The sequence below is a fragment of the Platalea leucorodia genome, assembly GCF_965183815.1.
Source record: "Platalea leucorodia genome assembly, chromosome: 7".
NCBI classification, from domain to species: domain Eukaryota; kingdom Metazoa; phylum Chordata; class Aves; order Pelecaniformes; family Threskiornithidae; genus Platalea; species Platalea leucorodia.
This window is the reverse complement of record NC_138829.1, coordinates 41,765,562-41,892,895: the sequence shown is the minus strand read 5'-3', so window position 1 is coordinate 41,892,895 and position 127,334 is coordinate 41,765,562. Positions and strand designations below refer to the sequence as shown.

General features: G+C 43.5%; 4 protein-coding genes across 6 annotated transcripts; 1 reads left to right on the top strand and 3 right to left on the bottom strand.

The window, feature by feature from the left end:
- The first annotated feature begins 16,289 nt into the window (after positions 1-16,289).
- Positions 16,290-79,100, top strand: MIDEAS (mitotic deacetylase associated SANT domain protein). Of its 3 annotated transcripts, none has more exons than XM_082318414.1 (13): positions 16,290-16,354; positions 47,092-48,778; positions 54,955-55,275; positions 56,270-56,615; positions 57,084-57,150; positions 61,644-61,786; positions 62,658-62,761; positions 64,154-64,229; positions 65,415-65,503; positions 66,649-66,798; positions 67,004-67,180; positions 67,577-67,776; positions 69,195-79,100. In XM_082318414.1, exons 2-13 carry the CDS (start codon positions 47,327-47,329, stop codon positions 69,406-69,408), a joined length of 3,339 nt encoding a protein of 1,112 aa, XP_082174540.1. In that variant the 5' UTR covers positions 16,290-16,354; positions 47,092-47,326; the 3' UTR covers positions 69,409-79,100. The 3 variants fall into 3 exon arrangements, with proteins under 3 accessions (XP_082174540.1, XP_082174539.1, XP_082174541.1); XM_082318413.1 differs by having other exon boundaries at positions 16,316-16,452; XM_082318415.1 differs by lacking the exon at positions 16,290-16,354 and adding an exon at positions 45,704-45,762.
- Positions 79,101-84,743: 5,643 nt separating this feature from the next.
- On the bottom strand, positions 84,744-106,909 carry LOC309593799 (acyl-coenzyme A thioesterase 5-like; the record flags this gene model as incomplete). The annotated part of the gene is made up of 10 exons (XM_082318877.1): positions 84,744-84,958; positions 87,456-87,602; positions 88,003-88,129; positions 89,348-89,403; positions 92,152-92,207; positions 92,895-93,004; positions 95,884-95,922; positions 102,031-102,483; positions 103,310-103,512; positions 106,348-106,909. The coding sequence occupies 10 exons, from the start codon at positions 106,907-106,909 to the stop codon at positions 84,912-84,914; spliced, it is 1,800 nt and encodes a 599-aa protein (XP_082175003.1). The 3' UTR covers positions 84,744-84,911.
- Positions 106,910-107,148: 239 nt separating this feature from the next.
- On the bottom strand, positions 107,149-113,345 carry LOC309592886 (acyl-coenzyme A thioesterase 1-like; the record flags this gene model as incomplete). Its single annotated transcript, XM_082316848.1, has 3 exons — positions 107,149-109,094; positions 110,850-111,052; positions 112,733-113,345. The coding sequence occupies 3 exons, from the start codon at positions 113,343-113,345 to the stop codon at positions 108,489-108,491; spliced, it is 1,422 nt and encodes a 473-aa protein (XP_082172974.1). The 3' UTR covers positions 107,149-108,488.
- Positions 113,346-124,868: 11,523 nt separating this feature from the next.
- On the bottom strand, positions 124,869-126,647 carry RIOX1 (ribosomal oxygenase 1; the record flags this gene model as incomplete). Its single annotated transcript, XM_082317414.1, has 1 exon — positions 124,869-126,647. The coding sequence occupies one exon, from the start codon at positions 126,645-126,647 to the stop codon at positions 124,869-124,871; it is 1,779 nt and encodes a 592-aa protein (XP_082173540.1).
- Between the last annotated feature and the right edge of the window lie 687 nt (positions 126,648-127,334).

The window sequence follows — 127,334 nt, the reverse complement described above, 5'->3', positions numbered from 1 at the left end:
GGCTGTATTATAAAATTCCAGTAGAGTCGCTGTTGTGTACAATGTAATGTTGTATTTACTATACACATACGTTTGCCATGCTTGAATATGGATGAAGAGGCATCTTTACTCTGAACAGGCTGTAGGAGGATGAGTAACTGCAGAGCCAGAGCTTTCCCGGGCTGAGGCTGAGGTGCTGGTGCTGCCTGACTTGATTGCTCTGTGTACTCGCCCTACGTGTTGCCGTGACTCACCCTGCTGGAAGGGCAAACAGGTCTGTGAAGTGGCCACTGAGTTGGTGGAAACGACTGCGGAGCTTAAACTGACCGCTTAAAAGACTGGAAAAACTCTTCCAGGCTAATGATCCTGATGACTTTGTACTCCGCCTCTCACATAAAGGCAGGCAAAGCCTTTCTATTGTAGCTTTACCCATAGCACTTTAATATAGGTCTAAGTGAATGATTTATATTTGTGCCACCATAATATACAAAACTTTGCATTTCACATTAGTTGAAATAACATAATTGGAACTGGAATGGTCTAGGGGGGAAAAAAAAGTTAGTATCTTAAGAAGATTTTATACCTCCATACTTTTTTTTTTTCCCCCATCTCGTATCAGTTCATCTAATTAAAGTAGTGTAATGCCCTGAAAGTAAGTCTTCAGGGTTGAAGTTGTCCCCATAGTTTCAAATGGGTATATTTTGTATGTAGAAGGCCTGCATTAAAATGAATGAATACTGACTTGCCTCTTGCTTATGCAAGAAAAGAGCAGCACAATTATTACAGAAATAATTATTTCAGAAACTAATGTTACATGTCATTATATGAGCAAACAGGAAGAGACTATGAAGTGTATTAATGGAGAACTCCCTGTTCATTTAGAAGTAGTGTATCTCAATGACTAGTAATAATTGAAAGAAAAGTGGGGAAAAGGTATGCTGTATATGGGCACGTGTGCGTATTTTTGTTTCTATATATTATATAATGGCAATACAACTTCAGTTATTTTATAGAAGTACCAAAAAAACCCCAAACTCACACATTAAATGTGCTTTCAAAATATGTACAACCCCACTTTCTCTTGCCTGCCACAGGGTGGCTTTGTTTCTTCCACAAAGAGGGTTATCCTCAAAGGTGGTTACAGCAATCATCTACAGTTTAGTGTTTTAACCCTTATATTCACACACACCCCCATTGTCTCTGTTGTTAAGTACTTGTTAAGTGAAGCTATTGTGAAATAAACTTAGGTGTGAATTTAAAATGCAGTAGCTATTCTGCACTGGCTTGCCTTGTGGATACATGTTCTACTCTAAGAATGCCTTTTTGTGGTTTAGCTTAATCCACATTAGCCTAAGCTAAACCACACAAAGTCACCCTTCATGTGAAATAAAGCTGTTCAGGCAAGCAGGCCATTGTGGAATCGTTGTTACATAACAGATATTAGGGGTTGTTACTACATATAAACAAGGCTAAATCAACCTGGGTGTCATCATTTTAAAGTCAATCAGAGATAGGGCAGAGATGCAATGGGGGAAGTGTTTATGCTGGAAGATGGTTGTGGTCACTGTCAACAAACCATTGCTGTGTACCCAAATAGGGACTGCTGCTCACTTGGGCCTTGCTTCACTGAACAGGTACGCCCCCTAATTCAAAGCTTTCTCTGACCAACGTCAGGCAAATTTGAGAAAGCAAAAACATTTCTGGCCACATGGTGGGGTTAAAATGACTTTGTCCCGTATGATCTTTTTAGAACAAAAAGAGAAAGAAGAAGAAAAAGAGGATCTTGGATACAAAGTCATTAGCTCCCAGAATCATGTGTAAACCTGGACAGAGTGTAAAAGTGAAACAGCTATCTGGTTCAGTGTGGTTAAAATAATATTGCTATCAATTTTAGTGAAGCCAATAACAATAGTTAAAATAGAACTCAAAAATCAAATTCTGGAGGCTTTTTTTTTGTTGTTTTTTTGTTTTAAGATTGGTTGACTGTTTAGCTGACTCCAAATCATCTTTTTGTTCCTGTTTACCCGCCCTTAATACGAAAACAGTAAACCTTACATATTCTGTCTATACTGTGAGGCTTCAATGTTTTTGAAGTACAAAGTAAACCTGTTAATTTTCCAAGATTTGCTGGGCTCATGGATCATATTGGCGAGAGTACGTAATAATAATGCAGCTTTTACACATTTCCATGTTCATAGGTAACTCACAATCTTGGCAGATGTGTGCCCTTTCTTTGTTATTTTTAATTAATGTCACTATAATAAGTAGTCTTTTTAAATCTGTATAGATGAATAATACAGATGTTGCTTACGTAATTGAAGTGCAGCTGTGTTTTGGCCATCAGAATCCTCTGGGGTACGCATGGGCTCTGAAGGACACCAGATTCTTTAGCTTGTGTGCATAGCGAGCGAAGCGGACTATGAAGTCTCGCAAGAAACATCCTTCTTGGGTTCTGTGGATAGGAATGATCAATTAGATTACTCAAATCCAACACAATTTAAGTCTTTCTTTTTGATATAGTGAGTCTCTTACATGATAGGAAAATAAGATGTCTTCAGCTGTGGGGAAGCATTTTTCTAAGGGTACAGAACGTTAGAGAAACGTTTTTAAAACTATTCTTCAGAGAATTGATGAAATATTCGCTGAAGGCATCTTGAGCAAAGGTGTGCCTTCTCTATTGATAAAACAGCCTTATGGAAGAACTCAGTGAGTTCTTGTACCACGCTGTAGAGTGCAATTTAAAGGTGATTTGTGAGCAGTTCAACTCCCTGTTGGCTGCAAATGCTGGAAAGGGTGGACAGCTGGGGAAAGCAAGTTATCACCCAACTCAAGTTATGCCATCCACTTCTGAATTGTCTCTGCTTTTGCAGTTTTTATTCATGCGGGTCCTGTTTTGTAAAAAGAAACAAACCCCACAATGTATCCCTGATGGACTGAGCATTAGCTCGAGGCAAAGATATTTGTGGGAAAGTTTTGCAGGTGGCCACTTAGCTGTCATATGAGACTCATGCCTTCTGATGCTAATTGCTAGCTAATCACAAAGTGGGCTTCATCTGTACAGGTAACTATACAGATAAGAAGCAATTGCTACTTTTGTGGTAACTTGTTTTTCCGATGTTTAATGCTTGGGAATGCGCCAACCTACCTTTCTTTGTCATTGTTTTAAAACTTTCATCTGGATTCTGACTGGCCAAAGGGTGTGGGTAGGATCTGGATTTGCTCTGTCGCTTACAGTTTTCGTGATGGTAAGGAATCTTTGCTCTATAAACAAACTTTGCTAGTCAAAACTACTGGTTTTGGTATATGTTCACACAGAAGACTGTCTGTAGGGCACGTCTGGAAGAATCATGTTCATTTTAAGGTAAATAACTTTTTTTGTTAGTAAAGTAAAATATAATATGTCAGTAACACCTTGATATCTGACTTTGTAAGGAAAAGACAGGGTTAAAAGGCAGGTTTTCCTGTTGTCTTTAGTTTGTTAGTGACGGTTTCTTAAATCCAATCAAAAAGGGTCAGGTGATGTTCCAGTAACTTTTATATTATTAAATGTGGTGAAGTTACATTTTGGTATAGCTATTTATTTAATGTTTATAACTGACCTGAGCATATTGTAGATGAAAACTATCCTGTTGCTATGCAGCATCGTATCAGGATGACATCTTTTATTTTTTACTGCAGAACAGTCGAGGAAATGAGGAACTTCTGTTTTAGAACCACACTGCTAGATGAGCATACACATCTGTGTAGGAAATGTCTGTCTTTATTGCTCTGTGTGCCATTTCCATTTAATGATATCTTTGAGTTATTAAAAAAAAAATGGTTCTATTGATACTCCTTCAGAAATCTGCAACCAGTGAGGTACTAATATAAGTATGGGTTATGTTTCATAGTCCAAGATTCAGTCATGTGTATCTGTATCAGAACAAAAATATCTTGAGTTTTCCCAATTTAATATAAAGCATCACCCCTCATCTGTTGTAGACACGATTGAAAAGCTTAAATTTTAATTTTGCTGTCATGGCCTGTAGTCGTTGTACGTGCTTTTTAATGCATAATTATAATTCAAAACAGGAAAGATTGAAGGGTTTTTGAATGAAGAATGCAGATAACCTTGAAAGTATTTCTTCTTACTGCTATTTTCTCCACTTTGTCTAAAAAATACTGCGAGATTGGAATCAAAATTGTTAAATGTAAGCAATCCCTTATTTTTTCTTGTTTCACAGCTTATGTGAATGGCAATTGGCAACATTTAGTGAAAAGGAAACAAAAATTTTTTAATTTAGAAAGAACTGAGGCTATCATAAATTAAGCTGCGTTATGTGAGTATCCAAGATATTAGACCATCCTGAAAAATAGGGGGAAGGAAGAAATGTGGTCACAAAGGCTCAAATGACTTATTCAGAATGCGAAATGATCTTTGCACAATCATACTTACAGTAATGCTAAGTTATGTTTCTTTGGTTTAAAATTGCTGACAGCAAATGGTCAGGACAAGTGTTTCTGTCCGAACTGAGAACAGGAAACACATGAGCACCATTTGTTGAAAATGCTACCAACTGCTGCACCAGAGCAGGAGGCAGCAGTGGGTGATAGACTGTGCCGCATGGGGAAATCCTAATATTAATGGAATATTGCATCATGTTTCTTTTCTTTTTCATACTTGAAATTCAGAAGCATTTTAAAACTGCCCTGTTTTCTTATTTATGCATCATAATGCTAGAAGAGCTAATGCTAATGGCAAACAGAAGCACGAAGAGAAACAGGTTGTATTTGGGACTGTGTGAAGTTATACATAGTATAGGGTCCTTGTAAGACTCCTTGGTATGCTAATCCTTGATCAAATAGAATTAAGAAGTCCCATCTTGTGGGTTTCAACCTACTTGTTTGTGGAAGAACACGTTTGGGATGTAGATGAAAGATGGAAGCTGACAAAAAGTGAATAAAGGCAAGTGTGAACAAGGAGGAAAATGAATGACGAGGAAGCTGCTTCAGAAGGCACTTTTCTTGCGCTAGCATCACGTTTATGCAGTGCTGCTTCTGAAAAACAAGTACTGGTTTGTGAAGGAGGACTATGTAGACTTGCAAAGTCTCAAGATAACCAAAGGAATATTTTTGGAGCTCTGTGCATGGCTTGTTTCAGAGCTGCTGGATATTAGTAGAATGCGTCTCATCTATTCAGCATGCGGACATTCCCTTCTGGAGATTTACAGCACTTGGTCGTTATCAGTCAATTATTAACAACTTTGGTATCAGCAAATCAGCTGTTGTATTCCACTGGCCTGGAAATGAGAATTTGCAAAGACTTTCACCTGTTTCCTCTAAGGAAAAGAAGAGGGATGGGTAAGCACAACTGGCCTGGAAGGAATTACTGGTGTCAGTGACTGTATTCCAGGAGGCTGCGCTTGCCCTTAGTATGGGTAATGAAGTATTTTATTGGACATATGAAACTTGGATGACAACTGTTTTGACTCTCAGCTAAGCAACTGCAGGATAACAGTAAGGGTTGTCTTTTAGAGGCTGATCAACAATTGGTAACTGGAAGGTCTGAGGCAACTAAGCAAAACCTGCTTCAGGTTATAATTGCATACTGTGTTTATCCAACATGGCTGGTAGGCAGTAGTCAAGAGGCTTTCTGCCATTTCTGAGCTGTACATGAGGCTGTCTAAATGACAGTCTCTAAGGGCATTTTAGGGAGATCATTTGTAAATCTACTGAGGAAATGAGATCTTGTTTGAACGCTATTCTTTCCTAGATCTTTGTGCAGCTTTCTGTGGTGTGCCATGCAAGATAGTACTAACAGGATAGTCCTCTAGGTCACTTAGTGGGTACTGGCTTTGCAAACGCTGCAAATTGTGTTAGTTTTAAATAGAATGGTGAATGCTGAACAACAGGAATAAATAGGCTATATCGTAGTCCTGACAAACATGTTGCATATTTTAATTATAAATTTTATTAGCAATACATGACTAATTTGAGAGATCAGGTCTACAAATCAAGGAGATGTCTAAGTGAACGTGTTACATAATTTCTACAATTAGTCTTTTCTCACAGTTCCCAGCACTACTTTTTGGAAGCTGAAATGTCATGACAGAATTTTGTTTGGATGTCAGAAAAATGAACGCAGGATGCTGTTCTCTGGAACAGACTGGATGAATTGTGGCTGAGGGTCTGTTGGTGATATTTGAACCACAGCTGATGACTGTAAGACTGAAGTGCATGCACTAGGAGAGAACTGCAATTTTTACAGAAAATGGTCTCCAAAAATATGCTCCTGTTTAACTCCATTATCTAATTTTCTATGTCCCTGTTGATTTCTCTGTGTGCCTTCAGCGCAGCAAAGCTCCACCCTGCAGTTATGAAGTGATCTTTCACAGTGAATTGTGACGGTGTTTTGTTGTTAGGAAGTCCTCTTTCTTGTCCTCTGTGTTGCTTTCAACCTCTGAGAATGTCATCTGCTCCTTGGCCAATCTGCATCTTTCAAGAGCTTCCACTAATCTTTCACAAAAAGGAAAAAAAAAAAAAACAGAACTGTTGTAGTTGCCTGATATTGAACAGCAGTAACATTTTTTTTTTTCTTAGTAGTGCAGATGTTAAGAATGATTATACTATATCTTGATAACTTGTTCCTTACTTTCATAGTTTGTTTCATGATAACAGGAGGTTTGAGGGTTGTCTGTGTCTTGTTTTGTTGTTTGTTGGTTTGGTTTTGGTTGTTGTTTTTTTGGTTTGTTTTTTTTTTTTAATAGGGCTGGTTTTCCCCCTGCAGTTTTTGGGTGCAAATTTCCTGAACCACTTCCCATTCTTGAGAGACTCAAGAAGTGGTAAGTTTTCTCCATCTTTTCTCTGATGTACTTTGATCTATAAACCCAGTGTCATGATTCCATAGTGATTACTAGTGGACAGTGGATTTGCTACTCCCTGCTTTGGGTATGGTGGATTTGTGCTGTTTCTTGTTAGAGTGGTACCATGAAGACAACATAAGCATATTCAGAGCATTTCTTGTGGGGAGGAGATCTTGCTGAGGCCAAGATAACGATTGCTTTTGTATTGCTTGAGGCAGCAGTGATATTGGAGGATGCCTCTCTCATACATGTGAGGAAAGAGCAGAGAAACTGACTAACAAGTACCTATAAACAGAGGCTATGGTAAATCCAGCAGATATATAACGCTAGAGTAAGTGGTCTTGCTTGGTATTTGAATACCTTTTCAGTTGTTGCCTTCACAGATCATGTGTATTCCTGTGTCTGTTCTGCTATAGGTCTCAGTTACATTAGCCTCCTCCAGCTCAGTTCCTTTGCTTTCTCAGTCCACTGTGGCTTCAAGGAGCTATGGAAGACCCTGCAGGAGCAGGGAGGGGGAGATAAGGGAGGAGCATGTGTTTGCAAGGAGGAAAGATCCTGCTTAGTTTGTAGGAAGGGAAGGGTTTCAAGAGTACATGCAAAATGTCTGAGTTGCATTGATAAAAGACATCATTGCTGCCTGTTGGAATTGCTGATCCTCATCTTCTTCAGGCTAGCAATCTTGTGACAGCCATGAAGGTATGTGTTTCTGTTGAGCATTATTAGCGCATTTCTGGTAATTCAAATGCTCAGTGGACAATATAATAATATAACCACATCCATATTTGGGAAGCATTCCTGCCTTGGAATACCACATCCTAGCTAGGGCTATTGCTTTGAAATTGCATTTTGTGCCCTATGTAGATATTGCAAAATAGCTCTAGTTGTACATTGTACTTTGAGCATGAGCCTTTTTAAGGTTCCCATTGACGAGGAAAAAAAAAATTGCCAAGTTTCTACTAAAAAAAAAGGGGACAGGAAGGGGAAATTCCATAATGAGATTTGTACTGATAAACATACAGAGAGGAACTGAATTAATTTTCTGTATTATCGAGCATGCTATGTACTTTATAACAGAATTAAGGAACGTTCAGAGATCACAGAGATAAACAGACCAGCTGGTTGGGATAGGACACAAATTGGCACTGGAAGGCAGCTTGGAGGACTGCCAAAATACTTCTGGAGTCCAGGCATGAAAATCAATATGATGTAACTTGCTCGTGAATCCGAGAAGAATAAAAACTGCACAGCAATTCACCAGTTACACTGCAGTGTAATGGTGATGACAGAAAAAGCTCTACAGCCTGGTTTGCAGCAATGCAAACTGCCAGCACAGGCAAGCATGGAGTGTCAGTACAGAAGGATTAAGGTGTAGAGGTACAGATGAGGTCATCAAGGTGCATAATTATGATTCCAGATTGTCCTTTGTATTTGGTATGTGCCTGTCATATATACCTTATTTATACATGTTGGTGTCTCTCATTGTGATTGATTTTTATCCCACTCCCCTTCTATAATTTATTTATGGGATGGAATAGGAATGAGTCCCCATGAGACACAGAGTACCATATGCTATCTGTGGAGCCTGATGTTAGCGAATGCTTGCTTTTTGGTTCCTCCCCTGCCCCCAGATTTATACTGCGTATGTTTCAATTTAATTGCAATGGTACTGAGTCATTGTCAGTAAAGCCTTTCTGGGCTGAAGGCTCCTTGAATGATTGTCAGTGTCAAATGATTTGAAATGGGCTTTGAGATTGCTGCTTGTAATATATTGGCTACAGAAGCTCAGAAGTGGTTCCTAGTTGATGTTCTCCATAAGAGATGACTTGAAGGATGCTCTTCTATATGTGTACGTATATACATAGATATATACAAATTGTACATAAAAATATACATAATAGAAATATTGAACAAGGCTCCATATCCTCCAGATATTTATATACCATGAAACATTAGTTATGAATAGTTTCTTGATATCAATAGGGCTAATAAACTTATTTTTGTGGACATGAACTGTTATATATATGTAAACCTATGAGAAAATTATCATCTCTGCCTGAGTTTCTTCATTATTTGGGGAATTTTTTTTGTGTGCAATGGATAGATTGAATAGATTTTTCAGCAAGGGATACTATTTTTAGTGATGCTTGACAGCAGAAATGCCTTTTTTAAAAAAATGCAGTAAGGAACTGAAAGCTTTTGTTTTTCCACCATAAACCATTGAAAATTTAAATTTCCAAATGCATTAGCAGTTGTGTAATTTGAAAAAGCATTACATTTTAGATGACACATTTGAAAGAACAGAGATACTAAGGACTCCTGAAACTCAGCTGCATTTCTGTTTTCTCTATCCAGTGCTGCTGGGAAGGCATGTGCGCAAAGATATTCTTAGCATGAACCTTCAGGATTACTGTTTTATTCCAGTTGTCATTAGTCCTAGTCAGTAGCTAGGACAAACAGTAGGACATACGGAAATATTAAATCATTCTTCTGATCTGACAGTTGCTGTTAGTGGGCTGGATAGTGTAGGAACTATTCAGGTGGTATACAACCTGTGACTTCCTGCATAAATGAGAATCCCTTAGTCCAGATAAATAATTTTAGAGCTGAATGTTGACTGTATTTTCCATACAAAGGAGAAAGAGAGAGCATTGTCTTCATATTGGTGTACCTGTAAGGAATATAATGTACGTGAAAATGTAATACAAGTTGAACCAAAGCACTTCAGGGTATTAAATAGACTAATGATCAAATTTATTAACTACTCCCTGCTTCCATAAGAAATTGGTCTACTCAGACTACTAAAGGAACAGTCTAGATTGTCGTCTGTAAAAATAATTCCTAGTATTAGCATTAATGTTATATAAAGACAGAAAAATATTCCACATCATCATTTCGAATTCCAGTCTTTATTTCTGTTATTACACTAAATTCAGTCAAGCTGTGAATATTACTCTGCAGTAAATGCTCTCAATATTTCTGTTTCTTGTTGGTTTGTTGTTGAGACTCTGAGTGCTTCTATAGGGGGTTTCTCTGCCTGGGCTCAAAGCCAACTTAAAGAAAGCACAGCTGGTTGTCGGGGGGGGGGGGGGGGGAAGAGATAGAAGCAGCCTTGATGGAAGTTACCTGCAAAAACAAGCCTCAGTGGGGGCTTCTGCCATATCTGCTTGGGAGCTGCTTTAAGCTGAGGCTCTTGCATGTGGCCCTGCCTGAGCTACACTGCAGCTGCATTGCAGCCATGCCTGTGCCCAACACTTGATCCTGACCATGACCTGTGAACTGTGTTCCCGCTTAACTTCAGCCCTGCTTCATCCCCATGGGAGTGCCTGATGCCCTGGGTTTGGGGCTGCCTCCCTGGCCTGCCCTGCGGGTAGTGGGGCCAGCCCCAGCTGGTGAAGACCCTGCCCTGCCAACCCTGAGAATCTCCTCGGCTCCTGATCCCGCGCCCTTGGGGAGCAGCCCCAGCCCTTGGTGCTCCCTGACAGTCATCCACTTAAGCATTAATCAGAGTATCTATTACCAAAAAGAAAATCCATCCATTGGATTTCTATACAGTTTTACATATGAGTTTCACAGAAACTGTACAACTACTTTCATATTTTATAAAGCATTCACTGTGAAACCAATATGGTGCAGGTATTGACATAAGTGCTCCTGAAAGCAGGTCTACAAACTTCCAAAACTTCAAGGTTTTGGAAATGACATATATACACACCCATAGTAGTAGAGCGTGTTCCTTTTAAAGATGTTGTACTCTTGTAATGCATAATGAGAGGCAAATTCCAGGAGGGTTTGTTGAAATCTGTTATAATAGTGGCCATCAAACCATTTAGTGATTATAGCATTAAAAATATGTATTAGAATTAAAAACATGCATACACCCATCAGTTCTTGATACTTCTTGCCTACCATGTTTTTCAGGAGTATTTCTGCTGATCTGAAGTTTTCTTGATCTTGTTGAGAGCTATTAGTCTATGCACTTTTTCCAAGGTATGTATATTAATAATTCATAGAGCTAATGAATTTACAGTGCTTTACATTTTCAGAGTTCTAAAATGGAATACTAAATATATTCATTAGTTCCTTTTCTAACAGTTCCTCTCACACAGTAGGTTGGAAAATACCATCTCTACTATTTAAGAAATAATCAAAGACAGTTTACAGCCAGATTTTTGAAAATTGTCTTAAGTGTTGTTTAATTTTTTTTTTTTAGTTATCCTGCTTAAGGTAACTTGATCCTAATTTTCAGAAGGACTTGTGCCACTGTTCAGTCAATTGAGCAGCATGAAACATTTGATGTCCTATAATTGTATGTGTGGATTAGTGACACTTAGATGAGGGGACATATTGTAGTTTAGTACAATCTGTAGATTGAGCTCCTAAAATACAGGGAAAGTATAGTGTGACAGATGAATTGACATGTGGACTTGAGCTAACCAAAGCTTAGCTATTGAATCTCCGTGTGGCCTGGAGCTCACCACTTAGCTTCTCCAAATATTTTTTTCTCAACTGTAAACAGTGAATAATGTTACCACAGACTATTGTTTGTAAAACAAAGAAAGAAAGAATGTGGGATTCTGGGAAAAGTGACAGTAAATGCAGAAAGGTCTGCAAAGTGTTTTTAAGGCTACACAACCTAGCAAAATTAGGAAGAAAGTGTCAGCAGTCCTGGTTTTCAGCATGCCATATAATTCAGTACTTCATAGATTATTACACTGTCTTTCTCACCATGGTGTCTGAGCTTCTTTCAGTATTGTTTAAGCAATGTGAAGAACTTCTTCTTTACATGTGGTTTCTTCTCTCAACCACAGTGTCCCTCCCTTTCCCTCATGTAACAAGGTCTCATCCTGGTTCTCAGGGAGCCAGTTCATGACACTTTGTGTGTGTGTGTGTGTGTATACATATGTATTTACATACACATGCTCTATAAATAAACACATGCATTTTTCCCAAAGTTGATCAAAGAAGCTGATTCTTGCTTAAGTTAGTAAAGCAAACTCAGTGTTTTAATTTTAAACTCAGATACAAAGAGTAAAATAAATATGCAATATTTTTTTTTCTTTTTGCAAACTTTTTTAGAAAGGCAAGCTCCTTCTTTCCAAACATTCTATCTGACTGCATTAAGTTTCCCAAGAGAAGTTGTACCCTAGAATAATATTTCAAATGTAACATCTTGAGTGTTTCATTTTAATTCTGACAGAGATGGGAGACAGACATTGATATTGGGGGAAGTTAAATTTCTCTGTAGTGAGGAGTACTTAATCTTCTATAAAAAGAGAACAAAGCATTTTTATAAGCATTTTCTGCTGTAATAATGCAGCTGAAAAACTGCTGGCTGTAAGGGAATGGGTTTCTTTGTGTTTATGCTGATGGTCTTCTAAATTCATAACCTCAAAACTAAAGCCCAACCAACCTGAAACACATATGATCACTTGTATTTCCTATAAGATTTTTTCAAACTACTTTACTATCATTTAAATAAGCCTCCTCTTATGTGAGATAAGGGGGTTCGCTTCTTGAGTTATGGAATCACTCAGGTTGGAGGGGCTTTTGGGAGGTCACCAGTTCAGCCTCCTGCTCAAAGGAGCGTCAACACTGAATTCAGACAATGTTGCTCAGGGCTTTTTTTGTCAGGTAGTCAGGGCTTTCTTAGTCAGCTATTGGAAACTTCCAAGAAAGGAAATTCCACAGCCTCTTGTGGCAACCTGTTGCATTGCTTCACTATCCTCACTAGCTGGTTGGAACAGCCACTGTTTCAATTTATGACCATTGTCTTTCTCCCACTGTGCACCTCAATAAAGAGCCTGGCATTTCCTTCTCTTGTAGGTAAAAATCTAGTCTTGTATCTACTGGAAGGCTGGTATTAAGTCTCTCCTACCTGTTCTCTTTTCCACACTAGACAAGCCCAGTTTCCCTCAGCCTCTCCTTGCAGGACATCTGTTCCAGCCCCTGACCATCTTGGCTTTCTACTGGTTCAGATTTATCAACACCTTTCTTGTACTGGGGTGCCCAAAGCTGGACACAGTATTCCAGATGCAGACTAACAAATGATGAGTAGAGAGGAATAATCATTTCCCTTGACCTAGCTGTGCTTTTCTTTATACAGCCCAGGATGCTGTTAGCCTTCACTGCTGGCTGGTGTTTACCCTGCTGTCCACCGGGGCCCCCGGATCTTATTCAGTGGTGCTGAGTGGCCTGGTGGTCCCAGCCGGTGCAATGGCAAAAGGTTAGTCCAGCCAAAGTGCAGGGCTTTGCATTAGTCTGTGTTGAACTTCATGTGGTTCCTGCCAGTCCATTCACTAGCCTGTCTAGAGGCAGCCCTGACCTCGAGCGTTGAATATATTTGTCGGATAAACACTGCAGCTATTCATTACTGTTTTATGCTGTCATTCATTTTTGAAGAAAAATATCACATCCAATGGAAATCTTAGAGGAAATTGCAGTGTGATTATGAGATGGAAGTTTTAGGCTTATTGGAATCTGAAACTTCTATTACAAAGGGTGTAATTATTTTCTGACTAGCTATAGTGATTAAGACCTTCATTTTATACTTAATTTCAGGGAGAACTAATAGCTCCATATTGTCTGCCATGATGCTGGCGCACCAGTTCAACTCGTGAGGGCTGGAAAGAAGACGGGGCATTGGCTCTACTCTGACTCGGTGAAAAGAGTGCCACCTACTGAGCGTATGTCCCAGTTTTGCAAACGTAAGTATGCAAAGCATAGTCTTTAATCCAAATTCTGACTCAGTGCAATCCAGTTTATTAATGATATGAGTCGGTGTTGTCACAGCACAAGATGTGTCTGTACAAGCCAAAGAAACCTAAGCTTTTATATGGTGATAGCTAGGAAATGTTCCAACCTCCTTCTTCAGTGTAGTAATAAAATAACGACATAACAGGAAATAGATATGTATTAAATTTTGTTACTGTAAAACTGATGCAGGTGCAGCCTGCATGCAGTCTCAGCATATGCTGAGAAAAGGAGAAAGAAAAAAAAATTACAAAAAGCATAGCAAAAGCTGCTACTGCAAGGAAGAAAATTATGATGGTTGGTTCTGGAGGAGACGTAAGGACTGCATAACATGAGGAACAGAAACAATTGAAGAGTGCATAATGGCAAAATCTTTACAAAACACTTCATAAAACTGTTTATTGCTCAGTAAGATAAACAGTAGCGTATGGCTCTATGAACACTCATGCTGTGGTGTCTTTGAAGTGTGCTGTTTCTATTTCAGATATGTAAACTGGCTGTTGTACCTACAGGCTTGCCTGTTTTTGTTCTTATCCTATTTGGTATGTTTAGGAAGAAGTACCATCCCTTCCTATAGATTTTGCACCTTTACCTGTTTCAGCTTTGTCCTTGTGGTTACTGTGTTGTCTTTGGCTCAGTAAAGAAGGATTCCTATCTACGGAGGCAACTCTCAAAAACCAACAACGTTAAAACGTCTCCTAGACAAGAGTAGAAAGCATATTCCGCGGTGCACGCAATGTTGGCTTCTGTAGCCAGATGATGACGTTTCTGCCATTGTCTGCTGCTTTTATGTGATTATGTATTGTGAAACATGAGACGCCGCTCATCATTTTGCTTCTCAAACTCCAAACAGGTGAAGTACAATGTATGTTTGTTCTGGCTGGAAGGAAGACCTACACTTAGCTGTTACAACATGATTTACGGTCATAGAAGAGTGGTGTGGTTTTGGTTTTGTTTTGTTTTTTCTTTGCAATGAAAGTTGAGATAAGCAATTTCAATCTTATCGATATCTGATGTGCTTCATGGGAGGCACTGATTGCCTAACATCTTATAACAGAGAAAGAAATAACTCCAGCTTATGGAATCTGTCTTTTGAGTCTTTATTAGGGCAAATTAATGGGTTGTATGCCTTTGACTTCAGTTTTAGTCATTATATGTTCAGTTATTTAAGTTTGCTTTACATATTAGCTCATTTGTGAACAGCTGTGAATATTCTTTCTGTATTGATTTACATAGTTATTGACCTATTGCTCCTGTCTATTCAGGAGTTTAGAAAAGCAAATGTATTAATGGCAGTATAGAGGAGTTTTCCTTTAATGCCCTGTTGAGACAGTGTTGCATCAAATGATACCTTTGGTTGTGAAGGAAAAAACTTTACCAGTAGTACCTGTGGCTACTATTTTGCTCTTCACCTCCATGTGTCTCTCTGTTATTCTCTGCACCATGACAGGAAAAGATTGGGTGTGGTAATTAGTGTATTGACCTGAGACTCATCAGAGAAACCTGGTTATGCATCAGATATGTTCTGTAGTCGTGGGTAAGTGGCTCTTGTTTCCACGCATCTTGAGCTTCCCTAGTAAAAAGTTCTGCATAGAAGCCAGGAACTATTGTGAAAGAAGCACAAACTAGAGTGAGCGGTGCAAAAATTACTTCTATATTTCACTCTATAAAGCAACACGTGCTGGAAGGGAAACTGCCCTGCTGCTCTGAAAAGAAGCTGTGCTCCTGCGTGCACTGAATGATCGAAGCCTGGATGCGGGTAAACACATGGCAACGTGCACGTTGGGGAGAAGCGTTTGGCATTTTCGTGTTGCTTGCCACGTTTCACTGCATGAGAGTCTGATCTGTGAACGCTGTCTAAATGTTATTTTATATCCTGAAAGTTTCGTTGGTTGCGAACAAACTCGAGTATCCGAGCAGTCTACAGGGGGAGCAATGACGAAGCAGCTGCTTTATTTCCTGCCTTAAGAGGAGCAGCGTGCCTGCATTTGCCAGCACGCTGGGGTTTTTTTATTCTCAGGCCAAGGCAACAGAGGAAGCCATATTCCAGTAGACGAGCTGAACGTTTTCAGAAACCTCAGCAGTATGTGTTCTTGTGAAAGTAAATTTCAGTTTTCTTGTGAAAGTAAATTTCAGGTCTTTGGTAAAACAGCCAACAGTATAGAGATGACCTGAGGATTTGTGTTAGATGCAAATCCTTTCTCCCTTCCCTGTTTTTCCACTTTTTCTTCAGAAAAAGCTGTGGGAAAAAAGGGACCAAAAGGGGAAAATGGAAAACCATGTTTTCCTCTGGTACAAGTGGCTCCTTAAAAACAAAAAGCTTTTAGTTTTGTTTTATTTTTTTTCCTTAGAGAGAGGGGCCACGAAGCCCGATCACACCCGAGGGGCTGGCGCCGAACTCGGGGCATCACACCGGGGAGTTTTGCCAGGTGTGGAACGCGGCTGTATTTTGCAGGGCTTGGCTTCCAAATCAGTGCTGCAAACTCCCTTCCCGCCCCTTACTCCTTGGGGATTTCCCCTCCTTCCCTGCAAACAGCAGCCAAAGCCAAGCACAGAAGGTCAAGCCAAGATCTGCGAAGAAGGGCAGGGGGGCCAGGCCGGTGCCAGGAGGAGACGCCGAGGATCGGCGGGGCCGCCCGCTGCGGCTGCGGGGGGAGGAGGAGGAGGAGGAGAAAGGCGGGAGGAGGAGGAGTTGAGGAGCCCGGGCCCGGGAGCCTCCCCGCTTACCGCACTAGGAAGTGACGCTTTCCCTGAGTCCCGGAGAGAAAGAAACAAAGTTTGGGGTGGGTTTTTTTTTTCCCCCCTCCTTCTCCTTTCCGCCCCCCTTTGCTACTTGCCGCTCCGCGGGCGCCCGCCGCGGCAGCCGTGCCCGGCTTCGCAGGTGAGCAAGGACGCTTTCTTCCCTCTCCTGTTTTCCGCGCGTTTATTATTTTTTTTTTTTCCCGCACGATTTGCTTCCGTTTTCCTGCCATTTTGGAGAGGGGGTGTCTTTCCTGGGGCTTTTTTTTTGGGGGGGTGGGCTGGGGTGCTTTGTGGGTGCTGGGTGCAAGATGAGAAGTACCTGTGGAGGTGACGGGGGCGGCTGGCTCCGCGCCTGGGCCGCGCAGCCCTGCGGGGCCGGGGCCGGGGCTCTGCCGGCCCGCCTGCTGCGGGGGGCCAGGCTCGGCTGCTGAGCTGTTTCCTCCTGCTTTTCCGTGAGTCGTTGCGAGGGCTGCGGGGGGTTACTCCGCCGCTGCCGGGCTGCAGCAGCGCGTTAAGGATGTGTCTGCGTGCGGGTGAGCTGCCTGCGGATGGTGTTTTGGGGGGGGTTGGTTTGTTTTGGGTTGGTTTGTTGTTGCTGTTTGGTTTTTGGGGTTTTTTTTTGGCTTTTCGCTGCTGCGTGCCGGGGCAGCTCCGCCGGTGCCGCGGCCCCCGGGCGCTGCGGGGGCGCACGCCGCGCTCCCGCCGCCCCTTGGCGCGCAGCGAGCCGCGGCTGGCGGGGGCTGGGTTTCTCTGCTGGGATTTACGCAGTGGAGGGGGGCGGGGAGGAATTTATTAGATAATTTCTGAAGATCCCATGCTCTCAAGTGTGCAGCTCTTTCTCTGGCAGCAGCTGCAAAGGACTGATTCTTTGCAGTTTACCAGTAAAAGCTGACAATACACCCACGCACGTATGTGAGAGTCTTATATAATACGTTTTTTTTAACAGGCGTAAGCAGGATTTATTTTTGGTTGGTAAAGTCTTGGGTGGTTGCAGCCTGCAGAATTAAAGAAATATTCTCTTTGCTCAACAGCTATTTTCCTGGCATCCTCTTTAAAACAGATAGCTTCTTTTTCATAATACCCGAAATAATGTGATTTCATCCTGACGACGTGTTTTGAGTGCAGTGTAAAGGCCGTCTCTACTGGAGCAAGCAGTAAGCAGTTAAGGGAGGGGAAGAGAGAAAAGAAATGGCCTAATGCGGAGACTGGTATTAGGTTGTTCTAGAGGGCGAGACTGCAGTTCCAAGCAGCAACAGCAGCAGCTTTATGACTGTTTGTAATTACAGAGTGATTGCATAGGACAGCATTGTTGGGACGAATACGTATACACAGGCTATTGTGCAACATTTCTGTGCCGAACAAAACCCAGTTTTGCACTGTAAATGCTAAAAAGAAAATGTCTTCTGCGTTGAACTGCCACATTCCTCTTTGACTTCACCGAAGAATTAGAAGGGGGGGGAAGGAGAAGTGGAGCGAGGCTGAGCATAGAAGTCACACACCTGAAATACTCAGCAGAAACACCACCAGTCGTCTCTGAAATCACAGAAGAAACTGAAAGCTCGTTGAATCTGTGAGTTCATGTTTCCAAAGCGATCATGCAGCAGGTGAAAATCAGTCGGGTTTGCTAACAGTCCTGCAGGTTTAGTGTAATTCTTGCTCTGGTTTAATTGCTTGGGTGGGAAAAACGCCTATGTTACAATAAGCAACTGCGGTTCAGCTAGCTTGCTTGGAAATGGAGAGGAGAGCATTGGGGAGAGTTTCTGTGTCAGGCAACAAAAAATAAGAAGTTGAAAGGAATGCTAGACTAGACATACGTTTTAAACGCGCTGTTTCAACTTTAGCTGAAGAGTTGCATCTTGCTCGATGATCTTGCAGATGGTGTTGGCTGAGGCATAGGACGAGAAATTGCAAGTGTGCCACTGACAATATATTAGCAAGTCTTTTAACTTAGACTTTGAAAGACCATCAGAATTACGCCAAATACAACTTCAGGTTTGTTTTTCAGAGATGCTGCTTACCTATAATTTTTACCTGTTTAGTTTTGGAATTACTTGGAATTCATGAAATATCCAAAAGATTTCAGATCCGGTACTCAGAAACTGGCCTTTTTAAGATTAGAGACAATTTTCTGGAAATGTTATCTTTAGCTGTCATTGATCATGTCTCAATAAATGCTGCGAAGGCTTGGAAAGTGTTTTGAGAACTGTGATGGAAAGTACTATAAAAAAGGAAAGCGGCTTTAAAATTTCTTGGTGTTCAACTAGAACATAATATCTTAGTTGAACACACCGATCATCTTATTACTGGTAGTTTCCTCAGGTTGCCAACTAAATGCTTCATGTAAAATCTACATAGCTTTGTTAATGAAGAATGTAGCGATGTGCTGAAGAAGTTTCCTTGAATCCTTTGTGGTAGTGATACAATATAGTTATTCCTTATGCTAAGTCTTTTGCTTTTCACAGCCTGCACGGTGGGAGAAAATGTTTTAGGCCAGGATTCTTCGGGCTTGTATACAAAGGAGTCGGTAACTTTCATGTCTGTGAGTCGTCCTGTGGTACTCAGTGGAATTAGTCAGAGATGTACATTCGTGTGCATGTTAGCAAAAGGGAGGCGTAGCCCTGCTAGCCTTTAACCCATCCAGGTGCCTGAGCGTGGCGGTGGTACGAACCGATGAGGGCTGTAGCAGGGTGCAAGCCTTTCGAGAGCCTGCATACTCGTTCCAGAGGTTAATTTATGCTTTTGCATTTTCACTCTTATTGTCACCTGTCAGTGGTAGCTGCAGAACTGCAGACGTTTCCAAGCTTGGCATCCCTCCCGTGACGCTCTTCTGTCAAGCTGCCAGGCAGTCCCTTCAGTTGCCCCTGACGGAGGACCCGCAGCCTTTCTTTGGAAATGGCCACCTCGGTGACGGTGGTAGCAGCAGCAGCAGCAGCAGCAGTGTGTGTGTTGGGGGGGTGCCTGTTCAGGCATGTAAGGAGACGAGAGTGACTGCCATGAATCAGAATGGGAGTCTCTCTAGCCCGAGGTCCTGTTTCCAAAGGTGGATATGTTTTCTACATGATTAGCAATTCTTGAGGAGTTTCTACTCCAGAAACTTACCTAGTTTTCCCTCAAGCTCGGGTAAGCATTTAGCAGCTGCTATTTTAGCCTACTGACCAAATAATGGAATGAGGGTGTTGAAGGGACTTCTATTGGGGTAAGAGCTGATTTGTTTTTGTTGTTTCACCTTTTCTCAAAAAAAAAAAACCTGATTTTTTTTTTTCTTCTTTTTCTGAGGCATTGCATAAAATTTTAGTGTTGGTTGCAGTAACTTACAGTTTATGCTAAAATGAAATGTAGGAAATATGCATATTGTCTCCAGTGCAGTTAGTTATATTCTAAGTGACAGAACAGGACAAATAAACCACTTCTCTCTGAGTGTTCATCATACGAAAAAATGGGGGGAGGGAGGCAGGAGCTCTGGTGGTGAGGTTTTGCAACACATCTCCAAAAAGCTAGCACATTCTGGCACAGGCAAGCCAAGGCTCATGAGTCAGCTCCAAATGGAATACTTGTCACTGAGCAATTTGTAAATAGGAGAGATGTATTGCTAATTCAAGGAAATGTCATTGTGAGGACCTCCCCTAATAATTGGAATACTGTGGCATAGAGCTATCTGTGAGACGGGAGTTGTTGTAGTTTGAATCGCATGTTCCCTTTAGTATGATTTGAGCATTCAAACCAAGAAATCCTTGTCGTGTGATACGTAGGTCCCTGAAGGAGGTGGTTGCTCAAGTAATAATTTAAATTTTTGTAGCTGCATGCCAGCAACTTGCATTCCGCGTGGAAGCTCCTTGGCAGCTACAGCAGCTCCCAGTGCACAAATGGCATGTGTTTCCAGCGTGAGGCTGCTCAATACGCACTTCACAACATTTTGCATAACTTCTGTTTCTGAATGGTTTCCAACTGCAGCCCTTTTCGAGTGCTCTGCTGATCAGCTCTAGTGGCTGAAAAATACGCAGAATGTTATGACAAAAAGCTATACTCTTCACACTGGGGAAAACATAAATGTATGCGTTTTGAATGCAGCCAAATTCAGGTACTCAGGAGAAAACGATCAAAGGGGGATGCAGAGATACATCTTGGTAATTAATTCTTTGTTTTTCTGGCTGTGTTGATGCTTTTTATCATGTTTGCTGCAACTGACAGCCGCCTGATCCCCAGGCCTGAATTAATGTAATTCATTAATCTGTATATAGTATGGAAGATGTACAGGTATTCTGGGAAATTTACATCTCTCAAAAATGAATGTTCTTTTTATGTACAAGTAAATTACATGAATGCCTTCTGTTGCATTGACAGCTGGTGTTGATCAAGAAGTTAAAAACTGGGAAAAGCTAGATTTGGAGGGGGTGGCAAAGTGTTCAGTGGGGTTGTTTGTTTTTTCTTTTTTTTTTTTAAGAGCATCTTGAAAGGTCTGCAGCAAAACAGGGAATAACGCTTTCTTTTTTAGTCTTTAGTTTTTGAAAATTAATTTTAAAGTTGTTCTGTATAGTTTGACTTAAGTATTGGTAAAGATTGAAACAAGTTAAATGCTATTAATGACTGAAGTAGTAAACTGAGAAGCAGTTCTGATATCGTTTTTTACTAAATTTGTTACTGATTCATGACATGTTCAGTGTTGAGATGTAAAGAGATAGGAAGTAGAATCAAGTCATTATTCGAATTTTATTTGCTGTATATTATCTTCTCACATGAAAATTGGTTCTCAGTTGCTTGTCTTTCCCTATCATAGCTTACTAAGAGGAGAGGTTATAGTATAATAATATATATTGGTATATCCTCTTGTCTCTTATTTTGGGAAGACAAATTAAATGTGTATGTATATTTATGTGTACACACACTATTCTGTTATACGCCTTTAAGTTTCTCATATTATAACTCAATTTCCCTGAGAACAAATGTTTCTTTTTCTTGTGATGCTAGAGTACCGTTTGTGAAGTTTTTATTTTTTAAAAACCTTTTCCAAGTTTCTTTGTTTGACTGTTTGTACTATTATTTCAAGCTTGAATATCATGCTAAATTTTAGGTTTTATTTTAATTTATTGTTTTTAATAATGTTGCTTTTGGTATTTCTAGAGCTATAGTGACCAAAACATGCATGAATTGTGACTGCAAGGATTGTTCTTGTTTTTTCTTATCAAGGGCTTTTAACTGAGAAGACTTGTTGAAATACTGGTTTGGCTTTGCAGTCTGGTTGTGGTACAGTGTTGTATGGTTCGTTTCCAGCTACCAGATCAGCTGCAACCCTTCAGCATGGGTAAACTGGAATCTGTTCTCTGAAGCTACGTGTTGTGGGACAGTAGGCCTGCAGAAATGCTTGTTACCTTGTGTGCGGTTGTGCATTGCAATAAAGTCTAAAGTTGAAACTAGTTGCAGAATTATGAATAATCTCCAGATTGCCTTGTTATGGTATACTTCCGAAGGTAAAAGTGCATTTCTGTTTGGATCCCAGGTTGCTTGAGGATGTTGCGTGATTTCAAACTCGTCTTAATCATATATGCTTAGGTGCCACCTTATCTGCTACGTCTGTACTCTTATGATTCCTTGAGCATCTCCTTTTGAACTCCTGCATCTATCTCGTAGTAATCTGTCATAAATTACATTATTGTTTAGAATTTTATAGTAATGCAGGTCAACTATTCTTGCAGTTTCATAATATCCTGAACTGGTCAGATTCTTGATCCTTTAGACACATTGAAAAGTAAAGTCAAACGAAGTGCCGTACGTTAAAAACACTCTTGGGATTTTACTGGATTGTTTGCCATTAAACTGTCTTATTTTCAGGCTTCATTTGCTCCTACATAATGTATTGTTCATTCTTTCAAGCACTTCCTGAAAGGAGAGTTTGCTGTGTTTGTGGGAAACTACTACACTTGGGTGGAGAAGAATTTAGCAAAGTATTTTCCTATTTTGAGTTTGGTTTTATACCATTTGAGAACAAAATCCCAGCACTGCCAAATTCCTGGTGAGAGGCGAGAGAGCCACAGCTGTAAGGCGTTCTGATTGCTTTAGGAGATTCCAGTGATTACAATTTAGGATGACAAATACTCATGTATGTGAAGCTGGCAGAGAAATCTGACTGCCCCTATGGTTTAGTTTGATTTTGTGACTTAGAAAATTCTCAGTTGAATTATTCTCTTAGAATCTTTTTTGACAAGCTCTAGGTGTTGTCCTGTGTGAGACATGCTAAATAATGGGAATATTTATAATATAATCTTTACTGTATTGAATTAAAATTATAAATTTATTTGGATTTTTATTGGAAAGCTATTATCTTTTCAAATTTTTAGAAAATATAAATATTTTTTCAAGTATATATCAAGAGTAAATAATGTAGTCTTTCTACAACAGTATTTGTTTAAATTAAGATCTTTTAAGTGATGTTGAGATGCCTGGGGAGAAGTGAATGAATATACTATAAATGAAAGCTAGGAATTAAAAGCTATTACTGTACCATTGGGCATTCTTCTTACTAAGAGTTTAAGCTGCCCTCCTCAAATATTTGGAAATATTTTGCACATAAAGGGTGTTGCTGCAAGTATATAATTGTGCACAATGTTGCCTATGATTATGGGCTTCATTTTGTCTGATAGAATTTCAGTATTGAAGTAGGCTTTGTTCACCATGATTTTCTAAGTACATGGAAGAATGCAAAATATATTCAAGACATTTCTTCTTTCCTATTGAAGTATGAGAATTACTTTGGCTCCTCCTTGGTTTTTTTTTGTTTTAATGCTCTTCTTTTCTTTGACAAAAGTGAAATATTACAGGTACGGTACTAGCTGACTTATTTTGCTATTACCACCATGTCTTTCGCTACAAAATGTACTACAACTTTTTCTGTAGAAAAATTTGATCTGTAATAAAAGTGCTCTTTTATTGCCCAAGAATATGAAAAGAAGAATGTGGAACTCCTTATAAACAATTCATTTTAATTTTGAATTTGAGATGCAAAGAATAAACATTTGAAGTAGCGAGGTATTAAAAGGCTAGGAAGTTTAGTATACATGATATTGTGCTTAGGTTTTACACTTGTTAACGGTGAATAATGGGCTGCCTTGCAAGAAGCTTTGTTGAAGTCAATGGTGATATTTTTTTCTTTAAAAAATGAACAAAGCCTATCTGAGGTTTTTCATTTGCAATATAAATCTAGTTACCTTGCCTTTACAGAGGAAATCAAAATACAGAGAGCTTTGTTAGCAAAAGAAAAAAAATGCAGATTTGAATCCTTGATTTGTAAAGTTTTTCTCTACAGCTGGAAGAGCTCTTAAATAGTAATAATTATTATTGATATAAATTGCACACTGGAAGATTCAGTTTCCTCATTCAGGTAACCTCTCCTGGCATTTTAAAATGAGCTAGCCTGCCTGTGCACACATGTAAGCCAAGATGCAGGTTTTTGTTTGTCTAAGAATGATGTAAGCATATATTTGCTAAATTGTAAAGCACAGGAGACAGAAGAAACTTGGGCAGACTGGTCATAAAGAAGCAAGGCATCTCTTCAACACAGAGGCGATAGACCAAGGTTAGAGACCTTTCACTGGACTTCAGGTTGCACTGCTGCTTTTTAACGAGTTTATGGATTTCTCTACAAGGCACCTGTCAGTGGTATCTTTAGGCAAGTATGAGACCAAAGGCAGTGGCCCAAATACTTGTCAATATCAGCAATTGCTTGACCATGTTTGCTTGGATATTTAGTTAAAGGGACAGTGTGTTTGAGATTTGGAGTTGATGTTAAAACAGCCATGTTGGCAAGATGCTTCTTTTGTGCTGACTATATACTTGGGTGGCATTGAATTGGCTTTTACTTTTTTTAAACAAAGTGTTTTGTTTTGCTTTTGTTCCCCAGTGGTGATAAATCTAAATCAATAATCTGTTCTAATCCTGACCAGCAATATTCCGTTGTTACAGTACTGCGAAGCTACTGTTGATGTTTGTGGAAGAATGAGTTTTAGATGAAAGGGCAAAACTTATTGTTTTTAAAAGACAATCCCCAAACAAACAAACATTCTCATGTACACACAAAATAAAGAAGTGCCAAGGTAGGCAGATACTTAGATTTAGAAACTTTTAATGCTTCATGAAAGGTATTGGTATTTAAACTATACTTGGATTTGGATCTCAAATTGTAAACACTCGCTTCGGTTTATCTACTACCATAATAGCATGCTTCACGCATGACAAAAAGCAAACAAGAAACCTCAGTATTTGAACTGGTTCACACATTACTCAGCTAAAGAGCAGAGATGGCACTGATGTTTGCAGCAACTCTTTGGTGTCTAATACAGGAAGATAATTCCTTAAGGAACAAAAAAAATCCAGTTTTCTATGTTCTCTTGTAAAAAATTTGAGCAGAAATCTACTGAAGAGGGTTTGTGAGAATAATTCAAATTTACGTAAGATGGTTTGCTTCTGCTCTTCACATCATGAGCGTTAGTTAATAAAAAAGACTGCACCTGCTCTGTAATTCTCAGGTTACATGGTATAGGTAAGTCTACAATTTTACTCTGTTTCTTTCATATTCTGAGCCAATATGGTTTTACTGCAGGTTTTTACCATTTCAGTTTGAATAATATGTAACAAAGGTGCAGGCTACACTTAGACGTCTAAGTGATCGATCGGTGTCCCTTCTGTCAAAAGCAAATTTGAGGGTCTGATTTGCTAGTGGAGGTTGCAGTGCTGTGACTGGGTCTGTACCAGCAGTTCCTGTGGAGGTCTCTTTCAGCAACACAGCCTGGAAATTGAACTTAGGGGGAGCTTTCTAACATATTAGTTGGGCTAAAATGTTTAAGAAGTCACATCCATACTCTTACCAAGAGGTCGATGGCTTTCTTTAGCCTTTAAAAATCTTAAGTAAAATCTTGCTGTTAATCTCTTTTATTAGCCTGAAGTGCTTCTAGTGTTCTGTCTCTGAGCTAACTGGTGTTAATATTCGGGGGGAGGGGGGAAGTGTCTGTATTTATGATTTCGTTCAGCCTTTTATTCATAGGTAGGCGCAACAAGCTGCTTATACTGAAACTAAAATGGTCAGCAACAAGGAGCATGTACCTAGAGCTTAGAGGAAGTCTTGCTCTGTGCCCTGACCCACAGACCATTAGGTCTTCCAGTCACGGAATTTCCTGCATCTAATATATGAGTCTACGCTTACATTTACAAACTGTTAGACAACTGTGGGGCAGCTAAGACCGAAGACAGACAGACTTGAAAGAGAAGGCAACAAAACGCTGCACAGGGAGGAGGTGTTCTGATCGAACAAGTGGTGGCACAAAGTCAGGAGTAGGAACGGAGGCTTTGCCCCACCCAGGGGAGCTGATTGATGGGGGTTAGGGGAAGGTGTGATCTGTGAGTCTGAACTCCCATCTCCATGGTTGGGTGAGGGTTTTGTCAGCAGGCTTTGTACAGGAGGTCACACCCTCTCACACCTACTGTGTTTGAGATGGAGCTGGCTTTGTTGTTCAGAAAGAGTTATTGGCACCCTCTTTAAAAAGAAGAGCCCGTGGGATGGACCTCCAGTAGATAGAGGCACTTAAGCCTTAGGTGGAATAGCAACTTTTCATTCAGATGCAGATGCCTGTTTGCCTATGTGGTGCATCCTCTATGGGCCCTTTTGACTGGCTTTTTCCTGGACATTCTGATTAAAAGGCTGACTTGTGGTTCTCTGCAAAACGCTTAATCTCTTCATGTTTGTTCTAGAAACCTGAGATGTGGAACTGAGGCCTCTGGCTTATATTCTAGAAATGAGGCACCAGTTTCTGTATGGAGCGGATTGAGTAGAGTTTCCCTACCCGGGTTACTTGGCTTTAAATCAGGTTGTCAGTGAACAGAATTGTCATCTCCGTGGTTCTGTACACTTAGATGATTTCAGTCTGGCTCTTACGCAGAGTTATTTCATGCTTTACTGTTTCTCAGTTGGCTAACTTTGGCAGTGTCATCGAAAAGGTCGAAGATGGAAGAAACCAAAGTGGTAGATCAACTTTTTCCCTTGGAGCATGGTTCCAGGGCATTTTTCCCAGGTGGTTATACATATCTCAGCTGCTGTGCTTTGTTTTTTGTTTTTTTTTTATTGTGAAGATGAACAGCACTACTCAATTTTGCTGTGTGCTAAGAAGTATTTTAAGATGACAGTTCTTTCTGAGTGACTTGATTTATGAGAGAAAAGTATAGTTTGGAGGTGGAAGGGTGTTCTGTGTTTAGTGACAGCTATAACTGAGTTACTGTAAGTGACAGAATTTGCTTGGGAAAGTGCTCTAGATTAAGTGTAGCATGCCTGGCTGTTTACAAGTAACCATCTGAGCCGTACAGTTTGGGTGCATGGAGGGAATGTGAAAATCTATTGACATCTTCAGTTACTCAACTAGTTTATTTTTGGGAGCTCATGAATTGGCAGGACACAGTGACCCTGTCTGAAGGGGAAAAGTGTAATGACTTTGAGTGCAGGAAACTTAGTGAATATTTTGTCAAGTTACTTGCTACTATTTCTTTGCGGCAACTATAATGGCGATTTTAACCCTTCGCTTTCCCACTGAACATTTTTGCATAGTGTTGATATATTTTAATGAAAATCCAGTACTACTCTGTCAACACAAAATTGCTTAATGCATCATACGACAGATTTGAAGAGTATGAGGTTTTCTTGTTAGAAAAAGGGGAAGAAAATTGGTCGTAGATTACAAACAACCCTTTGTAATGTTATACCCTTCGTTTGGAATAGCTATAGCTTGAATTCAGATTTGGTCCTGGGCACAAAATGCTGCAACGTAGAAAAGACAGAGCTGTCTTGCACACAGGTAGTGTTGGATGGTGAACAAGTAAGGAGCTGAGAGAAGTTGTATTTATGTGCAGCAGCACAGCTGTATTTTACATGACACAGATACTGCTTTTGCACTATGTGGGTAGACAGACCCAGCAAACAGGGTCAAAAACTGACAGTAACAACTGCAAAGTCTTGGGGAAACTTTTCCCTTCCTATTATAAGTTTTCTGCATGTGACTGATTTACACAAAACTATTACCACTTAGCATAGTGCTTTCTTTTGTAGTGTGTTCCTTGTAGCTACTACTACAGTCCTGGTTTGGAGAGCCTGATACAAGGTTGCATGGAGTAACTGGGGAGTTTATTCTGGAAGAAAGTTGCTTTTCTTCTGGCTTTCAATATTCTGTATGCTTACACCATCAGAAATTCTCAACTACGTTGTCAGTTTAGTTGAAAACTACTTAATTGCTGGAAATAAGTTACTTCAAAGCATTTTACTGGGTGTTACTTGCAGTTGTCTTACTGAAAAGTTAAAGCTGTGTTCATTACTCTTAATCATTCCATGTGCCTTTATTCATTCACACAATTCACTTTGCAGTCTCACACTAGCATTGCAGGGTTTCTTACAAATGCTGAATTTTGAAAACAGATGACTTAGCGGTCACTTTGAAGGGAAAGAACCACTGATTTGATTTTTGTGTGTTATACAAACAAAATTTTAAAAATGCCAACAGATGAAGAAATAAAGCCAAGGGTAATACTTGGCATGCTGACTGAACCATGGAGACCATTCTGCTTTAAAGGTGACTTCCCCCCCCTGCCTTTTTTTCTTAAGTAGAAGTGATTTTTTTTTTTTTTTTTTAATAAGGAAGATCTGGAAAACTCATATGTGTCTGGAACAATGTCAACTGTCAGCTTATCTGTTCAGTAACAGTCCCTTACTATTATTAAATACAATTGCTGGAAAAAGTTGTCTTGGGTCTCACATCTTAATTGAAGACAGGGATGTTAATTTATTTTTGAAGAATTTTTTTTTCTGAAGTGTATATTAGATATTAGTTTCAAACAGTACGAGTTCTTTTTTCTTTTCACTACCCTCAGTGCTAATTTTCAACTTCATTTTAATCAATCTATAAGTTAGTCATTTGTCTAGCATTTTAGATTAGCTGTTCCTACTTCTGAGAATAAAAGCTTCCTCCATCACAGTAAGTTTTGAAAATTAAAATATTTCCAGCTGAAAAATATTTTTTTTAATTTCCCTTTGTAGATGACCTTAAATATAGGTTTAATGATTAAAAACACCTTGTTGGTTAAACATGAAAAAATACATAGTTGTACTTTCATGTTGCTTAGTAGTTTGTTGATAACTGAGAAGGTTCTCAAACAAATTGAATTTTTGGAGGTGCAAAAACTCTGAAGTCCTTGGTGCATCTCTTACAAGAAGTTCTTGAAAGCAAAATAACTTTTTACTTCAAAATTTAAACAAGGGAGTGTTTTTACAATTCCTTGATGACTGCAAAGACATTAATATGCTGGAGCCTTCATAATTTAATCAGATTGTGTAGTGCGTGTTTGTTTATGGGGATTAAGCATCATTTTAAGAAAAAATTATTTAAGTAAACTACTTATGAAGAATTTCTTCCATTTAAATTGGTTCTTACCTGCAGTGTATGTAGTCATGTAAATGTATGCACGTATACATACAGTATAGGTATAATGTATAGCCAAGATAGAATACAGCTGATTAATGATCACACTTGTTGCTTATTGTTGTGACTTCAAACAAAATGCTCATTGCAAGTAGCGTTCCTCTCCTCTTCTTGCCAAACAAAATATCAAAATATAAATTGGATGCTAGTATAAGGGAGCGCACCACCTTTGACCAGGCTGCAAATATGTTACGGCTTTAATTTCATTGCCAGCATTGCGTCTCTTGGAAGTTGAGGCTTAAAGCAATTGAGAGATACTTTGTTTTAGGGTTTTTCTTGAGGGTTGCGGGTAGCAGTGTATGTTGTTTTTTTTTTAATATTCAAAACAAAAAAACCCCTTCCCTGTTAGCGAAGTCTGAACACTGGTGTAGCTAGGGTCTTTTTAGTCTAATTTATCATTTTAGGGGGCTTGCTTTCCTTCTAATGCAGAAGTTGAAAAAGAAGCTGTGAATATTCATTGCTTGTGGAAATGCAGAACCAGTAGTATAAACAACAGAAGAGGCTGTATATTTAAAAAAAAAAAAAAGAAAGAAAAAAAAAAGAAAAATCCCTATCCAAGACCTAAATGAAATGAATGTATTCCAGGATGCCTTTATGCGCACTGCTAGACAGGGTGCAGGACTCCATGCTTGTGCTGCAAATGTCTGTTGCCTCGCCCATCTTTGCAGGGGTGCTTAGTGCCTGGCTGAGCCTGGGGGGGCCCTGAATTAGTGGAGCAGGGGGCCTGGCTGTCGCAGCAGCCGCAGCCACAGGTCCTGGCGTGCCAGGCTGCCTGCAAGGGCGGGGGGAGCTGCCAGGTGCCTGGGTCTGAGGGCAGCCTGTGCTTCACCACTGGTGAGACCGGTGAGCTCAGCTGCAGGGTGGACACAAACCCTTTGAGGGATACTGTTTCTTCAGGCTGTCACTTGGGTTCTTGCTCAGCAGCTGATGCGTTTCATTGGGAAATGCAGCCTCAGAAAAGCACGCTTTTAGACTCCAAGTGGCTTTGGAGCAGCTGTACTACGGCTAAATAAATACAACCCTCTGTAAGAGGAAATAACTTTTCTACCAGATATATGCACAGATGGATTGTAACCATACTGAGGCCAGTGTTTGCCTCAACAAGAGAAAAAAAAACTTTTTAGTAGAGAGCTATAAATGGAAATTTGTGCTTACACTACCTTCTTGCAGCAGCGATTGGAGAACACGACTCCTGCCTAGTGGGAGTGAGGCAGGCATCTTAGGGAGTTTGAAAAACTAAAGGAGCTAGGGAGACACAGGCCATGAGCTACAACATCAGTGTACGTTAAAATTTATTGTTCCCCAGGTGCCTGCAAAAGTATCTGGGAGCAGTTCTTTTACAGCAGTGTTAGTGGACCTGGATAACAGAGGTGCATGTGCCAGAGGTGCTAACATACTGGATGTCAGTATGCTCAAAGAGAGCAGGGGAGGATAGCCTTCCCCTGTCGGGGGGAAACCCAGTGTCTTGCCATCTCCAAAATACAGATTTCATTTTGGATGGAAAAATAAGAGGGTTTTTTTTTGTTGTTTTTGTTTGTTTGTTTTTTTAAGAATGCAAAATTGGAAGGTATTTAGTAATTACAGATATACTTCCTAAAATATTTGATAATAAGTAGAGCAAAGTACAGAGCTAAAATTATATGCAGACAGCACTTATGAGAGCTGCTGCTTCTTCAGGAAGGAATTAATGATGCTAAAATAGTGGATCTGGTATAAGATCATTCCAGGATTTTTTTTTCTTTAATGAATGAGAGAGTTCCTTAATGAAGACTTTAATGAAGTATTGTTCATCGTACTAAGATACTTTAATGAAGAGGGATTTTGCTTTAAAAAGGCAGCTTCAAACTGAAAGCAAACTTGTAGATTAAAACAACACCCTTCTGTGTCTTAAAATAAATGGACTGTATCTCCTGACAGAAATGGTGCCGGTATCCAGAGGAGGCCTTAGGGCCATGTGATGGAGTTGCGTGCCTTAAAGACTAAAAAGTGACTTTAAGTTAGTGCATACGTTTGCAATTGGATGTCTGTCTTTTTTCCTTTAAAAAAAAAAGAAAAGAGGTGGTTAAGCTTTAGCGTGAGAGGGAAGAGGTGGTCAGTGATTGCTTTTAAACACTGAGGTTTTCCAGAATGCCTGAGAAGAACATGGTGCTGCTTTTGCGGTGCACGTTCGCTGAGGTCTCTCTGACGAGAGCTTGCTGTGCTCCACAGCCCAGTTTTCCACAACCCTCAGCAAATTGGTCACCACTGATTATTCTTTCCACATGTCAGTTTTGTGCATGAAGCTACTTTAGGGAATTGAAGCCAAAATTAAGGAGTTGGAAGGTTAATTATTTCCCTTGCCTTTTTGCCTGTGTGTGCAATTTGCTTGGAGGGAGAGTGGGGAGAGCGTTAACCATTTACAAGTATGCATCTCCCCTCATTCCTCCCCAGAATGATATGGATATTGTTACTGAAGAGTTAGTTCTCCACAATGAACCTGAAAAGAATGCATCCATATTCGGCTGAGGAAATTTTTACTATTGCAGCTAGGCAAGTAAAGTATCTTTATTGCTATGGCCTTCATTTTAAACTGTTTATTCAAAGACTACTAGAAGTGTCATTTTACTTGCTTAAGGTATAAAGAGCTTGAAAAGTTGGAGTGTGGTAAGCAATTTCCTTTGTTAACATTAGGCTTGCAGATCTGCTTATTTTAGAATTTGACTAGAGAGCTAGTGAAGTGATACTGGGAGTTGAGCAACTGACAGGTGGGTTTTTTTCCAACTGCTGCCGTTAAAAACCTGAACCTTTAAATCCAGTGTCTGCGGAATGTTAGGGGAAGGTATGTGTATGAAATTTTTCAGTTGATTTTTGAGAATTCACAATCTTTCAAACTATCAGCAGTTCCTCCAATGATATTGAGAAATTTGGCACACAATATTCTTTCCATATCCAAAAAAAAAGTGTTAATTCCTGTTCACCATGCACATATCTGTGCATAAAATAAAAATATTTATATTAACAAGTAAAATGTTTGGGATAACCTTTTATTTCTTCAAGGAAGGGAGCTGAGAAGTATAACTAAAATGGTAAACAGCTTTTTATTGGTTGTAGCTTTTTTATGTCCAAATCTGTCCTATTACTTTCAGATAAGGTAGAAGTAAAGAAAATTATATTAAAGAAATTACCAATTGTGAGAAGCTACTTTAAAAAAAAAAAAAAGGGCACACTAAGAAGTTATTACAGTTGCTTAATCGGATGGGTGGTTCATGTCTTTTGAAACAGTTTGTCCTGCCATGCTATCTTTGTGGAACTAAGTATATTTAACTGGAAGGCATGATGTTCTAGAAAATTGACAAAATGTACTGGGAATGTAGGTGCAAGAGGAAGCGCATCTGCAGGGACCGATACACTTCTGGTTTCAGAAGGGAGGTATTTTCTTCTTCCTGCTAGTTTTTTCGGCGTCTCACCTTTTTCTCACATGTTAGCTTCCTGCATGTTGCAATGTGAATGGAAACCAACCATTGTACTTGACCTCAATCTAAAATTGAAAGTGCTAAATTCTTCAGCTCTGGGCCTCTGAAACTGCTGCTCGGGGGAATCCCCGTCTCTGTGCAGATGCTGCTGTGAAGCTCTATGCCAACACCAGGGTCACACATGTTGCAGAAGGTGGGCTGAAGATACCTGAAGAATGTGGAAACCTTGCTTAAGCAAAGCCGTAAGTTTAGAAATGACTACATGTGGTGGGTTGACCCTGGCTGGATGCCAGGTGCCCACCAAAGCCGCTCTGCCAGTCCCCTTCCTCGACTGGACGGGGGAGAGAAAATATAACGAAAGGCTCGTGGGTTGAGATAAAGACAGGGAGAGATCACTCACCAGTTAACGTCACGGGCAAAACAGACTCAACTTGGGGAAATTAATTTATTACTGATCAAATCAGAGTAAGCTAATGAGAAAATAATAACTAAATCTTAAAACGCCTTCCCCTCACCCCTCCCTTCTTCCTGGGCTCAACTTTATTCCCGATTTCTCTGCCTCCTACCTCTGAGCAGCACAGGGGGATCGGGAATGGAGGTTGCAGTCAGTTCATCCCACGTTGTCTCTGCTGCTCCTTCCTCCTCAGGGGGAGGACTCCTCACACTCTTCCCTTGCTCCAGCATGGGGTCCCTCCCATGGGAGACAGTCCTCCACGAACTTCTCCTATGTGAGTCCTTCCCACAGGCTGCAGTTCTTCACAAACTGCTCCAGCGTGGGTCCCTTCCATGGGGTGCAGTCCTTCAGGAACAGACTGCTCCAGCGTGGGTCCCCCATGGGGTCACAAGTCCTGCCAGCAAACCTGCTCCAGCGTGGGCTCCTCTCTCCATGGGTCCACAGGTCCTGCCAGGAGCCTGCTCCGGCATGGGCTTCCCACAGGGTCACAGCCTCCTTCGAGCATCCATCTGTGCCGGCATGGGGTCCTCCATGGGCTGCAGGGGCACAGCCTGCCTCACCATGGTCTTCCCCACAGGCTGCAGGGGAATCTCTGCTCCGGCGCCTGGAGCACCTCCTCCCCCTCCTTCTTCACTGACCTTGGTGTCTGCAGAGTTGTTCCTCTTGCATATTCTCACTCCTCTCTCTGGCTGCAAAATGTGCAGTTTTCTTCTTTCCCCTTCTTAAATACGTTATCCCAGAGGTGTGACCACTGTCGCTGATGGGCTCAGCCTTGGCCAGTGGCGGGTCCGTCTTTGGAGCCGGCTGGCATTGGCTCTATCGGACATAGGGAAAGCTTCTAGCAGCTTCTCACAGAAGCCACCCCTGTAGCCCCCCACTACCAAAACCTTGCTGTAATACACTCCAATAATACAAACTTGGCTTGCTACTTGTGGGAGCTATGTATGTGTAGAAGCCGTTCTATTATCTGAACTTTTTTTCCTGATGGTCTTATGTGCAGGTAGCAATGAGTGTGGATTTTCTTCTGCTTTTTTGTTCAGTTTTGTGGCTCTGACAGTACTTTCGTGACTCTGATTTGGCAGATTTTGTCTGCAAGGGAACCTTTTGTGCTGAGTTGTCAAGATTGTTAGGAAGGAACAGAGAGAACAAAGCTACAGATGTAAGTGGTGGGAAATTTAGGAACAGAATTGACTTAACTTCATCTGGTGTAATAGGTGAATTTCATCACAGTTTTGTGCAAATTAGTAGTTGTTCTTTCTTTCCAAGTAATACTGTGACTTAGCATTTCTCATGCATAGCTCTCAAGGCTTTTTTGGAAGCAGCTGCTATAAATACATAACTTTTTATGGAAAGGGGGAAACCAAGACTTGCAATTTCATCTCTAGTATTTGTGTTTAAAAAACTCTGCTCCTATTTTATTTTTTCCATGACACTTTATTATATTTCACAACTAAATGTGTGATGATTCTGCCCCTCCCTTCCCCCTCTCCCCCCTTAAATGACAGAAATCCGAGGCAAAACCAGGCCCAAGGACCATGGTGCCCCCTCACCTCTGGGGCCTCAAAAGGGCCAGTGGTGGCTGCGGCAGAGCCCCTTCCGCGGTCTGCTGAAAGAGTCCTTGTTGCTGCAGACTGACTGCTGTGATCTCTGCCATGTTCTTGCTAAAAAATCAGTACGAGTTTTGCTCTTAACTTGGCTGGAAACAGAGTTAAACAGAAGATTCAGTTAGAGGGTTCAAAGGGTGGAAGCTTGTCCCTGCACGGGTGGGCTCTGAACACGGATGACTCCGGCGCATCCGTTTCTTGTGGGCCTGAAAGCTGTTTCTTATTTGTGGCGCCTCAGATGTTGCAGTTGTGGGAAAAGAACAAAAATTCTTTTCCCTTGGAGCGGTAGTCGGGAAGGAGGTTGCAAAGATGGGAGGAATATACGTGTCACAGTAGTTGCCAAAAACACTGTCTTACAGCATTTAAGAGGTCCCCTTCCTTTTTTTATTCTCTGATTCCAAAGTATGCTTTTATGCTTATGGTGGTCATAAGTGATGTAAACAGATGAAAATATGTGTCAAAGCTAATCTACGTATAGCTATAAATTAGTATATTGCTTCCCTTCTTTCTTCATTTGAATTTGTAATTGCATGCAAGGAAAGGATTTGATGAGGTTACTCAGCATTGTTACCTAATCCCTAGACAAAATTAATAACAATGTCGTGTTTGCACCTGGATAGGTCTGTCTAGTATTCCTGAATTGCTCTGGGTGTCCCCTGGACACTAGTGCAGCCAAGGCTAGTGTATCACTATGCATATATGCTTTATAGGTGGCAACTCTAATAAAAGCTAGAAAAATGTTTTTAGATCTGCAGTAAACCTGCATTGACTGCTATATGCTTATCTTGAGTTTATTATTATGCATGGCGTACAGTCTCATGGGCAGGCTGAAAGAGGAACAAATGTTTCAGGGAGGTTTCATTTGCACTTCAGCCATCCTTAGGATGGGATTTCAAACACAGTAAGAGACTAAAGATGGTTGAAAGGGTAGGGCACTAGCTTGATGCTGAGTTGGGTTCCCTGCTCTGTCACAGACCTCCTCAGGCAAGTCACTTCATCATCTCTCTCTCTGACTTAGTCCCCTTCAATAAAAAGGGAATAATAGTAGTTCCCTTCCTTAAAGAGGCATTGCCAGAGTAAGTGCATTAAAGAGTATATACTGTTGTTACACTATGATTATGAGGCCATGCAACTGTAAAATAGAAATTGCTGTAATTCAGTTTCTGTACTACAGTGCAAGAGGAGGACAATAAGAGGAGTACGCCTGGCTAGTGTTGTGATTTTCGTAAACAAACAAACAAACAAAAAACCCAACCAGTACAGTTCTTGCAAGTGGAAGAGCCCTTCCCTTTAGCCCACAGTTGCAGGCAGAGCTCATGGCCCATACAAAGGCATCGTAGAACGCTGAGTCTGTGGAGTATTGGCTAGAGATCTCTAGTATGACACTGCCATATATATATTAATGTTAGAGCTCTTTTACAGATATGGGTGGGTGAACTTTTATGTGCTGTAGAAGACGTTGTGATTTTTATATCAAAATAGCCTTAACATTTACATCAGGGTGGGGGGAGTTCTACAGGGTATTTTAAGTAGTGTTCTATACTAGTTTCTGAATTTTAGTGCATCTGTTCAAAATGAAGATGCTTTACCTGACATCTTGCAAATGCAGTCTGTATCTGCACAGTATGAAGGAGTGAACAGTGGATAAAACTGAAGTCAAGGAATTCCAGAAGAATAATCTCTTGTTGGCTACCTGTTTGCTCTTTAGTGCAAAACAGGCCGCTTTGTCTCTCTTTATTTACCTGTTAAAAATACAGAATGTTGCACATGACACATGTTGTGAGGTTGGATGCATTGGTGTTAATATATTGCTTTAATTGTTGCAAAGCGTTACATAAATGTTAAGTATTCCAGTAACATCAAGTTTGTTTGTGGGCAAGTTCCTTCAACTACTTTCCCCAAACAAAATTTGTCTTCAGTGTAGCAACTAGTAGAATGTTTTCCTGCCTTGGCTGATTTGTAGACCTCTCCCAAATGGAGGAGAATTGTGTAATGAATGTCAGCCTCCTGACGGGAGACTGGACGTTTGTCCTTATGGTTTGGAGATTTGTTGAAAATAGTAAAGTCATCAGAAGCTGTGGGACATAAGTTGAACTAGTAAACTATTCAAAATAAGAGAGTGCTATCCAGCTGGTGTGGAAAAATCCCTTAGAATCCACTAGATATGTTACGGATTGTAAAGGAGCATTAATCTCAGAATTTCATTTTCTTCGATGCGAGAGGATCAGGTTAATGGAATCCATACACCTGAAGGGATTAGTTCATTAGCCTTCCATTCTGAGAGCAAAAACTATATTATGTAAGGGATTTTATTTTTTTAACGCTTAGTGATTTCTTTTGGAGATGGGCAAGTGTTTAGCACTGATCCTCTTATTGGCTTTTCTACTAAGTTGCTGTGTGACTTTCCAATTATTTCTGGCCCGTTTTTTCACAGTTGGGAAGGACTTACTGTTCCTGTTAATAGCAATTACGTGGTTCGTATCTTTAGCAAATACAGCTATTTAAAGTGTAATGTGGGATTATTGACCCAAAATGTTATGATTTCAATTAGAATGTATTTATATTGTTCCAGGACTCGCAGAGCAAACTATGTAAGTGCAGGGGGAAATGTAAAAGCATGTTATGCTTCTGATCTGCTTAACGCTCGTAAAATACCATGTGCAGGTGGATTAATGCATAAACTTTAGTTTTTCTGTAATATTGAACTTGATCATTGCGACCTTACTTTTGTGTTTTACTGAGTCTTTCGCTCAATTTAAAATAGCTTTGTAAGGGTTCTTAATAGAGGGCACTTTTCCTCATGCTGTTATTGAATGACATTTTTCCTTTCTAGTTATCAAGTGCAGGATGGGTGGTTGGTTTGGTTTCAGGTAGGCTTGTTGAGCTGAATCTTTAGGAAGCTTCTGACTTTGCTCTCAGTAAGTGTGAGTCTAGTGTCACTTATGCCCAACTGTGGAAGTGCTTTATAATGTTAGTAAGGATACAGATAAGCCGCTACAGAAATGGAAGAGGCTCGCTTTGTATTTGATCCAGTATTTGTGGCAACCATCTGCTCTTACCTTCCTCCACTGAAATCCGTGTGGCTAAAAGGAGGAGATTGGGCAGATGTCTGGCAGGTAACTGGCAGGGAGGTCTGAATCCAGGGGCCTGGAGAGTGCTCTGATTCTTTAATTAAAGATTAAGAAATCGGAGTGCTCTCTGGGCCCCTGGATTCTTTAAACCTTGCTGGTTTCCACCATGTGATGGTTGTGCTTGCCCATGTCTTTCAGTGTTCCTACCCCCAGTATTAACTAGTGTGCGTTTGCTTAGCTGCATTGTTGTAATGTCCGACAGCCCCAGTCATGGCCAAGAGCTTACCGTACCTTGTAACGGACCAGCACAATAAAAAGACCCTTTTACATTCAACAGTGACCACAAGACTTCTCAAAAGACATAATTTTAGAAATTTGAACTAAAGTCTTCTCAGTGCTGTTAAAGACTGACTACTCGAGTGTGTTTTATAATAGATTAGCTCAGTCAATGCTGGCATCTGTCTGGCTGCAAGTGTGTGGATGTGGGCAAACCAAGATCAGCACTGCTTCAGCTTATATAACTGCTGAAAAACAAAAAGATATTTCTGGGTCGAGTGAGGCAGAGAGAGGCATATGACAAAAGAACAACTATGTTATTATTTGTGTGTCCTTTTTCCTTCGTTTTTTGGCCCTCTCCCTCTTCTTTGGTTATCACTACCCTGTTGCATCATGTCTCAAATTAGATTTTTAAGCTCTTTGTGGAAGAATCCCTGTCTAGCCTGTTAGTGGGTACTGTTAAAGATAATATGGCTTTTATGACCTCAAACTACTTCATGAATATCAGTGTTTTGGGTTTCAGGTATCATTCTCATTTTATGAACTGATCTGAAGTGGCTTGCTTAAGATGCATGTCTGTAGCAGAGCTGGAAATTCATCCCAGATCCTCTGAGGTTCTGCCTGTGCTTTTAGGCCCAGCTATTCTCCAGCCAGGCTTGGGGGAGTGATGTTGCCTGCTTGATGGTGTCAGAAGTGTCTCTGCCAAGCGCTCTGGTCTAGGTATTGCGTACATTTATGTCTCGCATGAAGAAACCTCTGGGAATGGAAAGTATCATAATCTCTATGAACCTTTCCCTTTCTCTTCCCTTATTTGTAGGCCATTACCTCTTGCAAAACCTTGAAGGAATCTGTGAAGAGCTCAGACTGTGGTATTCCACACACTGCACACCTACGTATGTCTGGTTTTGTGATGGAGTGCTGGGGAGGTCAAGATGGAAACACCTGAACCTGCAGCAATCTTTCCTGTTGCAGCTCAGTGCATTCAGATGTGTTTTCTTCTCAGGGCTGAAGCGCAGAGAGATTTGGTCTGTCCCTGGGGTGTATCCATGCAATTCTGCAGCTGGTGTGTTTGTGGCGGGAGAGGCATTCGGAGCGAAGGACGCGTTGTGGTTATGTCAGCTATGGGAATGCGAGGGCAGGGAGGAGCTTTTGGCCTGCTCTTTGCCATTCTGACTTTAGAGCCTGCTGCGAGTCCTGCATGTTGGAGTATTGGTCTCTCTGTTGCTAGCAACTGCCTTCCCTGACACCTCCAAACAAAAAAGCTTAAAATAGCTATCTAAGTGCTTACAATTAGACGAACTGTTAACCCACGTCCAGTGGGAAAGAATAGTATGGTCCAGTGGGAAAGAATAGTATGTTCGGGTAACTTTACAAAGCCTGAAAGCAGCGTTTCGTACTCCTTAATTGCTGTGCTCTTTCTGCTCTTTCTGTGCTCTAAGGCTGCCCAAGCCTCTTCAGATCATGGTATTTATCACAATGACAGATTGTAATAACTAATATTCCTAAGTTCAGTACAGTTTATAAACATTAACTAATTTAAGAAATGTACTCCATACCTATTTTGTTAAAGGGTAAGCCTGCGCCGTGTTGCAAAGCCATTTGTAAAGAGGGACTTCCCTGCGTATTTGTTTACAGAAGTCCAGTTTACGTAGCTGTCTCTTTCTCATAGTTCTCTCTAAGAACTGCATGTCGTTGCTGTGCAAGATGAAAGATGAATCTGGTGTAAATCATGAATCTTTTGTTTTCATGAGATGAGGTTTGGGCAAAATTTCAATTATTTTGGAAATACCACTCAAAGTTTTGCTTGAGGGTAAATTAAATTGAGGATCTAACTGTATTTGCTGTGGTACCTTTTCAATAGCTGGTAGAAACAACATTGTCAGCTCCTTTAAAAATAAATCAGGGTGGTGGGGTTTTTTTCCTTTTGTTGTTTGTTTAATAATCTGCTAAGTTTTAAAATTCCAGTCTGTCTTTTTAATAGTTTTTCTTCCTCATCCATGCTGATTTTGTTCTGGTGGAACTGTTTGTGTAAGCCAGGTTTTGCCTGGCTTGTTTTTTTGTAAGGACAAGACTAATCAGCACTTAGCGGGCATTTTCTTTGTAACAACTTTTTATGTCTTTCTCATCCCTTTAAAGCAAAATTATGTGGAAAAACCCAGCTGCATGTTGAAAAGCGAACCTCCAATACTCGTACCGAGTATACAGCTTGAATTGAGGAAGACAACCCAAGATATAGGTTATTTTTTGAGTGTTCCTTGAAAGTATACAACTCCCCTCTCATAGGACTGTTATCTGAAAACTTCCTTTTGAGGAGCATCTGTGGTGCTTCAGACCCCGTAATTCAAACACCAAAAATCCTCCTTTATAATATCCTGCATACTAGAACGCATCTGTGTGTTTAGATGGAATGTGGAAAATTGTGGTGATAGGGGATGCATAGTTATGTCCGTGAATGTAAATAGTTGGTCAAAACATAATCAGAGTGCATGCTTGGGTGAATTTTAAGACCATTCGAACAGAAAAAGCTGCCCAATTAAATAACATCTATGAGAATACGTTTTCACTGCCTCTCCTTTATTACATCCTTTACTGTCATAGACCAAAATATTTTACTTAAGTAGGATTTGTATTTCTCCTTGGTTTGATTAGTTCATGAGGTGTAGTTCATATTTTCTTCTTGGGTATGCATATTTTTCCCAAATAACATGGTAATTCCACATTTTGTGTTATTTTGCTTGCTGTAGGTAGTTAACCTATGATGCTGAATGTCAGGAATGGTCTAGATCGGAGCAGTAGTCTGTCACATCTGGTGGTGCAATACAAGCTACCTGATTTTGCTGGCACATAGTCCTTCAGCATGACTGTTGTCTCCCCTGCTTCCTATCACAGAGCTAAGGGATTTCACTTTCGGATCTCTGGTTAATACACTGGTTTAATACAGCTTTATCAATTCCTGGCCTCTGAAAATGGGAGAGTGAAAGTGGTAGCAGAGTAATTTTAACCATGCTGTCCTCAGGGCAGAGGCGCCCTTGAAGTCAGTCATAGCTTCAGTCTTTCTCTGCAATAGAAATGGGCCAGTCAGGTGAAAATTTGGGTAGGCCATGAACGTCTTCGACGTGTGCTGCTTGTTTAGGTGTGCGTTTGCTAGCCCCAGGCAGGCACCTTCAGGCGACAGTGGAAGCTGTCAGGCTTCCTGGATGCTGCGTGTTCCCTTTTGTTGCTGTCTGTCTGCGAAGCAGCTTTCCTTCGATCTCTTTGCCCCGATTGTGGGCGGGCTGTAAAGAGTTCCTTTTTTGCTATGCAATGTTACACAAACAAGTAAGCCTTCCCCATTTCATAGGCTTTATGATTCTAGGACTTTCATCTGATACAGTTCCCTAGGTTAGTTTCTTACTTGGAGTTGCTGGGGGGATGATTGTTACCTACTTATATTCTTTTGTAGTGGGCTTCTTTTGAACTGCAGACTGTTCAGTTGGTTGTTTCTGGTTGTTCACTTTGGACTTCAGTTGCTGCTCTTCTGTGGTGCTAGACTCCTGGAAAATGCACCTTTCACTGTAGAGACAGGCTTTCTAGGTAACTGTGGAAAATGCCCTACCATTTGGGATAAGGTGACAGGGACATAAAACCATCATCCTCCATTTACATTTTTGGCTTTCTTGTCCAATGTTGTGTTTCTCGGTTGCTTTGAGCTTTCACCTGCCTTTCTTCAGAAGGTAGATCGCTGTGCTTTGCTGTATAGAATTTACAAACATGGTCCGTTTTCTGTTTTTTCTTGTTCCCTCCCGAGGCGACACGTAGGAAAGCTGTGCTGTTATCCTTCCTGTTCAAGGTGTCTGAAGGTGGTGAGTGGGAGGTTGCAAACAATCTGCAGGAATTTTGATGTAGCTAACTGTCTGGAAGAAAATGTGACAAAGTGAGTGTGCGGGAGAGGCTTTTGAGGGAGAGGTTGAAGCTGTTTTCATATACAGCAGAGTAAGCATAGGGTATGGATAAGCTGTGCAATAAGCTTTGCAAATCTACCAAACACAAAAACTGTCCCCTGTTTTCATCGCTTTCTTGGTTCTTACTCAAGGCTGTTGCAATAGGTGGTGGTTTCATAGGGGCAAATTTCTGTTAGCTGGCACAAGTTTCTTGTTTGTGATGCCCTGTAAGTCTCCAGTTATTTTAAAAAAACAAACCACCAAAACCAGAAACAAGACCTAACCTATTGAACTACCTCTGTCCTGCTGTTGCACCGGAGGAGTTAAATTTTCTTTGCCCTTTCTGCACATACGTAAATAGCTTACCCGATTTTTATCTTTTGCACATAGATTAAACCCCATGTTTTCTTGCAGGATTGAAGGGGAAGTGGTAGCTAGTATCCTATATTCTGTTCTTGATTTTTTTTTACCCAGTTTGTTGTGTGATCTTAGAAGTGAGGTAGTTCCTCTGGTTTTTTTTCCTCATTAGTAAAATGTGTGTCATGATTCTTTACCTGTTTCATAAATGTGGGATTTGACCATAATAATGAGCAAATTGGAGAAGGAAGGCTCAATTGCTCAGTCTCAGAAGGGCACTGACTAGCTCACTGCGTTTGACTTAAATGTAAAAATTGTTCTTGGAACCTGTTCATCATCATTAAAAGTGGTTGAGCTTCTTACAGGGGAGATCAGTAATTTGAGTTGCTGGCAGCAGGAGGATTTAGTGAGAATGATTCTCACCACTCTGACAGGTTTCCTGTAAGGAACTGTGGCAGCATTGTTGCAGTCAAGGCTGAGAATGTACATTAGCTAGAACCCAGGTACGCTTTTTTTTTTTCCACATGAAAAAAACTAAAATAGAAGTGTTTAAAAGCTAAGATTAAAGTGGTGAAATAGAAGATGGTCTGCGACCCCTTGTTATTATTTTCTGCGTCCTTAACTTTGCCAAGGTTTGAGGAGAAGTCAAAGTCTTTCCTGAGTCATTTCTGCAGCATTCTGTCAGAGAATTGTGTGCAAATGATCTCAAAGGAGATTAGGAATGTGCAAAATTTAAACTCGCTTATCATGCCAAATATAGGTGGTGTAGCAAATGAACTAAGCAAAGCACAGGACAGCACAGCCCTCAGCAGCTGGGCTGAAGAGTAGGGTTTAAGGTTACTACAGTGTGTGAGGTCATGAACTTGATATGTGAAATTGTACAAAAATCCGCATACTTAGTGAAGAGAGTATTTAAAGAAATGGAAAATGGTGGGTGGTTATTAAATATACAGGCAAAAAGTTTTAAAGAGAGATAAAGATACTTTATATTAAATGATTGCAATGGAGTGTTTTTAATTTATTCTCTAAATCAAATAACCTTTTAACTTTAATTAAAAAATACATTAAAAAGGTTTTATAGAAAACCCTTCAGGCTAATGATAAACTGGGACAAGATGGTTGCAACAGATACAGATGTCTAAAGAATTTTGCAGAACCTACTTTGGGTTGAGTAAAATCTGTTAATAGATTCTCAGGGCTGGTACCAGCCTCTAGTGAGTGGCTCTGGGTGCCTGTGCCCTGCATTCCTCAGGTATCTCTGCTTTGAAAGGACTGTATTAGTTTGAGAACAGCATCCTAGATGCAGGCAGAGACTCCTCCTTAGTCCTGTTGTATACTTAAGTAAGTCCTTCAGGAGACTTTGCCTAAATCTAGCCTACCTGGTGTTTTATATGTGTTTATGATTTTCTTTAATGCTCTAGCGCAGATACGCTGGAGAAGTTTTGCCTAAAAATGCTAACCCTTACTTCTTTCAGTAAAGTGCCATAGGTTACTTTGCTTGTGGTGTTGTTTTTTGGTGTTTTTTTTTTTTTCTTTTTTTTTCATTCCAGAAAATACTGCGTAAGTGCCCATTGGGTATATGTGTATCTAGTTTGAGATTCTTTTTAGGTCTAGAAGAGAAAGCCTTGCAACATGAAAAATTCCTTAGAAATCTGAAAATATTTACAGTATTAAAGGTGGTGACTTACAGTTCATATTCATCTGAAGAAAGGTCCAGAGATGTTCTTGCACGCTAGAAGTTCCTGGAAGTGAAAATAACTGATGATGTTCCATGCCAAATCTTAGAGCTATTAAAACAAAATATACTGATGGTGGGTTCTGCTTTTTCTCTGTGCAGTCTAAAAGCAATGCAAGGTATTATAACACTTCAGTATATTTGGAGGCAAGACACAGTATCTTCTGGGAATTACGGTGTCAGAACTGGCTCTGTGCTTTATTCAAAGGTGAGAAATGGTCAGGGGCATACTGCTGCAAAGCACACCTGGAAGTGTGTTCCCATTTTACTGCGCTACTGCAGGCTGACTCTTGTGCTGAAATTAAAGTAAAACAAAACAAAAAAACCCCAAAGCTGGATGATGATAATGTGAGCTCATCCCTCAGCCTCAGGGAGGGAAGCCTGCTTAGTCATAGAGCCAGCAGTGCTCAGCCAGTGAAGCTGCCAAGCGTGAGCTTTCCTGGAGCATAGTCATGCCGCAGTTTGAACATCTGAAACTATGGACTATTATTATTAGGATGACCTACAAGGTATTTTTCTGCAGTTTTTTTATATAGAAAGAAATCCTAAAAAGCTAATTTTGTGATGTGTTCTTTTACCATCTAATACTGGATGCACCAAATCCTCTTTTTTTCTTGGTGATCTCTTAGTTATGATTTATTTATTTTTGCATGCAGCTGGGAGAGCTGAGATGTTCAATAAGCGCGTTTTGTTCAAAGTACCTTGAATCTCTTTCCTCCCTGGTAATGTCATTTTCACTATCCTGGGTTTTGTGATGTCGTAACTTCAGTTGTTCTTCAATCACTACGGTCTTCTCAAGTGACAAGATAACTTCCCTAAGAGGCATATAATATTTTTTTAGGACTCCTTTTATGGAACACAGAAGTACGTATTCCTTTCCCTCCTTTAAGTTATCTCTGAACTTTTTTTTTTGTAAACTTTGCACCTTAATACTTTTGTTACATCTCTTTCCTAGATAGGTACATTTCTAAACCGGTCTGAGTTAGGCTTTGCAATGCTGGTGGCTTCTTATGTAGTAATGGAAAAAACAGAGCCAAAGTCCACACAAGTGGAAGTTTGGAGAGCTGTGCTAATGCAATGCTTTCTCACGAACCTGAGAGCCCTCTTTCTAAAGGTCTTCTGGATACTTGTGTGTGTGTGTTAGTTGCAAATCCCAGCCACCGCTATTAAGAACAGCATCAGCTGTTTAGTTTTTTACTTTTTTTTTCTTTTTTCTTTTTTAGAAGGGTTAAAAACAAGGACCCTCGAAGTTGTACGCCAGTTTTTGGGCAGGTATCTTTGTGTTCTTCCTCAAAGTGTAGAAAATCTGCAGCAGAGCTTCTAAAGGTTGTCCAGCAGGTTTAAATTTGATCTAGTGATAATGTCTTCTGATATACAGAAAAACTTGCATTCTTTTTATCAGAATTATGTGACTGATCAATACAAAAGCACACAGAAGCATCAGTGGAAGGAAAACTCTTACAAGGTTGTCTAGTTTGGAGAGAAAAATAGCTTGCAATGATTTCAGAAAGTAAGATAGTGTCAGAAACCACTTAGGGGTATTACCTCAGGTATTGTGGTTTAGCTGTTAGCTCTGTTACGTTTGTAGCAGTGCTGCAAAAAGCAAGGAGAGAGAATAACATTAATGCTCCTGAGAGGTATATAGCAACCTTTCCACCTCTACTTTTTGGCTACCAGGGATCCAGTTTCCTGCTGTAGGATGTTTTTTCCTCTCCTAATGAAGTTTTGAAATAGGAAAAACTTACTTTATGAAATCCTCATTTGTATACTAGTTGCAGTTTAGAGAGAATTTTCCATCTCACGTGTCCGTAATTTCTCCTAGAGTTATTTTCGTCCTGTTGAAAGAGGACTGGAAAACGAGCCGAGACGTTGTGCTTAGAGGAGGGAGGAACGCCCTGGCTCCGTGATACGGGGTGGCAGAGGTCCATGGTTTATAGCCAGGGCGAAGCGGGAGGGAGCGTGGGGGGAACAGCTATGTAACAGCCTGAGGAAGTGAGTCACTTTGCTCTGAAACACAGGCCCATGGTTCCAGTAGCGTTGAAGCCAAGCTTGGCCTCCGAGGTGGAAGTTGCGTAAGGTAATTTAAACTCTTTGTCTTTTCCTCCTCATCGTGCTCCCAACCCCACCCCGGTATTAAAATCTGCACTGTAGCCATATCCATTTAGAGTAAACTCAAGTTACAGGACTTCAGTGTGCTGTATGCTTGTATTTTATTATTTTTCATTTTATAGAGAGAGAGAATTGGATTGCAGGTTTCATTGGAGGGGATGTGTGTGTTAGTCTTACCTGCTCCACTCGGGAGAGACTTTATTTTACAGCAGAAGGGATGCAATAAGAATAGGTTTTTAACAATTCATTAAAATCTTTCTGAAATATATTGGCAGTGTGATTTGAAGTGGAGCAGAGTGCATACTGAAAAGAGACAGTAATAGAGCCTTGCACTTCATTACTTGAGTGATAGTAGTTTAAGAATTTAATTAAATTTAAAACTAGACTTCTTAAAACGTTTTAGGTGTCCTACTAGAAATACCAGTGTACGTGTTAACACATTAGACCTTAATCCTGCAAACTAAGCTTTTAAAGCCTAAGTTTGTGGATAGCTTTTTTCTGTGGAAGAGGAGGGTAGAATTGTCCTAGACTGCACGTTCCAGAAAGGCTTTCTCCTATTATGTTTATAGCTTTATACTAACGGATATTTGCTGGTGTCCGGGAGCAGCTGTAACAATCTGCCTGAACTACTTTTCTGTGAGTGTGACCTGAGCAGGAGCAGTTGCTTTCAGCTGTTGAAGAAAGCTTCTGAGAGGGCAACAGGCTGAGCAGGGCCCGGTCTTCAGGGCTTGGACGCTGGGTAGGCAGTTAAAGCAACTGTAATGAGGGGGGAGGCGGTGAATGATGGGCTGTCGCCTGGTCCTTTCCTTCAAAACTGAGCATCTTGCTGCGTGTTTGGCTACAACCTTTGTGTACATGTGTGTGTTTTAAATGTCTTTGGGAAATGTCGCCTGATGTTATTTTTCTTTTGGCGAGTCATGAGAGTTTTTTTGTTTTGTGTTTTTGAGTTCAGATTAAAACCAGATTATTCTGGCTACAGGAAGACATAGAAGTAATTGGCCAGATGAGATGGAGTTTAAGAGAAAAACCTTCAGGATGAGCTTGAGTGATTAGTCAGAATTCTGTGTGCAATTGGGAGTTGCATCATGCAAATACAGTGTGATATCTGTTTTGTGAAATTAAGTTGCTTTGTTTTACGTTCTTCTAGCAGGTCAGATCTATTATTTCTTACACGTATTATCCTGATCTTCATTTCCGTGGGATATGGGACAGACATACACGTTGTTGCTTATCGCGTGAGGGTTTATATGCCAGTTATGTCTGTTGATGATTCATTGCAATTGCTTCTCTATTTCAGGACCTGTAACTAAGTGGACTCTACTGACCTCTGAACCACACAGGATAAGAGTGAAAAGAAGTGGGAGAAGCACACGAAGAAAAAGGAAGTGGATGCACTTTCATCGGGACTTCTTTCCTGCCCTTTATTACTAAAACTGAATGGAAAAGAGAGACTTCCGTGCCTTTCCTCCCCCAGCCTCAGGGATGGGTGGATTGTAAATACAGTGTGTACAGCTGGGAGAATAGACTGAACCATGAACCTTCAGGCTCAGCAAAAGTCTTCAAGCAAAAGGACTGGGAAGCGAATTGCCTATTTTAATGAGCAGGAAGTAGCTGTGTCATCAAAAGAACCACAGCAGCAGCTTAAGGAAGGTCAGTACTATGGTCATGGAGGGAATATACCGGTCTCCCAAACTGTGGAGATTTCTCACGCAGGAGGATTAACAAGTGCCCCCAACAACGTTGCTTTGATGAACTCCGTTTACAATCAAGATAGGGGAGAATCAATGATGATGTCCCAGACAGTAACAGCTGTCAAATGGCAGAATTCACTAATGGGCAACCGGTTGCCAGAGAGGGGTGACAGCCACTGGCAGTCTCCACCTTCGATGTGGAACCACAGTATGGTTTTTGGGGGCAACCCAAAAGGACCCCACCCCAATGCTGGTGCCCCGGGCTTCTATGGCCACCCCGAAGCCCTTAAAAGAAATCAGGAGAAAGGAGTGTTCGTATCACAGCTGGACTTGTATGGAGATGCTGTCCAGCAGATGATGTCCCAGAAGGCTCAGCTGGAACAGCAAGCCCTGGTTAGACAGCAAGCTCAAATGAATTCTTTTCATCAGATGCAGAAACAGCAGCAGCAGAATCAAAGTCTGCCATTACAGCCTTTCCAACTTGCATTTGGTCACCAAGGCCAAAAGCAGGGTCTTCCTGAATTGTTACATGTCTTTCAAGAAGCCCCAGCTTCTTCCAGTCCAGCATTTACTGCTCAACAAAAACAGCAAGCTCTTCCCCAGCTACAACTGTTTGAAAATTTCTATCCTCAGCAGCAGCAACAGGCTGCCACACAAGCCTTCAGTCTGCAGCAAACTACTTCCATAGCACAGCCTCATGTGGCAGCTGCAGCACCTCAGCATCACATGATGGCACACCAGTTCCAGCAAACAGAGAGGAACCAGGAACTATTCAAGGCTCTAACAGAGCAGAACCAACAGACTGTGCTACCTCAGACCCAGATTCCCTTTCCAAGAAGGTCACGGAGACTCTCCAAAGAAGGTGCCCTGCTGACATCTGCAGGAGAAGTGTTGGCTTCCAAACAGACAGAAGAACAACCTAGCAATTTATTTCTGCATCACTGGCAAACACACCAGCAAGAGGTCCCCTTACAGCAGCTGCCTGAATCGCTGGCCCACAACAAAAGTAGCTATTCGCACCCCAAGAGAATGGATCTGGGGCAGAAGGATGTCCTGGTCAATAGTGAGCTGTGCCAGATGGAAACAGACAGGCAAGCCACAGCCCAGAATGGTAGAGAAGGGGAGAAACAGGCAGCAGCAGCTGAAGAAAACACTCAGAGAACTAATGATTTTCAGGGTGTCAGAGGTGGTGTAATCCAGAGTACACGACGGAGACGGCGTGTTTCTCAAGAAGCCAATTTGCTAACTTTGGCCCAAAAAGCTGTTGAGCTGGCTTCTCTTCAGAATGTAAAGGTAAGGTATACATCCTAACCAATATAGCATGTTTTAGACTACAAAATAGGACTGAAATGAAAGGAATTTATGTACATATGCAGGATAGGATGGTATCTTGATGCAAGAAGTGTTGTAGTTGTCCTGTTTTGGCTGGGATAGAGTCAATTGTCTTCCTAGTAGCTGGTATAGTGCTGTATTTTGGATTTAGTATGAGAATAATGTTCGATAACACATTGATGTTTTAGTTGTAACTACATAGTGCTTACACTAGTCAAGGACTTTTCAGCTTCCCATGCTCTGCCGGGTGCACAAGAAGCTGGGAGGGAGCACAGCCAGGACAGCCGGCCCAGACTGGCCAAAGGGCTACGCCATACATCCTGCTCAGTATATAAACTGGGGGGAGTTGGCCGGAGGGCAGTGATCGCTGCTCGGGGACGGGCTGGCCATCCGTCAGCAGGTGGTGAGCAATTGCATTGTGCATCACTTGCTTTGTATATTCTTCTGTCGTTATTATTTCTTCCTTTGCTGTCCTATTAAACTGTCTTTATCTCAATCCGCGGGTTTTACTTTTTTTCCGATTCTCTCCCCCATCCCACTGGAGGCCGGGAGGGTGAGCGAGTGGCTGTGTGGTGCTTGGTTGCCGACTGGGGTTAAACCACGACAGTAGTACAGCAAGGGCAGCTCTGGAGTGGTGGCATGTAAGTTCAGCTACTGTAATTCATAGATGCGGGAGAATAGAGATCTCCTAGTGCAGGGAAACCACCTAAGGACAGTTTTATTTCACTAATACTGAATGTGAGTTTAGCCCAGGGCTTCAAAATATGGATGTTTTCAGCTTAGGCCTCAAGCTGATCAGGAGTTTAGAGAGACAAGTATAAGCAGTTCACTTGGTGTCTTTTTACTGGTTTAACATTCCTCTTCCTTTTATGTTAAAAGACTTCTGCTTACCTGCCAGTTTTTCAGTTTTAGCGGTTGAATTGTTTCTAAATTGTGCTATCTAAAAATGACCTAATGCAATTTACATGTTCAATATTTCCCAAATATTAAAAGCTTTAGGAAGCCTCACTTATATGAAGAACTTATAGCAGGCATAACAAAGGTCTGTCTGATGCAGTATCCTGTTTCTGAGAATGGCCTGCAGCGGATGTTTAGAGATGGATAACCTGAGGAGAAAGTCTGTCTGTAGACCTTCTGTAGGGCTTGGTGGGGAAGAAATTTAGTGTTGGCTGATGAGGTAGTTCACTACTCTTATCCTTTCGGTGTCCCATCAGTCTAAACTGTACAGTATGTATTCCATATGGCAAGATGACAGGGTTCAAAATTAACTAGCCTAGGGGAGGCAAGTGGTGGGATTTTGGAGTTGGGGGGGGGAGATTTTCTTTTCATTGTGGTTTGACTAATCTTTCATTGAGTGCCTCTCATGAGAAGTAAAGCTATACTTTTCTTTGGAAGCTTTGTTGCCGTAAGCTGATGAGATACGGGTGTTAGGGCATGAGCTACTTTTACCTACAGTTTTGCCACTTGAGTTGCTGCCCAGTCAGACAACAAAGGGAAGGGAATTTTATTCCCTCTCTTGTTCTCGTCATCATTTTCTTCCTAGTCTGTCTGTGGCCATTTTTCCAATTTCTTCCTTGGAGGGATGTGCTGTTTGAGTGAAAGAACTGAACTAATAAACAATGAGACAAATATCCATAGCCTACTCCATCTCTTGCACAGCTGACAGCAACCAGTGACTGTTGATGCTATTTTTCAATCCTTTTTGCTCTAACTCCAGTTGAACAAGCAGATTTGATATAAAACTAGTAGTAGTTAGCAGCGTGAGCTATTTGCTCATACTCTCCCAGCCATTGTATGTTTATATTGTAGAAAGGCCTACAATTCACATTGCAGTCTGATCACCGGCATAGTGGCAAAAAAAGCTAACAGAGCATCTAGGAAAAGGCCCTGAGAGGCGAAGGGAGACATTGGCTGTTTGAAGGCATGTCTGCTTGCAGCTTGATTCATAATGTAAAGCCCAAACAGAGAAGTGTTTTGACATATGCTCTTTTGTTCTTTGCAGTTATGCAAGCAGCTTGTTTGCTCCCATGATGGCACTATCAGAAGAACTCTTTATGTTTAGATCTCTTCAGGCTTTCAGGATGAGGTTTTGAAAGATGTTACCTGAGGTCTGACGGATTTTACATCTTTAAGGGGGTTGGATATCATGCGAGGGAGAAAAAGAAAAAATGTTTATGGGAGGAGAGTGGTCTCCTCCTCTTATCAGTGTCTTTCTGTTTTAAGCAACCTAGAAGCCTTCTCTAGCATAGGTTTTGTGAAGTGTGAAACAAGGCCATAGGATTAAATTATTGATGAGGGAAGATACATTCATAATTTGAACCAGTTGTTTGAACATTCCAATGTAAGTGTGCATACCTTATACAAAAACATTATTTTGAACAGCAGTATCTGTCTACGTGTAGTGTCAAAACTGGTGCTTTGCACCAAAGCTGCCCATCATACTGTGCCTGCCGTTTTCAGGTGGTGCAAGCTTATTGCTCCTTACAGGCTGTGGCAAATTCTCGACTCTTAGTTTTATGTTTTCATTTAGCATAAAACTGTTACATGCCAAGAGGCGGTGTAATTTGTTTTCTTTAATAGTGCAAAAAACTTTTCTCAGATCCAAAATAGTTTTCTTAAGGGTGACTGGATTTAAATATTCCTTTATGGAAGGGAGACAGAGGTTTTAGTTACCTGCCTCTTTCCCCTGGCACAGGGCAGGGCACCAGCTGTCACATACAAAACAAAAAAATTATTTGTGGAATTGCAGTTCCGGACTCACCTCCATCATGGAGAAGCTTCAGTTTGACCACAGAGAGAAGCTGCCTTTACTGTTAGCAAGATGATGCAGAATGATGGCAGAAAGCACTGTACGAGCAGGTGTTTCTAAAAGGCTGGTGTGGTGTCTTGTCTGATCTCAGCAGTGGCCTTGGAACAGTTCTTCCAGCTATCGCAATCAAGTTTTGTCTGTGAATTCTGTATTTTTTAGAAAGCATTTGAGGGATAGACAGGATCAATGCCAAAATGACTGATGGGTTCCTGTGGGTGTCCTGGAGGACTCTAGATCACTAGTTCATCCCTCAATATTTATGCAAGAGTCTAAATGGAAGTGCATCAAGTTGCACTTGCTGGAATTATCCAGCAGCCTTCCTGCCCTAAATTCTGCAACAGAGATGCTGAGCTAGCTGAAAATCCCCTAGCAGTTCTACAAGTGAAGGTCCTGTCCCTTATTCAATGACTCGCTTCCGCTTACCTCTGAGCATAATCAAACACTTGAGAAACTATTTAGGGATCTGAAAAAAGTAGCTTGATTCCAAAATCAGTCATGTCCCCTCTTAGTAAACCTTAGATATGTGTGATCTTTCATGACCAGAAAAGCTCTGGTGTGGACCAGAGCATCTTTAAGGATGTCTCAGCTATTTATATTAAGTTCCCAGTGGGGCCTTCTTTCTATCTCGACTACTGTTCAGGTCTCCTCCTTCCTCTTTTCTGTCAAAGAGGTCATCTCTCCCATCATCAAGGCAGAGAGTCCTTTGCTGGTTACCTCCCAATCTTGAAAATAAAAGGAGCATGGTTAACTGATCATACAGCCAAAGAAATGTGACATCTTTTGTGTGACTAGCGGCCATAATTTCCTCCTTGTAGTCAGGAAATTAGTTCATGTCTCTTGACCTAGAGAGATCTGTGTAGCAGACAGGAAGTATCTGAGGTTTGTAGATTGGTCAGAATTGGTGCTCGTTCACATATTCATGTTACCATTACTTGTTTGATTGCTGTTATTCTCTCAGGTACCCAGAAAGTATGCTAGAGTGTTATACTAGTAACAGCTACCTCAGGAGGAGGAAAAAAAAAAAAAAAAAAAAAAAAAAAAAAAAAAAAAAAATCTGATTAAAACCAAGACTTTTCTTGGCAGCAGGCTAAAGAATGTAGTATGAATGCGCCGCTCTAAACAGTGGTGCAAAACTATCTACTGTGGATCTCAGTGCCAGAAGACGACCCCGGATGTTTAACTAGGCTTCAGTAATAAGGTGATAACAGCATAAATTTCCCTGATGAATGGAGGTGCACGAATAGCAGCATGAATGCATATGTGAGCTGCTTCTTCAGGTATGGGCAGGACTAGTGGAAGTAGGCATCCGTTTCCAGTAGATGACCTGTTTATATGTTTAAAAAGGCATCTTTGTTAGTCTCTGTTGCGTGAGGTAGTGGAGAGAGGCTACAAAAATTTATAAGAGCTCCTTACTATCTAGAGGTAGTGGTCCCTAGTGACATATCTGTCATCATGATGAATGCACTCCCAATCCAAAGTTGGTGGTCTTATGGGAAAGTACAGGTGCGTATCACCAGCCTGGAGTGAAGGGAGGTCCTGAGAGCTCATTAATTCCTCCTGCAGCGCAGCCTGGGGCAGCTGATGCCAGTTGTGACTTTTCAGTTGTGTATTTCATCATTGTGTGATGGGGGCAGATATCTCCAGTCTCTGTGACGAAGCAGTCAGACTTCTAAACTGCAGTGTCACTTGTGGGATAAACCCTTCTGTGCACACTTAGCCTTACTCTAATAAAAGGTCTTGGAGGGAGGCAGTCCTAAATCTTCTTGATATGATTGATTTTATTTGCTCAAGCTTGGCACCTAGCTTTTTTTGAAGGCTTATTGTTTCAGAGTGGACTTGTTTGATCTTAAAAGCAACAAAAATTACCAGAACTCTCATTTGGAGAGAGGCCAGAGCACTAACTCCAGGCTCTGACTGATGCATCTTGTGACAATACAGTTGCGCTTCCCTCAGTATAAATATAGTATCAAAGTGGGACTTCAGTCTAGTGTCCTTCTAGCTATCATGGGTTGACTCTTCATGGGTCAGCTGGAGCATGTTCTCTCGCTCATCAGTGAAGCCGACTCTCGTGATCTATGACCACAATGAAATGACTGGGGGGGCATCTGAATCCTTATGACAGAAGCTGCTTATACTAGCTTTTTAATCAGGATTATGTATTCTTGATGGCACGCAATAGATTCGTTCTGAGGACTTCAGTAAATCTCTGCAAAATTTTGGAAGTCCAGGTTGGAGACCTCTTGTCATACCTGAGAGATAACGTGCCTTAGTTTCCACCTACAAAACACAGCTGTTCAGGTAGATTCCTCAGTAGATTGTGGCTCTGACGGAGGATGAGTTTGCATACCTAATCCTATCCAAAGGCTTTCCAAACAGAGCTCTAAGTTAGAGAGAAGTTCTGAAACACCAAAAGGAGCATCTTCTACAGCTTCTAGATTGCACTTCATCAGAGCTAAAGAAGGCCTTTGACATCCCTGAAGAGAGGTGTTTTTGAAAGTTGTACTTTAACATCTGGCTTCTAAGTGAGCTGGCAACTGCTTTTGAATTGAGAGTGGAATGAACATGTGGCTAGTCATTTGAAGGACTAGAAATCCAACAGTACCTGAAGCCATTTGGTGTTACAGTATCCATGTGTTTAATTCAGTAACTCATCCTCCATTCCCATCTCCTTGGAGCTCAATTTTCTAGGGTTTCCATGAGTAAAAGAAAGCAGAGACATGGAAGCTGTAATACCAATGCAAAAAGTGCCGTCTTGCAGTTATGCCTTGTTGATTCTGCTGAGTAAAAGTCCTTCAGGCTCAAGCCTGGTTAGACAACAAACCTCAAAGGCTCCAGTTATAATAAAGTTAGTTGTCTCTGTCATGTAAATCAGAAAAAATGGAGCAAAAAGCTAGCTCTGTTTTTTATATGAGAGATTTAATTAAGATTATCATTGTTCAGTCTTTCCTGGAACAAAAGTCCAATATTTGAAATTAATAACCTGCAGCTTATGATCATTACTAAAACTGAAGAACCTTTGTTGGAAGTTATATGGCAGGGCACAAATTCATCTGGAAAATAAAATGTCACACTGTCGGTAGTGAAATGATACTTAAGAATGATGTATACAAATATTCTAGTAGATGAGACTTCAGGCAATCCTCAAGTAATTTTGAGAAATTTTGGTAACACTTTTATAAAGTATTCTTTTTCCTTCAGTAACACTTTTCCAGATCCATTTCAGCTTGCAAATTTCATTGAGAAACTTGATATACACTGAAAGTGAGATATCATCTGATTTATTAGGTAAGTACTACAGAACTTTTAAGGAATCTGGTTTTCTTCTCAGGAACTGGATACTTCGGAAGAGAAGAAGAGTGTGCTGATAGCAGCTCCAGGACCTACAGCTGCAAAAAGTGTTGTGGAATTCGCCAGTTCTTCACCAGCTCCGAAAAGAGCCCGGGAGGATAACAGCCTTGTGCCTCTTATCATTCCTGTGTCTGTGCCAGTGAGAAAAATTGACTTGCAGAGCCTTGGAAAGGAAAAGTCTGAGGATGGAAAGCTCCAGAGAGGCCAGACAAATGATCGAGCTCCTTGTGAACGCAAGCCTTCTGTGATAGTGACTCGGAGGCGATCTAATCGTAATACTAACATGGAAACCTCAAATCAGGTATGGATAGACTAAGAAACCAAAGATGAGCCAAATCTGTTCGATCTAATTACGTAGTTTGTATCCATAAACTTTTCTATTAAAGTAGTTTGATCTCAAGGCTTGAGCTCGGAATGGATGTACTCTGGGGACTGTGGATTTTTTTTTCATCATAATATTGCTATATATTTGGGCATTACTGGCCTTTCATGACCTACAGCTAATACTAGTACAGCCAAGCGAAGCCCCACTACTAAACAGTGACTAAAGTCAGGTGGTCAATAACACTAGAATAAATAGTCTGTCTGAGTAAAGAGTGCTTTCTCCATATGTACATAGATAATAATAAATTGTGAGTAGCGCACATATCTCTGTATATGAATAAAAGCCAAAGTGAAGATTTATTCTCATGGAACTGAAATCTTACAGAGGTACTGAAGGCCGGGACTTGAGTGTTCCCCTTCAGTGTGGTGCTGTTCAGTGGGTTTTTGGTTTTGATTTTTTGTCTCTTCTATTCAGAAGTACAATAGAATGTTCAGATACCACAGAAATCGCAGGCATCTGGGAAGGTTTCTCTGCATTTAAATGCTTGACAATCTAAGACACTATTGTTATATTGTCTCCTGTTCTCTTATCGCTGTTTGGTGTCACCATGTATCTGTACCAAGGTTCTGCTATACTTCTATGTCCTCTTTTAAAGTTACCATGAGGTCATTATCTTTCCAACCAAAGGCTGGACCAGCCATATGTGTAGTTTTTGTAAAGTATAACTTCATAAGCACTCAGAGCTAGTGTTGCTACCTACTAGTCCCTGTGTCCATTCCATTCCCCATCTTATTCCTCCCTCTTTCCCTTTGTGCTAATTGTTGAGACGCCCTCCAGCTGCCCTATGCAAATTTTGAGCTGCCATGAAAGAATGTTGTCATCTCACTGAAGTTTTTCAAATGACCTGAGGTTTTAAAATGAAATAAAGTATGTGATTTTTTTTTTTTTTTTTCTTCTTCCCCCCGAATAGCATGAAGATGCTGTTCCAAAGGATGAAGCAGAGGGCTTTGCCCGGAAACCAAAGCAGCGGCCAAGACCTGAGCCACTCTTCATACCACCAAAAGCTGGCACCTTTATTGCACCACCTGTTTATTCTAACATTACTCCATATCAGAGCCACTTGCGGTCACCTGTCCGTCTGGCAGATCATCCTTCAGATAGGAACTTTGAGCTACCTCCTTACACTCCTCCGCCAATTCTTAGTCCAGTGAGAGAAGGATCTGGGCTATATTTTAATGCTATCCTCTCTTCAACTGGTCATTCGGTTCCACCTCCAATGACTCCTAAAAGTGCTCACAGAACTCTGCTTAGATCAAGTAAGTTCCACTTTATCCTTCCTTCCTTGGCTAATTTATGATTAGGAACTGTGGCGTAACAGGAGGAAGATCATGACTTTAGGAGGTGTGGTTATGTGGAACTGGGACTTCTTTGCGATAGTCTGGGGAGCTAGGATGAAGGAAATGCAATGTTGCTTCCATCTGGGCATGCATGTTAAGATACATTCACAAGTAATCTGCAACACCCCCTACTGACATTCTTAGGAATAGAAAAGTCAGTTCTTCCTCTAACAGATTGTCATTATCTTGAACAGAGTGGACAGTAAATAGTTAGTCCTAAGATGTAGATGGTGACTGGAAGGTAAGTTCTTGGTCATCTTAAACTCCTTCAGCATATGGGTGCCTTTTTTGAGAGATGGATAGCTCTGATAGATGTACAAGCTGTGTGAAGAATATATCTCAAATGCAAAGATAAGCTGTCTGAGCAGTTATTTCTTTTCCTTGCAGATAGTTCAGAAGTTACCCCTCCTGTTCTTACGGTAGTGGGGGAAGCCACCCCAGTCAGCATTGAACCGTAAGTACCCTGTATGTTCTTAGCCTGGTAGTAAATGTGCTTCTTTTCTTCCTCCTAAGCCTTCAAGCTGCTCCCTGTACAGTTGATGTCTCTCTTAAAAACATTAAAGCTATTCCTATTAGTGACTCAAAATATAAATTGTCTTTATTAAAAGTTACTCCATGTGATAAATAATGTTTGTTTGGGCAAATGCACCTTGTAATTCTGGTGATGTTAACTGCTTTCTGTTACTGCTCATCTGCTTCTGTGCTGAAATACTGTTGGTTAGCTAAAGGTGAATCTGTCCTTTTTTGTTTTGTACAAACACTTCTTTGTATGCTGTATGTTTGTTTTAGAGTGGGGAAGTAATGCTCCTTTAGAGGAAGGCCAAAACGTAGTATGGAAAAATGTAGTTAGCTCTCTCATGCACTGGTCAGACGGCAGGTTAGCTGCAGCGCAACTGTGAACATGACTTCTCTCCCACCGGGGCTAGCTCAGTCTGAAAGCACTACAGCCAGTTGGATACGGTGTGTGTGGCCTGAGCTAATAAGCCTCATTAGTCTTTTTAGTTGGCTGTGTGCTGGGAAAGCTCAGACATATGTGGACCCAGCAGCACTAGGGAACACAGTTTTGGAGATACTGAAGCTCGAGGTAGGAGCTTAGGCTTGGTGCCAGTCCTGCTAAACCTGAGCAAACTAGCAAAAAAAGCAGAGTAGCAAATGTATCTCATGGCCCTTGCAAACCCTCTGGGAGTGTTATCAGCTCGCGTTCAGTGCAAGGTTGTTCCAATTCGTTATTACATCTCGGTTAATGAACTCTTGCGAAATCTAAACGTGGGGGTGCGTGGCATGGGAACACCCGTATGCCATGAAAACACCCACGTGGCTCTGCGTTGCTGACTGTGCAGTCAGGAATCTCTGCTCTAACTCTGCAGCATATCCTGTAACGTTTGAGATAACGCAAACTCTTCCCCAATAAATACCAGGCTTCTTTTACTTTTTCTTCCAAAGTGGCTTCTATTTTAAAAATTAACTGGAGCATTTGCTGTCAATTTTTTTTTTCCTTGCTCTTTTTCCATTCTGCCTTCCTGTTTGAAGCTGAGTTTTCTGCACTTTTGGCAACAGGCTATCCTGAGCAAATGTTGCAATTGTGAATGAACCATGATTATTCTTGTCACCTTTGCAAATCCCTTCCAGGCTGAGCCCATTCATGGAAATAAGCACATTTGGTGTTTTTTAAATCGGTTTTGAAAATGCCTTAATTAATCTTTTTCTTGTTGGTTCATTGCACACTGATCCAGGGGAACCTCTTGTTGAACAGATATTTTTTGGTTCCTTCCAGGTCTTGATCTTTGACCTCTCTATGATGCAATTGTCTTTGGCTGTTATGTCTGTTGGTTTAAATTGCTGAAGTTAATGGCATAAAGTTAGCTGCAATTTTAGTCGTGTGTGAAAATTTTCAAATCTGTTGCTGGCAATTTCAAACCATAGTAACTTAGTAATACAAGTTCATTTCCTGTTGCCAAAAGGGAGTTATGTGCAAAGAGTTGTCTTGCTATCATCTTAAGTCTTACTGAACAGATGCTTATGCAAGTAGATAGGTTTAACTTTTAACCAAGATAAATTAACAAACTGGTGTCATTCTGTGTTGTCAAAGTAATCAGTTTGCTGCTCTGAAGTGTTTGTGCAGCACTGTTGTGGTCAGTTATGTAGACGTATCTTCTATAACGGAAATACAACAGGAAGCACTTTTTTTAAGAAAAAAAAAATTAATTTGATTGGTAGTCTTGACTCAGTCAGAAGTTGACTATAACTTGTGATTACCTGATACTGTGTTCTTAATTGCTTGTGCTTTGCCAGACCTTCTGCTAATGCTTCTCAAAAGGTCATTTCATCGCAGAGATTTGGAATAGGAAATGTGATAATGAAGCTTAATTCTTCTATTTGTGAAGTAGTTCAATAGGCAGCTGGTGTCACAGATCTTTGTGTCCTACTGGTTTTGCAGTTCAGTTGCTTCAAAGTCTTAAAGTCACCCCTCAGCTAGCCATCCTCAAGTATAGCTGTGGTGCATCAGCTGTGAATTGCCTTCCCAATTTACAGCCTCAATTCTGGATGTTACCACACTCAGCTGTATAGCGGGGCATCCCAGGAGCACTGTTGGTCCTTACAGGCAAGAGCTTTTGCTGTACTGAAATCTAGGCTTCATCACTAAAGGAATCATGGTATAACGTAGCTTGAATGGACCTCTGGAGGTCATCTGGTCCAAGCCCTTGCTCAGAACAGGCCAAATTAGATCAGGTTACTCAGGTCAACTCTTGCAGTGGAAATCTGGTTTTAGTTAGACATTGCAGGTACAAGGTCTAATTCTTAGGCTTTTCTAGCCTAGGGATGCCATATTCTAAGTTTAGTTTCAAGATTAAAAGTAACTTCTGATAGCCCTTCAAGCCCACATTCTTTCCCTCCAGCTTTTCCAATTTCCTCTCTCCCTCTCACAGGTGAGGCTGAGGAGTCTGTCTTGGAACACAAAATCTCCTAAATTTTCCAATGGAGTAAGAGCCGCTTTATCTGTTGCCAGTTGACAGCAAAGTGTCAGTTTCTGTCACTCATCCCTTCTAGGGTGGATCAGAATCCATTACTGTTTCCTTCACTGTAAAACTGCATGCCGTAATGATAAGCGAGACTAATCACAGTGAGCAGAATACTCCACATTAACATCGTTCTTCAGTCCCTCACAGTGTGCTGAAAGGAGGACTTATCAGGGTGTTTGTTTTGCTTTGGTTTTTAGCAAGGTCTTCTCAATCTTGCGTGAAATCTCTTGCTTTTTTATTTTTGGTCTGGATTGTGCTGTTTCTGTCCAAGATAATCAAGACAGGTGAAGGAAAAACTGAAAACTACAGAGTGTTATAGTTTTAATAGACTTCTGTACCTGTAAAATACTCAAAACTAAACTTTGAGGTTTTCTTGGAGTTCTTCTTCATGCAGGCTCCATTTTTAGTGTGCATTTGAACTTGAATTACTTTTGAGAAGCAGATTGTGAAACAGCTACAATGATGGGCATCAGAGATGGGACATTTTCAACTGCCTTAGTTCTCCCCTGCCCACAGCCATGGTGTGAGATGTGTAATGTCTCTATCACTTTACCTTCGACAGGTATTGGAGACAGTGTTTTTTGGAAAATGACAGTATATGGCAGCCTAAAACTTTCCTGCTACATCTGTCATGCTGGATGTCATCTTGTCATCACCTACTGGAAGGAAGTTAGCATCAGTCTGTGCATCTAGCAGATTCTGCTTGTCCACGTAGGAATCCCACCCTGTCAGTGTTGAGCTGCTGCTGAATGAGTGGTTGAAGTTGAAACAAGTGTGTAGGGTAGTTATCTTCTGCATCTCTTCGTTTATACACACATGGATTGTAAACCATTCCCTGCAAGTGTGAGGAAGTAGATCTGGATCTGCTATAGATGCACAAGAAATAGTTTGTAAAATTTCTTTTTATATGTGTTCAAAGTCAGCTATTTGTTTTGAATGCAGGCTTTTCCAACTCATCACATCTCATGATGCAGATACTTACTGACAATAGCAAAGTGATGTATTAGGCAGAAAAAAGGGAATGAATGTGTTTCCTTCTTCCCCTTCCATAACAGAAAATGATACCTTCTTCCTTCCTTTTGACACCATAGCCTTCTAGGACTTCAGAACATCCTATTCGAACATTTGCTATTATCTCTCTGGTTTTTTTTTTTTATGTGTTATATGTGTTGTTTCAAGGCCTCCCCACACCTTTTCCAGACTCTTGCTTTCCTAATAGACATGCATGTGTCATTTCAGAACAGCAAAGGACCAGTGCTCTGTGGGTTGCATGTTGTAAAAAAATCTGTCTGCCAATTCGGAATCTAAAAGTATGGGATTGTTGCTAAAAGAATGGGATTTGTTTTTGATACAGAATGAGCAATACAGCTTTCATTGATTTTTATTTTCGGTTTCAGTTGTTAGAAATAGTTTCTAGAAGATACTAGCTTGTGTCAAGATCATAAAGGACCAAACTTTGAATTTGATCCTGCTTTGAATGGGGAGTTGGACCAGATAGGTTGAAAAGGATTTCTGGAGACTAAATGATGCTGTAATTCTGTAGTTATGGCTGGCAAAACATTAATACTAAAAAAGGCTCACCTATCTTATGCATGAGGAGCAAGCTTGCCAGAAGAGAAGTCCATGTGACAACCTCTCAAAAAGTGATGATTATTGAAAGCTAATAACTGTTCTTTGAGCAATTTAGGGGATCCTAATTTAAGTACAATTTCAACCATTGCTGATAAGACAATGGAAACTGGTAATGGATGTAAAACCTCTCACCTTTTGAGTCATTAATGTAACCTACAACACCTGAAAGCTGTTCAGGTTATATGCAAGAGCCTGCTGCATTTCAGTTTCTTCATAATTCGTGCTTTTAGCAGAGATAGAGACTTCCTGGATATTGTAAAGGGGTCCTGACGTTTACTTGTTACGTTTTCTGCAGGAGAATAAATGTAGGAACTCGCTTTCAAGCAGAAATCCCATCACTCCAAGACAGATCTCTGGCAGCAGTTGATGAACATAAAGCAGAGCTGGTGTGGCAGCCGTGGGGTGACCTGGAAACCAACAAAGTCACCCAGGAGAATGGTAAGAATGTGGAAGGCTGGTAAATGGGACTGAATTGTCACGGTTGTAGGAGGGATAAGCACATATCTACTGTAGGCATAATTTAAAATCTCTCAAAGTTGCCAGTCAAGTGACATGTTTGAGTGGTCTTGAAAACAGTCTTAGGAGTAAAACTTTGGTTCATCAGTTTGTGTGTGGCGGGGGGGAGGTTGATAGGATTGTTTTTTTTATTGAGATAAAATGGGACCATTTGTTACTGGTCAGGCAAAGAGCAGCATTTTGCTCAGTGAAGCTTCCTTGTCTTTGTTAACATTTGTATGCCACATGCCCTCAACTTCTGCATTTTCAAGGGATGTTCTAGACATAATAGTATTTTGGAAAAATCAGGTTGTAGACAATAGTCAGGATGAGGAAGCAAGAGTTGTGGCAGCTAGTAGCAGACTTGGGGAGCTGTCTGCTGTTGGTGCACATCGGTGGTTGTGGCATGTGTAAATCCTGAAGGGAAGAGGAAGTGGGCGGGCTTGGAAGAAATCTTTCTGATGAAAGACAAAAAAGGGTATAGTGAAATGGAAATTCACAATATAAGGGGGGGATTCAGGAAATCTCTGAGGTGAAGTGAAATGGGAAGATATTACAGGAGGGAGGAGATTTGCAAGAAACTCCATGTGTAAATAATGCTGCATGCAGAGTAATGTTGTGTGACCTTGCTGTCTAAGGAGTTCTTGTGTCCAAATTTGATCCAGATAAATTTGCAAGGACATTCAACTTCTCTGAGAGTTTTACTTTCTGTTATGTCTAGCCCTGCTTCAAAAGAGCTAATTAATGATGCAAATCCTGTAGGAAACTCCATTTTAATCTTATCTGAATTTTTTTGGTACCTCTGTGGAAACAGTGGAAAACCTGCTAGCTGCTGCCTGTTCAAGCATTTTTCCTGGGGCTGGAACCAACCAGGAGCTGGCGCTGCATTTCTTACACGAAGCAAAGGGAAGCATTCTGGTGAGTCTTCCCAGCTTTTCACCTTGATATGGTCAAAGGATGTTAATGAAGGCTAGCTAACCTGTCACTTGATGAGAGGAGAGCCTTGCAAACTCCTTCCTATGCATCCAGCTCCCGCTGTTTAGTGTCCCTTGGATGTCCCTAAAGTGTGTTCTGCCTGATGTACAGTGCCATGTTCGCTTACTGTCTTGCATACTTCCAACTTTGACATGTTTGGCTTTATAACAAACAGACTGACAGTCTACCAGGGTGAGTGAGCTGAGATTGCTAAATGGATCTTAAATGCTGTATTCCTGGGAAGGTGACCATGTTGGAAGGAAAAATAAGAGGCTGGGACTGAAGCTGAGACATAAAGTACTGTATCTTGCTCCTCTTACTTTTGGCAGATCCATTTAACTTTCCTGTGCATGTCTATAGAACGGCTGTGCTGCTAATTTTATATCAGTATTGTAAGACATGATACACTTTCATAAATGCCCTCTGACATCCCTGGGAGGTAATATCTAAGAGCAGAGCATACGGCACAGGGTTGTCATCCTTTTATAGTTCTATGATTGATTTAACCTGGCATAAATCAGCCCTGTGGTCGGGAATATCCCACACTTTTGCCTGGCTGCTTGTTTACCATCCCCTGTAGTGCACCAGCACTGACACTTGTGAGACTGTATTGACCTGCATTGGAGAAGAGAACAAATAAAAAGTAATTTTTTTGTGTGTGTGTTAGGTTTCTGCTAGGTAAGTTCCCAGAACCAGCCCACCGTTGTGAATCCTGTTGCTGGCATTAGGGAGGAGCTGGGCTGCCCCTGGCAGCAGGAGCTCACTGTTAAGGTGGTTTAAACTGCTAATGAAAGCATGACTCCATTCTCTTCTTCTTGCTAACTTTGAAAGCACTTCCAGTTTAAATGGAAAGTAAAAAGCAGCTTGAGAGGGTTTTTTTTTGTGTGGAATTTTTCAGTCACATGACTGCTCTGTTTTATTTTGAAATATTGCTTAGTTAAATGAGGCAAGATCACAATGACTTGGATGTTTCACAGGCATCATTTAGGGCAGCATTTTTGGATGTGAGTATGTAACTTAGGCCTTCAGTAAATGAGAGGAAACTGCTGCACGGTCTCTGTCTATGGAATTAAGTCTCTCCCAATACTGTGGTGGTTATGTTGGAAAGTGTCAATTCGCAGAGACATGAAGAGGTGCTGAGAGCTTACCGCTTGCCTGTGGTACCCAAGACTCAGTGGATAGTCCAGAATGTGATTTTATAGTTGTCCCAAATGTTAAACTGTGCTATGATTCTTTTCAGTTAGCTTGCCAGAAAGGAGAGGATTAACAATTGCCTGATCTTCATTTTAAATACCCCAAACATTAAATTAATTATTTTATTTGTGTTTATCTTAGGGAGCTTTGACCAAACTGCTATTGAAGAGGCCACTACGATCGCCTGCCCACCCTTTGGCAGATTATCACTACACAGGTTCGTTAACCAGAATAACTCTGTGCTGCCTGTCTATCATAGAGGAATTTTTCTGTCCTTTCCTGCTCTTTTGAGGAACTCTGTAACATTACAATAAGATTAAAAGACCACTCTTCTCTCTGGTAAATCAAATGCTGGCTTGTCGGGAATTTTGCCTGTGCGAATTATGACACTTACAATGTAAGAAACACTGCATCTCTCGGAATATGTGCATGTGTGTATCTGCATGTCTGTGTGTTCCGATTTCCTTTATGGGGAAGATGGAATACGATCCCTTACACTAAGCCACAGAGAATGCAGAAAGATAGCTAGTACATGCAAGAAAGGGTGTGGTAAGCTCAGAACCACAGCCTCTTTGGCATGAATTTCCAGGGTGGAGTTAAGAGGGGGTTTTATGGGAAGAGTTTTCAAGCTTGCCAAAGAAAGCTCAGCCAACTAGTGATGCCTGTCAATGTTTCTGCAAAATTTAAATACCCTAAACTGCCTTTGTAGTCTTGTACCCAATTAGAAAATAGTCAGCTGTATGACACTAACCTCAGTGATCTAGAGTGACCCTAGCCACTTGAAAGACCTGATGTAAGGTGGTAGAGAGACATCTAATAGCTGGCGCCACAAAGCATAGAAATTACATTTCTTCATTATTACACACTCCTACTATAACGGTTGGGAAATATTACTTGAGTAGTATCTATAAGGTAGGAGGAGATTCCAAAATGTGTTTATTATTAGAGGCAAGGGTGTTAGGATAGTAGGAATATTTGAGATGTAATAAATCTTCAATACAGTGGATTGCTGCTGAAAGAGAAGATCCTGTTCTCCTGCCCCATCAGTTCCCTTGTATAAAATCTAATGACTGGGCCACCACAAAGTGTCTATTCACCTTGCTGTTTTGTTGGAAAACATCTTAGTTCTCCTAATTGACTGTTTTTTGCAAGCTGAACTGAGTTAACCTGTGGTGATGAGTACTAGATCTAACACAAAGGAAGAGATGAGAGGAGGGCTGAAGTGGAGCAGTAGGGGAGGGTTTAACAGCAGTCTGCAGTTATGCTGGATTAGGTGCGATATGAGGCTGCACCCTTAAATGTGTGTATTGGTCTTATTTAAGGCGAACATGAAGAAAATGTACATAGAAGAGTAAACATTTGAAATTGCAAGGGTTTCAGTTACAACTTCTTTTATCTACAGGATCAGACAAGTGGAAAGTTGCTGAAAAAAAACTTTTCAACAAAGGCATTGCAATCTACAAGAAAGACTTTTTCTTGGTCCAAAAGCTTGTAAGTTACTTTTTCTTTTTTTTTTAATGACAGCAATGATATTCTTACGTGTTTGAGCATTTAATACAGGGAGCTCAATCTTGATTTTTCTGAAACCTCAGTATTCAGCATTAAGTCCTGCACTCAAAAGATTTCAGAGAAATTTTATCATCCAGCACAGCATAAAATCTCACTAGATAGCTAGAACAATAGTATTTGTTTTGCTGCTGTTGTTTACTTAACCCTTGTACTTACTGCATTACTTCCATTAGTCCACACTGCAGATATCACTTCTACAGGGCATATTTATAGAGTGCTGGTAATGTTTTAGTATGGCTTAAATGGCTTGGTTATAAAACTAAATAGAAACACACCCTTGCTGCTGATGAAAAGGACCAAAGAAGGATATGTGAATGATGCATCCTTTAGGATCTCCCTTTCCAGTTTTCTCTGACAATGATAGTAAAAATGATCATACCCATCTATTTTCATGAGGTATGACACTTCAGTGGGGGGGAAATCACTGAAGAAGAGTTCAAAACCAGGAGCTGCATATTTCCTGATTAAATTACCAAAAGGCATTTAAGTTGCAAAAGCCCAGAAGCTAAGAATATATTCCAAAACTTCCAGAAAAATCACTGATAGAGAATATGTATGATCACAGGCCTGTACTGATAATTGCCTACCACCATGTGTGGATGAAATGCATGTGGCCAAAATGGGAAAGGGCCGCGAACCTTTTCCATTTTTGGATCGGTATTCTGGTCTGGTCTTCTCTGAAGTGCTGCTGGAAAATAAAGCTCCCCCATAAAACTGAAAGGCTGCTCTCAAGCCTGACAGCTCAGTTAGAATGTTTTGGAGGCTAAGGGGTGCATTAAGCTTACAAAGTGCCAGGTTCTGTCACCTTTACATTGACCAGCTTTTCTTTGGAAAGTTGGTCCTGTAGTTCTCGGTGAGTAACAGTGGCAATAGGGGATGGGCTGTGGGACAGGGCATACAGGTGAATATGACACAGAAAAGAAGGCTTTAACAGCAGTTGTTGTGGAATGGAGACTACTGGGGAAAGAAAAATACAAAGTGTGTGTTTATTACACCTTTAGTAATTATTTATAAGCCTTCTTAAAATCATGTAATCCATTGGACTTTCATGTTTTTTTAAACACCAGATAAAAACCAAAACAGTGGCTCAGTGTGTGGAATTCTACTACACATACAAGAAACAGGTGAAAATCGGTCGGAATGGGACCTTGATCTTCGGGGACATTGATGTTGCTAATGAGAAGTCTATGAAAGATGAAGCTGAAGTTGACATCAAGGTAACTTCCTAAATTTCTCTCACCTCTTTTGGGCTGTGGTGTGAAGTCTGATTTTTGTCTGTTGTCTCATTTGCTGGTAAAATCAAAAGTAGAAGCAATCTGGTCAGTGTGGAGGAGTTCAGATTCACAAACTTGTGTCCTGTGTCACATAATGACATTTACTTACAGACACCAAAATTAACAGTTCCTTTATCTTCTGGTGAAGAGTTCCCATAGGTTTGCACGCGTTCTTCCTCCCAGAAGGGACATTTACAGTGAAGAACAGGAGCATGTGGAGGAGGAGGAAGAGGAGGAAGAAGAGGAGGCAGAGGAAGGATTGGATAACAGAAAGAGCAGCACAGTTCCTCTCAAAGATGAACAGACACTACAAGATGGTCTAATAGTAAGTGCTGCATTGTGCATGTTGTGCTTTGTATGCCACCTTCACTCTGCAACTAGTTTAGAAAATACCAGGTGGACAGTTCCAGATGTAAAAAGTTCCTACCTGTAACTTCTCCCAGAGCAAGAGACTGGGCTGAGGTAGCTTAGAGTATTACTAGCAACCAGTAACGTGGTGGGAGAACTGGGATGAGTAAGGGGGAAAAAATGCAGTATAATTCTTTGTGGATGGTGCACACGTAGGACCATGATGAGAAATGTCCTGAAAATATCCTGAAGACTTTCCTGCTAAATGAAACCTTAATCTGGAATAAATGAGGCACAGGAGCTCAGCCATTGTTTTCTTTCCGATGGTGGGTTTAAGTTTCAGTTTGCTTTAACTGTTCCCCTCTCTCCAAAGACCAATGATGCCAATATCAGGAGTCAAGAAGCAACTGTCACAGGCAGAATTGGAAGGAAGCCAAGGGAGACAACAGTGAAGCCTCGAAAGCCGATTACTGCTCCAGTGCAGAGGAGGAGGCGGAAACAAAAGATAAAATCAGATGCTACCAGTAAAACTCAGAACACAGAAAACACATTTCCATGTAAAAAATGTGGCAGGTAAGAGCAACTCTGCTTTCAGCAATAGTCACAGAATTGCAATAGGGCATCTCCTGTGGAAGCTTATTCTCTAACGAGCTTTCCTTCTGTCTATTTGGGCTAGAGACACTGGCAATAATTTTAATTACTTATTTACCCCACTAATATTTGCAGATTAGGGGTTTTTACATATATTGATATTAAGATACTACTACTTGGATAATTACCCGCTGCTGACTGGTTTTCCTCAAATGGAATGAGACACCAGCTGCATTTCAACTGTGTGCAGTATTTGGTGTTAAGTTGCACTTTCAAACAGCTGCTGTATTGCCCCTCTGTACTGCCTACGTTTTTGTAACAAGTAATTTCGATATATTAGCTGGGTCACATATTAAGAACACGGTATAGACTTACTTATGAACAGTTGTATAGAAATACAAGACACTACCATTGTTATAGCAGCAGGTATTAGGCCAGTGGGTACACAATTCATCTGGTTAAACTTGCACCCACCTTTTGTGTCTAAAATATATTTGTCTTTTCCCCACACAGTTCTAGTATTTTTTTCGGTTTGTTGCCAGCAGATTCATAAATGTCAAGAAAATTCAGTTCCTGACATAAATTGCTTACCCTTAAAACAATAGAGTGTCCAGTGGTTATCCCTTTATTTAAAAAAGGCACCGAGCTGGGGGATCTCTGTCTAGTTACATCACCAGGGGTGTTGACAGATTCCTGTTGTGGCTGGGACCCAGCTGGCCCTGCCAAGGTGCCCTGTCTGTCTGCCCTCGGGGAGCGTGGGGCATTGGAAAGGGCAGTGCTGTGAGAAGTCAGGCAGTTGGGATTTCATCCTGGCCACTGACAAAGGAGAAGCAGGCAAGGATCCTTAATGGTGTCTAAACTTGTCTTGTGACATTTGGTGCCGAATCCAAATAGTTAATGGCGAAAGATGGAGGAACAGATCGCAGAAGTACAAAGTTAGGAGGAAATAGCTCAAGTGTTTCTAGCTGTGTGGACAGGGCTCAGGAGTGGCATTTGGCCGTTGTTCACCTCCATGTTTATTGTATTTTTGCAGCATAGGGGGATTGCCAAAAACCAGGGCCCTGTTGTGTTAAGCAGCACGTGCGTATTTCAGATATCAGTGCTACCTCTCTGAATTTAGAAAATTTAAGAGCTGAATGAGAGAGAAGAGGAAATGGTTGTATTAAGAAATGAAGCTAATGGTTTGAGGGTGCTCAGGATCTCCTGCTAGCGCTTCACCTAGTGCTGGCACACAACAAGTCAGAAGTGGTGTTTGCTATAGATGCTGTATTGCAATGCCAACATGAGGTCCTGTGCCAAAACTCACAAACTTGAGGTTGGAGCAGCAGAAGCTCTTTTGGAGAATTAATGGAGGAGGCTGTAGGAGAGACCAATGCTAACATACATGTGTGCTTCCTCAGGGTGTTCTACAAGGTGAAGAGCCGCAGTGCTCACATGAAAAGCCACGCGGAGCAGGAAAAGAAGGCGGCTGCGCTGAAGCAGCAAGAGAGAGAGGCGGCAGCGGCGGCAGCAGCAGCAGCCCACAGCCAGGCCCAGCAGGAAGAGAGCAGTGAGAGCGGGAGCAGCAGCAGTGGAAGCAGCAGTGTGAGCTCGGATGAAGATGGAGAAATATAGCAGCAGATCAGAAGTGGAGGGAGTAGCAAGGCTGGACCCAACCTCCCTCTTGGTGGTCTCACTTTTTTTGCTTGCACTTTTCTTACCTGAACCATCAGGTCTCAGTTTCAGTGCTGCCGTTTCCTCATGCCACATATTCCACTTCACCTTGCCAGTACTGACCAAGCCGGAATGGTGGATGAAAAGATTTGTTTCAACTTGGATTTTTTTTTTTTTTTTTTAAAACAAATAAGATTTCTATTCTATTTATAATGATACCTGAGGTACATAATAGAACAATGTCACCTGCAGTGGAAGCAAGTTCTCTCTTGGGTCAGTCGGACCTTTCTTTTTGTGCTTGTCAGGAATCATGATAACAGGACTCTTGGATATAAAGGTTTCCAGACCGGAGCAAGAAAATGATGCTCTGCTCTGAGCTAAGTGTATCCAGCTACTGTGACACTGGTGATTTCTAGATGTTTCCTTTCTCAGCAAGTTCTCCTTCCTGTTACACTTTCCTGCCTTTCTTTCTGAGCATTTCTTCAGGCAACCAACAAATTTTGTTGAAAGATGGTGTGCACTTTTGGCCTCTGCTTCACAAAAATGAAAAGTGGGATGAGCAAGACACTCTTCTTCCTTTTGAGAGGAAGTTTTATTTTTCAAAAGGAAGCCTGAGGTGGTTTCTTTTATGCCATTAAGAATGCAGCAGTGGATATAAAAATATCCTGAGGGATTAGAGTAGCCACAGGCCTTGTGGGTTGTCTCATCTTGGAAAACAAAATAGTCTGCCTTTGATTAACTTAATGGAAAGTAGTCTGGGATTCACAAGTGCAATTTGAAATGAAAACTGCTGGTTTTGACTTTGCATAAATGGGAGCAAGTTTGTTTAGTGAAAATGAACCAAGACGTTCTCGTGCACTGGATTGTGTGCACCTGAGAGATGGGAGGAATGGACTCTCATCTCCAGCATTCTCCTTAAATCCCCCTGTGAATGGCTTTTACCTCTCAACACATCCATTTCTTTCTTGTGGCAGCCCTCATTTATTCCTTGAAATTGCCATCATCAGGAGCTTGGATGGTGGGGCCCTAGTTTCCCAAATACTTCCCATCAGGCAGTATGTACGTGCAGGAGGAGCTTCTTGCTTATTTCCACAGCAGCGGCTGGACAGCCCTGCACGCTGGGTTGCCCTGCTGTGAGCCTTGCTCTTTGCCGAAAGGCTAACTTTTCCTTCAGAATTGACATATGCTAATAGCCCAAAAAGTCTAGCCACCAAAAGCCTGCTGGTGAAAGAGAGTTAAGAAGTAAAGCGGTCCCAGTGACACAGATGTTAGATTTGCACAGGATTGTTCTTTACATCTTTATAGCCCACATTTATCATTATTTCATAAAGATGTAAAGAATTGGATCACTTCCTTGTGCTTCACGGCCGGTCAGTCCCAGCCCCGTACCCCGGCTGCCCAGCTGCCTCCCTCCAGCCAGCGCTCAGAAGCAGCGCTGGTCCCCCAGCTTCCTGGGTGCCGGCACTGCGTCGCATCGCGCGTGTGCCGCGTCGGTGGTGCGATACCAAAGGAGCTGATCGCTCCTGCGTTCCCAAGCAGGGATCCAAGGCGGGGTTGCTGTACGTGAACTACAGAGTGATCCTGACTGGCTGATTTTTTTAAAATCTTGACCTTTAAGCTGCTAGATAAATTACAGGTTATCTGTTGAACATATACAAAATTATACATTTTCCTTTTCTGGGTTAAGGTGGCCCATCCACCTTGGCAAAGGCTGGTAAATTAATGTCTTAAACAGGAATTTAGGTAATGCGTCATGATCCAATCCCCATACGTCCCTACATACTATCATACCCTAACTATTGAGTTGCCCTTCCACACAAGCTTTTGTTGCCACAGGCCTGTATCCAGTTCAGGGTCCAGTTCCTGCTGCAATAGAGAGAGAAGAAATCAGTTTATTAATAGTCAATCAATCAATACAATTACAATTCATTAATACATTATGATCTTAAAATAGCCCGTGCCTGACTTGTAAGAATATTCACAATATCTACAGATGAGAATAGTGCCCGATTTGATAGACAAAGGGCAACGCTTTCCTGTCAGGGACCAGAGAGTCCCAGTTCTTTCAACAGTTCATAGTTGCCTTGGTACCATTTTCCACGTGCACCTAACGGAAACCCCATGAATTTAATGATGTTAGCATTTGTTAGTTCTTGAATTTGTTCTTTCAGGTGTTGATATTTCTTGATCTTCTCTGCAGCCACATCTACCAGAGATGTTAACTTACTCTCGTATCTGACTGTAATATCTACCACCAGAGCCTGCTCTCCTTTAACGAAGACTAGGTCTGGTTTGTATAATTCATTATGATAGTCTTTCAACAGTGGCTCCTGGAATACTACCCAGTCCTTCTTTTTGGCCTCATTTGCCAATAATTCACACAGATGGTTATGTCTTTTAATCCTTCCCTCCTGCACCGCTGGGCAGTATCTAATAATAAGTGAGGAGGTCTCGTTTTCTGCGCTGCAATGTTGGAATGATTTAATTTGGGTTTCCTGTCTTCCCCTTGCTAGAAATTCCCTCATGGGGTAGATGTTTGCCCTCAGCTGTAATGCTGTGATGAGCTTCCTGTGGGGAATGCCCCTATAAAATTCTATCCAGTTGTTGCTGATCTCGTCCATCTCAAAAGTTGGAAATTCCACAGCCCTGGGATACTAGCTTGGTCCAATTAATGAATTCTTGTTTCCTCCAGTTACAGGGTCTTGGAAAGATGACTTTTGGCGCAGACATCTCCCATTCCAAGACTGGTTCCTCACTACCAAGTTCCTCTGATACTACCATAACTGCTCTTGGGTCCCAAATAGATGGAACCTTGTCCTTATCCCCTCCAGCTGCAATCCATAGTCTTTCAAATTCTTTTTCAATTCCTTCCTCTTGCACGATGGCTCTTCTCGTCTTATCCGAAGACTGAGCAATTCTGTGCAGTCTTCAGGCTTGCACGCTGGGTATCAAACCCGAGAGCCTGGTAATACCTAGTCCACCATCCCAAGTGCTGGAATACAGGATGGCGTCACAAGTACTTACTGGGACATGTAACCACTCCTTGACGGCCGTTCGAATCACCAAGTCAAGGGTTTCTAGCTACGTAGCTTTCATGTCTGCCTGGTCTGCCAAGTACATCAGTTGCAGGATGGTTATACCCTTTCAAGATGCCAACCTTCTGAAGCAGCTTTAATGCAGGCTTTCCAATCCGATGTAGCTGTTCTGTTATCTATCAGGGAACGGTAGTTCTCGTTTCAGTATACCGGTCCGTGCATCGATACATAGACCCAGGTACTTTTCAGAACTGCTGGGTTCAATCATATTGACGGGGGTGCCGTTGATCATCCTTGGAGGACAGTTGTTGATCGTATACGAGACTTTTGTTGGTTGGATGTAAAAGCCGTGGCACCTCTCCCCTTGCATTTTGAGGCCCGTTAGATCACAGAAGACCTGCAAAATTCCATTGCTTTTCTGCATCCCATCCCATGATCCACTGAACAGTACCAGGTTGTCAGCAAAAGCCATAGTTGTTATAATTTTCTAGCAGTGTTGGAAACCACTTCCTGCCTCTTCCAACTTAAGACAGCAGAGGGTCCACAGGTAAGTTAAACAGGACCGGGGACATTGGATCACCTTGTTTAACCCCAGTCTGAATCCCAGTAGGATCCGACTGTCATTCTTCAGGTCAATACATGTATTGATGTTATAATACAGATTTTTTTAATCCAGGCGATTATTTGATCGTCCATGCCCTTTTGCTTAAGAGCTGAGATAATATGAGAGTGGCTTACGGTGTCAGAGGCTTTTGCAAGATTGATAAAGACTACCCCCAGGGGTCAATGTTCCTTCTTAGCATTACAGATTAATAGCTGTAATAATTTCAGATTTTCTGCACACCCCAATGACTTAATGAACCCCCTTTGTCGAGGATTAATGAGTCATGCCCTTGTCAGCCTTGCCATCGAAATCATTGAGAACAACCTAAGAATGGTTGATCTGATGGTGATTGGCTGCCAGTTGTTGATGTCATTTTGGCGCTCTGGCAAGGCAAATTTTTATATTAGCACAGTCCTACATTCTCTCACCACGTCCAGTATTATCCCTGACACCAGCCATAGACTGAAAAGTTCCGTCAGCTGAGCATAGAACTCTTAACGAGTTCTCTCAAACAGCCTATCCGGTCCTGGCGCCGCGTTCTTACTCACCTCCTTGATGTTTTTCGAGATTTCTTTCGATGAGTTGTCCGCCTGGCCGATGGTTCTGAAAGCACCTAGGCCCTTGAATGATCCCGGCAATTCCCGTCTCGACTTGAATACCTTGTGTACTTCATCCAGTGGGATACCGCACCTCAGGGATTCCACATCATCCAGGATACCAGCCAGTTGCCCTCAATCCAGGTAGAACAGCCACTGGAGATGCCCCTGCTTCTAGGCCCTCTTCTCATCCACTCCTTTGGCAGGTCAGAAGGAGCAGCCCTGCGTGCTGATTGTTGCCTCTGACGTTGGCTTGCTTTCAACCCAGTGGACTTCATAAACAGGCACGAGTACTGGTCCTCGATTGCATCATCAGTCAGTGTTGATGGATCTTCCTTCCCTTCGATCACCTTTTCAAAAGTCCCCTGAAGAATGGGCAGTTCCTCAGATGTCAACCAGTCAGAAATCACTCTCTGATAATGGGACTTCAGTCCCCCTTCTACTCGTGACCCAATGTCCACAGGATGTTCTCCTTTTTCTAGATGTTTCCTCTATTCCGGATCTTTTTCCCTTTTCCCAGGACTTTTATTGTCCTCTTCTCTTATTGCTTATCTGCTTAGTTGTTTTCGATGGAATATATTCCGCAATCAACTTATTGATGTTCTTGCTCCCCTCATACTGCTCATCCAACTCGCGCAATAACTCCACCTCTTCCTCCGTCCAACACTGCCAACGTACCCCTCTTTCAGTACTTTCTTTTGGGTGGGAGGCGATGATCCGCTCAATATTTGTGACAGCTGGATGGGCCAAGTGTTTTACGCTGTCCCAGGCCGATTTTTGATTTTAATACTCTTCCACATTCCCCACAGCTCAAGCCCTCCACCGGGGCAGATTCCATAGCCCCCCTTGCACTTTGGAAAATGGCAGGCAATACTGTGATGTTTTACGTTCTTTTTCCCACAGCGGGCACACTGAAACAAGATCTTTCTCTTTCCATGTGCTCTCTTCAGATGTTCAGTCAGTCCCAAAATCTTTCCTATCCGGTTCCCACAACATGGGCACGATGGATTTTTGCCCGGGACCTTCACCACTGGCGTGCCCTCCGGTGGCAGGGCGATACTCGAACCCAGGGTAGGCGTTGATGGCAGTGGTGAGGATGGGGCCGTGGCCCCTAGGGGTGAGCGGCTCTAACCCCGGCGTGCCATCTGGCAAACTCTTCCTGCCCCGTGGTGCTATGCAACCATGATTGCTTCGCTCTCTAAGTCTAGGAGGTTGGGTATTGTACCATGTTTGCTTTGACATATATATGCCTTAGGATAGAATCCCCTATCTCAATAGCAGAAATGGTTACTAATCTTAAAAAATAAGTAGGAGTATCATTAAGGACTGCACTTTTTTCAATGTTGACACTTTTGCCTTTAAGTGTTCAATTTTCTGCCAAGGTTGTATTTTTTGTTCCTAACAAAATTAGGCTTCCTTTCAACATTTGGATGACTGTTCCGTGTCCCTACATGCACAGGTCTTGTTGACTAACTAGGCTGTGGAAGCAGATGGCATGTCATGAACTGTTAAAATCATTCAAAAACTGCAAAGAACTAAAAGCTACTAATCTTTAAAAAGAAGCTTAAGCAAATTAGTCTTCTTAAGAGTTTCAGTGTTGATTGTTATCTTTTTCCGTTTGTAAATTGGAGAAAACACTTGTCTACCATTATCCTAGGGCCCTTAGAGAGAACAGAAGCTTTAGCGCACTGTGCCGGGACAGACAGCAGGTGAAGCAGCTGGACGTCATGGTCCACTTGTAGTACTGGGATTAATTCCAGTAAAAAGCAATGATGCAATTAAACTTAAAATTCTGAAGTGTGTTTCTGGGAAGGTGCCAATAGCTTGCAGATATTGAGAACTGCAGGGCAGGGCAACAGTTCAGAAACAAGCAGGGCTCACGAGTATATCTAAAAAGGATTTAAAGTGATGTAGATATTGTTGTACTGTTGTAATGAATGCGTTTGCCTGGAGTACCAGTGTCGCAGCAGCAGAACAGTCTACGGTTACTTAACAGAGACTGGGAAGGCCTAGAAACACATAACAAAGAAAGGGAGATAGAGGTGGAACTGGCACACATTGAGAAATATGGCAAAAATGAAGTGGGTTTGTTGTTTTTTTTAGATTGGAGAGGAGATCTTGACTAAACTTGAGAACTAAAATAAGGTTAATCAAACTGTCTTAGGAAAATGCTTTCACTGTCCTTGCTAAAACAGTGCAAAACCAATCAGTTATGCAGTCCTTTAGGAAAAACCAGAGACTGTTCATACTGGGACAAGCCAAAGCTCTGTCTAGCTCCAGGTCTTGTTTCTGTCAGTGATCAGGAGCAGATGCTTAGGAAAAAGCGAGGGACAGCATGGACCGGCGGGTGTAGTTCTAGCTAGAAAATAGGATGCTAAACTAGAACTTACATGTGTTCTCCGGTAAGGCAAATCTGTGCAGAGGTTTGTACTGAAATGTACTGTTCTCCTTACGGGCAGAACATCAGGACATCTCTCTGCCTTTTACTCTTCTGCTGTGTGTATCACCTGCATTTACTCTGGTATTTTTGGTGTCTGGAAGTATGCCTGGGTGATAATGAGCAAACATTTAGTTATGGCCCTCAGGAGTTTTCAAGCTTGAAGTAGTTTTAGATATGGCATAGCAAATTATGGTGACAAACAACTGATCAGATGAAATGAAGTACAAAGATTTAGGGAGTAAATCGTAGGATTGCTTTAAGTACCGATTTAATCTTTCAGATATGATGATGTTTGAATGAAAGCATTATTATAGTCTTCCAAAGACCAGATCTTTCACTGATTCTTCCTATTTTAGGGAATTAATGTAAGATTTTTCCTCTTATGAAGGATAAGCCATTGAGGTGCTGATAAGAACAAATCAGAGATTTTCTTTAATTGCACAAAAATGGTGTATTACACACTGAATCCAGTACTGGTTGTTTCTCTCCAACACCCTGCTGCAGTAGAAGAGAACAGGAAGATGTGATAGAGTGAGGTCTGTCACTGGAAGAAAAGGGCTTTTTCTGAGGATAACCTCTAACAGCTGTGGGTTAGCATGGCTGACCAAAATCAGGTAAATGTTCCAAGTAAGTGGCATCAAACGGAAATGCTTCTCTGCATGTTTACACATTGCTAGTAGCCACCAGAAGACCTCTTTTCTGTCACGGTAACGAGTAGAAATGCTCCTCTGAGTGGTTTGTTTTAAAACAAATGAGCAAAACGAAACCTGCTGCCCACTTGCTTATGGTAGCAGTTTGGAATTGATCCTACATCTGAATTAGTTCCTGCCTACTAGCAAAAGTTGGCAGAGAATTATCTTAATAAAACAAACCAACCAGCCAACCCCGAATTACACAGCATTTGAACTGAGCTGGTCTAATCTGGAATGAATTCTGTTACTCTTCTTAGGGGGCAAAAAAATTATTTGAGTGGCTCTTTACTGCAGCACAGTGTTAATTTAAGGCTGTGTTGTTCCAATCATGATTAAAAAGAAAAAACAACTCTTCTCTATGTTCTGTTGATCTGTCTGTTTTAAAACCCTATGCTCATTATTTTCTATCGTTTAAAGGCCTGTTTACTGATCCCCAATTAGTATAAGGGTTTGCTGATAATTCAGAAAAAAGGCAGTATATGCTCAGTCATTGAGTTGAGTTTGAACAAGGCGTCTCTCTGCTTTAGCTGTTATTTCTATGGGAACAAATACAAGATTTATAGACTGCGATTCTGTGAATGTGTACTAATAGATTTGCCTTTTACAGTGCAAGATCAGGCTTCGGGTGGTCATGTACCCCGTAGTCGGGTGGCTGTATTTCAAAACCATTACCTATTTGAGTCTTGATGCAAGTGTTGGGCGTTGCGGAGATGCAGCCATAGATCACGTTTTGCCCCGATCGCGTACTTCTGCCTTTCTGCCTGTGTTTGCCCTTTACGGCTAGATTCAGTCTTTCAGGTTTGTGATCTGCATGGGATAGCATCTCAGTTTTGTAAGACTTTGTGTGTGTATATAATTACAAGATATATGCATGCCCTTGTGATGCATATGTGATACAGCTACAGGTGTTTTGCAGTCCAGCTGCAAGAACAACTCTTCTGCATTTTAATTTATTTGATGTTTTTCCATTTACTGATACAGGTAACGGTATCTGAGAGAACTCAACTGTGTAAGGTGAAGGCCTAGAGAATTTCAATCGGCTGTGCAGGACCTTGGCATTTTGCTAGCTAGAAGCAGGTAGGAATACAGCTGTTTAAAGCCAGGGCAAAGACAGAAATTCTAAAGCTTCAAGGTAACTCATCTATTAATCCCATACCAGAGATGTAACGTGAAGTCCAAATTAGCTAAAACTGCCCTCTGATTTATCAGGCTGAGGAGGCTTTCGGTCATTTTTACCATTGCAACAAGCTTAGATTAAAATCAACATTCAAAAAAAAAGTTTCCTAAACCACAAAGAGTGACCTTTCTCACTCTCAGCAATTACATGCTGCTTAATTCTCTTTCAGGCAGTGGACTAGAAAGTCCTTACATATACGTATCCTATTTTAAAAGAAATGGGAGTAGGGAGGACTGTCGCCATAGAAGTCTTGTCTGCTTTCATACAACGGCACTTTTAGTCCAACGATTACCTCTGCCAGAAACCTTATTCTAAACCACATTTTCCCACATAAACTTTCTCCCATTTTATCTTCTGATGTATGTCTGAAAGTTCATAAAGCTTTAAAGAGACAGAAAAGCAGTGTCTACAAATCGTGTTTGATTTTTGTGGGGGTGAGTTTCTATGTAAATTCGTCACTTGGGTTCGGCTGCTTTACTCGCCCTCATTCTCTCCTGTGTCAAATGTTAGGAAGACACAAACTCTGAATCCCCAGCTGTCTAAGGACTTTTCTTTCCAAGACTAGGATTCCACTGACAGCTGAGCCTGAAAAAAACCCCTAACTTCTCCAGATTAGAAGACAACATATATTTTTCTAGAAATGTAATTGTATATTTTAAAAACCAGTTTCCTGCAGCTTCTCCACATGTATTTTTCCCCTTGTAGTTCAGATTTGATATAAACTTTTTTGTGTTCATTCTTTTTATGTTCTGTTTTTAAATTTGTAGTCAAAGCTTTGGTGTACTGTACAGGAGCAGTCAGCCTTTGTAATTACTGTATAAATGCTTTATAATAAAGTATATTACTTTTATTTTAACAAGTGAGCAGACACTTCCTTTTGTGTGTTTGCTGCCTAGGGCACCTTTTAAAAGACTGTTACATGTTAAAAATGTACATATATAAATATATTTACCTGTTGCTGTACAGTTGTGATAGACTGGACTGAATTTATTTTTTGTGTGCTTTTTTTATAAAATATTAATACACTAAAGGAAATCTTGCTGATGTGATTGTAATGTACTATGTAACTTATTTACTTGATATCCTCTATATATCTAAAAAACCTTTTATTAAATGAGGTTTAAAAAAGGTTCCATAGCTGAGTTTTTTGATGGTATGAGGGAGTGGCTGGGGGGTCGGGGTGACAGTGACTGCGACGCGTTCATGCGAAGGACGCCGTTGTGAGCTCCTGTAGCTAGCCTGCTCTCTCATTGTGCCCACCTCTGTATTTTCCACAGCAATCCTCGAGGCTGTTTCTCAATGTAAACTTCTCCCCGAAGACACCAGCCTGCGATGTGTTTTATGTCTTCTATCCAAGAAAATAACTGGCAGATGCAGCTCCATGGCTTTATGGAAGTGTTGATTGCGTGCGTGTGTCCCGCTCCAAGCCAAGCACCTTCTCGGAACGCCAGTAACAACCTTGATAATGTGTTAGAAATTCAGGGGGAATAGTTCTAGGTCTGCTGCTGTGCTGTCAATAAGGCCAGCTGGATTCTGACACTACCTGACTGAAGTAAATCTCGAGCTGCTGGAAAGAGTTAACATTTTCCTGCTGTTTAGTAGTTGAATCTGCTGGCTGTAGAAATGATGACTCCAGCAGTAAATCATATTGTGTCGTATTTTTCAATGGTAGAGTTTAAAAAAAGTTTTAGTAAATAGTCTTAAAGGCACTTGTCTGTTACCTGAATCTAAGGGCGTTTTTAAACATATTTTGTTATACACCGCTAATCTAGTTTCCCCTGGCAGAAGCTGGATCTCTTGCTGTGGATTTTAAATATTAATAAGTTTCCATCCATCTTCAAAACAAAGGTTCCTTCTGTTGTGGCAGTTAACTGGTTTTAGTTAACTAGGCTAGTGTTTCTCACACCGATGGGTGTGAAGTCTTTAAACGCTGCAAATGTTTCACTACAGAAAGCAGATGGTAGAAATGTGCATCGGTGTCTGACTGGCCTCCTGCTAGGTTTCAGTTCGAATCTAAGGCGGCACACCCGTTTTCTTTTAATATTCTTGGCAAAGCTGGCAGGAGAAAGACTCAGCCCAAGACATTAAAATGCTCTTTTCTTCAGCTCGGTGTAAAAGCCCTTGCTTTAATTTACTCCGGTGGATGTGGCTGTTGATCAGCAATAGCGTTTGGAGAAGTAAGTGGCATTTTGCTTGGTGGGCAAAAGAGAGGGAACACCGAAGCCTTCGCTTCAGATAGCAGACCCTGAGTTTGTTTAAGGCTTTACATAATGTATTTGCCTCCCTGCCAAAGCCAACTGGCAGAAGTGCTAAAGGTTGACTACTTTGTACTAAAACTGGGAAGCCATGCAAACAAACTTTGGCTGATCAAAAAAGTCACAAGTTTTGGGCATTTGGGTTTTCATCTTTTTTTAATGGGTGGATCCAAGCCCAAGCTACTGGAAATTACTTCAGCTACTGAAAGAGACCTTCTAAAGCATTTCAGTGATTAGTAAACTTGGAGTTAGTGGCAGTGTGAGGAATTCTGCAGTAATTCCCTATATGTTTTTTAAGCAGCACTACAGCCATCATTGCAGGATGCTATTCGTGTCATCGAGACCAGCTGCTGTGGACTGTGGGGCAGAGAGCTGCTTCTTTATATCTGAGTTTTGAAATTACATTTCAGTGACGCTGTCTGTTAAAGGCTAAAGTTTCTATTACAGAAGTTCATTAATGAGTTAACCTTCTCTTGTCCTGGTTTAATGGAATTGATAGTATATTGCTGTGAACAGGACTTAAATTCAAAGTGAATTAGTAATTTTGTACTGAAGACAGACTAGCCATTTACTTATTTGGATTTTTTTTCCCCATATAGCAGTAGTAGACTTTTCTCTTCAGACCTAAGAACAAAGTCTGACAACCACTGTCTTAAAAGATTGAAAAATATTTATGTATCAGATGACAAAAATCACAATATATCAGCATTTTTAAAGTCTAAGTCATATTCTATTCTAAAGTATAGAGGCAATAAGGAACAGCATTTACATACTATATAAATACATTGCTCCCTGAGCAGCTAGGAAAGTTTAATGAGAACAAAATTTAATTTCTGAACTATTTCATTACACAACAGCCGAAGACGTTTGTATAAAATAACATTATATTATTTGTAAACAAGTTTCACAGAAGAACATTTATAAACATAAGCCTAAATAATTTAAACACAGCAAATTTAACAGTTTGGTCATGCTACAAAATTACTGGATACAAAAGATAGCCCAAGGGGATGTTAAAAGTGCTCTCTTGCGTGAAGATTCTCTAGATGAGTCTACTTCTAGTGTAACCTGAGTAATCTGCTGGTTCTCAGGTCTCTTCTCACATGTTTCCAGCAGTTCTCAATATAATCACTGCATACATCAGCTCTTTGAAGAGAGGTCAATGTGCTAACAAGCAAGTAAAAAACCTAGCTATTTCCTATCGCTAATTTAATTTTAGGATATTTCTCTAAGGAATAAAGTGGATGCTAATCCTCCATAGTTTCACTGGGGAAAGCAGAATTCCACATGGCTTGCAAGTTTTACATGGGTGCTCTTTTCATCCATGAATAATAATGTGCTTACTACGTTATTGGATGTGGTGAGATAGGGAAGAGCAAAGAGTAATGCGGAAAGACAAGCCTTTTTTTACTCAGCCGCTCCCTATGGGCGTGCAGGCTGAGCTTCGCTCTTAGCTTATACGTGACATGGTGTAGCACCATCATCAGTATGCAAATCAGCTGCTTTAATTCTACCACCTGTACAGTATGTCTTCCACCACATCCAGTGCGTATTTTTAAAGTGCAAATTTTAAAATTTAGGAAAAGTTTACTTATTTTAGAGGAGAAGGTTGGGGGGTTGATTTGTTCTTGAGTGTAATCATGATAGGTCAGGCAAAGCAACGTTAAGCTGAACCTTCCACCCAGCTTTGAGCTGAAGCATCCCCTGACAAATGAGAGCCACAGGTTATTCTTTTCTTACTGTATTGTTTCATTGAGATTGACATACAGTTTTTATCAGGAGGGTTTTAAATTATATGCTAATTTATCACAGCATGAAGGGTGAAAGGCAAGGGAAATCTTGTGAGCGTCCCTTACTGCTGTTATAATTGTGCCGAGACTGGCTGGATGCCCCGTTCCTTCAATGATGATTTTTTTTTCTTTTTTGGTGGTGTTTGCAATACAGCCCCCAAAAAAGAGATAGAGAATTTGTGCTGTTAATCTGTGAAAAGAGCTGATGACAGTGGGCCACACAACACACGCAGCTCTGCCAACAACTGCAATAGGTCTTGGACTGCTTCCCATACCAACAGCCTGTACTGGTCACTGGCAAGAGCCAGGAACTGCTCTTATCCCTCACATCTTGTCAATGGAGCTGTGCTTCGTTCCAATTGTCACCGCATAGTCAGAACACTTAAGTTTCTATTCTGCTCTCAGAATATCTCCAAATAGCCAGAGTATTTGCTGTATCTAACACGACCTTCAGAAATGTAGACTTAGACCATATTTAGCTATTAAAAAAAAAGTCAACCAGCAGGACTACTTGGCATCGGACTGCGCGCTCATCACTCGCTCGCTCTCCTGTTGCCTTCCATTGGAGGCGCTAACTTAGCCATACGTACCGCGCTTGTAGACGATGTGCGAGGAGAGACCAGCTACAGAAGCTCGCTTTGCTGTGTGGCCAAGTGCTATAAGAGCACTGCATGGTCTATGCTGAAAATGTCCCCAAACACATAGATTAAACGGGCATTTCTGTTTGTTAGTAGTATTCGTAAGTCAAGTTTTGCCCCGCTCACATTAAACACACTTTAATTAGAGTCGTCAAGGGCAGGAGGCAATGCCCTGTTGCCCCACCGCAGCAGATGGGGCCAGCAGGGGCTGCGTGTGCCACCGGCTGCGTACTGCCCAAGCACAGCCGCTTGCCAAAAGTGGCTGGCTCCACCTGAACTCAATGGCTTAGTTTTAAAAGAAGCCAATCTGAAATGGCTGTTGACTGTATACCCTCTCTCCCACCGTGCTTCTTGGTCAAGGGTGCCTTTACTGATGATAAAGCTAGGAGAATAATTCTAAAAGAAATTACATACAAATATAAAGTTGTCTGTAAGATAAATCCAGTGAGCTAGGTAACTTAAGAAACTGCTTTCTGGTCAAGAGAACAGCTGCCTGGAAGTACTTTGTGCTGGGTGAATAACGTCCACGGTTTTTGCCATTGCTCTCTTGACCTTATTTTAAGTAATGAATCTAAATCAAACTCAAGCCTTATCAGCAATTGCCAATTTAAATGGGAATGCTTAAGAATTCCACTAACAGTCATAGAATAACTAACAATATATTGAAACTAAACTGTGATTGTCTTGTAATCTTCTACTTCACACTGTTCACCTAGAAATTGATTAGAGAGAGAATTATCTTCTACTACAATTACACCTGGAGTTGAGATCAATAGCACTGTTGTCTGGGCCAATTCTACCTCCGTTTTATCTCTGACCATGACTTCCAAGATTTCAACTCCTGCCACACCTTCACAAACAAAATAATTGAGTGGCGTTGTGCCTCCAGCCCTTTGATGCCTGGTCTGGAACCAGCAGGTACGCTTGTTGCCATTTTAATTTAAACAACAATGGTACCATGAATTAGAAGAAAAGCTTTTAACAACAGTAAGCTGCAGAAAAATCTACTCAGGTGACTTGATCTACTCTCAAGAGAAGAAGAAAAAAACCACTACTGGCATCCAACAGTGCAATCAGGTACGTCTTCATCATTGTTTAACGCTTTTCACTAAAAATAGCTACCTGTCATATAAGGGGGCTTTACTAAAACTGGTTACCCTGCAGTATAGCACATTTAGTACGTCTTCAATACCTTTTTTTTTTTTTCCAATGCTCACTTTCCAGCTCATCTCACCTTCCTCACTAACTACATACGCTTTCTCTCACTGCTTACATCTCTCACTGCTTACATCTGTGCTTTCATAAAAAAAATGAGTATCCCCAAACCCAAGATTTTCTGTCCTCAAACCCAGGTCTTTTGTTCACTGTTTGTTTCTGTATTAGTATCAGCCTGCTTACAGGAAAATTCCAGAGCTGAAAAGGATTATGTCCACCAGTGACCCACACCAAAACTAGGAACCAGCTGTAGGTTAATAGGCCACATATTCCAAGCGAAAATAATTTCTTACTAAGAGAAAAAAAAAAAAAAAGCACTAGCAGATATTTTAGTCTCACTGAAACCATGCAAAGAATTCCCATTGCCTCTTTAAAATAAATAAATATATAAGTTATACATGGCCTTCTAAGCAATGCAGTTGAGTTCCAACGCGAGAAGCCCAATTCAAAACTTAAGGCCAGTAACAAGCAATCATCAGACCAATACCTTTTTTCTGCATAGGTCCACAACTACTGGGCCTGTTTGGCATAACAGTTAAGGGGATGAAAAGGCAAACTCACATATTTAAAATATCGAGGGATTCCCATGACAAAATTAAACCCAACAGAGCCTGTAACGTGGCTCTAAACGACAACACTGTTCTTTTGGCCTCAGTGTTTCCAATGATAATGTTGGCCAGCTGCACCTAACAAGCTCAAATGGTTCTATTGTAACTCAAGAGTGAATAACAAGCACCACTAATCAGGGATTAAAAATAGCTATGCATTAGTTTAGGTAAAGATCTCTTGCTAGCCAAACAGCAGATAAACTCAGCTCCACTGTAGAGAAGGTGTCGTAAGCTTCACAAAATTGGTGTGCCCGAATTTTGGTAACTAACTCTTTGGGTGACAGACTGTGGAAATAAGCTGTTCTTTTAAAAATTGCCCAAAGATTTTCTTCAAAACAAACATTTATATAAAAGTTCTATGTGCCGAGCTATCTGGAGTTACTTAAATAATTAAATACCCAACAAGAAAGTGTATCAGTTTGCTCCTTCTTCATCTTCTTCTTCTTTAATAACTAGGATACCTAAGAGAAAAAAAGAGAGAGAAAAAAAATCTGCAAAGATTTACAAATAAGATTACGCAGAGAAAAACACAGTTAATGCTGATACACCTGAAAGCTAATCTGGACTGTGGGAAAGAGTCGGACTAGCAGAAAGAGGAAGGAGTTGTATTTCCTGCCACTGCTTCTAACTGACAGGAACATACCTGGACTGCTCCTAACTAGAAAAGCCTCCAACTGATGAGATCTTCTGTTGGATGTTTTTCCAACTTCTTAGGTAACAGGGAATAAAAAAGGTACTAAAGCAGGACCTGCAAAGATCATCCTACTTGGTCACCGGGAGATGCACCATGTCAGTTCAACTAACAACCAACTCGCATATCACCCTTCTCTTGGGCCCCTACTTTGTGCTGCTGTTTCCACGACATACATGACCAAGTTACTATAGGATACCTCCTCAATGATACCCAACTTGGATGTCCAGGCTACAAAATACAAGTATACTAATGGTCACATCTCTTAGGGATAACTTGGATGTCATGGAATAAAGCTGCATTGCACAGTAGAGTCATAGTCTATACCCATTCCTTGGGTACTTAAAAAAAACCCAAAGACACGAACAAACAAACCAACCACTTTTTAACTGCCATGTTGAGCAATGGCACCTCAGACTGTGGCAGTCTGCGAGGTTCGCACCACCTCACAGTGACGTGTTCATGAATTTAAAATAAGCAGAAATGCTAATAGCCCCCCAAAAGATTTATCAAGTTACACATTTGCCCCACAGCAGCAAAACCCAATAGTACAGGTAAGCTCACAGCATGCTGCAATAGCACAGTCAAATCCATGCCTCAATAACTAGCACAGGAACAGCAAGGGTGTGAAGATCTAAGTTCATTCACCTGCGCTGTCACTGGGTAATGGGAACTGTGTCATACTGATGCTTTGCTCAGCTTGAGGCAGAGACAACTATTGGGAGGCTTTTTGGTGAGAGCCCTTTGCTTATTGTAAGATTGGGGTGCTGTGTTTCTTTTTTCACAGGTAGGAAAGAAAAAATAAAACCACCAGAGCCTGGTTTCTGTTGTGCTTTAGGCACCTAACTGCTGAGCAGGGTTCTTGGCACAGGAACTAACAGAAAGAAGACACCTACCTGCTGAAAGAGACCTTCAGTGCTTATTTTTGTCCAGAAGATCTTCAAGCATTTCAATAATTTTGGAGGTCCCTATATTAGTCATCTCACATATACTACATAAGCATAACAGGACCCTGGGACAGTAACAGCAAGAACCTTACGGCCAGTTACAGCATTTCTGACTTCTCTCTTGCTCAACATTCTAGTTTTTGTGGTTTCCATTCCTAAATATCATCCTCTCTTTCTACATTGCATAGGAAACGCACCTGCCTAATGCAGAGCTGTCCATTGCTCCCAGCTGCAGGAATGCTTAAGAAACTAAGGGTCTAACCTTATACTAACAAGGTTGGTTACCCTTTGCCTGTAGACACTTGCCCTATTCCATTTTTTGTTTCACTCTCAAAATGTTTTCTACTACAACAGCAAATGGACTACTGCAGGCCATCCTTCACAGCAGTACACTTCTCTCGCCAGGCGTCCCCTTCCCAAGAATTCTTACTACTTCAGTTGATCTGGCTTTGATTTCCCATCCATTGCTCCCTGTACTGATGCTGGCCTCTTGTCGCCATCCCTACACTCGTACCTTCCCTGCTGCTACTCTCTTTGTTAGTGTTACCAGTCCTGCTCTCCTCTTCATTGCTTTAGTAAACAGCCGATAACAGTGAACAGCTAACACCTCCGTTAACAGAAATTAACACCTTTAAAAATAGATTTAAAAATTATCTCACTTTTAGTCACTAATCAGGACATGCTTTAATATATCTTCATATCAATGACAAAAAAAGAGAGGAGAGCTTATAAACTGGGGCTTAGTGCGGTGACAAGAGGGGGATATTCAGGCATTTAGGAAACTTGTATGAAGTTTTGAAAACTTGCCCCTGCACCAGAAGCAAAACAGAACATATCCCTGTCTAACCCCATTCCCCCATGTCACCCTCTTTTTTTGGGAAAACTGTAAATCAAATCTGCTGGGAAAACTGTAATTCAACGTGGCAGATGAAAGCCTTGTTAACTTAACGCTAAACGCTTAACTATATAGTTACACAAGTCAACATGTGAACTCTACAAGAGACTTCAAACCAGAATGCTTCAGTTCCCCATTAGTTATGTGCTAAAACTATTTGACTGGATAACTTCAAGAGTAAAGCCCAACTGTGGGCTGCAAGACCACTTAACACTCCAAACCCCATCACTTTCAGAAGATCCTGCAGCCAGGGCTGCAAAATTCAGCTGCTAGAAGTCAGCCTACTTCTGAATAACTGCAAAGAGAGGAGGGAGGAATATTACATGGGCACACAGATGAATTTCTGAGGTTATGATTCACTTCCCAGTGGCTGTCTTTATATTAAGCTGTTAACTCACACCAATTGCCTCATGCCGCAAACTCACCATCCAGCTTTTTCAGCTTGGGTACCCGTTTGGTTGCTTCTTCAATCCAATTGTTCTTCTGATCAGAAGCGTATTTCTCTTGTAGTGGATTGCCTACAAACACCAGATCCTCTAGTAATGGCAGCTCTGCCAGTCTCACAAACTCTGCTGCAACCACAAAGGTGAAAACACCAACCAGATTGTGGAACACGGAAAGTACATCTGCACCAACCCTTCCTTTCAAACTCAGTGCAAACATAAATAGCATGGGATACAACAGGACAGGGATTGCTTGGGCTTGAACTGGTATCAGGTATGCATTTTAAAAGAAGTCCGAGAATGGTGATTCGAAGAACAAAAACTCCATTGGGCTTAGAAGTTAAATTCAATATTCTAACTATTTTTACCCTCTTGCGTGAGCGGATATTTAGGGATGCAGCGCATGTCTGCAGGCTTATCAGTGAGACTTAAACCCCTGTCACACACAGAACTATTTTTGACGTGGTGACTTAACTCATGCATTCACCATACCACAGGAGAAGTTACACAACAGAGAGGCGTGGCTTACCCCAGTCCTTCACCAAATTATTTGACATATAAAGAACCTTCAGCTTCTTCATTACACGGATACCCCTCAGTTTCTCAATGAAGTTGTATGAGATCCACAGCTCCTCTAAAGTATCTGCAACTGCCTCCTGGAAAATGACAGGAGTACTCAGGTAAGCGGAAGTATATCTTCCTTATTCTTCAGATTCTCTCTTCACCCCCTACAGGTCACCTCATGTGAGAAAATACTAAGGTATATCGGTCCTCGTTTCCTTTTAAGCAGGTCCCTAATTATGCATGACAAATACTCATGGGAATTAAGAGCAAAGGATCTGAAATGTATTTAGGAGGACAGGAATCGCAATATTAGAATAAGACAAGGAATAGCTGGCTGGAGTAGTTGTTCTTAAGGCACAGGGGCAGAGGAGACAAATTTGGCTGCTTCTGCACTGCAAGTATATATGAAGTGAATGCAATTCAACAACTACTTTAGAGGAGGGTTTATACAATATGAGGGAATGATTCATTTCAGGTGCATGTATGTTTGTATCTGTCAGCCAAAGTTGCTTTCATAATTCTCTCAAAAGAGAGGATTTTTTAAACCAGCCATTACACATTGACTCTGTGTTTCATACTTAAGAGATAAGGCATCTCTGAAGGTGGGAATAACTTTGAAGAGAAATATTCTGCAGGAGAAATGTACAGTATCTCTTGAGGAAGAAAAGAATTTCTATATTAATTTTAAAAAGCTGATAGAAAAAAAAAAAGTTCTTCTGCCCTTAATTCAAATGTAAAAAAAATGATCCCATTTTTTCCTCAACAAATTTTCCCCTACCTGGTAGACTTAGTCCTGCCACCATCTTCCTCCCTAAAGCCATATTGCTGCGGGTGCCAGTTAACATAAAAAGGACAGACTCTCATGAAGTGTGTGTTCACAGGACTGCCAATATTTGTAGTAAAGCAGCATAGCTTAAGTATCTTCAGGTAGAAAATTCCTCATGCAAGAAGTCTGTAGGAATTATTTTCATGTAAAGCCAGTGGAATTTAAAGGGCTTTACAGAAAGACAGCAGTTTTCAAATAGAAGTTCTGCTCATCTTTGTCGAAGACAATGAAATCCCTCTGTCCAAAATCTTTTTACGTAGTAAATTAGCCCTGAAGAATCTCCAAATATGAAGAGTGTTAAAGAAAGAGAAAGACTATCTGAAAATTCAGAAGCAATGAGAACAGATCGTAGTGAAAGGAGAAAATAAACAGTTAGGCAATAACATAAATTCAGCAAAGACTTTTATGAACATAGGGGAATTATCCCACATTCCAGACAGTACTCCATTCTGTTAGCAAAGAACTGATACTAAGAAGCGCATACCAATCCGTTCAAGTTCTTTATGTTATTTCTTCCCAAAGACAGAATCCTCAAATTTTCTGTAACAGATAAAAGAAAGTTTCTTGTTTATAAATGTTTGTTTTTAAATATAAGAAGATGCTGTAAGTCAGGTAAAACGCCATATTCTACTTACAAACAAACTGCACTCTGCACAGGCTGTCTTAAAGAATGACGTAACAGAAACCAAACCTCCTGACTTACACAGATCATCAGGAATGGATGCAGTGGACAGCGCAGAAACACACTCATGAATACAAAGCTGCTCAAGTGTAGGTTACCTAGTTGAAATTCAGTCCAGATAAATACTGAATAAAAATTATTATTTCACCTTGCACCTGAACTCTAACTGCTAACTTGCTTCCAATCTTATTTTAAGGCAGCAGATTTGATTTCTATAACAGAGGCAGCATATAAAGCTGCCTTACAGAAGTTTAATGAGAGACATTTCAACTTAGTCTAGCACCCAGACGAAACTCCTTTCCAAGTGAGCTGTTCTTGCTGGGGTTTAGTGTAATACTAGCGTAACTCAAAGCTATAACAAAATAGCAGTCTTTTTGTCTAACTCATTTTCATTTTTCACGCAAGCTTTCTTGCAGGTGTCAATAAGCAAACTGAGTGGCAGCATGTAGCTGGGTTAACTTTGGATCTATACCCTTCATGAATGTTTTAACACATGTTTAAGGATGAAATACTTAATGATCTTGTTTTGCTCTTGTATGCATAATGATTGAAAATACACGGTACAATAATTAACGGCAAGACCAATGAAAGTTCCAGCCAAGTGGCAACAGCTACTCCACAGACAGCACGTGTAGTGGCTAGAGGTTGCTACGGATGAAGATTCAAGGCTGATCTAGAATAGACAGCTGTATGTTCTGTCTCAAGAAATGCAGGGATGAAACCACACCTGATAAAACCATACCTGGCAAATATTCTAAAACAGGAAGATTAGCCTTCATTAGAAAGTTGAGGTACAATGAGAATTCTTTTTCTTTTTAAACACAACAGCTTAATACATGACCATGCTCAAAAAATGAAGAATCATAATCAGTAAGTCTAAAGCCTACTACAGCTAATGTTCTCCAGAATATCCCTAAGGATCCCCATCCACAGGGGAGAGCGCTGGGAGATGGCCTTTTGGTCTAGCCAGCTATTCTCTCTGTAACTCACATTTATAAATCATAAGTTTGCACTAACTTTTGAAATTTGTAAGAAATGAAAGGATACTTACAAATACAAAAATGACAGATTGCTTAAAAAGCCATGCCTTAACATTGTTTCTAACTGCTGTTACTGTCTTTTATTACTCTTGTTCTGAGATATTCTATATTTTAAAGGAAGAAAGATCTCCCTCGTGGAACATTTACACTCTCTAAAACACAAAACTAACACTTGTTGCTGTCATCTAAAACATCTTCCTCACAGGTACGGATACAGGGGTGTGATCCTTTACACAGAATTACCTACTCGACATAACTACAATACCAAGTATATACATTAATACTAATCTTTTCTGTCTGAAAAGAGTGTACATGCTTAAAAAGATTTTTCAGCTTCCTCTCTGCAATAAGCAAAAGCAAATATGTAATAATTACTGGCCTGTTTTTCATAGCTATAAGCACTGGTTTCTCTCTCTTTCACAGAAGTCAATAGAGATGGTGAGTTCCTCATATTCTGTACCTTTAAGAGACAGATCATGTAGTTCTAGTTTGTCTGGCTTTAGGATCAAATATTTGGTACAGACTGGATGTTTTGATTCCACATTTTATTAATATAAATATTTTAAATGCTTTAAAGGCTTTTAATGTTTTATCCCACTAAAAAATTTCATTGGTTTCACTTTTATGTATAAACTGCCTAATTATTTTTTGCTCATGATAAGAGTTACTCAAATTGAAATACTACAGTACAGTTATTTGGAAAGACTACTGGAATATTTTTTCCCTGATTAGTATTTTCAAATTTTTTGAAGACTGCACATATTATGAAAACAAATAAGTTCATCAAGCTCCTTGACAGCCCCACTGGTGTGTAGTTGGAGAGGATGGAAGTCAAGGTTCCTTGTTTGTCCACCTGGCAATTTGACGGGGACAGAAAAGCCTGGAAGCTCCAGCCCAAAACCTGCAGCTCTTTGCCAGCCCCATCCCACAGAGTCAAAGTCTTGAGGACAGACCATTAAGACGTCTGTCCTAAAGTCAGTAAGCCAATGAGCTTCAAGGTGTCAGGCAGCTGCCCACGAAATAAAAGTTCAGTTCCACTTCTAGACAGATGGCACGCCCTTTTCAAGTAAGAACAAAATCAAACCAAGTACATCCAAATCCTCTGCAAAGTGGAATGCCGTTTTTCCACCCAGATCTACAACACTCCAACCTCACTCCAACCAATACCACAATTAGAGAGTTGTTGAACTGCAGACTGTCTCCATCACGAGCATGGAAATTGGTCATTAAATCACTCTAGAACTGATCAGGTTTTGAATATCGCAACTCAGGCCCACTGGAAGTTACAAAGGTGCTTTCGGAATGGATTTTTTTTTTTTTAAACTTGCACAGTGAGAAAACTGCAAAGGCCAGTGCACAGCAATACATGCTTTAATACACCATTATTGCTAAACATGCATTCTCCAGCAAGACTGATAATTTTAAAGGTCACTTGTAATTTTCTAAGAGGAAGGAATTAAAAAGGATAAGAAGAGGTATAAAGCTGGACACATATAACATTATGGTGTATGTCCTATCCAAGCAAGTTGAAAAAAAAACATAATCGATCACTGGCTTGTCACTTACTTAGGCTGTTCAAGTTGGCGATTCTTTCAATGCAGTTTGTAGACAGCGATAGTTTCCTTTAAAAGCAAGAATAATCAATTCACAGTATACAAGGGATCACTATATCAGAAGAGTTCAACATCCAAACACCATTGCATTAGAAATAATTGTCTTTCTTCTCTCATTAGATGGTAAACTAACTGGATGTGTAAACAGACTCAAAATATCCTCAAACCATCAAGACTTCTGCAACTTTATTTAGCTTCTGGGAAAGTACCACGAGTTACTTACATGGCATACTGGATTATCTTTTTCATGCCTAGCCTTAACAAATTAATGGACATTTATTTCTGAAATGGCTCTAATTATTTTCTGAAAGTCCTGGTTAGGTCTCCTTTTTTTTTTTTTTTTTTTTTTTTTGCATAAATTTTGGAATGGATCATAAATGTGCCAGTTAGCTGATAGACTCCAAACATGGACCTGTAATTACATACCAATAAACAAGATACCAGTTTTCTGGGGACAAATATCAATACAGAATCTACGCTAACATCTTCTCAGTTAAGTGACAGGGATGTTAGAATTAAAAAGTGGAACTGTGTGCGGAAAGAGAAGCTTAGCTGAGAAAAAGAGAAAGCTGCTGCTTTGAAGGGCACACTTAAACATAGTAAATACATATTTGCACAGTGGACAGCAGAAAAAATGAAAATTAATAAAAAGTGAAGAGAACGTTTGGTTTCCAATCTGTTTTTAACTGAACTTACTCGCAGTTAACAAGCGTGGAGAGAGATTCATCCATCCTCTCTACAGGAGGAATCTGACCGTACAGTTTCACCTCCTTTGCCTCTGAAGCCTTCTGGCCATTTTTTTCTTCCTATAGAAAAGAGAAGGTGAAGAAGATGCTCACTGCTACATGCAATTACTAAAAATTACTATACTAAAAATTACTATAAAAGTAATTACTATAGAAGTAATTCCAATATAAAAGGATATTACTGAAAAGAGAAAGCATTTTGAATACTGTTTATCAAGATTCCTGCTGGCGTAGCATAAAGAGGGGAAGGCTAGCTTATTTCGATATTAAAAGAATTCATGTATTACATATATTACATATGCTTTTTTAAAAGTTGTGTTACACTTGATCAATTTAATTAAGGGGTCCTCTGCCATAAAGAAATGGAGAATAAATGGAGGCTTAAAATTCGGAATGAAGGCACTTCCATGGAGACTGACATATAGGAGCCTCAACTAGGGCCAGTCTGTAGCAGAAGCCAATTCCTAAAAGCTCTAACAGAAAAAGCTCCTCCCCACTCCACCCAGAAAACTCAGAACTCACAACAAAAACTGAACACAGAGGAGTGCGCTTTGGGGGAGAACCTCAACAGATTCACAGAGTTAAGAATCTAAAAAAAAAAAAACCCAAACTTTCTAATTAGGCATTAAAAAAGAATGGGGGAAGATTTCACGCTTTAGAGAATACAGCAAAAGACAAATTTCCTATTTACAATCTAGGTTGATAATTTTCTAGATTAAATACTTCAAGATTAAAAGTTCAGAGCTTTAGAAAAATGGTCATAACTTCAGCATTTGGGTTTATTAAAAAATGTAGTCTATTAAAACTTTTAAAATTCTGAAGTGATGGCAATTATCGACTAGACACTTGGAACCAGCATCTATTTAGGTAGTACCACCAGTTTTTACAGCTGCCTCCCTGACAGCACAAAGGAAGCACTTTGTCAATTCACTCAGTGTTCAGTGGGAGGACTGGAGGTCCATTAACAAAGGAGAAACCTACTCAGGCACTTTCAAAACAAGGACGCTTTTCTCCCCCATTTTTATGCAGCTACTGAAAAGTGAGATAGCCGAGGTGTGGCCTGGTTTATATGGCTACTTTGTAATGAAATGAATTGCATCCCAGAAGTCTTTAAGAATTCCGCAGCACAAGATCAGGTTTTGATAACATTATTTTCTCTCTTATGTACCCAAAATACTTCAGGCAACTTAATTTAATAAAAAATTAGCATGTTGCCTTGTGCATTTACTTATATTCTAGTTTCTGTCCGAATTCAGTGTGATAATATTCTTACTCATAATTAGCGATTTAGCAAATAAGCATGTCAGATGTTTTGCTCGAATATGGTGAATGTGTTCAAACTAAGTCACTATATAAATGTGAAACTTCCATTTTCTTTTCTAAGAACAACACTGTATCTATTTGCATTTATACTCAGTTTATAAGCTATCCGTTTATTCCAACAAATAAAAATACATTTTTTCTTAAAAACATGAAAGGGAAGAGAGCTTCCAATACAGACTGTGGCCAGCAGTGAGCACTTGCAGGAAGAAAATTAATCCTGATTGTTGCGCACTTCTGGAAGAAAGGTCAGCTGAACGATCACAATAAGCCACAGAGAAACCACAGGTAGGACAGACGCTTTTTTTTAAGAACAGGTTATGCGTTTCCTAAGTTAAAGTTGCTTTGATTTAACTAATGTTACCCTGACCATAGGGCATAGGCAAACCTTTATGTCAAGAGGAAAAAAAACATCCGGAATGCAACACAACATCAGATCCAATTTTAAAAGTCACATGGACCCAGCTTAGGAGTAGTAAAGGGAAGATTTAGACCCACCCCCAATAACACGAACAGAAAAGCAAATTCAGCACTTCATGCCTAACATTTATGGAAACTCACTGACATGGGTCTATTATCTCTGAGAGACATGTGACAGAGGAGCAAATGGAAAATAAATCTTTAATAAGAAACACGGAGTTGCAGTTTTGGAGGGCAGAAAGAATGAGGGAGGAAAAGCAAAATTTTTTAATACTCAGTTCACACCTCTAGTAATGCTAATGTCCGCAAATTGTTGCATTCTAGTTTTTATTAGGGGAGCAGGAGTGAAGTTTGTGGGATATACCAACATAACTGAAAAAATCCCTGAGATACTGAAGGTACTAAACAATGATAAAATTCAAAAAAGGAAGTAGTCTTCAATTACAGACCAGTACCCTGAGCTGACGGTACAGATCTTCTGGCTTTCAACTACACCTGCCCACACTGCCTCACATCCAGATCTTCTAGAGACCAAAACGGTTATAAATTCTTGCTCTAGCAGCTGGCCAGAATTAGCGGGAGAGTGCATGTATACTGAACAGCACATCTGTGTCCTAATCTAAAATTCACTGAGACTGAGGAAAGATTCTCACTGGTTTTACTGTACTGTGAACCTGACCCCAGAGCATCCTATATCATCATTTGAAATTACACCCGCATCCTTGCCAACAAACAGCTTTCTAGAAGGCTCCAAGACCAGGTCAGTCACCGCCCCAAATGATTCTCTGTATTAACACAGTACTTTAAGAAGAAAAACAAGCAAGAAACTCATTCTGAGTTAAGCTTTGCACAATATGAGGGACAATAATAATTAAAACATAAGACATCCCCAACTTTAAATCTCTCTGTAGCTTCAGGCCTTCTATCAATGCATATTCAGCAGAACAAGGCAGGAGAGCTAAACAGACTCATCTTTACCAGCCATATCAATTTAACAAGAACACACAGAAAGTCCAACAGAACACATTACACTTCAATAATAATAATAATAAATTTTTTACTTGGTGAAACTTCTTATAGCAGATGTTTCAAGCCAACACATTTCTTACGATAAGTTTGAAAAATAAATTTAGCTGAATACAGTCTAAACCCACGCCACGGAGTACTGCAAAGCAGCTAGATGCTGTTCTAGTACTTACCCATTTGGCTAGAGCTTCTTTGATAGTTGTTGCTTTTGCCTAAAAATGAAACAAATTTAAATGAATATTCATTGCAAATTTTTAGTTGGCTCGTTCACTGCAAACCTAGCTGCCCTCCCTTCTCTCTCCCCATCCTGCTTGTCTACTCCCTTCTACCACTTTCCTCTACTATCTTCCTCCAGCTGAGTCTAAGAAGCTGGAACCCCTCCGCATCCTGCAATTTTATTTTCTGGGGTACTTGGTAGCATTTTCAGAAGCAATCAATTGGCTTCACGCGAGGACGTTATCTTCCTGACCTTACTCTCTGCCCCACGTGGAGCACGGGTTTGGGACACCGCTTGTTAGCTTTGATGGTGAAATTCAATTCAATTCAAAGACATAAGAAGTTACTGCACTGAAAAATGTGGTCTAATGCTCTTAAAACCCCACACTTTCTGTTATTGTGCATTAGCAACTTCCTGTCTGAAAGCAAGCCTGTGAGCAGCCAGAATGATACCGCCTCTTGAGATTCACCGAGGAAAATAAGGTACATCTTGCCAAAAATCAAGAGCAATCTGGATTGTTTATATTTGTTTTTCTCCAATTGTTTTATGTCGAGTCACATCATGTGATGTGAAAGCATGTATTATTCAGTTAGGAAAAACCTGAGAGCTGCTGTACAAGGCTTTTTAAGGACTGACCCACTGACCAACTTTCTGTTGTCACTAACTCCAACTTTTCTGCCTCACATCAGAGTCTTATCAAAACCACATGATTATATTCAAAACAGTAGTATATAGAGAAACTCTGATATATCCTAAACATTAAACATATTCCAAGATATCTTTCAGATTAAAAAGGTTCCAGAGACCAGACTTTCACAAAAACTGTTCAACAGCCTCCTTTCTACAAAAACAAGAGGACTCTAGTTTGGGCATCTCTGTTGCTCTTCAGTGTAGCGCTACCCTATGTGGATAGAAGCAGCCCTTTAGGTAATCAAGTATCAAAACAAGGACTGTTAAAGCTAAAACCAACAAACTAACTTCCACCCAAAACCTTACAGGCAATCACCTTGGTCACAGAGCTTTAGTGTTGGGTATTTTACTCTAGACCGCTGGAAACTCTGGACCCAACGGTGAAAGCCAACAGCTGAGGCAGCTGCACATAAAGGAACGGCTACAGCCACTGAACAGCCAGCAATACCAAGGAGCCTGAGCACGCATCTCAACTATCAATATATACCTTCATTTAGGCATATATCACTGAGCATCCTCAGATGTTCCAGTGCTTCTGCCCTCTGACGGGCATTCATTTTAATCCTGTCTATACCGTGTGACAGCTACTCTGGGTCCCATTGAAGATGACCTGGCAGCCTTGTGCCGCGGCAGTATCTCCTTGGTGTCTGCGGCAGATAAACACTCGCGTGACCTCCTCCTGTTCAGAAGATCACGTCCGTAGCTCCTGCTCCAGCAGCCTCATGAAGCCCAATTAACAGCTACCAGTGTGCCAGCAAAAACAGCTGGCTTCCAGTTAATCAGGTTTTTTGGACAGGAACTTCATTACATTTTTCATAATTATGGTAGCCAATCGTTACGGCATTTGGGTACGTGATCTCAGTCACTCATGCTAAAGACAGAAACAGATTTATATGACCAGTGCCTACTTCTGTTTCAGACTCACACCTAAAACCAGATTGGACTTTGAAGCTAGTGATCCATGTGAGCACAAAGAGCAGCTTCTTCCCTGACCTCTGCTGACTTGTTTCTCCTGTTGTAGTATCTGATCTGGTGGAAATATGAAAATCAGCATAGTGGGCTATCAAGAGAACACGTACCGGGGATTTCATTTTGTTCTTTGAAGTGCCCTTGAAGTTTCTGTAGACAAATCATAGTATCTTCTGCCAAGGGAAGTTACTTAAGGGAAACCTCCCTCCGAGAAGCCTATTTTCAGAGTTCCTCTACCTGCATATTGAACAACCTCCTGCGGGTATTTAGACTAAAGAGAAGTCATCTTTCTTACTTAAAATATTCAAAATGCCAAGTGATCAATAGCTGAAATTGTCACCCTGAAGAGTCATCATCAACATGGCAGGAACAAGAAACATTACACCTTAAGGGGAAAAAACCCCATCCCTGTACATATAAAAGTTGTAACAAAAGAAAATACTTTTCCCCCAAAACGTGGCTGTTGCACAGAGAGTATTTACAAAATTCAGACCCCCAAGAAAAAGCAAAACAGTGACACTTCGCCTTCATTTGTAAACATTTATATGTTAAATAGAGCAAATCAGAATTGCACAGCAACAGATACCAGGCTAATCGCTGCAGTAATCGCAGAGGGTGCTGCCTTAAAAACACGTACTAACTCCGTTTTTTATAGGATGGCACCCCAGACTCCCCGCTAGTTGGATCTATCCCTGAAATCCCCCTTTTCCAAGGCACAGTAACAGGCCACAACTCCCCCGCCTTAGCCAACGCCCCGAGCACTGGGCTGCCTGCTGGCCAGCTTATGCCGTGCCCGGGCTGCCCGGCGCCAGAGACCAGCCCCGAGGAGCCCCGGCCGCGAAGGGCTGGGCTCCGCGCTGCCGCTCACGCAGCACCGGGGCGGCGGCACTGCCACAGCCGGCCCCGGGGGACCGCTCGGGGGCAGCCCTGAGGGGACGCCGCTCACACCGCCGCCCCCCGGCCCCTTCCGCCCCACCGCGCCAGGAGAGCGGCACCGGCCCCCCTCATCCCGCAGCAGGCCCCCGTCATCGTGTGTCCCGCCCAGCCGCCGCCGCCGCCGCCAGGTCCCGGGGACGCCGCGGCTCAGCCTCTCGCCAAGCCGGCGGGCTCCGCAGCAGCCGCTAGGCCGGCCGCCACCCCTGCAGGCCCAGCGCCCTCCCCGCCAGGCGCGGCGCGCCCGCGCCGGCACCGAAGGCACCCACCATTGCCGTTGCTACCGTTAACGCTCCGGTTGCTATGGCACGGCTGCCTCCCGCGCATGCGCAGCGCCACGGGCACGTCGGGCTGGGGGGGGCGAGCACGAAGGCAACGGCACCTGGCGATCATAGAGATGCGCGGCCACGGAGAAAGTCCCATCCCGGAAGTCGCGTAGGGGGCGGCCCGCGACGCATTGTGGGACGTGGCGGCGGGGGGCGGTGGTCCTCCCGCGGGGCGCTCCCCCCCCTCCCCCGGCCCGGCGCTGACGGTAACGGTACGAACTCCAGCCTGAGGGCCCGCGAGCGCCACCGGACACCTTTTATTGAAGCCGACCCGTGACAAAAGTTAAAACAATTTGCAAGTCACAGAAGCGCCAGCAGCGGACGCGCAAAGGAGCGGCACCTCAGGTGACGGGGGGCCCGCCGGCTGCTGCCCACAGCCGCCCCCTTGCCCGCGCGGGGCCTCCCCGCCGCCGGGGCCTCCCCGCCGCCCGGGCTGTGCCAGACCCCAGCGCGGGTGCTCGGGCAGCCCGGGGTTCGCTGTGCCTCCGGCCCCCGCGATGCAGCTGGCGAGGCCAGGCCCGCCACCCCCGCACTCCTCTCAGTGAAACGCTGTGGGAGCTCGGCCAGGTAAGGAACGCGAAGCGATACAAGTAACGCGGCTGGAGCGGAGGCCGTGACCGGGCACTCGGTTTAAGGTGTGCTTCAGGACATGGCTACGCTATCTGTGGAGTGCTGCAACGTATCCTTGGTCTCCAAGTAGCATTGTAAATATACAAAATACTATTGCAAAAGTTGGAGGGTTTTGTACAGACCCTTCTGTGAATTATTTTGTCCAGGAATACCCTGACCTGTTCACAAAAGGATCATCACAGTAAAATTATATTATTTTGATTTTTTTTCCTCCTTTCTTTGTTTAAAAATATCACTCAGCTTTCCAAACAAATTAACTATTCAGAAACAAAAATGTAACATCAAGTTCTTATACAGGCTTGCTTTTTAATAAAGGAAGTGTTTTACTTATCTTTAAAATTGCATATATCTGACAACACGTAACACTAAATTATTTTAAAGGCTTGTGCTTTAGAAATGAAGTCTGAGGACTTTTAAGCTACCTGGTTTTTGTTTTATTTACAACTTAACATTTACTTCTGAACCTCCAGCTTGCCATCTGGCATGGCAATGGATATGCTGAGGTAGGACTGCAGCGTGAGACCCAGGGATCAGTACTGGGAAGGTAACCAAGCAGGGTTAGGGGAGGCCCTGCTCTACCGCAGCTACACAGCTCCGACTACTAAAGATGCACATGATGAGGCAGACAAAACAAACGGAAGCCTTCAGACAACCCTTTCCTCTATGGTTGCAACTTGGAGTGAGTTTGGAAAAACTAAGCATGGGTGACAGCAACATGCACATCGCAGCAGGCTGTGGTCCTGGACTTCTGGGACTGCTGGTTTTAGTGGAGGTTCAAAGCACCAGATACGACTCTGCAAAGGCCTCTTCAGCCAGTGAGGGAGTTCAGAGAGACCAGGTGTGAAGGCGTTTGGCATGGAGTGAGCAGGATGGAGCTTCTCTTGTAAGGAGTGGATGGATAAATTGTTCAGTTGGCAGTGATGGCATGTGGAGAACACATGACTTCAATCAAATGGTAAGGAGTAGTAAGAGCTGCAGAAGGCTAATGAGACCTGAGCAGCAGCATAATGACAGTTAACTGGAGAGAAGAGATCCCTGAGAGCAAAGCACAATTGAATACCATAAATGAAGGTTTTGTATCCTCCTGGGCAGCTCTCAAACTGGTCTGACAAAATGACCTTGGAACGAGAAATTGTACTGATAGAGGCCCTTGTTAAACAGGCCTTCACCACTGGCACCGTTCCAGCAAGACCCTCTCGAGAGATCAACTCATTTGGGAAGAAGTTGTTTCTTTCTACCTGAATGGTAGGGGAAAATAAGGCACTAGCCAAAAATTAATTAGGGTGAAAAAAACAAAACAAAACAATCTCAGGCAGTTATGGAAAAGATATCCTAGATTTGGTTGTGGGATTTTTTTGGGGAGGGGTGGGGTGTGACAGGTGTTTCGGTGTTGTTTTTTTGTTTTTTTTTTTAAGTATTATGATTCTAAGTTAATCATCACTATAAGGTGACAGCTTTCTACAATCAGTCTTAATCTTCTGCTGGCTAGGTTTTCTGTCTCTCAACTCCACTTCCTCCCTAAGAACAGCTGTCAGCATCTGTTGACATCATTACAAAAGAGTTCCACAAGTCATTAATCCCTAACTTAATGGCAGGTGCTATTAGTTTAAAACAAGCAATGAAGAGAGAAGTAAGACTTGCACATAGCATAACTGCATTTAACCATGCTTTAACCCATTCAACATAATTTTAATACCCTGAGTGTCAAATGCCAATCCAAGACATTATAGGAACATATGGCTACATCCCTAATACAAGACAGTGCTAGTGCTGCCATTCTCCCTGGATGACAGGAGAAATACTCTTCATTTTCCCACCCTACAGGTAGTTTTTGTTGGAAAGAAACAGACTGCATCACCACTGTGACCACTACCTAAGGTCAAGGTATACGAGCCTCGTTACAAATAGATATCCCCAGCTTCATGTAAATAGAAAACATTTCCCAAGTGTATATGGCTGTAAATCTGAGAGTTCTGGGCTAAGGTAACTTAAGACCCAAAGCCAGAATCATTCATCATTTTGATGTCAAAGTTTATCATCCATGGGTTGACATCATTCCCCAGGTGCGATCCAGTCTGTCATTGCTGAGGGTGCAGGCTAGCTGTTAAATTCTCCAAGTTATAAATACTGCAAGCAAGAAAGTACCTACTACTCTCTTCAGATACTTGTTTCTTGATATCATGACCAATTCAGGCTGTCAAATGCAGCCTACTTATCATTGTTTCACTTCTCCTCTGTGTACCTAGTTGAAATAACTTAGGCTAGTCCAACTAAGCCCCTTTCTTTTTGGATTTATACTTGTAGCTAAGTAGTCATTTGGTTATTTCATATTTCAAAGCTTTTCTCAGTCAGTCCCTCCAATTCACCAGTCATTTTGGTGGCTCAAGCTCAGTCCTCTGCAGTTCTGCAACAGCTTGCAGGTGCTTAAGTGTTCATCCCAAATGCAAGCGCAGAAACTCCTGAATCTTTCCCCAGGAGTGTTCCTGTGCCCGGGCATGTGCTTTGCTCTCTCCACCCCCCAGAACAGGCACCCCCAGAACACGATCCATAGCTACCTGACAGAATGGAGTAGAAGGAGGATCAATTCTGTGACCTGCTCCTGGGTAACTCAGGAGTTCAAAGTTTTCTCTCCCGTGCTGGCGTAGACGCCCGATTGCCAGCTCAGCATATAAGGAGCTCTTCCACATACGATCATCTTCCCCTACCACTAAGAGAAAGTGACCTTCTGCTTTTTCAATGGGGATCGTGGAAGGAGAATTAGCAGGATTCGTTGGGTCATCCAGAGCTTCAAAAGTGTCAAATACACCAGCGTCAGAAACACTGACCTTATTCATATCAAAACGCAGCCCAGGCAGAGTCATCTCACCATAATGGAGGTCTGCAACTGTGTTTGAACTACAGCCGGAGATACTGACAGCAGCCACTACTTCTGGCAGGAAGGTGATCATGGAGAGTGCTAATTCTGCCCCTTTCCCAGTCCCAATCACTCCAACTCCTGGTCCCTTCACCTTCAGATAAGATAGGGGGTGGGGAAGAGAGGAAGAAAGGAATAAAGGAAGTATGCATTATAATGGGATTAGCCATTAAATGCCTTTGGAGTTGTGCTATTAAAAAAAAAAAAGGTTAGGTTAATTATTGATGTGACCTGTTGGAAAGCTACAGCCTGGACCCAGGCTCCTCCCTCTGTTTAGTGTCTTATTTTTCAGAGAGCTGTCAAAGCCCACAAAATAACAAAGAAGTACCATCACTTGGACCTCACCTAGTCCCTGCTGCATATTTTGATGCAAATATTTTCTCTTTTTCCTAAAACAGGTAGCAAGAAATTCAAGCACAGTCTCTTGCTGTATGTGTCTCAGGCAAATAAAGTAACCTCACAAATGACATTTGAAGGATTAGATAAGTAGTATTTAGTCTTGGCCTTTTCTAGCCTGGAAAGTAAAATGGAAAGCAACATCCCAAGCCATCTAATCCATTCCTTTGCTGACTATTGAGCAGTTTTGTATCATCCTCTCTTAAATTAACTGCTTTCATTTTTAAAAAAAACTCATCTTTATCACCACTGCTCCTATTTGGAGGATATTCCAGCACATCACTGTTCTAATGATCAGGAATCTTCTAGTTTCCAGCATGAATTTATTTAAAAGACAGCTTGTGCTGGAAGAAATTCACTCTCCACAGTCATATGCGTAGCTGCCTATGCAGGACCTGTGCTTTTTCCATTATTGGGCCTAAACCTGCCCAGCAGAAACTGATACTCCAAAAAAAATCACCGCCACCACTTGGGCATAACTGCCGAATCCTCCCTTGTTCTGAGAGATCTCTCATTACACTCACCTTCGGGTGACGCTGTAGGAACCTAGCTGCCTCCTCAAAGTACTCAAGTTTGAATTCTTTCATGACCTTAGGCAGATCTTCAAAGTCAAAATATGGCAGAGAAAGCGCAGCAAAACCACGGGTAGCTAGGAGACTGGATCTAAATTCAATCAAACCTCCTTCATCACCGTACATGTCAATCACTCCTGGAAAAGGGCCATCCCCTATATCAAAAAGAAGAGGTACAGAGGACAAGTTATCAAACAGGACACTAAAAACTATCTGAAGAGTGAACAACAGAATATAGATGGCTTATGACATTTTCTATTAATACTTATTACTTTTCCATTTGCCCAGCAGAGATTAGAGAACCAGCGCTGTATCCCACTTGAGCTATTTCAAACTAAGAATAGGTCCTTACTGTCCTGTAAAAATATGTAAACAGTTAAAACGTGTTTTTTTTTTTTTTTAAACCTGTTTTAAATGTATTTTTCAATGGTCTTAACCTCCCACCCTCAGAACAATCATACTCTAAATCAGCTATTTTCCCCACAAAGAAGTCATACCTTAATTAGCAGAGTGCAAGCTCATTCCTAATAAGGCAAGAGCACTGAGCCCTGGAAGTAAATTCTCGAAAACTTACGCAAACGCTGGAATAAGATGCATTGAGCAAAGCACAGCAAAGAGACACCCATTGCTAGATGAAATCAGCTGGACTTACTAGCTCTATCTCAACATCAGCACTGTAACACTTGGCAGCAGAACTGCTGCTGCAGATGTGAAGAGACAGAGGGTAAAATTGAGAGCTATATGGGCGCGGTTATGTGTGCGTGACTGATCTATAGATAAACATGCATGTACATGTATACAACCAGTCCCACAAAACTACAGAAATAATCAGAACCACAATTTTAAACGAGCATGCTTTTGCAGCCAAGGTCATGTTGTGATATTACTGTACGCCATGCCAGCAGATCTTGGGTTAAAGGGCTAAGGATACTGCCTCTTGAAACTATAAAGACCCCAGGCAGGCAGTTTCTGGCCACCAGATGTCACCACTGATGTACTGGGATCCAGCTCACTAACAACTATCTCAGCAGAAAAGGTACCTGCTTGTGCAAGAGTGCATTAATGCTCTGACATTACCTATATGCGACAAAGACAAGACCTCTGGCATTTCAAGGTGCTTGAGAAAAGGAAATTTCGGACAAGACATACTAGATGGTGGAAACCTCCTAAGTTAAAGCATTAGGAAGTCAGAAAAGGACTGAAGCATGCTTTTGGGTTCTTTTTCTTTCAGTTGTGAAATTTTTCATAGAAGTTCAGTATTCTACTTGAGAGAAAATATGTCTGGATAAATTTATCATAATGCCCTGATCAACAGTAGCCTTTAGTTAACAACAGTCAGTCTAGATGGCTAGAAAAAAAAGCATTCATTCATTTCTCACCCCTACCTGGAAAGCTTCCTAGCAAGAGCATGTGATCAGAACACAGTCAAGCATGAATGTGTTTCTCTCTCATGAAGACAACCTTGAACTTACGCAAGGATCCTGGACTGCCTTCCTGGGTGCCTACACATGCCCAGGTATACAGTTTCTGCATAGCTCACTAAAAAGCAGGATAAAATGGGCTAGATAACTTTATTACTGCTTAAAAACAATCAAAAAAACCCCACACCTCTAACTCTTATGCCTGAATTGAGAAATCTCTTTCATATTAAAATTACAGCATAAGCCCACTCATGTCATCTCACTTTTACTAAGAACGGTTCACATTTAAGATTTTTATCTTAATATTAACATTTTTCCATCCCTAGAGCAAAGAAAGGTATGGTAGCAATGCTGTAACTGGATCCTCCATCAAGAAGGATGCCAGTATCATTTAAGCAATGATTCCAGACTTTTCCACACTATTACAATGCCAGACTTTCTAAAGGGAAAAATGTAGTTCCACCTTGCAGATCTCTGGATTCCCACTAAGCTCAGCAGAAATCCAGCTCATCCTCTAAGGCAGGATGTATCAAAACAACCACGTCTCAGGGATGGAAAATCCAGAATGCTGACTAAACATTTGATCCAAAATTCAAAGTTCAATCTCTGTTGTTTTTTCTTCAGTGGACTTTGGATCCGTATCTAAATGGATAAAAAAATTATTGGTTTGGAAATCATTCACTGAAAATACTTAAATCCCTAATAACTGTAGTGGTACTTAGAGGATTTGCTGAACCGAGCTGTTACAAAGTAGAGGTAATATGGAGGGCAGTTCTAGCAGCAGAACACTCAGGGAAGTACAAGAAGTTTAAATCACAGCTCAAGTGTAGAAACACCATCATCGGTGTAAGGTTTCATTTTCCAATGCCACTAGCAGTCCATCAGAATAGCACACCTCATAAAGCACAATCATCCCACAAGCAGAACAGGCAGAACTTGCTCAGAAATCTATTTTGCCTTTACACCACAGAACAACCGAAGTAACTAACTAACTCAACTATTAACTTCGCTTTGGCTCTGGTGTAGCAGAGGGGGAATACCTGTATTTTATAGAATCCCTGCCACTGCTCTGCTTACTGGCATGTGTTTCACAGGGAAGAAAAATGCCTTCTCGATTCAATCCTACTCAAGGTAAAATCCTTGGGAGATTTAGCACAGGCTCACACGATGAAGCTTATCAGCTTTTCTGAATGTTACAGATTCTGGTAGTCCAGAGCAAACACCACACCTACTGAAAAACCAGAGGCTGAGAGCGGCAACACAGTAAACTCTACCACCGCTATCCTCCTTTAGCTTCCACGTCTCACAGGAGCCACCTGCCCGCGCTGCCCGGGCCGGCGCTGTGGGGCCGCGTCCAGACGAACCTTTGGGAAGGTCTCCCTAAGATTTCAAGGCAAAAAAACCGGCCACCTCTCTGCAGGGCGGCGTTCGGATCTGTTACGGAATCTGGATTTCCCGGGTGATATCCCCTGTACGTTTTTCTTTTAAAAGAGGCTTTCCTTGCTCTGGACAGAGAAGCCGGGGGGTCCCGCCGGCCCCAGGGCGAAGGCCTCCGGCCGGGGCACTCACCCGGCGGCAGGAAGAGGGAGCCCCGTACGCCTCCCTCCTTCAGCCGGATCCTCCGCACGCCCGGGGCCGTGAACCACCTCTCCACCTCGGCCTTGGCCACCACCGGCCCGGGGATGGCACTGGACCGGCTGTGGCCCTGGTGGACCAACATCTCCACCTTCATCGGGGTGCCGGTGCTGCGGGGAACGAGCCGCTGGTACGGCCTCTCCATGCCGGCGGGGGCGAGGCTCCAGAAGAGCCCCATGGGCTCCACGCCGGTGTAGTCCCCGCCGTGCGAGGCGTCCGTGCCCAGGTGCAGCTCGCCGCGGCTGTCCGCCCGGTAGTGCGCGCACGACTGGAAGAGGCAGCCGCGCTCATCGGCCGCCACCGCCCGCAGGGTCACCGGCTGCCCCGGGCCCAGCCCCGCCACCCGCGTCTCCACCCGCTCGTCCGCCAGGCCGGCGGCGGGGGTCACGGCCACGCTTACAGCCCGCCGCCGCGGCGGCGGGGGCGGCGGCGGGACGCGGCACAGGGTCCGCGCCGGGGCCGAGGCGGCGGCGGCGGCGGCGACCGCTCTCCACATGACGGCGGCAGATGGGCGAGAGCCGCTGCGCCAACGGCAATAACGGTAGCGCGGCCGCCGCCCCCTCCAGGCAGCCCCAATCGATAGCAGAGCCCCGCTCCCCCGGCCCGGGCGGCGCGTTGCTACGGAGACAGCGCGGGGCCCGGGCGGGAAAGGCCGCCCGCCTCGGCGCCGCCTCGCGCTTCCCCCTCCCGCCCCCGCAGCCCGCCCCCGCACCATCTGGAGCAGCGAGCCGTTGGCAGAGGTTAACGTTTCGTTTTAATCCATTAAACCATACAGCGAATGCAAAAGGCATAAACACACCAACAGAACGCACATAAAACGCGAACAGCAACTCAGACTGTATCCACTCAGCTTGCGGTTGTAAGGCACCGACGTGTTGAGAACTTATTTTTATACAATGGCGCAAACGCACCAGCGCCCCACGAGCGATATCCAGTGCTTTTCCTTTCAAACCCGTGCCGGGGCGCCAGCCGTTACTGACAATCCCGGGGCGAGGGAGCACCTTGCTGCCCCGGCTCCTCAGAGAGAACCAGAAAGGAGGGCGGGAGGCCGCAGGGCCCGGCGGGAGAGAGACCCCTCCCCGCCACAGCGAAGCCAGCCCCTCACCGTTCCCTCCAGCCTGGCCTCCCCGCACACGACGGCAGCTCCTACAAACCTGCCGGCGTAGCACTGGGTGGCAAGGCAAAGATGCCTGAAGGAGCTGCCGTGCCAGCTTCGCAGCCTTGCTATTTAAAAATAGCAGCGCTTGCAAGCAGGCAGCTGTGGAGGCATTAAGGGAATGTACAGGCAGGGAGAAACTGCCCTCCAACAGTGCTGCGGACCTACACAGGGATATCCAGCCCTGCTGAGGAGATGCCCACGAGCAGTTCCAGGCATGACTACCAACAAGTCCAATTCTGTTGTTTCTTCATGCTTACAAACTTTCCAAAACCATACAAATGTCTCATTTCTATTGTGTGTGCCCAGAATGTCAAGTCAGGCTATGGGCTGTTGTGTATAAATGGGAGATGTGTGATCTGAGGATGCAGGCACAGTACTGGTGCTTTTGGTAAGTGAAGTATTAGATATTAAGTGTTAAGGCAGATGCCTTTCAGTGATGTGGGAGAAGAGGAAGGAGCAACAAAGGAGAGGGAAGGGCACAGGGAGAACAGAAAGATTACTGAAGGCAGGAAGAGAGAACAGCTGCTTCCAGAAAAACTAGAGCACAAAGCTGGCTCTGGTAAGGGCAATGGCATACAACGTGTTTCCTTGGAGAAAGCCAAGGCAAATTGTCATCCCAGTTCTCAGCTTGGATGAGGTACCTTCCACTTAAATTCACATTCAAAGCAGACCCAGCCTTACCACCATCATTCTTCCACAGCTTGTAATCCCATACTACACACAACAGGAGGCCAAGACCTCTAACCGAGGTTAGAGGAGGGTGTTAAAAGGAAGCAGCTCTCATGCTCTCGCCCACTATCATCCTCCAAGAAACCCAATAGCTTACTCTCTGATGTTCTTTGTTCTCATTCAGAGCCATTTAACAAAACAAACTTCAAACACCAGCATCTTCATCTGTAAAGTAACCTAACTCACATCACAGCTTATTGGATGTTCCAGACGGCTTGCCCGTGAGGTGTTTGCGGAAGAAAGCTTGGATCTGCTGCCAAGCATCTATCTGTGCCTCGCAGTGTGCCTTGGGCTCCCCTCCCCACACCACAGGCTTGCCAACTAGCAGGTGCATTGAGGCTGCACACATCGGGAAAAAGGGGGGTTCAATGTAATGCCCTGCTCCAGGATAACAGAATACCTCAGGCTTTTCCTTCCCGTGAGCTTGCAAACGTTTGCTCCCCTCAACTGCAAAGAATTCGCTTTTCCAGTTGTGATCATCCTGGCCCACAATGAACAAGAAGCGACACTCAGCCTTCTCCAAAGGGATAAAGCTTTGTCGGTCAGGCCCTTCTAGCGGGTTGTTCAGTACATCCACAATATCAGCAATCCCGGACTCGCTGACCTTGATGCGTTTTGCATTGACACCAAGGGGTGGAATGGTGACATCCTTGTAGCGGAGCACTGCGCCCACATTTGCCACCGAGCCATTGATAAGGGCGGTGGCTGTGATGCCCTTTAGGAAGGAGGCCATGGAGATGCACAGGTCACCCCCCTTTGAGATTCCAAGCAAACCAATCCCTGGACCTTTAACCTGGAGGGGAGAGAAGAGAAACCACAAGCAATGAAGCATAGGACACCACTTCTTTAAAATGTTGCCATGTTCGCAGCAGTGTCTGTCCCGAATCTGGACCCCAGGCACAGGCATCTAAGGTCCTGTGTGCAGGGCCCACGTTTGAGCAACCCTTCCGTGCTTGATTTATGATCATAAGCCCTGCTGAGACTGCACCATCATCCTCACAAAGCTACAAGGCTCAGTGCTGAAGCATATGCAGAGGGTACAGCTGTGCTCGCAAGAAGCATGCAGAAGCGCAGCCCCAGATTCACTTTGCTTATAAGGCAGTTCAGGGAAGAAGAGGGAGGGGGCAGGGGAGGCCTCTTCTACAAATGCTTCTTTTCAGTGCAAAATGCTCAAAGTCAGCAATGACCATGATACTGTCATCAGTTACGATAACGTATTTCTTATATTCAACCACTGTCTTCGATTCCCCTGTTAAGAAGCTAACATGGGGTAGCAGACTCCACATTAGCTGCTCTCCCATTTCTCTAGTATGTTTGGTGTCTAACTCACAGTGAAAAGGAAGTATTCTGAAGTAGCTTACTCTTAAAAAAATAACCTATTAAAACCATTTTTCTGAGCAAATTGTACAGTCCTCTGGAGTCAATCTATAATAGGTTACCTTCATTTTCTGTTACACGGGCAAATTAACTAGAATAGGAAAGCTAAATGATCTTACAGGGTGCTGAAATCCTCTAAGGTTACTGGAAGAAGGTCAGCTAATATCACAACTGCTCCAATATCCAAAGACCCTCGGGGTAAAAAGGCTCTGAGACAGCATCAAAATTTAATACCTTTTGTACCTTATCACCAGTGCAATAGGCTCAAAACCCATTGACTTTGAAGCATGGAAAGGGGGAAATTAGAAACTATGGCTGAAACTTCACAACGTGTTAAAAACATGGTGAGGGTATCAGTGGAGGCGTTAATGGGAGGCTATGGTACTGCTCGCAGGGGAAAAAAGGCAGGGGAGAAGCCATTTTCAGAGTTTTTTGGGCAGAGAGGTGGCAAGAGCAGTTAGGGTTAGGGCGACTGAAAAGCAACCAAGACCTTTAACAACTACTCATCTCTCTGAGGTTGAGGAAGGTATTTATTTTGAGTTCTGCAGAGAAACCAAGTGTTGCCTTGTGCAATGCTAGTTATTGTCATGCACAACTACTTCGAAGCAGATGCAGAACCGAGCAGGTTTCTCTTCCAAGAGGTGTTGACTTAGAAGGATCCCCAAGTTCACAACTAGCTACTAAAACCCATACTCACCAAATACCAACATTTGGAGTGATTTTAACAGCTTATACAATACACAGCAACAAATGTGTACTGGTGGACTTCCTTGAGGCCTGGATCACAGAAGGTTATCATGTCCTCCGTGGCTGAAAAGGGCATTTAGTTCTGAAGGACATTCTACAGAGCATAACCCTGAAAGCCCCGCTGGGAGTTCAGCAAGACTCCAGGCAACTAGTACCCTAGTTATGACACTGGGTTGAATGGAGCAGAAATTACCAGTATGTGACCTATGTGTCACTGTGTCACCTGGCCAGTTCAAAAGGAAGAACTGGAATAACCTGCCAGAGAACCATTGCAATGGGAGTTAAAGATATAAAACAAATTAATTGCAGCCAACTTGAATGGAGGTGCTATTTTAAGTACAGCAGCTCTGCCCCATCTGCAGTCTGACAGGACCTGACTAATGAGTGCTCCCTCCAGTGAGAGAGCGTCAATGAACAAACCAACCTGGCTGTGTTGTAACATATAGTTTACAGCTTCTTCAAAATATTCCAGGTGGAATTCCTTCATCTCTTTGGGGAGATCTTCATAGCTGTAGAAAGCCAGAGCCAGCACAGCAAAGCCATAGTTTGCCAGCAGGCATGCCCTGTATTCAGGGAGTCCTCCTCCCGTTCCATACAAGTCAATAATTCCTGGAAAAGGGCCATTTCCTGCAAGAGACCACATAACAGGGCACATTAACCCACAATTTTTAATTTATATTCCAAATTCATAGGCCTGGGAATCTGTCTTTTTAAAAAAGTAAAAAACATAGAGCAACAGAACGGTACCGAGGGTCCTAAATTACTGTGCCAGTTTTCAGCAAATGGCTACATTGCTTCAAGGTTAAACGAGGCGGCACAAAATAGCAGGCCTGCTAATCTCTTGGATAACATCAGGGAACACAGAGCTGGAAGGGAAGGGATCCCTTGACAGTCACAACTACTTCTCTATACCCTGTAAATCCACTGCAAAGGTATCAAGCTCTGCTTCAAAAATACCCAGGAGGCTTCTCCCCAGTGCATTTCTCAGAAGACTGATCCAAAAAATCTCATCTTCTGATGGTTCCAGCTTCTTCGTTTCAGTGCAAATGTACTATAGCCACTTATTCTGGGATTAAGAGAAGAAAGTATTTGCAACCAGCCTTGCTAACCTGGTGGAGGAAGCTTTACATTAGGTTCATCAGGGGACAGGGACTGAAGTCCAGAGCTGAGAGGGGTTGCTGCAAACTGATACAGTACGGGAAGGAGGAGGCCAAGAGGGAGACTCCCATTTCTGCTCAGAAAGGAGAGTGAGGCTTCCCTCAGGTGTCTGCAGACTAACACGAGGAACTTGGGCAACAAACAAGAAGAACTGGAAATTCACCTCTGGCAACAGGGCTACGATGCAATGAGAGTGCGGGACACTGGCTGGGACAGCACGTATGGTTTTGGCGCTATCATGGAGGAGTTACCAGGCACAGACAGGGAAGAAGGGGGAGAGCGGAAGGCACGTGCTACGTAGAGGAGCTCCTTGAGGACACGGGGTTCCAGAGACATGCTTGGTGAAAGCCTCTGGGTCACAGGGGGAAGGAGAGGTGGGATGTGGTGGTGGTGTGGCTGCTACAGACCACTCAACCAAGAAGAGGCAAGAGATGAGGCTTCCTACAGGCAAGTAGCAGAAGTGTGGACAGCCACTGGGAGGACAACACAGCATTTGTCAGGCAATCTGAAAACCTCACAGACCCTCCCAATGATTATTTTCCAACAAAAATACTGTAAGGGCAAACCTGCCTACTGCTTGATCTTCTGCTCACAAATGGGGAAGAACTGGGAACAAATGTGGCAGCAAAAGGCAGCGTGGGCTGCAGCAACTACGACATTACCAAGTTCAGGATCTGTGGAGAGGCTGGGAAGGGAAGCAGCAGGCTTAAGACTCGAGACTTTTGGAGAGCAACCTTCAGCTTACTGAAAGAATTACTAGCTGAATTCCCTGGAAAACCGCCAGGTAGAGGAAAGGTACTTTGAAGACTGGCTGACGCCACCTCCCACGGCACTTGGAAACAAAAAGGGTACCGCGATCAATGCCTTCATGCCCGATACTAGCCAACAAAACAAACTCACGTGTGTTTTAGCCCACGTAGCTGCGCTACATGAGGAGCATGGCCAGCAGATCAACGCTGGTCAGGCTGATCAGGCCGCTCCCTGAAGAGTGCCCAGCGCCAGCCGGCGAGTCCAGCTCCCCCCCGTGTCCTCTGCCTGGTACCGGGCTGAAGGGGAGTCCGGGGGGGTCTGGCTCTGGGCCCGGGAGCACGGGGCCGAGAGCGGAGGCAGCACCCGCGGGGGACGGAGCCCGGCACGGCCGGTACTCACCGGGGGGCAGGAAGAGCGTCGCCCGGATCCTCCCCTCTCGCACCGGGACTCTCCGCACCCCGTCCCGCAGGAAGGCCCGCTCGTGCTGCGCCTGGGCCAGGAGCCGCCCGGGCGGGTCCCCGTGGCCCTCGAACACCTCCAGCTGCAGGAGGAAGGGGCTCTGCACGTCCCGCTTCACCAGCCGCCTGAAGGGCTTCTGGGGCTGCAGCGCCCAGAGCAGTCCCATGGGCTCCAGGCCGGAGAAGCTGCCTCCCGGCAGCGCGGGGCAGCGGGCGAGGTCCAGCTCCCCGTCGTCCCCCGCCTGGTAGCGGGCGCAGGCCTGGAAGAGCTCGCCCGTCTCGTCCTGCAAGGACGTCCGCAGCGTGACCTGCTGCCGCGGGCCGAGGCCCTGCACGGCGATGGCCAGCGGCTCATCGAAGAGGCTGCGGGCGGCGGGCGAGAGGCGGACGGAGGCGGCCATGGAGGAGAGGCCGCGGGCAGAGGCCGTCCCGGGGGTCGGCGCGCGGCTGCGGCGCTGTGGGGCTGCGGGCGCGGGGCCGGGGCCGGACAGCAGCCGCCTCCGCCAGCCGCGGGAGCCGGCCCGGCGCAGGCAGCGGGCAGTGACCTGCCACATGGCCCCGGATCGCTTCCGCCGCGGGGGCGGACTCCGGGCCAGGTCCCCGCGGGACCGGGGCGGGCTCGGGCAGGAGATTCCGGCTGCGCCGCTGGCACGGCCCGGCGGGGCGGAGCGGGACGGCAGGTCCCCGCCCGCCTGCCCGCCTCCTCCCCTGCCTCCCCTCCCCGGCTGCGGGAGCGGGCTCTGCCCAGGGCTCTGCGGCCCCAGGGCCGTCCTGGCCCCGGGGCTCCTCCCCGCTGCCCCCCGAGCTCCCCAGGGCCGGGCGGTGGCTGTGGGCGAGGGGACGGGCGGGGCAGGGCGGGCAGAGGTGTTGACGACCCACCGAGCAGAATCGTAGTCGGGATTCACTGTCAGGACAGGGAAGGGCCTGCGTGCGACCGACCGCACGGAGGTGGGGCAGCCCGGGGGGCGCAGGGGCTCCCGCCCGCCACGGACCCTGAGCGGGGCCGTGCCGGGCCTGCAGCTCCGCCGAGGGACGGGAGCGCGGCCCAGCCCCAGGCGAGGCGGGGAGAAGCCAAACCGGCGCCAGCCCGGCATTGCTTCATGTCTTCTTGCCACCTCTTCCTCCATGTTGGTCACCCCAAGGCCCGAGTTATGTCTCCACCAGGCTCTACCCAGCCCTGGCACCTGCACAGCCGGATGAATCGGGAAGGATGGCCAGGGTGGTCAGGGGTGCAGGAGGGATGAGGGAGGGGCGCTTTCACAGACTCTTTAAGCAGGTGAGGAAATGCCTGGCTCTTCCAGTAACGGATTGTGCAAGGGTTTAAAAAGGACATTCAATCTGTCTTACCCAGAGCTGGATCTTTTGCTCCAAAGGGAACTACAAAGGGAGAGCTGCTCCTCAGGCTCCCTGACTCCTCCTGGGAGATGCAGGTACAGGTGCCTCTCGCTCAGAGCTCCCCATGTCTGACTTAGTGGTGTGAAACAAGTGGAAACAACTAAGGGAATCCTCAGCATTGTCCTATTTTGAAGTACTAAGTGGTCAGAGGCATTGGGCAGAATCTCAGCAGTCTTTCGTTCCCCGTGGAGATTGCCCTGTCTCTCCTAAGCAGGTGAGGTGCTTTGGCTATGTTACCTGGTGTCGAGCCCTCAATGTGTGGCAACTTCTCCTGTTGTTGAGAACAACAGTCCTTGGCTTGCAGTGCTGGATTTGATCACCAGGTTGACCGTATGCTGGAGCACATGCTAAGGGAAAGGGCCCTGAAGGCTAAAGCAACACTTCTCCACACTTGGTGCCCCAAGAGCAGTGGAAGAGTGAACGTAACGGGGCTATGTGTCAGTATTCTCTGGTCTCCTCTCCCCACCTGGGCAGCCCTTACTCCTAAGCTCCTGCAAGTTCCACCCTGGGGTGAGAGGGTGGTCGAGATGCAAAGATCCCTGCTTCTAACCAAAGCACAGCAAATCACTCAATGGCTTTCAAATCTCCATCTCTCTATTACAATTCTCACCCTAGTAACAAAGCTGAAAAGGTTCCATCCGCATCGTGTGGGAGAACATCACCATGGCTGTAAGTTCAGCAGAATGGCTTTTTGCACACCGTCTTGGGGCCAGAAGTATCCACGAGCCAGAGCACTTCCTTCTGAAGGGAAGATGGAAAGAAGGCCCAGAGGGCAAACAACCCTTCCCGAGGGTTAACCAGAGACACCCCGGCATCCCGGCTATAGCAGCCATTCTTACACACTTCCAGCAGCACAGAGCTCAGAGGCATTCCCATTTGTGATGAGACATTCACCATAAGAGTGGTGAAATCCCTGGTGCAAAATTAGCATTTGAGAGGTGTTGCTTTAAAGTATGAGCAGTGAGGACAGCTTATACCTGTAGAGACCGCGGTGGTACGCAAAGTACCGCCAAGCATTAGAAGAACGGAAAGTGCCTGAGAAATTGAACTGCAAATTTTGCATGTGACCGGTTTTATCAAGGGCTAACGCAAATCTAATTGCCATTCCTTTTCTTGACACTTGAGCAAAAAAGCTCAGGGAAAACCAGAAAAGGCAAACCCAGTTCTTTTCTGAGTTATGGATGTGCAAAGTCCTGGGAGATACTGTAGCTGTACTGGTACAGCTGTGACCTGGTAAGTATGAAAACGTCTGTCGGGTTAGGTCATTTAAAGCTGTGTCTTTCTTGCACATTAGTTGTCATGTAAATATTTGCTGAAAAAAGCCTGGATCTGTGGCCAAGCATGAACCTGAGCTTTAGCATAGTCCTGAGCTGCCACCCCAAATTGCCCAGTTGTGAAAAAAGAGATGCTTTCCTACGAGGTACAAAGGGAAAAAGGGAGGATCAAGGCAGTGCCCGGTTCCAGGGTAAGACAGAACCTGAGCATTTTCCTTCCCTTGAGCCTGCAAATCCCTGCAGGCTTCAGTAGCATGCTACTCAGATTTAATAATGCGATCATCTTGTCCAATGATGAACAGTAACTGTGCCTCAGCTTCCTCTAGTGGGATCGGGCTTTGGTTGCCAGGGGCTTGAAAGGGGTCAGTACCAACACCAGAACAGTCAAGAATATTGGAATCAATGACCTTGACCTGTTGTTCATTGATGGCCAAAGAGGGGATGGTTTTATCCCTTGTAACAGAGAGGAACAGCTGCAATGGCCGCAGGGCCACTGAGGGAAGCAACAGCCATGATGTTCTTCAGGAAGGCGGCCTGAACTTACAGCCATGGTGATGTTCTCCCACACGATGCGGATGGAACCTTTTCAGCTTTGTTACTAGGGTGAGAATTGTAATAGAGAGATGGAGATTTGAAAGCCATTGAGTGATTTGCTGTGCTTTGGTTAGAAGCAGGGATCTTTGCATCTCAACCACCCTCTCACCCCAGGGTGGAGCAGGGACTCTATGGGTGGAAAGGCTCCGAGGGCCTCCTGCCCCACCTCGGCAGAGCAGCCACACTCACCCCAAGTCACTCACATGTGACGAACTCCCACCAGCACCCCCAACTGCTTTGTCTTCCTCCACCCTGCCAGGGGCCATCATTCCTGTGGTCCTGGAGGGCTGTCACCTCCCTCATGGACACTGTCTCCTACCACCCTGCTGAACTGGGTTTCAGTTCAGCCGAACCCAGGATGGCATAACTGATTATGAGGGCAAATAAAGCCCTGGTCTCTCACAGCTCTCCTGTCTTGCACAGCTCCTCTGGGAAAAATCGGTGGATGTGCTCCCTGTAGCTACATTTGTGTATCTGCACTGCCTGGAAGCACGTGAGGGAACCCTCAGCATGGTCCTATTTTGTAATACCAAAGTCAGAGGCATTGGGCAGACTCTCAGCAGATTTTCCTTGCCCATGAAGATTGCTTTTTGTCTCCCTCTGCAAGTGTCATGTGCTTTCTTATCTGGGATTTATATGTGCAGTCCAGCATCCATCCTCCCTCATATAGCAATTTCACCTTGTGTGGTCCAAAGAAAAATACCCTGCTCCCAACAAAAACTCAGCTAATTACAAGGAATTCTGATCCCATTTTCTCCCCATAATTCCAAAGCAAAAAGGATACTGCATTCTTCAGAAAGAAGATTGTACTGACTATACATCAAGCAGAAGAGCTTGTAGGATGACCAAGGCATCTTGGTTAAAAAGAAGCAGCCCCCAGTCAGAGCACATCCTTCTGAAGGGGAGACGAACCCAAGGCACAGAAGACAAACACCTCATCCAGCAAGAAGAACTGGTTCCCAGCAGCCTGAGAGCTCTCAACCAGAGACCGTGGCATCCCAGTTATAACATCCCATATCGTATCCTTCCTGCAGCTCCATGAGCTTTATGACTTTTCCATTTATGGTGAGGCATTCAGGGTAAACCCAGTGAAATCCCGACACTGAAATAGGCATTTCTGAGTGGGTGTTTTAATATATGAGATGAAGATACTAAGAAAAGAAAGAAACTCTTTTTTTCTCTTGTTTATAGGTATGAAAACCCAGTTCTGGACAGGTCATACAGTAGTGGCACACGATGTGATAGGAGACGTCGAGGCAGCCCTGGCAGTGCTAGAGGCAGGGCAGGCTCGGCACAGCCAGGCCCCTGGCACCACAGGAGCATCTCCAAAGGCAGCAGCTGAGCCCAGGCCCCGCTGCCCCACGGCTGTGCAGGCTGTGCCTGCTGTCAGGCCAGCTGCCACGGGGGCAGTTTCCAAATGGCAAGTGCAAGCACAGGGCAGGATTTTGGGAGCAATCTGCCCTCAGGCCTGCTGGTGATTACCCTTGCAGGAGTGGACCCAGGGGAAGGTGCAGCTGCAGCCCTCCTCCCTGTATCCGGGCTTTTCTCACAGACTCTCCCTTCCCTCTCCCAGGCTGCAGGCTCCCTTTGGAAAGGGCTGCCCCTTTGCTGCATGCAGACCTGGGGGGAACGGTCCACACAGTCTGGGAGCACTTTGGGATGGACTGATTCTCCTGGACAGCTCAGACAGCTCACCCAGGGGACATGATCTGACATACAGCAGGTCATCACCATCATGGAGCCAGTGCTGTGATGGAGGAGAGGGAAGCTCCCACTTGTCCCCAGCCTGGGGGCCTGCAACTTGCTCCATGTGGGGCCAGCTGCAGGCATGGGGACAGTTATGGGGCGGCATGGCACAGAGCCCCTCTCCACTCCCCTCTGCCCCAGCTCCTTCTGGCCCCCCTGCCCCAGAAGCCCAGTGAGGGAGCATGTTTGGGGCTTGAGTCCCATCTTCTCCCAGGGGGAAGATGTTCTGCAGAAGCTCATATGGGCTGGGAGCCCACCTCACGCAGTGGGGGCATCCCAAGAGAGGCTGGTGCCACCCTGTGCTGGGGTGGGCGCATGGCGACGCGGCCTGGGAGCACCTCGGGAGAGGCAGCCCCGTGAGCCCAGCGCCGTTCTCCTCGCATCTCCTGGGACTTTGCAGTCTTGCACTTCTCATCAAATGATGGCACCTGGTGTGGCCACAGGCTGCCCCAAGGCTCCCGTCGCTCCCTCCCTCCTGCTCTGCCACCTGCTCTTCTTGCCCACGCCCAGAGTGCCTTACCCACCCTACAGCAGGCCCACAGGTTTTGGCTGGGCTGGTTGGGAGCATGGATTACAAAATATCCTGGGTAGGGAAGGGCCTGGGAGTTTCATTTGCTGCTAATTATCTTTTATCAGTTCTGATCTCTTATATAAGTTTTTGCAATCCAGCAGGCGTACATCCTTTGAGAGAAAATTGCAGAACAGCTTCTCAGGTGACCAGATCATATTGGGGCCAGAAGTGGAAGTTACCAGCCAGAGCATGTCCTTCTAGAGGAGAGGTGAACCCAAGGCACAGAAGACACAGCTCTTCCAGAGATCTCTCTCACAGCAGCCTGAGAGCTCTTAACCAAAGACACCAGCGCCACTACTTTTTCTAACGCCCCATATTGTACAGTTTCTGCAGTTCAGCAATCAGAGATGTTTCCATTTGTGATGAGACATTCACTGTACATGTGGTGAAATGTCTGCACCAAAAGCTGCATATGGTGGAGGCTGCTTTAAAGTAAGGGCCAAAGATGGTATAGACATGGGGAGACCACAGTTATGTGGAGAGTACAGAAATTTATTTAAAGTTCACAGGCCACCAGCGAGATAAATGAGCATATTGCATATGATCTGTTCAATCGACATCAATTCAAATGCTATCCCTTTTCTCAATGCCTGATCAAAAAATATCAGGGAAATGACAGAAAATGTGAACCCAATTCTACTCACAGCTGTAGGTATATCAAACCATGTTATCGGGGTTATACTGGTGCAGGTGTGAACAATATTAATTCAATAAATGAAAAAGCATCTGTCAGCTCAGGTCCTTCAGACCTGGGCATGCTTGCTGGTGGGGTAGAACAAAGCCTAGGTTTCTTGCCAAGCATCATCCTGGTCCTCTGAATGAGGCTCATGCTCCCTCGTCCCCCATCTTAGATGGCCAGCTGGTTCAAAATGGACTCCTTGCTTTTGGTGAAGGATGGAAAGGGGAGGACAGTATGTCTAGCATTTACTTTCTTTGAGATTGCAAACATTTTTCTGGTTTGATTCACAAAACACTTGCCTTTGCAGAAATGATCTGCCTGCCCAGTGATGAAGAGGAAGTGCCTGTCAAGAAGAGATGTTTCCTCGATACTTCAAAGGCTATGTTCAAGACTCAGTCAGTCGACTAATGCCAAACTGAACATCACCCAAGGAAAATGCCAGCACAACTTCTTAGCTGGACTGCATGGTGGGGACATTCAGGTACGCTGAGAGATGGTACAGAGTACATAGGGGTGATGGCAGCCACCAGGGTTTCTGCTGTATTAGCTCCAGGTATGCCCCACCTCCCATGTCCTGTCTGACACCCTGCCCCCTGACCAACACTGGCAGCATAGGCAGGATGCTGCCCACATTATTAGTGTAAGGAATGATTCTCTCAAATCAGACTGCCATTGCTGGAGCCAAGGGGTGGCACGACTCTTACCCGCATTCAAAAGGCATTTGCACGATTGGCTCTTGCTGCCAGATGACCCAGGCACCAAATGTCCCTGGCAGTCCACCGGACCCATGGCATCGCTTACAATCCTGTGTTTGCTATCAGTGATTGAGTGAGTCGTCATATGGGCGCATAGCTGCTCATCTTTCCTACTACCTCTACAAAGCTTTATTTTCTAATAAGTTGTCAGACTCTGTTACTGTTCGTACCTCACCATCCCAGAGATAATGGTCCCCAGTGCACTCACAGCATAGCAAATACAGATGGGCCATTACCAAGTTGGGACTCAACAGACCTAACCTCAGCTTCTAAGAGTTACTCATCTATCCAGACCGTTATCTAGACTTCTCCTGGCCTCAAAGGGAAAGAGAGGGACCCACAGCCTCTCAGCCACCTCCATACGCATCCCTGTCCCTCCGGTCCTGCATTGCTCCACTCCAGCACTTCAGGCACAAGTGCTCCTGGAGGAACAGGCACGTGTAGCAGGCATCCCCTGGATATATGCCAGGGATATAGCCCAAGCAAGCTTTGCCTTGCCTTGCCTTACAGTATGTGGAACATTTCCCTCCAGTAGGCATGGTGTGGCCCTCTGGAGGATGAGATACTTCCCCAGGTCCATCAGACCAGAGCTGACAGAGGGCTTGTGCCAGGTGCAGCTGGGGCAACAGCACCTCATATCTACCCCATTGCCTGATGGGGCAGACAGGCTCTGGCTATTTGGTGAGTCAGGCCAGCTGCCACAGGGGCAGTTTCCAAATGGCAAGTGCAAGCACAGGGCAGGATCTTGGGAGCAATCTGCCCTCGGGCCTGCTGGTGATTACGCTTGCAGGAGTGGACCCAGGGGAAGGCGCAGCTGCAGCCCCGTACGCAGGCTTCTCTCCCGAACTTGGCAAAGCTGCAGGTTCCCTTGGAAAAGGTTGCCCCTTTCCCTGAATTCATACATGTGGGGAATTGGCAACAACAGTTTAAGTGTTTAAAAAAATATACTGGAGATCACCTACGTGTGGTGAATACTGTGAGTCTAGACACTTAGTAGGAGATCTAAGTACTAGTGCTTAGCACTAGGAGTACTAAGGGTATACCCAGGTTTCTGACAGACGGACTGTTTGATCAAGGGCTGATTCCAATGTATCAGCCATTCCTTTCCTTCTGGCAGCCATCCTCAGGCCATTGATCAGATGGCTGTGTGGGGTTATCATGAGGGGTGAGGTCCAAGATATGATGAGAGGAAAACTGCACAGAGGAAGTGCCCTGTGGCAGATAATGTATGAGCGCTTAAAGGAGCAGAGCTGTCTCACCCATAGATAGATTGTCATACAAGTGTATTCTTGCATTTTTCCCGTTTCCTCCCAGTGGAGGAATATCAACAGTAAGGCCTGAGAATAGTTTTAGCTAGCCTTTGGATGAGAAGTTTTCAGCTGGAATTCCAGGTGAATTTGCAAAGTGCATTTCCTGCTGTGGGCACGTCAGCTTCATAGTTCCTCTCACCTTCTGCAAACCTCTTCACCACCATGAGGTCATTTTGGAAGCCCATTTCTGACTGAACCACGTTAGGTCACACGGAGATGCCATCTCTAGAGCAGGGAAACAGAAAACAAAGGGCAGCTGTGGGAGCGATGAAAGTCTCCTCTGTTTCCCCTGGTGAATATATCCCAGGGAGATCTTCCATATGTCAGAAGTATGGGGAAGATCACAATGCCAGTTGTCCAAACATGTTTTCCTCTCCAATGCCAGATCCCCAGTGATAAAGTGTGACATCAGAAGGTTTAACGAGGGCTCTCACAAGCGTACACGTTATCAGTAGGCTCAAGGCTATCGTAGCTTGTGCATCTGCCACGGTGGAGCAACACGGGCTGGACACCAACCCTCAGGAGTTCAATGGGAGAAGCCCCTGCTTGGAGGCTGCTGATCCGTGTGTGGGTATGGGAAATTCTGACTGCTATGAAACATTATGAAATCAAGCAATTGCCTGTTTTCTCTTTATCAGCCCCATTGCACTATAAAATCGTCGGTACCCAAGAAGGGTACCTTTGGATCCAATATTATAAAAAGCCATAGAATATATATGCTCCATATAAGCACTCTAATTTAAGACACCTCAGAAATCAAGGGAATTGGGTGAACTTAATTTTGACCCATCTCTTTGTACTTGATTGCACACATACTAGAGAGACCATGAAAGCAATGTCTGTGTCGTTAATTTAATGCAAATGGCTTTCTTTTCTAAATTTTGCAAAAGATGCCATCTGCTTTTAGCCAAGCTACATAGTTTTCCTTGCTAGCCATTGTCTGTAAAATAAGGGTAATCAATCATAGTTTTTTACCTTGCCTTGGGCTGCAAATTGAAAAGTATTGATACTTAAGAAATACAGACATCTTCAGTGCTGGAGGACATTAGAGAAGGATGAAGTATTGCTAGTGCAAGTGCATTATTATGCATTCCATATTCCATTATTATTATTACAAATTCAAACATGTATGGAAAATGCATTCCTATTTTTATATAGGGAACAAAGCATGAAGCCGATAAATTGCTTTCTTATTCTGAAACTGAGAGATCAGTTTGTCACTAGGTCTGAAATCCTCCAGCACATTTAGGCACCTCACCGTTTTTCTCAGTGGAAGTCAGTGTGGCGATGCTGAAGAGAAGACCATTGCGCATCGGGCAGTTAGCGACCCACAACAGAGTTAACCCGAGCGCGCCCAGGCCTGTGCTGTGCCGTGCTGCACGTACAGTGTGGCCTTCAGGCCTGTGCTGTGCCGCACGGATCCCCTGGCCGCAGGGAGAACTCAGCCAGCTCTGCCTTACGGAGGAGCCCGCAGGCAGCTCCCACCCAGTACCTGCGATTACACCACCTGCACGGCCCTGCCTTTATCGAACAGTGCAGCAAGACGTTCTCATGCGAACATTGTTTCTGTTTCACTGTAAATATGATAAATAGAGCTGTTTTCTTATATAAAAACCTTACAATGCCTTGAAAGACCAAAAGGGGAGAATCTCTGCTATGGACCATGTCTGCGTGGCGTGCTGCGTGTGGGTCAGAATCCTGTTACGTGCTACACTGCTCGGGGTTCCCAGCGTCTAAAGGGATGTAAGATTATCATCTATGCTATTCTCTTCTTAGAGTGTTAGCTCTAATAAATAGCACTTTTAATGATACCTTGCAGAATGCAAGTGCCTTTCCTACTGGGATGATAATGGACCAGCACCTCCTAGTGCAAAATATTTGGCACAGTCAGCAGGTCTTAGTGAGAAATGCCTTTCTGGAGAAAGAATAAAGAAGAGAAACTCTGCCGGGCTGGCCCCACACAAATCCGTAACGGGTATTTGCAGGGTGTTTAGCCCAGGTGGTTTCCCCAGTGGATTTAGAGACTGAGGAGGAATTATCAGAATGCCCCATCCCAGCTGAAGTATTATCCTGTCTGAGAAAACAGGGGCCAGGGAAAGGAAAAGCTAAGGAGAACTTGTGCCATCTTTGGTTGTCATTAACGTGCTTGAAATGGACATGGTGGTGCTTACAGCCAATGCGGAAAGAGCTGCATGAGCCACTGGTGCAGCTCTGCACCACAGCCCCCCAGCAGCAAGCTGTGGTGTGGGCGCCTGCCACACAGCTGCCCGTGGTGCAAGCATCTGCGGTGCAGCCACCTGTGCTGCAAGTTCCCGCGGCGCGGGCAGCCGTGGTGCAGGTGCCGGTGGTGCAAAGGGGGCAGGCAGGGCAGCCCAGGAGGGGCACCACTGAGGCACGAGCTATTTGCCAGGGGAAAGAGTGGTGGGACGAGGACCGCTGATCCTCTGGTGAGGCCGAGTAGACAGAGGGCTCAGAGGACGAGTGCGGCAACAGCTTTTCTGTCCAGCCACTAGTGATGCACAAAGCAAAGGGGCCCCCGGGGGCACCTCAGTACGCTCTCGTGGTGTGCAATTCTACGCAGTCCGTGTTTCAAGACTTAGCAAAAATGTATGGGCAAAAGACAGGGGAAGGCCTGGCGCACTGGCTGTTGCAAGTATGGGACTTTGGAGGAGATGATAGCGTACACTGAAATCCTCAACAATTAAGAGTGCTCGCGTGCCATCTCGCAAAACCCTGATGACCCAGCAGCTCAGAGGAGCGCAGGGTAATGCAGCCCGCTCCTTGTGGGTATGGCTTCAGGAGGCTTTAAAGACTGAGTATCGCTCACCTGCTGACTGGGATGATAAAACAGCATTGTGGAAAAGTGTATCTGAGGCTTGTCAGTATTTACGGGAACCGGCCACACGGCCGGGCATGTATTCAGGTATGTTGTTAGCTGCTGGTATGGAACTTTTTGTACCCAGCATGAAAACGCCCGTATTACAGGGTGCCCCATTTGCCATGAAAGGACCAATAATTTCCTCGCTAGGGGCTGCTGTGGGAAAACCAGTGGGGGAGGTTATTCTATCACTAAGACAGCTTGCAATTATCAGACTGAAAGAGACAGACCCTGAAGCATTTCGAATGCAGCAGCTCACGCTCGCATGAGAACGTCTTGCTGCGCTGCTCGATAAGGCCAGGGCCGTGCAGGTGGCGTAATCACTGGCGCTGAGTGGGAGCTGCCCGTGGGCTCCCCTGTTAGGGAGGGTTGGCTGAGTGTTTCCTGCGGCCAAGGCATCTGGGCAGCACAGCGCAGGCCTGAAGGCCACGTGGTATGTGCAGCGCGGCACAGCACAAGCACAAGCACACGGAATGCTGACCATCACCAGATTTGCCTGTGAGTAGTGAGGGTACTTCCCACAGTAGGGCAGGCTGCTTTAAAACACTGTGTGAACACACAAATGATTTACAGACTGCAAGAAAGTTCACTAGCTTCCTGAAGTTACCTAGGGTGTAGTAATATGGCTGGTGAAAGGAAAAAATAAAAAATTAAGCACTTCCTTTCTCTGGTCACTCAGCCATGCAGAATCGCTCCTGGAGCGGACACCCTTTTTAATCAGAACATTTGATTTCTCTACCCACTCCAAAGCCCTTCTGCCCCCAGACGAGGTACTGTGATCCAGACTGCTGATTCACACCTACCAGGGCTAAGGCGAGAACAAGACAGAACACTTTCTAAACAAATGTATGTTTATTTTGTTTAAAAAATAAGAGTTACACTTGCACCAGAGGTTTCTTCGTAGTCAGAATGCCCTTCTCAAACAGGAGCGTGGCTAGAGAAATCTTGTCCTCCAGGGTTTCACATGGAAGGGTATCCACACGGACGTGGTTTGGGTAGGAAGAGAGGAGAAATTCGATACTGTCTGTATACTCAGGATCTATCTCAAGGAACTTGGGTTCTTCCTTGTGATACACTCTTGAGTTTTCTGTTGTGTAATACAGCATCACACCTGCTTCTTCATTACACAATCTAACGATGCCATGGCGGAGGAGACGTACTTCGGTGTCTTTTGTTATCAGTATGTCGACATCGCGGGGGCCTCCATCTTGCCACCGGGCCGGGAAGCCATACATGCTCTGTGCCTTTTCACTCTGCGTAAGCACCGGGGGGAGACAGTCATGAAGAAACGACTTGGCTCTCTGATCCACAGCAGCATCAATGGGTGCATACTTGACGAGTTTCCTTATCAGGCCCTGCACCTTCTCCATAAAGGCCGTTCGGCGAGCATCGACTGCATCCGAGTTGGCAACCCCCATGTACCGTAGGTAGTCCATGGGAAGCCCTTGCCGGTACTCCACGTCCTCCTCCAGGGCCATCTGCAGGGCAGCCGGTAGGAGCTTCTCCAGGAGGTCCCCCCAGGAGTTCCTCTGGTAGGAAGACACCGTGATGTGGAGCGAGTGTGCATCAGGGAGACAGTCGCCCTGGTGGATAAAGCCGCGGGGGAAGTACAGCAGGTCCCCGGCCTCCAGCACCGTCTCCAGCACGGGCTCGCCGAGCTCAGCCTGCGTGAGGTTTGCACTGGAGAACTGGGGCAGCACCTCGGCATCCGTCCGGGGGCTGTAGACGCGCCAGTGCTTCTTCCCCTCCAGCTGCAGCACGAAGGCCTCGATGTCATCGTAGTGGGGGGCGAAGCCCTGCGTCCCAGGTGGCGTGAGGTACGTGTTGGCCCCCGCCATGCTGCCGAAGTGCTCCTGCAGGATGGAGAGCAGCTGCCAGACGGTGGGGGAGAAGGCCTGGGGGCTGAGGAGCCGCAGGGAGCAGCCGTTCTGGTAGAAGTCCCAGACAACGGCGGGCAGGGCCCGGCCGGATGGGTTGTGCGTCTCCCGCATGCCCTCGGCGTAGCTGGTCACGTCCAGGTGGGTCCCGAAGTGCACCTCGCCGCCTCGCAGGGCGGCGTCGAAGTCGGCGGTGGAGAAGAGCCCCGCGTAGTAGCCGGGGTCGCCCCGCCGCACCAGCAGCGGGGCCCGCTCCCAGTGCCGCCCCAGGAACTCCCCCGGCGCCACCGGTGCCACCAGCCAGCGGAACAGCTCGGCCGCCCGCTGCCGGCTGTCCTCCACCCGCCCCAGCCGCCGCAGCAGCTCCGTCACGCCGCCGCCGCCCTCTCCCGCCGGCCGCGGGCCGCTCGGGCTCGCCGCGGGGCCACCGGGCCGCTTCGCTTCAGGGCCGCCGGGCCGCTTCGCTTCGGCGCTGCCGGGCCGCTTCGCTTCGGGGCCGCCGGCCGGCGCCTTGGCCCGCTCCACGCGGCTGGGGGGCGCGGCGGCGCTCGGCGGCGGCGGCGGGGCCTGCGGCGGCGGGGCCTCCGGCTCCGGGCCGCCGCTTCCCGCCCCGCCGCGCCTCGGCCGCGCTCGGGCCCGCTTGCCTCCCGCGGGCAGCGGCGTCCCCCGGCGGCGCCGCTCCAGCCGCCCGGCCCCCGCCGCCCGCCGGTACACCGAGAGCGCCGAGAGCCGCCCCAGCCGCCGCCGCTGCTGCTCCTCCGCGCCGCCCGCCGCCATGGCCGCCCGCCCCGCCCCTCCGCGCCGCTTCCGCCGGGGCCTCCGCGTGCGGGGGCAGCCGGGAGCGGCCGGGGCCGCGGGGAGGCGGGCGGCGGGGGAAAGGCCGCACGTCCGCCCGCGGGAGGGAGCGTTAAACGCGTGCTTGTGGCGCTGCGCAGGCCGGAGCGCGCCCGCTGCGCCGTCGCGCGCACCTACAATGCGCCGGGCTTGCTGCCTGTGCCCCGCCCGCGGGGAGGAGGAGAGGCCGCTCCGCTGGGGGCGAGCGCGGGTCGGCCTGCGCCCGGCCCGGGGAGCGTCGTGCTCCAAGGGCGCCCCTAGCACCTGCAGAAAAGATTTTTTCCCCGAAGGCGTACCGTAAGGATATGCTTTTAAAAGGACGGCATGCAATTACTGTGCAGCCTAATGAGGTGAGATGAGACCTATTTCATAAGGGTCTGTTGCGCAAGGAATAGAAGTCCAGGCGGGACGGAGCCTAGTTCTGGTGTGCCATCCCTCCCCTTTCTTGTGCTTCCGACGGAGATGGCCGGTGAAAGGCTATGTCCTCTCGAAGGATCCCGAAACCCAAAAGGCTGTCATGTCACGTAGTGGGTGTTTTGTTTTCTGCCAAATCCACCAACTGCTGAATAACGCGGGCAGGCCGGCGTTCTCTCCCCATCTCCCCCCTCGGCCTGCAGCTTCCCAGGAGGA

Coding starts and splice junctions, on each gene's coding strand:
- MIDEAS (XM_082318414.1), top strand. CDS start 47,327: ATGAACCTTCAGGCTCAGCAAAAGTCTTCAAGCAAAAGGACTGGGAAG. Junction 55,276..56,269: donor ACATGGAAACCTCAAATCAG/GTATGGATAGAC, acceptor CCCCCCGAATAG/CATGAAGATGCTGTTCCAAA. Junction 61,787..62,657: donor CAAAGTCACCCAGGAGAATG/GTAAGAATGTGG, acceptor CTGTGGAAACAG/TGGAAAACCTGCTAGCTGCT.